This window comes from Trachemys scripta, chromosome 10 (assembly GCF_013100865.1).
Source record: "Trachemys scripta elegans isolate TJP31775 chromosome 10, CAS_Tse_1.0, whole genome shotgun sequence".
In the NCBI taxonomy this organism is placed as follows: domain Eukaryota; kingdom Metazoa; phylum Chordata; order Testudines; family Emydidae; genus Trachemys; species Trachemys scripta.
In genome coordinates, this window is record NC_048307.1 from 59,273,206 (window position 1) to 59,417,384 (window position 144,179).

A 144,179-nucleotide genomic window follows, 5' to 3' on the forward strand; every position below is an offset into this window, starting at 1 on the left:
CCACCAAGTACCGGCCGCTGCGACTGGCTACCTTCCTCCTGGCTCGAGAAGAGCTCCTGGCTGCATGGCTCCAGGGATTTCGGGGTGTCTCCATCCAGCCCACCACCATCACTCCCGTTTTCCTCCTCCTCTTCCTCCTCTCCTCCCCCTCTCCCCCTCCCCCCCACCGGCTCTGAAGTGTCCATGGTGGTGCTCGGAGTGGAGGTGGGGTTAACCCCAAGTATTGCATCCAGCTATTTGTAGAATCGGCAGGTCGCGGGGACAGCACCCGAGCGGCCGTTTGCATCGCGGGCTTTGCGGTAGGCACTCCGCAGCTCCTTCACTTTAATCCTGCACTGCCGGGCATCCCGGTCATGGCCTCTTTCCATCATGTCCTTTGATACCTTCCCGAAGGTATCGTAATTCCTACTGCTGGAGCACAGCTGGGACTGTATAGCTTCCTCCCCCCAAACACTGATGAGGTCCAGCAACTTGCCATTGCTCCATGCTGGGGCTCGCGTGGCGCGTGGAGGCATGGTCACCTGGAAAGATTTGCTGATAGCACTCCATGCCATGCGGGCTGAGCAAACAGGAAGGGGATTTTTAAAATTCCCGGGGAATGTAAAGAGTGGGTCACATGGTTGGTTACCTGAGGCCAGGGCAGTAGAGTTTGAACTGATGACCAGAGTGGCTAGGACAGACATTGTGGGATACTCCTGAATAATTCTGGAGGCCATTCACAGCGCATTGGGCGGCCACACTGGCGCCGCAGCACTGCAGCGGCAGCGCAATACTTGCTATTCCTCTTGGAGAGGTGGAGTACATGCAGTGCTGCAACCATGGAGCTACAGCGCTGCAAATGCCTTGCCAGTGTGGACGGGGAGTGAGTTACAGCACTGGGGGAGCCTTTACAGCGCTGTAACTCGCCAGTGTAGCCAAGGCCTGTAAGAGTCCCAACTTGCTAATGTAAAGGATGTTTGTGAAGTTTGATTTACTAGATGTAACAGTAGCCATTTCATTCTGGGAGTATTGACCTCTGCCATGTGACCAGGGCCAGCTCTACCATTTTTGCCACCCCAAGCAAAAAAAAAAAAGAGAAAAAAAGCCATTCGGACTGCTGCCCGAACTGCCAAAGCAAGAAAAGAAAAAAAAAAAGCCGCCCGGACTGTGCCGCCCCAAGAATGGACGGAATGCCACCCCTTAGCATGTGCCGCCCCAGGTGTGTGCTTCCTCTGCTGGTGCCTGGAGCCAGCCCTGCATGTGACAAGGGACTGTTTGTAACTCTAATCCTTGTCATGTGAGTGGGGTTACAAGCTAAAGACTAGTCTTACCATGACTCCTGCTTGTCACACCTTTATTACGTTTGGGTCAGGAAATATATTGCTTCCCATGCCACAGCCCTGGCTCCTGTGCCCTGTGTTACTATCAAACACCTTTATTTCTGAGCTTTGGCAGATGGCCTTTATATAAGTGATGCCACTTATTTGACTATGAACAGCATAATTTGAAAATGGGGGCATTAAGGTTTGGAAATGGAGTCAAATTTTTTTCTAAATGTTACCTACCTTTTAGGTAGGTACTCTACCTGAGCAGAACTGATAATAAAGAAGAATTGTGACAATTACAGAATAAATTTGTTATTGGCTAGATACTAACCTAAATCCTTCCCTTGAAAATAAGGGAGACAATTACTCAGGTCTTTCTCCATTTTGCCGATGATTATTTCTTTACAAAGTGTGGAAGGACAATAATATCTTTGTCATTACAACCTGACACAGAACAAATTTGTTTCCAGATTAAGTGACCTGAAGTTGCTGTCTAAATAGGTGTTTAATTAAAACGCATTCACATGGAAGAAAGTAAAACAGACTGATTTAATTACCAGTTTACTTAACACTCCCACTCAGAAAAAGAATTGAAGTTGCAAGAGTTCAGTAAAATATTGTCATTTGTGGAACTCCTCAGGTTTAAGCACAGATGGTGTTTTCTTCCTTTTCCATGCAATATAGTTTTTACTAGAATTATTTTGTTCTTCCATGAGAAAGCAAATCAAGTTTAGTTCTATATTCATTTCTATTTATTTATTGTGATAGCACCCAAAATATGGTAGGTTCAGACACATAGGGAGACAGAGTCCCTGCCCCGAAAGATTACACTCAAGAAGAAATATTTGTATTACCTTAGTGGGGACTGAACCAATGGTATTATAATCAAGCACTCATAGTGTTGGGCTATGCTTGCAACATTGTTGTTTTGTCCAGTGTAGTGTTTTGTATTCTGGACCTTGCTATTACTCCCATTTGGCAAAGCTTCCATTGACTTCAATGAGAGCACAAGCACACTCTGTTTCAGATCCAAATCGTTGCCTTTGCAGGTAGGAGGAGATAAGACCCCTGGCTAGTAGGAAGAGTGAATGCCGGTCTTTCCCACCTCTTGTCTTGGGATCCCTATTCAACAATCTGTTCACAGGCAGTGGGCTCAGGCAGGACTAGGGTGGTGCCAGTCATCACCCTCCTCCAACCCTTTGGGGAATCCACATAAAAGGTCCCCTAGCAGCCAGCCCCTCAGCATATTCAAAGGTGGCTGGGGTCTAGGGTCTGTGTGATAGACAGAGGAGCCTCTAGCAACAAGGGGCACAGGATCTGTACTGCCATGGAGCTGGAGGAAGCTGGGAGGCAGTGCAAAGGCACAGGGCCTCTGTGCAGACTGTCCCAGCCCAGACTGAGCAGCATCGAAGCAGGTTTTCCTCCTTCAGTTAGTGTGTGAGTGCCTTCTGACTTAATCTCCAGCAGCCTGTATTGCTTAAGAATGAAAAAGCCACACAGGCTCTCTCCCTCAAATCTTTGCCAATAAAACCCCCCTAGATACAAACCCCACTGAGTTTCACTCATTTGGGGGGAAGAGTCCCTCATTTGCTTCATTTTAAGGCAGTTTATAGAATATATCACTCATATGATAAAGCGCTGGCTCCCTGTTTTCAATGTGGCATTATAAACTGCATTGCTAAATTTCTGAAATCACTCATTCAAATTGTCACAGCTTGACAGTCCTGCCTATCCTATAAAAAACACAAAATTATGAAGCCATCTTCACTGGGAGGAGAATAAAGAAAAGAAAGAAGCTAGACAAATATATTTGGACCCTTCTTTTTTGTTACTCAGCTGGAAGCGCAACTGTGGGTGAATTCACAGATTAGCGCTGTGGCCTATACACCACTAAAGTCCCAGCTTAGCCCTAACATGACATATACCTTTTGCTGGCTCTTTGTGGAGGAGTGAAGTTCACCTTGTGTCCTTACATAACCCTTTTTGACACTCTATATTTGTATTTGCAAATTGTCCATGAACTGTGGTCATGTTTGTACAACGAAGAGCAACAAGGATTTGTGGACTCTGCAAAACCAGAATGTCCCCAGATTCTATTGTTTATTCTTAGCTAGTTCAATAAAAAGAATAACCTGCTCTTTTCCTGGTTGCTTTGATGTGTATTCTTTGGCTTCAGTTCCAATAGATGGCGATAGTTCTGCTGGGGGAGCTGACAATGGATATGAGCTACGTGGCCCAGCAGAGGGCAGCAGGCTAACAGAAGATGTTGCTGCCTGTAACCAGGTATCTGCTGCCGGCCGCTTTCTTCGGAGGATATTTGGTTTGCATTTATCACTGTCACACCCTGAGATCCAGCCTCTTTGATGTAAGTAGCCGCAAAAAGTGAGGCGATTTTGAGAAAATCATTACATGCTGAGAATAAAGCTGGGAGAGAGAGAAGGGAAAAAAACACCAGGACCTGTTTAAAAACTTTGGTTCCCAAATTGCAGCAGCCTGTGAGACTAATGCAAGAAGAGGCAGGGTCCCTTTTCTGCAAAAGTATATGATGGGGGAGTGGAGATCCGTTTGGTTAGATCGCTGGAAGGGGAGGGAGGAAGGAGGATAAATAAAATAACTGGCAGATGAGAACAAGAGGCTGGGTTGTGCAAGGAAACCCCTTTCCTGTAGTGGGGTGTGATGCAGGTAGGGCCAGGGGAGCAGACCCCAATCTAGAAACAAATCAGGAGGGAGGCCAGTTCTAAAGAAACTTTGGGGGTGTGCCCTGTGGTTGCCCCTCTAATATCCTGCCACCAACACGGCTACAAGTTGGGTGAGGTAATATCTTCTTGGTCCAACTCCTGTTGGCCGGAGACAAAAGCTTTCCAGCTTACACAGAAGGAAGAGCTCTGTGTCAGCTCCAAGCGTGTCTCTCCTCAACAGGAGTTGGACTAATAAAAGCTATTACCTCACCCCACCTTTGCTAAGGGCAGGGCAGTGTGGGAAGAGGGGGGCTGTTTCCTAGTAAAGAGGCAGGACTACCCGCATCTTCACTGGTATCAATTCCCCTATATTCTCCTAAGGTGGAAACAAAACGTGTGTCGGCGTGCGTCTGTGCTGTGCCCCTCGGGGGGTACTTTGGTATCTGTGTATATAAAAATAGTGTATATCTCTGTGTGTATCTCCGTGTATGAGTATATCTGTTGGTGTGTATTTCTGGGTATGAGTATCTGTATCTGTCGGTATATATATATCCATGCCTCTCTGTGTGGGTCTGTCTGTCGGGGTGTATCTGTGTCTGTCTGTGTGGGTCTATCTGTCGGGGTCTATCTCTGGGTCTGAGTATCTCTGTGTCTCTGGGTATCTGTCGGTGTGTATCTGTGTGTACATCCGTGTCTCTCTGGGTGGGTCTGTCTGTCGGGGTGTATCTCTGTGTGTGTATCTCCCGCTGTCTGCCTGGCTGTAGCTCTGTCTCTCCGTGTGTGCCCGTGTGTCTGGCTGGCTTTCCCGGCCCTACCCCGGCGGAGGGCAAGCAGGGAACTGAGCCGCTGCTCGGCGCTCTGGGCTGGGAGGGAAGCTGCTGTTGGCACAGGGCTGAGCCTGTCCCGCGGAGCTGGACCAGCAGCTGCTCCGGCCCCGGGCTGTGGGAAATGTTCCCCCGGCTGTGTGGGCTGCTCCGTGCCGGGAGCGCGGTGTCCTGTGCACAGGGATGGCCCGGCCCCTGGAAATCCGGGGGGGTCGCCCCTGGCCCGGGTGTCCGCTGAGCCGTGCCTGCGGGGGAGGGCTGCCCCGCTGGGGCCGGGGCTCGTATCGCTCTGTCCGCCCCCCCTTGGCAGAGCGGGTCTAATGAGGTTCCCAAGTGCCCCCTGCGGCCGGGCGGCGGAGAGCCTGTGCGCCCCTCAGAAACCCGCTTTGATTTCCGCCGGGCGGCACCTAGCACCCGGCCGCTAATGCTCCTGCCATTATTGCAGGGAAATCCTGGGGCATTTCCCCCGCAGCCAGCGGCAGCCCCGGCATCAGAGCGCGCTTCACGTGGGTGCCTGGCTGCTGGCTACCCGGGCGATGGGTGAGAGCCAGAGGGGAGCCCGTTCCGGCTCCAGCCTTGGCCGAGAGAAGAGACCTGGTGAGCGCTGATCTCCTGCAGTGTCTGCCAGACTTGGGCTGAGGCTGAGCAGCTGATGGAAAGAGAGAGCATTTTAATTCTATCAGCCTAGGTAGGATGGACCTGCCCCCCTGCCTCTGCCCTCATGGCCAATAAGAAGAGACCCGGCTTGACACCTGCCTATATACAGAGGACGAGAGCAAAATCTTCAGCACTGATCTGTGCAAGGGGGGGTGGGGGGAGGAAAAAAAGAAAAGGGGGGGAAAGTCCAGGCCAGATAAGTGGAGACGTTTGTACTATAAAACCCCCAAAGACTATGACTTCCAGTAAAATTGAGATGCCAGGAGAGGTGAAGGCAGACCCTGCAGCTCTGATGGCATCTCTGCATCTGCTGCCTTCTCCCACTCTCAACCTTGAAATCAAATACACTAAGGTAAGTTGTGTTCATTTATTCTGGCAGGGAGCTCACAGCTTTCCCCCCAGAAGAGGGATTTTGCTTAACATCGGTTCCAATCTGCCCTAACCGACTTCAGTGCAGAGATAAAAAACTGCCTTGAAACACTAATAAAGGAAACGGATTGTTGTAGCCCTGTAACCATCTGGAAAGCCAAAGGATAATAGAAAAGCAAATGATATTTGCTGAGGTTGGCTGTACCACTTCTATGCTTCTTTAAATGTTTTCCACAAAATTGCTCAGTTTTATTTTCAGTGTAGCAGTCAGTGCTTCCCTTATACATTTCAGTTGCTCCTGATGGAAATCAGAGGAAGTTATATATACTTATACTTCTCAATCAGAAAATAAAAATGTTTTCTTTCTTGAAATGGTCCATGTACCCCTGGGACTTTTTTACAATTCCTGGAGGGCTCTTAATCCTCCCAGGTTGTTACAGCCTTGAAACAGGTCTCTTGACTAACTTCCTCAATATCTGAGTATGCCCTTGAAATGACATTGTTTAGAGGGCAAATTATCTTAATATTTAAGACATATAGTGTCATATTATATTTTCATTAAGGCATGGTTAAGAATTATCCAGTTGGGTCACTGTATATACATGCTCAGGATTTCTGTATTACATTATAGAACTGAACAGTTTCCAGAGGCTAAAACAGGCTTTTAGACCAGTCGTTTGTAAATGCAAGTTCAATTTTTAAATTCGTTTTTGTGTTTTGAATCTTTACACCTTTAGTACCTTGAACTGAAGTATGTTTTCATTTGTGCTGGAGAAATATCAAATGCATTGTATAAATAAATTTCAATGTTTAAGATCTTATTCCTAATTACTGAGTAACTTAATAGGAAAAGAAAACACATGGACATTAGAAAAAGGCGATAACATTTTTATCTACTGGAAATACACCTTCAGGTGTCTTAGCGCTGATAGGAAACCCATGTTGGCCAATCCATTGTAATATTTTCTTTCCAATTATCACTTTAAAAGCTTTTTTGTCTTTCTTTTTTTTTAAACTAGTGCCAAAACGAATTTGTTCTCTAATTTGTTAGTTTTTCCATGTTTTAGAAGAATTTTTGAGGGGAAACTCAACTACTTTAGACTTCATAATTTTTTAATGAGAAATGAGATATACAAATTAAGAGTGCGTATATTTGTTTGTTTATAATTTTCCAGAAGGTAATTTCAATGAAAATAGAAAAGTATGTGGGTATTTGAGGGTGATTGGTGTGTCATTGTAAGGATGATGATATTGAGCAAATATTTTGCATGAATTTTATTTACCGCTTAAAGTTATTAGTTCTTGTATTATAAAATGTGTGTCAGGTATTATGAATACTCCGAATGATGTTGTGCTTATCCGAGACAGTTTGTATAGTAATTGTGTATACATTTCTCAATGTTATGCAACTGGGAAATTGGTTTAAAAATCTTTCTAAAGTGTAATGCAAACTTGTGAGTGGCCACGTGCCTCTTTTTTGTTTGAAAATATTACCAAGGAATATAAACTCTAATAATTTAGAATGAAAATGCCATAATCTCAGAAGTGTGTGAGATCTGACAGATTTTAGCCTAATGGTTGAAGTAAGAGAGTTCATTTTTCAGTATTAAAGCAACAACAAAAATGTTTTACCAGAATTTGAAATATCAGGTAACTCGTGATTGCCCTTGAAGAAAGAAGTTTGGTATAGAAAAGGTATCTTTAGTATTTTATTTGGCATGTCTTCTGTCTTTGTTTTTCTGTCTGTCTCTATCTCTTTCTCCTCCCCCTCCCTTTTCTTTCTCTCTGCAGGAAAGACAAGTGATTTATAGATAATTGGAGTCTTCAATTTGGAGTCTTGTCTTGGGCAGGACTTTTATCCAGGATCCACTTTCCCACCTATTACAAAGAAAAACAATCAGAAATGAAATAATGGATTGAAACTTGATTCTTTCATTTGGGGGAGGGGTCACTTCATGTCTTAAGTGACAAACAACTTCCATAAACAATAAATAATGCTAGACTAAAGCACTTTACAAAAAACTTGTAAAATCAGACATCTGTAAGCATTTCCAGCAGCCTCTCTCCTCCTGCTTGTTAGCTGAGACCTTTAAACACACAAGCAGCGCTCAGAATTCTTGAACTCCTTATTACAGTTCTCTCTGAATGTAAAGTCTTAACCATTTGGGAGTTAATTCTTTACATAAAATAAAGGTATTCATGGTAATACAGAGAAATTAAAGTTATTTGAAAATGTTTTTTCTAGTTAAGGATTGCATTTCTGCTGTGTTTTAAATTCTAAACTTGAAAAATGCTTAGGAAATTTTGTTAAGTCTAAAAGCTATTAGACTTCCAGGGAGCCTTAAGTCATAATCAATATAGATTTTAAAAATGTGCATTGAAAGAAAGTATCACTTTTTTACCCAGAAATCTTTAAAATAGTAAGACGTATATTATTTTCCTAGGAAAATACCACACTCTTAAGGACCATTGAGTGACATACATAAAATAAACACTGCTTGTGTTTGTGTGTTTAAAGTTGGGTGTATTTCCACTAGTTAGCAATCAAATATCATAAAATTGTTTCTTAACATCATTAAATGCTAGATGTAGGGAAATGAATCAGCAGAGAATGTTTGAGTTCTAGCACATATACTTTTGCTCCATGCTTTGGAACATGCACACTGTACATTTCTTCACTGATCAGGAAAAAATTTTTTTGCGATGACTGTCAGTTTCTTGAGGCACAAATGCAGTTTTCTTTTAATGTATGCTGTAGTTTACTCTGAATTCCATCCTCAGAAGGGAATGTAGTCTTATTTTTAAAAACTAGTCATAGAAATATATCCCCCTAGATCAGGCATTACAGAAAATGACTAATTTAATATGTAAATAATAGAAAAATGCTGGAAGAGAAACAGCCAGATTCTGTCCAAATTTAAACAAGATTAATGTCCACATTTAGACAGGCTTACAGGTTTAAGGTTAAATATCTCCCTTTCTGGTGACACCCACTGGAACTGCTATGTGCAAGACACTCAAGATTTTCATTATAATTATTATTTTTTAAACCTGTTCTTCATTTCTGAGCCCCATATAAATACGTCGGGAGGGATCATTCCGCAAGGATCACCAGAGAGGAGGGTCTTCCGCTCTTGCATAGAAGCAAAGTCATTCTACAGTTCTGTTTTTCTGCCTTCCTCATCCCCCTGCTCCAAACCTGTGGAGACCTCTGTCAGTCCAGGGATCCATGTATAGGGAGGGGGCAGGCAGGAGGGAATGCCAGGCTGATACACACCCTCTCCCTGGCAACAAACAATAAATCCAATTGTGCCATCTCCATGCTGGGAACTCCTCTAAAATGGGATGTTCCAGGAGCATCAGATGTTGAGGGAAGCCACAGCAGTGAAGCTGCAGTGAAGCCACGCCGTCTGGGTGTTCTGAGCATGTAGTGGAAACCTGGAGATCTGTGTGCAACTGTGGGGACTCTGTGGGCTCCAGAGTCTGAACCCCTTTATCATTTGATCTGTTCTTCTATCTAGTGTTTAAAAATAGACATAGAATTATTCCAGTGGAACTATTTCCCCTTGCAGAGTTTTCCTCCCCTAAGGCCACCTCTGGTGTTTTTTTCTGCAGGAATTCTTCATCTCTTGCTGTTGTCTAATCAACCCTGTTTTATAGATAGGACTTCTGAAGTTAGTTTTTAACCACTTTGAAAAAAAAAGTGTTGATCCAATAAACACTGGAAAAATACCAGAAATGGTTACTCAATTTGTGTTGACGTCACCCCTTTCCCAGTGTAGTTTGTTATTATATGGGCAATATTGCTGGTCCCTGGCTTGTATCTACATGGAGCAGTAATGGGGGTTATGGGGATGTGATTTCTAATGTGTTGCGCATTAATTGGTCTGTGTAGTCCCTGCTGGTGGGCACTAAAGGTTCCCTACTGCACTTTAACATAAATAGAACCTCAGAATTATGAACACCAGAATTACAAACTGACCAGTCAACCACACACCTCATTTGGAACTGAAAGTACGCAATCAGGTGGCAGCAGAGACCAAAAAAAAAAAAAGGCTAATATTGTACAGTACTGTGTTAAACGTAAACTACTAAAAAAATGGGGGGGGGGGGTTTAAGATTTGACAAGGTAAGAAAACTGTTTCTCTGCTTGTTTAGTTTAAATTAAAATGGTTAAAAGCAGAATTTTTCTTCTGCATAATAAAGTTTCAAAGGTGTATTAAGACTGTTGAATTGTAAACTTTTGAAAGAACCATAACATTTTGTTCAGAGTTCCGAACATTTCAGAGTTACGAACAACCTCCATTCCCAAAGTGTACATCACGCTGCGGTTCTACTGTAGTGCCATTTGAAACAGTAAAAAGAACAGGAGTACTTATGTTAAAGCTCAGAAGGGAACCAATGCACTGAACACTAAACCAACGGTTCAATAACAAGGATAAAGCTTAAACTAACATGTAAGTCATTTTTATACATATAATAAAAATTAAAGTAGATCCTGCTTAGTCAAGAATTTTGGCAAGTATCTCCACAAAAAATCTTCATTACAGTAGAGTCAATAGACTCCCAAAAACCTGATTTTTGGACATCTACACAGAACTCAAAAATTACTAAAAATAAACCTCAAAATATAAAACTAATAGATCCTGTTCAATAGAAGCCCTATGTGCAGAGCATTGTCATAGTGATTTTAATAAGTCACATTGACATGAAAGGACAGGGTAGGGTAGAGTGGTTTGAGCAGGAATAAAGAGCCAGGACTCCTGGGTTCCTTTCCCAGCTCTGCCATTGGCTTGTGTGACTTGGAGTGACCAGCTTCACCCTCTCTGTGTTTCACTTTACCTCCGTATAATGGGGATGATAATAGTCAAGTTGATGTTGAGTTCTAATTCTTGTTTGCATGGCATTTTTAGCTTGAGCTTGAGCTTGAGTAAGAGTTGCTAAATTAGGTCCCTTGAGATCCTCTGGTAAAAGGACTGTAACAGGATGAAGTTGCTTTATTACGAAAGGAGTGAGTATATAGTTCTATTAATGGCTCTTTGTTCAGAAAGAATTATACATTAGGATTAGGTGAATAGACTGATGGCCATATTAAACCTGTAACAGGGATCGTCTTCCACTCCTAAACTATAAACTAAATATAGGCCAGTTACAGTTCAGACAATTTAACCAAACTGTAAGTCTAGCCCTACAGTAAAGCAGTAAAATTACACAGTTTGTACTAGGGATGGGCAAGCGACTTCTGGTGAAATAAGAACTGAAAAGAAACATTTGAGTTTCCAAAAGTGTTCGGGGTTTTTACTGGTTGCTACTAAATTCTCTTGCCCGTCCACTCCATGACATTGCCTAGCACCCTTTTTCTGCAGGTTTTCTTGCCTGCCGGAGATTCTCAGAGTAATTTCTTGACCAAAATTCAGATTAGGGGTGGCGGGGAAGATGATTTATTTGGAATAACTGACCGGAATGTGTTGAACTGAAGCAGAAAGTTTGAAAAAATTCAGGTGAGTAGATTTCTCCCCAGCTATCTTTATCCTTTCTGGTAGCAGATTCTCTTTGGGTTGACGAGTCTTGTTTCATATAAAAAAAAATTAATCTATCTGTGTAACCGGCCATTATTAGCTGGCTAATTTCTTGTAGATTTCGTGGTAGAAGTTGCTCTCAGGGACGTATTTGAATGGGAAGGAGTTAGGGGCCTTGTGGGTCAGCTCAGCTGGAAGATTCCAGGAGTAGGGGGTGCCTGGATGAAAGACAACCAGAGATGGGATCTGAGAAGTGGACAAATGGAACCACTCAGTTCCTCTATCCAGAGGGTTCAGGTTGCAGAGATGCTGCACTCTGTGATGCTTTTCTCTCTGCCAGCTTTGGTCGGGGGTTGGCTACAGCTCTGCCAGTCTGCTCTCTGTGCCAGCATGGACTGGCAAAGTAACTATTGGATTTGATGCTATGTGGATCCACAGACCTAATCTCGCTGCATTAGGAGTATACTGGAACTGACCAGTGGACCAACTGGTATGTAACAATTTCCTACTGTGACCAGGTCTAGATGTTTCAGAGGAAGGTGCACTGAACTGTGCAAAACTACATTATGGTCTAAGGGGGAAATTTCTTCCTGACCCCTGATGCTTTGAAGCTTGAATATAGATAATATAATTGAAAATGCTATTATTTTCATATAAATGTCTTTATCTGTTCTTAGACTCATAGAAATTGGAGACTGAAAAGGCCTGTTAAGTTAGTCAGTTAATCCATCTGCCCGGCAATGCAGAATGCCCTCCCCGCTCCTTAATCAGATCCTATACATGTTATTATTTGCAATAAACTGAATGTAGTATTCCAGGCGAATACATTAATTCCATCTTCTTCTGTTCACTTCTTTGTGCTGCACATTAAGAGATGTCTTCAATGAACTGTCCACAGTAATGCCTAAGGTTACAACTAATTCAGATTCCATTAATTTGTACTAATAATTTAAATTCTTCCTTCCAATGTACACTGCTTTGCACTTACCTATGATGAATTTCATCTGTTGTATTGTTTTCCAATTACCTAGTTAGGTTAGATCCTGATGGAATTTCTCACAATCCCTTCCAGTCTCTTGACTACTCTGAATATTTTTTATCTGCAGCCGATGCACCTCACTGTTAATGATCTAGTGAACAAAGATATTGATTGCCACTAGTCATAGTAATGATCCTGGGGCACCTTTCTATTAACCTCTTTCCACCGTGAGAATTGTCTATTTATTTCCACTCTTTGCTTCTTATCTCTTAACCAGTTTTTAATTCATGACAGGACTTTATCTCTCACCATGTGGTTACTAACTTTCCTTAATAGCTTCTTGCGAAGGACTTTATCATCAAAAGCCTTTTTAAAGTCTAAATAAATTATAATCACTGATTCTTCTCTGCCCATCATTTGGATAATTCTTTTCAAAGAACTCTTAACGGGTTACAGAGCCACAATGGTAGAATCTGTATCAGTTTGCCCATATAGCCAAATGGTTCATAAAATATCACTGTTTTTTATGATTTTTTATGATTTTTCTCAACTATTTTTCCTTGTACTGAAACAAGACATTTTGCAATTTAATTTTTCATCACCTCATCTTTTTAAATGACTGTTTTTCATTTGTTTGTTTTAGCTTTTCCAGTATAAGAGTACCACTTCCTCCCTGAAGCAAACAAAACTAAAAGCACAGATGCAGAGACAAAGATACATAGCTCAAGAAAATGAAAGATTGCATAGACCAATGTGACTAATTCTTTATTATAAATCAACATGGATGCATCAAAATTCAATCTGGCTGAAAGAGATGCATTGTGACAGTCAAACCGTGTATTTATAGAGAAGTATGACTATGATGGGGCTATGTAAAGACAAGGTATTTTTATTTATTATCAAAGAAAGTCAATTTTTTCAGCAAATTAAAGCTCTTGAGCACTTTCATGCTGTTTGCATATAAATCTCCCTCCACCTTCTCCTTTGGAGAGGCATCCTGTCAAGTGATGTGGGGTACCTAGGAACAAACACAAATAAGTGGCTAAATTGACTACTTACAGACTTTTAAACATTATTTGTATTTTATATAATATATTAAAATGATGTAGCTTAAAAAGTGATTGCTTTTTAAGGACCTAATCCTGCATTATTTGCACACTCATGATTAGTGAAGGGCTGGCTGCTCTGATTGTATATGAGCAGCTTGTTTCACCCAGAACACAAGAATTTCCATATGTTGGAATCAGTCAAAAATCATAACAGCCCTGGCCAGTGTTTTCTGTTATTTTTAATAATGATCTACACTATGTGTAGATAAATGTGACATTTATTTAAATTAATACAATGTGGTCAAATTTTTAGTGCACAAACAATTTGTTACTTAAATATGCAGTACAAATCGCTACATCAAAGTGAAACAAAGCCAACACTAAAATATTCTCCAACAACAAAAACAGATTCCTCCGAATTCACTCCGAACCCTGCCCAGAGGGTGCCTGGTGAACTAGATTTTGCAACATGACCTAAAAGTCAATGCATTCAGGTGTTGCTGGACTGAAGTAGGAGTAATTTTCAGAGGGGAGGGTCCTCTAGTGAAAATTCCCTGACACCTGATCTGATGTCAACTTTTACAATAAAATACAAGGAGAGAGGCAATCTCTAGAGTACACAGGAATTAATCCATAAAGTAATTAGTAGGTCACAGTCAACACTCTAAATTGCACTTAGAACCTAAGTGGAAGCCAATGTGATCTATTGAACAGAGGTATAAGGCAGTCCCTGCACACCAATGTATGCAATGGGCCACATTTTAATCCAGCTGCAGTTTTCATGTGGTCTTCAGATGTAGCCCATAGTAGAGTAACTCAATTGCAGGAATCTATGCTGGAGGTGGCAGGGGCATGGAGAATTGCAGTGAAGTCCAACTCTGAATGAAAAGGTTGCCACCTCTTTGCCAAGCTCAGATGAAAAAAAAAAAAGCACTCTTTGCTGTTCTCTGGACCTCCAGCAGCAGGCAATGACTGAACATTCCTAAAATTGCAAACGGGGGTAATAAAAAGTGCCTTTCAACACAAAAAATCTCCAAACACACCTCTCTCTGTAAGTATCAGGGGGTAGCCGTGTTAGTCTGTATCTACAAAAACAACAAGGAGTCTGGTGGCAAAAATACTTTATCCATCGCTGAAGTGAATCCACTTCTGGGGTGCAACACATTAGCTGCGTAACAATGCAGAGCAACACAAGGCAACAGTTTGAGACCAGAAGTGAAAAATACTAGCGTCATTTGAACTTGGAGAGGATTTTAGGAAGATGAAATGTAATTATCCAAACTAAAATGTGACCATAATACAAAGGCTAACAACCCTAGCCTCCCTGGGTGAAAAATGCCACAGGATTTTAAATGACAGTGTTTGGTCAGGACCTCAATTCTTCATTTCATCTGAAATATGACATCCCTAGCAGCACCATGCTGGGGCATTGTTTCAGTGCTGGCTCAGTGGGAAGTATTCCACATACTAAATCACCAACTCCACTTTTAGGAGCACCCTGGGATTTCCTAGGAGGTTTCTCATGCAATTACTGGCCAGGCCTCAGCCTGATTAGGTTGTGAGATTTGAGGTAGGTTAGCATTTGGGGCTGCTTGTAGGATCTCAGAATTAATCTCTTTGTAACATATATGAAATAGTGGCACCCTTGACTGATAGATTGTTGTTTAAATAGAGTAGTAAAGAGCAGTCCCTAGGACAGGTATTTCCCCATTCTCTTCTGTGATGAAGACTTATGACCCCTCTCCTCCAGGCCCCCATCTTTTAATTTAGGCCCAGACTGCCTAGAAAGTCTCCTAGCTTTGTGTGCTTCCAGATATGGGTATTCAACTTGAGACACACAACATCAGGGGCCAGTTCTGAAAATGTCAGTCTTAGCTTAGTCTGTGGCCTCCTTTATTCTCCCGTTCACAGCCAGGTTGTCTTGTGATCCCGCTAACTCTCCTAAAGCTGCTTTTTTTAAAAAAAAAGTCTACACTTTATTTTTAATTTGCCTTTACATCTTTGATATTTTCTCATCAAATACCTCAAAGCAGTTTTCTAATTTTCATTTTATATCTTTCTGCTTCTACATTTTATGTTCTCTTCTATTAGCATCACTTAGGCAGGATTGCTTTTGCTTTTATTAAGGATATTTTTTGGCCTGCTTAAACCCTTGTATCTTTCTGTTTAACCATCCCATTTATTTTCTTGTCTCTTTGCTTCCTTTTTTTGGCCTTGGGAATGCAAATCTTCTGTGACTCGTATACATTCGTAAGCCTCCATGCTGATTCTATGGATTTTAATTTCCTAACTTCAAGCAGGAGGTTTCTAACTTCCTTCCTTTTCTTAAAAAAAAAAAAAAAATCCCCTCTTGAAGTTTTAGTATCCCAGAGAGTAGTGCTTCTTCATGTGATCCTCTCCTGCAATGATGTTGAAATTATTTATGTGGTAACTGTTACTCAATGGTTCAGCTACAATTACTTCTTAAACCAATTCCTGTGTGACAGGACTAAGTCAAGTGTGGGTTAGAATATAGAGAATTATTTTTTCACACTCTCTTTCACAGCATAATATTCACTCGGGTAATATGTGATTATTATTCTAATAGCTTTTATTGCCTCCCTGTTCTTTTTCAAATTTAACTTCATGATTATTGTTCTGATCCAGAGGTCAGGACTATGCCCCTGCTATTGTGTTTGTATTTTATGACCACAGATTTGTATCCACTGCTGAGTCTACCTCAGAGTTTTCTCTACCCAGACATTTTCGTTCAATAGAATTCATGGAATTCTTTATGTATGGGGCTACTCCCCCCATCTTTGCAGCCTAACCTGTCCTCCCTATGAAGTTTATAGCTAGAAATTATGGTATGCCACTGATTATTCTCACCCCACCATGTTTCAGACATGCCAGGGTTTTTTTCTCGCAGTGAGACAGTCCAGATCACCCATTTTTCTCTTAAGCTTTTTGCATTGGTTTATAGGCACTTGTACTTTTATAACTGTAAGATGACTTGGATGAAAGCTGCAGGCTGAACAGCTGAAAAGCCTACAAAGCCTCTTCAACTAGATCACTATGGCATTTCCTGAGACATAGGACCTACTTCTCATTTCCACCCTGGCAGTGAAAAGGGTCTTAAAATGGAAGTAAATTATATTTACAGCCACTTTAAGCCCCCTTTATGCTGCCACAGTGATGTAAAGGGGCTTGGTGTAAATGAGAATCAGGGCTCATGGACCTGAAAAGAGGCATTTTATTTTGCATTCTGAAATTGAACAAGAGTTTGTCGTCACTGCTCTTTCTGACCCATTTTAGAAGTGCCTTCCTCAGATCCCAGCACTTGCCACTGTGCATCTCCACCAAGCACCAATTTACCTTATCGTACGAAATCTTTATTTCCTCCTAATTGCTTTGAATACTAATCAACATTAAGCCATCTGTATAGGTTAACTTAATGGAGTGGGTAGAAACAAACAGTGTAATAGGCTGTTCACCTGTTCAAATCAAGGAAAAAGGAGAGCTTTCTTTAATGGTTCCCTCTTCTTTCAGGCTGGAAAGTGTGGTTCTAGCAATTTCTGTACTGGGGCACCCTGAAAGCTCTGACAAGAACTTACAGCTCCTGAAGCTAACAAAGGGGCTGATCCAAAGCCCCCACAAGTGAGCAAGTCTTCCCATTGAGTCCAGAGGAGTAGGCCCAAATAGGAGCCAATAACTGAACCCAGGCAGGATCATCCTGTTCAGAGACCTACAATGGTCTTCACTTGTTTAACGTTGTTTTTATTTAATTGTAATTTTTGCAAACTTAAAATACCCGATCCAGCTGTTTTTCTTCCTAGGTGCCTGAGGTGCTGAGGCTACCATTACACTGTGTTTGTGGCATAGCTTAATAAGATTTCAACCCTGACTTCTCCGTCACCCATCAGGCTTTCTTAGTCTTTCCTTCCTTATCTCTACCATAATTCCCCAGCCACTTCTACTAAGGGTCTGAGCCAAAGCCCATTGAAGTCAATGGGACTCTCTCCATTGACTTCGCTGAACTGGAGCAGGTTCTAATTCCCCACCTGTTCTTTTTAGGCAGGCAGCTCAGGTCTCAACCGGCTGTCTGAGACTCCAGAGCAACATGCCTGTGCTGTGTTAACCTGGTCCTACTGGTCTGAGCCCTTTGATAGTCATTTTAAAACCATTTGTTATTTTGGTAAAGACATTTTTACCTAAAGTCATTCCTGTGCAATAAATAATACTCAGCACTTTCCCGCCAAGGATCTCGAAGCTTCTAACAAACATCAATTACTTCAGCTTCCCATCATCCCCGGGAGACTGGTGAGTGTTAGGTCTGTTTTACAGCAAGGGAAGCTCAGGCTTGAAAGGTGATCATGGTGATCAAGGTTATACAAGTCAGTGTTAGATTCAGGATTCGAATCCAGATCTCCTGACTTCCCCATCCCTCACTGCATTACCATGTGCTTTCCTTGTCTTTGAATAGAGAAATGGCATATTTTAAATAGTCCAAGTGGCAAGTTCTCTAAATTACTCCCTCTGCAGAGATGCATGAGTATCAGAGACCTCAGAAAAAAGAACAGGAGTACTTGTGGCACCTTAGAGACTAACAAATTTATTTGAGCATAAGCTTTCATGGGCTACAGCCCACTTCATCGGATGCATAGAATGGAACATATAGTGAGGAGATATATATACATACAGAGAACATGAAAAGCTGGGAGTTGGCCAACCAACTTTTCATGTTCTCTGTATGTATATATATCTCCTCACTATATGTTCCATTCTATGCATCCGAAGAAGTGGGTTTTAGCCCACGAAAGCTTATGCTCAAATAAATTTGTTAGTCTCTAAGGTGCCACAAGTACTCCTGTTCTTTTTGCGGATACAGACTAACATTGCTGCTACTCAAAGACCTCAGAGACAGTCATAACACCGGAGACAAATTAACAGGCTGAGAGCCCTGGACAAGACAATGCACATTTGGAATTGGGCTGCTTCCTCAAATGCTCAGAAGGTTGAAGTTAGTGTATTACATACAGAGGTGAAAGTAAGCTGGTACGCCCCAGTACAGCGTACCGGCAAGAGCCAGTGTGCCGTACTGGGCGGCCCGGCTTCCGCAGGCAGCAATTTAAAGGGCCTGGGGCTCCCAGCAGCAGCCCCAGGCCCTTTAAATTGCCACCAGAGCCCTGCTGCCGGAGCCTTCGGGGTAGCGGCAGTGGGGCTCTGGGAGTTATTTAAAGAGCCGGGACTCCCGCTGCCTCTACTGCCCTGAGCTCTTTAAATAGCTGCCAGAGCAGTAGCGGCGGCCAAGCCCTGGGCCCTTTAAACTGCTACCGGAGCCTCCAGCTGCCGTTGCTACCCCGGCGGGGGAGGGGGAGGGCACTTACCAGTACAGGGTGGGCCGAGGCTGGCTCTGACCCCCCCATTGCCCGCCCCTTCCGCCTGAGGCCCGCCCCTTCCGGGGGCCAGAGCCGGACCCAACCCAGCCCCGTACCAGTAGTCCCTAATTTCTACTTTCACCCCTGATTATATATTGTGCGTGCACATTCACACACACACACACACACGCAATCTTACATTTGCTTTCTGCTCTTTACTGCTTCTTTATGTAGCACAAAAATGGACTCAGTGTTTGGGGGTTTTGCTGCTGCTGTTCATTAGAGATATTAGGTTCAGATTTTGATGGGAGATCTGAATAATAAGGTCACATGAGGCTGTACCCTGAAATGCTACCCACCCTTTTATTTTTCTATGAGTATCAGAATTCTTTCTGGTGGCAGGGAGTGGAGAAGAAGACCTGCATCTAAGGTCATTCCCACTTGTGACATCATTATTCAGGTCCTCCAAAGATTTTAATAAGGTCCTCCTTTTTATTTTTTAAAGGGGGGTGAGGAGGCCCTGATATTTAATATGAAAAGTACCCCAACCCCATAGACAGAGACATCCAGCAACTGGAACAGCTCAGCGTCACCCACCCCCATCTACCCAGGTGGGCCAGGCTGCATAGAGCTTTTGGGGCCAGTTCCTCAGCTGGTGTAAATCGACATAGCTCCATCTAGTCCCTGATATTTTTTTTAGACCAGTCTATGATAGTTTCTGTATCTCTCACAGCTTTTTTTAATCGACTCATTTTGAAAGAAAGCTGTGTTTATGGCAGCCTGACTTTCCCTCCGGTTACACATGGAGCAAGAACAAATTGCTTTTCTTTTTTGGGTTCGGCTCTCTAAATACAAGTGTGGGCGCGCACACACGCAGAGTACTTGATAAAGGCTTCTGACCAGGAAATCAGTTACCTGTTTTCACAAAGTGGCTCTCTGTGACTGAGAGCCTTTGTAGTCAGCTCTTCCATCTGTTTGCCTAAATGGTCTGTAGGGAGACTAAAAGCAGTGAACCTGGAATAACAACATTTGACTTCAACTAGGCCCTCTGAGAGTTCAGTTATTACTTAATGGATTGAATTGGCGACATATCCTATACCAGATAACAGCCAAGGGTTGTATTAAATTAACCTTCGCAAATGGGTATTTATTGGTGTGCTCTTTAGAGAAGGTTAGTTATTGGGCTACATGTGCTAGCTGTAATTAATATGGCTCTTCATGCTTCTACATGCTGATAGGTATTTGCACTGTCTGGGTGAAAAATTTCTCAGATTAAAGCCTTGATGGTGGTTCTAGCCATTTAGTGATCAAGTGTCACTGTGTTCACTACATTGAGCATAAATCCTGTCTTGTAAACAGCAGGGAGACTAATGAGCTTTGCCCACATTCTGGTATCATTACAAGGTGTTCCAGCAGAGTAAAAGGGGAGTCGTTTGGAAAGAGGAAGAGAAACAGTGATTTGAAAGCAAATGGAAAAATTCTCAGGCTTAGATAAATGAACATGTGTGTGTAGGGAAGGCGTTGTACTTACAAGACTTATAACCCACTCTGGTCATTTAGGGAAATCTCTGGGTTGTGGGGTTTATTTTTGTCTTAATCCATATTGTAAAAGCTGTTTGTTTGGTAAAAGGTGAGGCTTATGTTTTTAATTTACACACCTAAAATTATTGGTCTGCTTCTATTTAGAGGTAAATAAAAGAGCTCATTTTTCATGCAGGCCATAATGAATAGCTCACAATTATAAAAAGACTAGTGTTAAACACCATTAAATATTGGCATTATTTTGTTATACCCCTAAGTGTTTTATTTGCTCAGCACTGTAATCAACTCCTGCAAGAACTCTTCACATCCAATTTTCGTCTTAGCACCACAGTGTACCTTGGGGTGTAAATCTGTCAGATATCCAAACACAGTGGGATACTTTTGACAGCTTAATCCCAGCCTTCCCCAATCAGCCTTATGGATAATAGAAAGTAAGTCAAATGGACTGTTCCAATTTTCTATTTGTGGACTCAATGGCTAATTGACTGAAACAACTGAAGGAGAAATCAAAATTGAACTCCGAGGCAAGAGACTCTAACTAAAGTTTTATTTCCTTCGAGAGAGACCATGTTTAAAATAAACAAATCAAAATTCCCCGAGCTCCTTTATTGGAAAGAAAAGCCCCTGCTCATCTGTGCCTCTGAGCAAAGAGATTCCATTGTCATTTTGGAGAAGAGGAGAGATGATGTGCTCTATATCTTCTTGAAGAGCAATTGATGAAAGAGTTTCCAAATTAGTCTTTTGGGAATTACTTCACACCTGCAACTACCAAACACAACAACTTGTTTTAAAGGCTTTCACCAAGGATGTCATGGGTGGTATTCCTTACAGTGTAAGTGGTACATAATGTGAGGTAACTTAATGCTGATGATGCCAAGCTATTCTCTTTCTGAAGCCCATTAATAACGTCCCATTTTCAGGAAGACTAATATTCCTGCATAGTATTCTAGAGATAAGTGACAGTTTAACCAGTATAATAATGAATGGTACCAGACCCAGAACTGAGCCTCAGGAATAAGGGCCTCCAGATCTTTGGGAAAGTTCAGATTTAGATCCAGACTTTGTGGCTTGGGGTCTTCAGTTATAACCAGTATGGGAAGTCAAATAATCACCTGCATGTATCTTATTAGATGTACACCTCTACCCCAATATAACGCTGTCCTCGGGAGCCAAAAAATCTTACCGTGTTATAGGTGAAGCCGCGTTACAGCAAACTTGCTTTGATTTTCCGGAGTGCGCAGCCCTGCTCCCCCCCTCCTCCGGGAGCACTGCTTTACCACGTTATAGCCAAATTCGTGTTATATCGGGTCGCGTTATATCAGGGTAGAGGTGTATTAGTGAATATCATGATTACTAGATATATCAGTGAATGCACTTTGGGTAGAACAGGGTTAGTGTAAACTTTAAAATGTATAGATGTTCCACAGAAATCCAATCAGGCTGATAAATATTCAGCTTGATTTTATATATCCCTGAAGTGCTGACAATTAGAACAGTTAATCCAAGGTTATATTCCTAAACGCTTTTCGAACTGTCTGGTTTTTCACTTTTAGGTAATTTTTGCGCTGCAGGACCTGCAATAAAAGGAAGTTTCATTGGTATCATTTAGCAAATACATTCAAAATGCTGTAACAGAAATATTTGCAAACATTAAGTAGGTTAGTGGGATACTAGTGGGGGCAAATTTTCCAGAAGCTATGACTGTTCACTTGGGTCTAATATAGACTTAGCACTTTGCAGGTCAGTGGCTCTGCTATTTGTCTCTGACCTAACAGATCTGGAGTTCTTCACATCAAAACCAAGTCTTGCTGAGCTGAGATCAAACGTGCTAAGGTAAGGATCCTGCCAGTGATTTATCATGCCAGGGAGAGTGATCAGGCCATATGGGGCCACTGCAAATGAAGTTGACATTCCAGCAATTTCTCATATGTGGTTATAAAGTGATTTTCTCATATGGGACTTTCAAGTCAAGCTGAACTCTTCCATGACATTTTTCTGAGGCAGAGTTGTCTGTAATGTTCAAGAGTAGCAGGAGTAAATACTAATGTAGAGTAGCTAAAATGTGGCCTAATTTGTAAGCAACACCCTGCACTTTGGTAATGAACATGTGAAATAGCAAATAGTTAGTTACAAACAATTTTGAAGACTAATGTTACTGTCTTCATTTAAATATTAAAATCATTCTCCCATGCATAAAAGAACACATAATTCTGTTCTGTATTATTATTTAACTATCAAATCAGTGCTGAGATGCACAATAACAAGCACAGCACACAAGCACCTATGCATGATTTAGGAAAAACATGCTGTTCAATTTTAGATTCATTTCTAAAAAAATCCCTTATCTGAATAGTCCTTATGCCCACTGCCTAAAATGACAGTCCTTGTGTAAGGATACCAGTGAGGAAGGGTTTCCAGAATCGGTTTCTTAATTGCCACAACTTCATTAAAGTGCAGTGACAGCTCAATAATTGATTTTCAAAACAAATACCTCCTCCCTCCCACCAATGCCCGACAATGAATTTTTAGAAATCTCTCATTGTTTTATTTTTAGGTCTCAGTAAATGCAATCAACCAGATGGACCTTGTGCCCTAAACATATTTTTTTCCCCTCACATGTAACCAAATTTGCAGTTACTTGTTCACGAATGGCTTTTCTTTTCTCTAAATGGCAGATCCAGTGCATAATAAATGTTTCAGGAATCCTAGTTTCCAACAAAACCCTTTCTGATGCAGGGCAGATTACGACAGTGGAGAGTTTCACGAGAAATTAAAGAGAGAGCCCCACTACTGAAAGCGTGACTGAAAGTTTTGTTAGGATTACATGAAATATTAGCTGGACTAGGGCAAGTGTAATTGTCCCTGTATTGTGCTACTATCAGCAGATAAATTCTTCATTAAATGAAAAGGTGCAAATTACTTTGAGAAAAGCAATTACTTCCAGTGCTGCATGTAAAATTGTGTTTATAGGTTGTAATAATACAGCCAAAATGAATAAGATGTTTCTGATCTGTTACAAGGACAGTGTAACAAACAATGCACGTTGATATATTTTACCCCCGTAGAGTAATTTTCTGGAGGAACCATAAGCAAAATTAATCCCTTTAGTATGACTGAATTAAAATAATGGCTGCTTCATCAGCATGTGCCACAGTGAGAAACTCGAATAGAAAAGGGTATAATCGCTGTTTGGCAGACTAGGTTTTATGCAGGAAATACTTGTGAAGGAAACAAGTTAAGTAAGCATGCTACTACTGCACGTTGTTAAGACATACTTAATCTCCTCAACTAATTACCCAAACCTCTTAATTCAAAATCATATAAACAAAAACATTTAGATAAGCTGGATGTTTTTTCAAATAGGTGTCCCCTATGGCTTAGAAAATAAACACGACACGTCTCCCCTTGTCTGATGTGTTGCCATTTGCAAAAGAGCAGACTCAACTCTCAGAAAGACAGAAGACTAATTAAGCCAGGGAGATAGGCAGATCAAACATTTGGTGCGAGGATTTTGTTTCATAGGGAGAAGAAAAATCATGTTAAATTCCACTTGCACAACCGATTGACAGGAGGTTGTCAAACCCCATCAGTGTCTCCCGCTACTACTCAGGAGTTGAATTTCCCACAGAACTTCTCCTCAAGCCACAGCCGCTTCCGACTGTACCATTTTAACTCAATTGACATTGCAATGGAGTGACTCCTGATTTACACTGGTATAGGTAAGAGCAGGATCTGGCCCTGAAACCCTGTTCTCAAGATATTGATGTACTTTACTATTTTAAAAACTTATATCCTGATCCAGACCTCAATGCAGTGAATGGAAAGACCGTCATTGACTTCAATGGATTTTGGATCAAGCCCTTGTTGTTTGAGGATTATATCCAGAAAAGCTATAGGCCCCAATCTGAGCTATCCAGACACACTGCACTTGGGATAGGCCTCAAACGGGTGGTAAAGGTGACTCTACTCCATTTCAATCCATCCCAATTCATGGAACTGCTGGGGGCAGTTCAGCTCTCAGCATATGTTAGCGACGCCATTGTGGCCATTGCGGCACCAAAGATCATGAGTCTGGCCACACGCATCCTGCCCTTAATGTGCCCCCTACACCAGAGGGATCCCCAGCTGGTCACCTAGACCAACTTAAAGACTTATTTGTGTCACCATTATGGTGCAAAGCACCTTATTGGGGCTGGGGATTTGGCTCAGAGACAGAATGACTTGATCATGAATTTACTAGCCTGCAGACCTTGGTGCAAGACTCATCTTGTCTGACTCTGGAAGGCTTTCCCTGGGCCCAGTCCTTGTCCTTGTTCATGGTCTCATTGGGAGAAATCTTGACCCTACTGAAGTCAAGGAGAGTTTTGCCTTCATTGACTTCAGTGGGGCCAGAACTTCACCCACTGACTTCATCTGAGACTTATTGGCTGAATAAAGGCTGCAATATGAGGCTTTTTTTGATGATTTGGATCACTATATAGAGAGAAGCTGTTTGTCCCATCAGTTGTGTATAGTTTAATGTCCCACTAGCATGTAATTAAAATAAAATCTCTGAGACTTGAACCAGATTAAGATGGAATCACTCTTACATGGTGGGGGGCAGGGGAACTGTCTTTGTCAGTAGGAAACTAAATTCTTCTCTTCAAAATATGACCTAAAGAATAATGTTAAAACCAAAATAATGGGCCAAATTCTTTCCCAGTCTAACAAAGCTAATGGAGGGTACAGTGGGATTAAATTGTCCCAGTATATTTCATAAAGATCTTATCTGTTGTACACAACACTTCAGATTATTCAGAAGAGAAATTTAAAAAATTAGTTCACTTTTTACCGCAAGTGTTTTGCATTTCAGCCAGTAGTGACAATGAAACTGGGCTGGTCAGTGTCACTTTCACTGTGTCAGTTTCTCGTCAATTCCCCTTTCTGAGTCTTATACTTTAGTCCCTAGCTATAAATGTTTTAAATTTCCCAATCAATACATTTTGGATTTTAGATATTTTGTATCTTGTGCTTTTAATAAAACCTAAATTTAAGTTAATGAATGAAAACCCCATTCTATGGCAGTGTTTCCTTAAAGGCTATGGCAACTTGTTTCTGGCTCTACATCCGAATTAGAGCTGGGAAAAATCCCACCTGGTAAAAAAAAGAACACTCTTCTTCCTTTAGAAATCTCTTCTTATTTGGGAGGTCAGGCAGAGCTGAATAAAAGTCAACAGATAGGCAGCCAAAGAAGGAAAATCAACATGTGTGTGGGGCTCACAGTCTCTCTGGCTGGTTTCAGTCTCCAATAAAGCAATGGAACCTCCCAATACAAACATCTCCTACTGGCTGCTTGTGTAGCTACCTTTTCATCACCTACGGGCCTGCTCCTGCTCCCTTTGAAGTCAGTTGGAGTTTTTCTATTTAGTTCAGTGCAAATGGGATTGGTCTCCTCATGATGGAACAGCAGTTCATTGGCAGTCCTGACTTGCTTGCCAGAGTTTAAATCTTGTTCACAGTTCATTGTCACTCTAATTAAAATGATTACAAACAGTGCCCATTTGAAAGACACCTTTTAAGAAAACAAATGCTGGACAACTTCAGTGGGAGCCACACTTTCCCCTCAGCATAGCTTTAATGAACAACAGAATAGCCACTGTCAATTTATACCATTAATCTGTAAATCCTGCCTCTAGCTGTGATTCTCATATCCATCTATTGATACAGTTTGAAAAGTGGTCCCATCACTGACACAGCTCAAACATTGGACCACGTCATGCTACTGGCTTTATAAACAGAACTCCACATTGCTTAAAGGTGCATAGCCCATATAATTTGTTTAGTGGCCACTGCAAAGCACTGTGTACTCTGTTCATTCACTGCACCATCCCTTATTTTATTTATATTTAATTTGGTGACCAATCACCAAGTTCTCCACCAACATGCCAAGATTGCATTTTGCCGTCATGACGCGAGTTTATAAAATATGGATTTTCCCAGATTCTGTAGCCACCTGTCGATTCCCAGGCAATCACAGAAATGCCCTGTGACATACACTGTCTAGAATGCTGGAGGCTTGTTGTGTCAAGGCAGCCATAAAAGTGAAGGAAAACAAAGCCTGAGAAAATAAACAAGCTGCACCTCTGATTGGCAATCCCGTCTAGTTCATTCCCTTCCCAATGACTAACTATTAGGACTCCTGAAATGTGTCCAAAGGAGAGGAAATTAAGTTGCTGAGATGGGAAAGGATATGAAATTTCCTGACCAGACTGAGGTACAGGTGCCCAGTATCTGTGATGTTATGAAACATTTACCAAGGGAATGATTCTGGATTTTTTGCATGCCTCTAAAATTGTCCTTCCTCCACGTCCCCCAAAAAGTCCTATTATGTATTTCTTAATTCCTCCAGCTATGAGAAGATGCTGGGGGCCAAACAGCTGTGATTCCTTCATAAAGTACTTTGGCATCTGATGCCCCCTCCCCCTCTCTTGTAGCCTTGGCGTTGAAGGCTCTCCAAGGAAAAAAGCCACATATGAAAAAGGGATCACTTTGATAGAACGAAACTATAACCAGCTACTAAATCAATTGAGTTAGGAAATTCCCATTCATTCCTGCATTCATCCAGAACCATATCTCCTGTGGGAAGCCATTATTATTTGGATGTTAAAATCCTCTTCCTGTACCAAAAAAACATTTTTGGATCAGCAAAAGTACAAAAACATTGTTTATTAAATCCATGGGAAAATAATTCTATCTCAAAGGAGCTGAAAGCTAGGCCACTGTCTGTCCACTGGCGGAGGTTCTTACTTGTGCACCTGGGGATCTTATAGAAAAAGTCTGATGACATCATCACTAAGCAATATCGAATTAGGAATGTAAATCATCATTTCACTAGCACATCATCTGAGAACGTTTTAAAAAAAGGAAATGAAAAGTTACATTGTTGCCACCTGTGTTGATTGCTCTGCTGAATTAAAACAACTCCAATGCTATTGTTCCTGCATATTTTTAGAGAAGACAGTAAACATGAGAGGCAATGAACATGCAGGAATCCCTGGTGGATTTAAAAATCAGTTCCGCTTCCCAAAGCCAGAGTTCGCCCCAGGGTAAACATCAGAAGGAATTTGTAATTCAACAAAAACAAATTTCTTTCCATTAAGAGCAGCACAGAAGATATTAGCTCTGTGGCATATTTGTGGGTATGTGGGTGTGGAGGGTGTCACTTAATAGGAGTTTGTAAACATAACTTTGCTAACCGATCATGTTCTAGAAATGAATTACAGCTATGTTTTGAGGTGAACATTGTTACTAATAATTACCAAACCTCAACTGGGACAGACTACTAATTAACTGGGCTATTATAATGGTTTCTTCATGAAGCTTAGACTGCTTTGCATTAGGCTAAAACAGCTACTACTACCCTGATCTTTCAGAAATGATGAACATCCACAAATCCTACTGATGCCAGTGCCCAGTAGCTTTAAAACTCAGGCCATATATACTATAATACATGATCCAAAATAAAAAACAGGACTGAGATTATTTGTCTGCAGTATCTCTGGGTGACACTGAGAAGTCCATTGCTTGTTTTCTATAATATTCAGGATGATACCACAGGTTTCATTTTTCTAGGTATCCCATCATGTTTGGAACGTGTCCTAATCAATGGGCCAATGCTTTCTTTGGTTACAATGCCCAGTGAAGTCAATGGGATTTGTACATGATTAACCAAGGGCAGACTTTGGCCCTACTAATGAAGTGATTCCCCAGGCAAAAAATGGAGCAGCCATTAGGCATTCAAAGTTCTGGATTAGAAACTATCAGTGCATGCGGGTGTGTTTGTGCATGAGAGAGAGAGAGTGAAAATATTAACCATGAAACCCTGGCCTGGCAAGAGAAATATGGGAACCCACGTTCTCCCATTTCATTCTACTAAGATGTTACAGATGTTTTCTGGGGCGGACCTGAGCTTGGGGCTCCAGTAAAATCCCCCCATTTTTTCTTCCCCCTGATGACAGCAGGAATGTCCCTACTTTGGGAAAGTGTCATGGGCTCGTCACAAGAGCTGGGCAAGAGAGCCCTCTTGTTGATGCCCCGTGTGAATAGATGGCACTTTGAACAGTGAAGAACAACCTCCCCCACCTGTTACATTATGGCGTCAGCACTGATGCTTTGCTAGTGAGCAAAAGGCTGGCATGATTTCCTCATTTAAACAATTTGTAGCATTGTAGGCCAATCAAAATCAGCTTTGGTCACCTAAGAGGGGTGTCATATTTGTTGTCTAGATGAGTTTATGATTGATCAGTTCATTGTACTGGATAGATTCATGGGCTATTTTACAAGGAACACAAATAAAACGAAGAGTTTCTGTTCTCTCTTACTGGTCTGAAATGGCTGAAGTACTCACTTAAATGAGGGTAGGTGGCAAACTTAATGCTCACTGCATTGCTTCCAAAACCTCTCCACTGTTTTCCCCCTCGTTTGGCACAGTTTCATTGACAGCACCCAGTGGGCTAGATTACTTAACTACTCACAGTGCCACATAGCTAATACATGACATACTGCATGCTTATTCTTTTCCCTATTGCAAACCACAGAAGTGAACACTAGGATTCAAACAAAAACAAATTACTTCAGCAACTCCTGGAAAACTCAAGTGGTTAATCAGTTACCTTTTATTTAAATATATATGCTTAATGCTGAATTAAGTTGTAAAAACCAAGGGCTGATTTATGGCCTCACTCAGCCTTAATTAACATTGATTCCAGGGGAATAGTAAATGTGAATAGCCTTCACAATTGAGGTTGAACAATGAGCTCGCTGGGTGTTGTCCAATTTGTAGCATGATTTACATGGAAGCAAGCCCTTCTTTTCCTAGGGTTATCCCTTTTTTCATCTGGTGTTTAGGATGGGTTATATATAATCCATAGATAGGAACATTTGCTGTCAAATATTTTCCCTGATTTAGAGTGAGGCACTACAATGGTCACTATAAATAAGGAAGAAAAAAAAACCCAATTTGAGGCTTTGCAGGGATTCCTTGTTCTTGCAATGTGTCATCACTTGTCCATTCCATGGCATTTTTACGAAGTGGCCATAATGAAAGTCAGATTAAATGTACAGGATATATACATTTAATCAACAGCCATTGGAGTCAGTAGTGCAGGAAGAGTTATAAAAGCTCCAGTGAATGCAAATTTATTGCAAAAGAATCTGAGTCTTGGTGGTATGAATGTCTGCTGAATGGTACTACCTGACACAGAACACCTAAAACTTTCAAAAGTGAGTTATTTAAGTGTAACGTTTTGCTTGTAAAGCCACCAGCTGCTGGATTTCAAGACTTGAAACTGTTCCAAAACATTGGACGAGGTACTTTATATGTGCACTAGAGTAAATACTCTGATTTTACTGCCAATTTAAATGTGCTCAGTTTACAGTAATGAGCTTGTATAGGCATTACCTTGTTTATAGAAAGTGGAACAGGAAGAAACTAACATTAACCATTAACAGTAGCAATTTCTTTTGCCTTCTACCTCAACGTTATGCCAAATAGATCTTTCCCATGTCCTATCTAAAAATCTTTGCTGGTGCTGCTTTATAAACACTATGGGGATAATTGGGGTATTGAATAAAAATATTACATCATATAGGTCCAGTTAGTTTTGTGACTTCTGTGTTGCTACATCCAGTCCCTGCTTTGAAATGCATTTAAACAATATGTACAATACATGTCCTATATGTTGGTGAACTTGATGATAGCAGTTGGTCCCAGCAGAACATATTGTGGCATTTTTTAAGCTCTTTACAAAACCAGAGCAATTTCATCCGGGAAGAAAAGAAAACTGCTGTTTCCGCCCCCTGTTCTCCTTCTCAACTTCTCCATCTCAACTTCTTTTATTTAGTCCAAATGTTTTATTCTTTCAAGACAGAGAAAAATTAAGAAAGAAGCTTCATGTCTCTGTGACTCTGCAATCTTGGACAAACATCCTTGCCACCTCCCTGGCTATCTGCTTCTGAAGAGCATCTCCCCCCCAGCCTAATGTAAAGTCTATTAAAGTCAGTGGAAAAGCTGCCAACAAAATCCTTGTTCTACACAGGTCATAGCCAGCTCTTTGTTTGTAATATCAACTCTGGTTTAAAATATACACTAAGAAGTGACAATAACATGCCAGATGAATCCAGCACATGGCGTTACTACAGATGATGAGTTTTTATTATTTCTGTTGGGTTAGCATGGATTAGCTCCAGTTGGGAACAAGGCCCCAATTTTTAGGTGTTGTACAAACCAATAGGAGAACACAGTCCTTCGTCTAAAGAGCTTACAGTCAATACCCATGTCAGGCCAAGGGTGGATGCAACATCCAAACAAAATGATATCTGGCAAATGCCATGTTAGGCCCAAGCTTATTTATACTGTGAAGGTGACGCTGGAGGGGATGAATTTTTTTAGAAGTAGGGGAGCAGAAGGAAGAAAGGAAAAGTGAGGAGGCACTGCAGTCAGGGCTGGCTCTGGCTTTTTTGCCGCCCCAGGCAAAAAAGCCTCCCGCCGCCGCCCACCACCCCTCCCCCCAGCACGGCAGTGGAGGGCACCGAGCCCGGCTGCGGGCCGCTCTTCCCGACTGGCCGGAGCGCCGGGGGGAGGGCGGCGAGCCCACCGTGGCTCCGCTGGTGGCTGGAGCCCCGGGAGGAGGGCGGAGAGCCTGGCCAGGGCTCCGCTCTCCCCGGCGGCCAGAGCGCCGGGGGAGGGCGGCAAGCCTGCTGCGGCTCCGCTCTCCCCAGAGCCGGAGCACCGCGCCGCCCCCCTCCAGGTGCCGCCCCAAGCACAAGCTTGGTGGTTTGGTGCCTGGAGCCGGCCCTGACTGCAGTGGGATAGAGAGGAGCAGGGCAAAGAGAGTGAGGCTGAAGGCAAAGGTAATGTGAAGGAAAGCAGTGGGAGGAGGTTGCAGCTAACAGTGAATTAGCAGTGAGGAAAGGATGTCCAGAGACTAGTCCAGGGGTTCTGAAAGTGCCTTGCCCCTCTGCCCTGCTGCTGACACTGCCTACAGAGCTCCTATTGGGGGTGAGGTCTCCTTCGCTCATAGGGCTGGCCTTCCACTAGCCCACATGTCTGGGAAAAGGAAAAGGGGCGGGGTGGGTCTTGGTTAGGGGACGTGTCCCCAGATGGGCTCAATGCTGGGTGCAAGGAAGGGACCAGTTGGGGCTCAATCCCTCTCTGCTATGGGCCACTGTGAATACAGAACACACATACATAATCTCTACAATATTTTCACATCAAGTCATTCAGAATCAGTTACCTTCCAGTGGCCCAGTCCATAAAAACCCAGAAAGCTGAGATCCAGCAAATCCATGTACGTGCAGATCCATCTTGCTCTTGCAATTGCCCATTGGTGTGCACAATTAACGTGTGTGTGTGTGTGTGTGTGTATGTCTCTCTCTCTCTCTCTCTCTCTCTCCAGGTCCAAGTCTCACTCTTGACTTCAAAAAAAATCAGATCCACTACACTGTCTTTCACATTTCTCTCTGGGTTTATAGGCCTTTATTTATTTCTATATGACAATGCCTCCTCTGTAGATTCCTGAGTGAGTTTTCTAAAATAGCAATAATTTATAATTCTCCTGTTTATTTTTCTAAGATTATCCTTTTGTCTTTCCTTTCTCTTTAAGAATTTCCTTGTATCTGGTTTTGCCTCATCTCTTCACTCCCTCACTTCCCAGGAGACAGACTGCAGCCTTATATGATCTTTCTCACTAGTCAATGATTCAATGTTACAAAGACCTCTAAGGCTGGTGCTTTTTTCAAGGTCCAAGTAAGTTATAACATTTTCTAGTTAACCCTTGTTAACCCTGAGAGGCAGGCAAGTGTTACTAGCCTTGCATTACAGACAGGGAAATTGAGACAGAAGGCAAAGTGACATGCTCAAGGCCACAGTGGAAGACATTGTGAAAGCCATTATTGGAATGGAGGAGTTCCTGGCTCCAAGCCATGTGTGCAGACTTTTAGATCCTGGTCTCTCTAGTAGAAGTGAGCTCAGCAATAGTTCTACTTTTATATGTTCTTTGCACAGTGAAAAATAGAATTATGGATCAATTTGTTATCACATGAGTTTCACCAAAATTCAACCCCCCATGGAATTGTGTGATACATAACATCATCAAACAGGCAGTCAACTGAGGAGCATTGTGCCAGCCAGAGTGACCACAATGGATGGTGTACACTAGGAATCATGTATGGAAGTGCCCAGATCTGGCTTAACCCTGCAAATCCACAAATCTCTGGGGTGTCCTTTCAGGCAGTGCCAGGCAGGGTCAGGGTGCACAAAACTTTGCACATTGTTGAAGAGTTTGAGAGCATAGTTTTCCTGGTAACATGGCCAAAAAGCATGCAACACCTCTTTGGAATATAATGAGCCGTTGAAGGAAGTTCAGATCTCTGCAAGATTATGACATTTTGCAAAAATTCAAACCACTTTATCCTCAGAATTTGATGATGACAGTGCATATGGAATGCCTCTAGATGCTCCATGTCTGCCTGTAAGTGGGTCCAGGTTTCTGACCCATATAGCAATACAGGTAGTACACAGGTTTGAGAGATCCTGAACTTTGTCTCAGGGCAAAGATATTTTTGCAGCCACAAGTTAGACATGGACTTCATGCAGGAGACAGCGAGACCTAATTGTTGAAGAAAGTCCAGTTTAGTGTGACTGTTTGACTCTGCTGGCAGTCTAGGTAGATAAATTAGTCAACACTCAACCCCATCTGCACCAAGGGTTCTGTTGGCCCAGATCTGAGGTTCTGGACCTTGGCCTTCTGCCATGAGATGCCTCCACTGTGTAGGCAATGTCTTGGAGACTGGGGGTTGAAATTCTCTGGCTTCTTCACAAGTACGTCACCATTGCTGGCATAGTCTTGGTGAGTGAACACTTCTTGACCAATCTTGATTCCAACATGTGGAGTGGCAAGTGCTAATATCCACTTGATAGTTTGACAGACTAGTGCCAGCGTGAGAATGCATCCCTACCATGCAGCTGAGGTTGGGTAGAAACCTTGAAAGCTGGGAACAAATGCGCACTCTTACACTGGTACTGATGTGAAGATCACGCACCAGATTTAGCAAAACATCTGGAACACCAATTCTTTTCAGTGTGAGCCAAAATGCTGATCTGCCGTCTGAATCAAAAACCACGTTGATATTGATAAATGCCACATGAAACAGAAATGCAGCTCAGCCAGAAGGTAAAGTCATCATCCATTGTGGACCACCCAACGGTGAAATCTGATTGCATGGACAACAATTTCTGTTAAGGCGCAGCTGCATCCTGCCAATCCGAATGCGAGTGAAGACCTTTCCAGAGACTTATGATAATGAGATTGGCCCGCAGTTGCTACATTCCGTGTGAGATCCTTTGCCCTTATACAGGGACACTATGATGCCATCTTTCCATTCTGCTTATGCTCACATTTAAGAACAGCTGATGCAGGGCAATGCTCACTGGTTCCAAGGCATCTTTGAGTAGCCAGGGTGGAATGCCATCAGGTCCAGCAGCATGTCCATTCTGTAACTTTTGGATGACCTTTCATACTTCCTTGGATGATGAAGGATCAGTGTGCATCTCTGGCTCTGCAGCTATGTGGTGTGCCAGGTCACATAGCTCTGGATCGTCATGAGCATGTGTGTGGTTCAGCACATTTTTGTAATGTGTTTTCCATCTGTCCAGGACCTCATCCGTTGATGAGCAGGGAGAGCTGTCTGGTTTTGTGATGGGGATGTTAGAAGGCTGTTTATGGCTGCCAGCCAGGCACATGATGGCTCTGTGCCAAGGCTGCACTGTATCACCAGCGAGTAGCAAAAATCCAGTCAACTCCGCCATATGATATACTGCTAGTTCTTGGAGATTTCAGAGCCGTGACTGGCTGTGATCAAACTCGGTATGAAACTGTGACAGCTTTGGTTAAGGTTCTCCAAATCATGACACCACCACCCAGCTTTTGATGTGTGCTGCAAAGGGCTTGTCTCGTATGGGTTCCTGGTTTAGGCACCTTAACAACCATCGCAGTACCTGGATTTCAAACAATGGATGTGTCATGAAGGAAACTGACCACATCCTCATCAGAAATTGATCCATAGTGAGATCTTATGAGGCCTCTGATGGTGCAGAAGCACCAGCAAACTCAGACCAAGACTAGCTGTCCCTCAGGTCTCACTGCATTTTCCAACTCCTCACAAGCCAGATGTTCACCAACAGTCATTGTCAGTGTCTATCTGAGGATCCTGATGAAACCCTGAAATACACACAGGCAGTTGAGGATCACATATGTAAACTTCATATTCTCTAGGACAGGGGTTCTCAAACTGGGGGTCAGGACCCCTCAGGGGATCACAAGGTTATTACATAGGGGATCGCGAGCTGTCAACTTCCACCCCAAGCGCCGCTTTGCCTCCAGCATTTATAATAGTGTTAAATATATAAAAAAAGTATTTTTAATTTATAAGGGGGTTTGCTATGTGAAAGGAGTCACCAGTACAAAAGTTTGAGAACCACTGCTCTAGGACAAAGGGGTGATTGTCTAAAGTGGTATACACAGGGCTGGCTCTAGGTCTTTTGCTGCCCCAAGCAAAAAAATTTTTGGCTGCCCCCTACCCTAGTCCTGGGCTCTCAACCCCCCCTCCACCAGTGCCCTCCTCCACCCGCAGCCCCTGCTGCCCTAGCCCTGGGCTCTCTTTTCCCCCCACCCACCTGCACCCCCTGTCGCACCAATGCTGGGCTCCCCCCACCACCTGCACCCCAGCCCTGGGCTCCCCCCCACCAGTACTGACTCCGCCCGCTCCCCCCTCACCTCCAGCCGGTCTGGCGCTGGCAGGGTCAGGGTAACCCCCGGGGCACCCCCCGTGCACAACGCACTGCTGCTGCCAGGGCTGGCTCTAGACTTTTGCCACCGGAAGCAAAAAAAAAAAAAGATGGCCGGAATGCCACCCCTGAAAATGTGCCACCCCAAGCACATGCTTGGTTTACTGGTGCCTAGAGCCAGCCCTGGGTATACATAATGCTATGTCACATGCCATGGCTGGAACGATTGGTTTCAGATAGTCATGCAAGAAACCTGGACTTTCTGAAGAGGACTTTGATATATCAGTGAAAAAGGCAGAGTCATATAAGCAGGGAAATGTTTGAGAACATAAATGGCAGAAAGGCATTTTCTAGGCCATGGCAAAATGTGACCATGAGATCTAAATCAACTCCCTGGCTGATGAAGCAGAGGAACTGGAAGTTGCAAAGTATAACAGTTTGCCTCTTGCCTACAGAGTCATCCCATGATAAATAAGGCGATGGGTTTGTCACCAGGGCCAACTCCAGGGTTTTTGCCGCCCCAAGTGGCGCAAAAAAAAAAAGAAAAGAAAAAAAAGCGGTGATCGCGATCTGCGGCGGCAATTCGGTGGGAGACCCTTCGCTCCGAGTGGGAGTGAGGGACCATCCACCAAATTGCCGTCGAATAGCTGGATGTGCCGCCCCTCTCCAGAGTGGCCGCCCCAAGCACCTGCTTGGTAAGCTGGTGCCTGGAGCTGGCCCTGTTTGTCACACCAGATTTTTCTCTAAATTTTCCTTTAGCTCCATCATCCAGGCATATCAGTTGTCAGGGAAGTCAGGGCCCTTGGCCATCTCTCTTAACCATGTTCTGTGGGTGGATGTCCAGAGCACAGCTTCAGAGGCATGTTTGTCAGTATGACAGCGATACCTTCACTTGATTCCCAGGTATAGAAGTCAGAGCGCAGACTCCTGCAATGGCAGTAAAAGCAATCAATGGGGTGACAAAGTCAACATATGACTTTTGTCTAGACAAGTCTATGATGTTTAGGTTACTTAAATAGGAAGTACCAGTTTTGTCCGAGCAGGGTCAGCAGTTAGGGTTAACTGATCTGTGAGGAAGCGAGAAGGGTATGAAATGTGTGTCATGAACCCATCTCCTATCATGTAGCTATGAACTCAAAAGTGGGCCAGTTGTTGCCAAATGCATGTGTTTTTCCAGTGAAAATGGGCTAGGTTTCATGAAGAATTTCATGGAGGGATGTGGATTTTCTTAGTGAAAATGGGCTGTTTTCAAGTGAAGAAGGGTTCACACTGAAAACTCGTGCAAACTTATGGCTTCCACCCAACGTCAGTGCCCAAGTCACCATTGAATTTTTGTATTTTGAGTGGTGAGAACAGCACTAACAGAGACAGCCACATTCCAGTCTACCAGCAGCAAACTATCATGATCCACGTATTTTGAACTCTGCAGGTTTCTACATAAAAACAAATGTTCAGATATTCTCTGAGTAGCATAGATCGTTCCTGGTGTTATGAATGAAAGGTCCAATCCTGAGTGCCTTACTCATGGTTAGCGTGTACAGGGTGCATACAACCCCGAGTAAACTGCGATATGTGTTCACGCCATACCTGGGGTGCAGAAATCCTATCTTCAGCGGTGCAACATACTCCCATCTGCCTGCCTTTCCTGCTCCGTGGGCTAGCACACATGGGTCCATACTCTCCTCATCCCCTTTTGGAGTGGACTGGGCCCCAGAGCCAGAGGAAGGAAGCAATTCTGATTGGCTCTTTATATGGGATGAGAAGCTCCTTGTGCCATTGTGTAATGGCCACCCACATTGTTATCACCCAGCATACCAGAAAAATCAGTTGTCATTAAAAAATCTTAATATAAACCATAAACAGTAGAGTAGTAATGTCTACAATTTAGGGTATGTCTACACTACCTGCCAGATCGGCGGGCAGAGATTGATCCAGCGGGGATCGATTTATTGCATCTAGTCTAGATGCGATAAATCGACCCCTGAGCCCTCTCCCGTCGACTCCTGTACTCCGGTGTCAAGAGAGGTGCAAGCAGAGTCGACGGGGGAGCGGCAACGGTTGACTCACCACAGTGAAGACACCGCGGTAAGTCGATCTAAGTACGTCGACTTCAGCTACATTATTCACGTAGCTGAAGTTGCATAACTTAGATCAATCCCCTCCCCCACCCCCCCAGTGTAGACCAGGGCTTAGAGATGGCTCTGTACAGCATATACCTCATCGGTCATGGTATCAAAGGCCACCTGGCAAAGTGGACGGACGTTCAACACTTTGCAGGATTGGTCCCTGATGTGCAGTGAGAATTGATGCTGAGCCTCCTCAACTCCCATTGACTCAAAGGGTCACTCAGCTTCTTGCAAGATTAAAGGGCCCATAAGGGTCTTTCTGTGCTTTAACCGAAGAAAGGGGCCTACCCTATAAACACAATTTAAACTGCCTTGCAGGAAACGGCCTATGAAGTTTAATCCTGTCACTCCAGTCTAAGGGTGGACTCCTGCGCAAAACTTCCATTGACTTCACTGAGGCCAGAATTTCCCCCTAGAGTGACTTATTGTAAGGGGGCATTTCATATTTTCTAATAAAAATTTGTATTGTTTTCTCCAAAGTCATGCAGTAGAAATTTGGACCCCTACTATGTAGTTACCAACACAAAGTCCCACGGTAACGAACCTTTGCCAAAATAGCAACTGATTGGCAGAATTAGAATCTGCATTTGATTTGTCCATGACAATTAAGATGATATCATCATTAACAGGACTTAACAGTAATTTCATTGTTCTTTGCAGATATTTAATTCTGTGTTGCAACTTTTCAGTTTGGTCATAATCAACTGACTGTCTCTTGGAGAATTGTGATGTTTGCGATTACTTAATATTGACTGGGTTATTCCAGTGACAAAACATTTACTTGCTGAGATGGGGATTTGAGTGACTAATCCACCATCTTGCCTTAGTCCTGGTAGTTTCAAGGTTTTGCTCCCATAAATTGTTTTTGAACTGTGGGTGACTCAAATTTCAATTTCAACCATGCCACTTAGGCCAGATCCTCCCAGGTATTTAAGCTCCTAACTTCCCATTAAATCAGTGGAAGGGAGGAGCCTACATACCTTTTGAGGATCTAGGCTTTAGGGCCCCTTACTTCAAAGTGACAGCAGGATCAGGCCCTTCATATTAACTTTTGAACATTGTAAAGCAGAAATGAGTTCAGCACTTTGGTGCCAGAGTCTGCAGACCTTTATTGATGACTTTACTGTGATTTCACTGAGGTTCTCATATGAGTAAAATGCTACTTGCTAAATGACTGGTACCTACAGAATGATTCAATGCTTTAAAGTGCCTTTTCTTCTTCTTCCCCTTTTTAGATTTTCATAAATAATGAGTGGCAAAATTCTGAGAGTGGGAACATATTCCCAGTGTATAATCCATCAACAGGAGAGCAGATCTGTGAGATCCAGGAAGCTGACAAGGTAAAGTATCCCTGTGATATGGTTACAAATGTACACTGGACCAAAACCTATACCTCTTACTAGTCCACTCCAGAATCCCCACTGATGATAGACCAATCTTTTATTAACCCCTGCCCCTATAGTATGATTATGGTATATTGTCCGTTCAGAAACTTCAGATACCAACTAATACTCTGTCAGTGTTTACCCCAGGGCTTTATTGTTCCTTCCTCCTCAACAGGTTGATACGGACAAAGCAGTGAGGGCAGCTCGCCTTGCTTTCTCTCTAGGCTCGGTGTGGAGGAGAATGGATGCATCGGAAAGAGGCCGTCTCTTGGATAAACTAGCGGATTTGGTTGAAAGAGACAGAGCAATTCTAGCTGTAAGTGGTGTAGGGGAAATCAAAAGTTGTTTCGTGTATGAGCTTTATATTCTGAGAGCAAATAAATTCATAGATGTGTAGATGTGAGTGACATTGGTGTCAGATTGGCGGTATGTCTGAATAGGTTTTCCATTGACTCAAATGGGTTTTGGATCAGGCTCTGAGTGTGTGTGTAACGCCGACAGACCTCAGTCATCAGCGGGCAGGATCGAACCTGGGACCTCTGAAGCTTAGTACATGACCCTCTACTGCATGATCTAAAAGCTAACTTTGGCTGTTAACTAAGGCGGTAGAGCAGACTAATTTAACTCTCTCTCTTTAAGTGGTCTTGGTGCCAGTAGATGGGACAGAACACCACACCCAGGAAGTGTGTGGATTACATGTGTATTCGTAACTTTGTGTTATGTTCTAAAATTTAAAAAATGGAAAAATGCATAAATCCAATTGTGCGGTAATAATTAATAAAAGGATAGATGAAATGCTATGCAGTAGTGAACCAGTAATGCAGTTTAGAAATTATGCTATTTAGCACATACATTAAGCTTATAAACTGCAGCATTGTTAATATCATTTTCTGCATGTCAAGTGCTTTGGAACTAAGCTGGTGAACATCTTAATTCCAGCTTTGTCAACACTTAAATCATGTTACCACCAATGTATGCTGTAAAATCGCCATGGGGAAAAGGAAGTGGACAACAAACCAAGCTCACTATTCCTGTTGTTTGAGTTGTATGTCTAGAGCCAAATTCTTTGCTGAATTGCATCACAGGCAATGCTGCTGACTTCAGTTTGGGATGTAAGTCAGTGCAGAATTAGGCCTCTACTCTTCTGTATACAAATTACATTTATGGTCTGTACCTAGTCATGTCTTATACCTGCTATCTTATCTCCACTGTGCCCATTCATAACAATTTCTATTAGATAATACTAACAGCTGAAAGTTAGTTAAGCTACTCAACATCTAAGGAAATTTTATTGGATTCTTTTCACTAAACAATCTTAAGGACTCTTAAGAGGATGCCTAAAAAGATACTGTTGTCAATGGGAAAACTGAATTAAAAATAAAGCCCTTAGCTTGTTAAATTATGATCTTCCCTAGAGGAGAGCTTGTTTATTTGATGGTAATAAATACGCTGGCTGTACACTATAGATATCCCAGGCCTCAACAGGGGTCTTGGCAGCCATTTATAGAAAATTTTATATTCACATCAATTTTATAAAGAGGAATACGTCAGTTCTGCTCTCTACGAAGTGAGATAGTTAATGTAGGGTTACAAAGAGCCCATTCTCAGCTGTTATCATGAACATAGCAGATCCTAGTTTGACAGGCATTTTTATCTTGGCTCCTGATTAAAGAAATGTTGTGTTTATGTATTTGAACTAAACACAGTGACTATTAAGTGTACACACACACACACATACACACACACACTTACTCTTAAAATCATAGGGGTTTTAGGGACTTTTAAAATTACTAGGATTTTTCAAGAAAAATTCTGTATGTTTCAGATCAGTTGAAATATTCAACAAAAGTTTCACCATGCAACTCTTGAGAAGTCATTGTTCCTAGTATTATTGCCACCCCCCCACACACACAAAAACAAAACAGTAGCAGTAAAAAGGGATCTTAATAGCTATTGTGAAGTTCCTGATGTTGGGGGAAGCCTGGTTTGATCCTCATTACTACTCGTCTGTCACTAGTGTCATTATGTGAGTGGTTGGAGTATTGCACTCTGCATAGCCTGATGTGCTACTTTGCTCTTGTCCTCTAGACCATGGAATCGCTGAATAGTGGCAAACCCTTTCTGCAGGCTTTCTATGTAGATCTTCAGGGAGTCATCAAAACGCTGAGGTATTATGCAGGTTGGGCAGACAAGATTCATGGAATGACCATTCCTGTGGGTAAGTAGAATTCACAGAAGCAGCAGATTCTACCTGCAACATGATTCTTCTTTGGAATTTTATTTAAATATCTACACAAACACTTGGGCAAAATGGAGCACCCATGAGACCTATTAGATTATGGAATAACCTCTTGTAAAAGGTGGAGGAAGCCCTACAATTGGATTACTTAAAATGAGATTGGAAAAAGCACTAGATAATATGCTGTTGAGTACAATATTAAACTGTCACTGGGATGGACTAGATAACTAGATCACTTACTGTGATTAAAGTCAATGGAAAGCTTCACATGCATATCCAAAGGAATGTTTGGACCCCTATGAATGTGTACCATGAAGTAAACTACAGATAGCTTTTGATAGCTATATTTAAATATAAATATAATTGTCAAGATGGATATTATGCACCCTGATGCATTTGAAAATATAGGCATAATTTGGGCAAACTCTGTGCATAATCCTTCATGTAGCTCTCCCACTGAAGCTACTCCTTACTTTTCACCCCTATTGCCTCTGCTTTTCCAAATTTGTAGCCTTAGTTGTGCTCATTTGTGTGGTTTAAAATGGGCATTAGTAATATCCAGCATGTACCAGGACGTGACTATCCAACTCATTTTACTTGTTATTCAAACTGGATTCAAATTCACAGATACTTTGAGAGAGTCTCTAATTTCATTAAAGAGAAACATCCATAAATACAAGATACTTTTTTTTTATGGTATCTGCTTCCTTCTGATGTACAGTGGGATCGGTAGTTAATAATGTGTGTGGGAGAAAAGCTGGGGCATAGGTGGTGGGGAGAAGTTATTCTGCTCTTCTATTTTAGTAAAGAGGTAAGAAAATGTAGCTGAGTTTTCTTAGCTTTCATTTTTAGCTGACAACCCACTCCCTTTCCATTTTCTATTGAAAGCATACTAATCTATGGTCTACAATGAGATTGCCTGCAATGGAATATGGCCTATCCACGACTGCAATTAGCAAATATCTGCAGTGGTTGGAGATGGGACATTAGATGGGGAGGGCTCTGAGTTACTACAGAGAATACTTTCCCAGGTATCTGGCTGGTGGGTCTCACTCACATGCTCAGAATCTAACTGATCACCATATGTGGAGTAGGGAAGGAATTTTCTCCAAAATCAGATTAGTGGGGACCCTGGGAATTTTCACCTTCTTCTGCAGCATGGGGCATGAGTCACTTGCTGGTTTGAACTAGAGTAAATGGTTGAATCTTCGTAACCTGAAGACTTTAAATCACAATTTGAGGACATCAGTAACTCAGCCAGAAGCTATGGGTCTGTGACAGGAGTAGGTGGGTTAGGTTCTGGGGCTTGCAATGTGTAGGTCAGACTAGATGATCCATGACAGTCCCTTGTGGCCTTAAAGTCTATGAGTCAGTGTATTTTCACTAAAGAAATGGCACTGTAACATTGAGTAAAAGCTCTTCTGTAAGGACTAAAGAAAATATTGCCACCAAATTCTTTGTGTCCTGCTTTCACTTAAAATTGACACAAGCAATAGTGCAGAGCACACCATACATTCATATATTCAGCAAATTTCCTGCTCCCTAATCCCTTCTTCCCTTGTCAGTGAATGCCTCCTCCTCACATATGAGCCCAGCAGGAATACAGAAGTTAAGTCGCTGGGTAAAAGGCATTGCCAACTCGGGAGAACAAGTACTCTGTTTATTCCAGTCCTTAAAAATGCAAACAACCAAAGCACTGCAGGAAAGCAGCTGTAAAACTGAGTTTGTTAGTGAAGTGGTCTGAGTTCCTGAGGCCACATTTTCAGCAAGCCTCCCTAAATGCAAACCACAATGGCCTGCACAATTACTGGTATCCATATCCTTGTGCAAACGTGGGATTTTCCAGACACAAATGGGTGAAATTGCAATTTCTGAGGGTGCAATTTGGCCCTTTTTAGCTAGCAAGGATTTTCTCCCTGAATCTGATTCACCCCTGTGTTTCTCTGGTAAACTCATGGCTATCAGTAGAGTTACACCAGTGTAAAGTTAGTTATGCCAGCCTAAAGATGGAGTTACCGAGGGATGACTGTTTACATAGTTACAGTCAACTTGTCAAAGGAAATCAGACATGACAATAAAACCACAAAAAAATCCAATTAAATTTCTTCCCCCACCCCCGTCTGTTAAATGTGATAGTGAATTAGACACCCTACAGTCCTTTGATGTTTATTTTTGACAAGGTTTTTCTTCTTTAAAACAACTGCAGACCAGGGAGAGACAGGAAGGAAGGCACTGGATATAGGGGTGGCTAAGAAGGAAGAGTGTTCGTTAGAGTCAAATTTGTTCTGGTCTCACTGTTAGGGCTCCACCCTGCCCTTTGCTCCCTATTGCAAAACCCTGTTGATTAGGGTTACCATCCGTCCGGGTTTCCCTGGACATGTCCGGCTTTTTTAGCCTTAAATGGCCGTTCGGGGGGGATTTCTAATACGGTAGAAATGTCCGGGATTTCCCCCTTCCCCTCATGCAGAGTGCGGCGCGGCTGATTGGATGGCTGTGCCTGACTGAAAGCCGCTCGCAGCCACTGGGGCCTCTAGCAGCCAGAGTCCCTCCCCATCCCCGCACCCTCCTCCCCCGCAGAGCAGCGCCTTATTTGTTTGGCTGCACGTGGAGCCCGCAGCTCTCCCTTGGCCTGGTGGGGGGGGGGGCAGGCAAGGGACAGGGAACGGGGGGTTAGATTGGTCGGGGGTTCTGGGGGGGCTGTCGGGAGAAGGGGGTGTAGAGAGCGGTTGGGGCAGTCAGGGGACAGGGAGCAGGGAGACTTAGATAGGGGGTGGGGTTCTGGGGGCAGTTGGAGGGGAGGGCAGGTAGGGGGTAGGGGGATTCGGAGGGGGGTGGGAAGTGGGAGGGGGCGGGGCTGGGGCGGGGCTAGGGCAGCAACCCGTGTCCTCTTTTTTGATTGTTGAAATATGGTAACCCTACTGTTGATGTCAAGGACAGCAGAATCAGGCCCTGACTAGAAACTGTTAAATTAATAAAGCTATTACAGACCAAAGTGTAGCTGTAGCTACAGTATATGCCACATCACAAGTTATAGGACCAATTCTGCTCTAGTTACATCCAGGCTATCACACAATATGTTTCCAAGGCTGAATCTGTCATCTCTGTCTCCTATTTTTATATGTGTCACTATATGAGCCATATGGTTACATATTAGACCTGCCACATTACCATATATGTGAAAACTAAATACCCAGGACATGGTTTTACTCCTGTGAGAGATCTGCTTGGATACCCCTATGGAAGGTGTTCCAATACCAAAGCAGAAATCCCTGAATATAAACGTGATTTTCTAATTGGGAAATTTAAAAAAAAATCTTTGGGCCAGATCCTCAGTTGCTGTGAACTGGTGGCTCTATTAACGTCAGTGAGCTAGGCCAATTTACACCAGCTGAGGATATATTTTTTAAAAAATAACATATGCTCTTTTCTATAAACCTGTTTTAATACAACTTGAAAAAGAGGCAAATTCAGTTTGTTTTTCTGCATTTACCTTAACGATTTGGTAGAAAAAAATAGGAGATGTGTCAGATGAGTAGCCTGGCTGAAGTCCCTTACCTACCAAATGGCTACAGTATGGACTGCAACAATGCAAGTTTCACACATTGTCCTGCCATATGCCTCCACCCTGACCTGGAGGTACCAACTCTAAGGGTCCTGCATTTTCTTCTTACTCTATGTGCAATTCTTATTCTTGCTGGTGAACACGCACTCCTGCAAGATGTCCCATTTGAAACCAAGGGGATGACTCATGTAGGTGTTCGCTAGCATGAGTAAATGGGTGCACAGTTGGGCTCTCAGTCACCAGACCCATTTGATCTCCAGTTTCTTTGCTTACTGCCTACAAAGTTGATTGATAATGAATGAGGTGGTGAACTTCGTGATACAGACACTTGTCAGCTGAGACTCAGCCCTGGTCTACACTGGGGTAATAGCGTAGCTGATGTCAACGTATCTTAGATCAAATTAAAATTACTTACTTCGCGTCCTCGTGGCGCTGGATCGACGGCCGTGGCTCCCCTATCGACTTTGCTTCCGCCTCTCGCACTGCTGGAGTTCAGCAGTCGACGGGAGAGTGATCAGGGATCGATCGCTACCCGCCGATCCAGCGGGTAGTGTAGATGTACCTCTAGAGGGTGGCCTACTTCAGCTCTCAAAGGACATCAGGCAGTGACAACTTCCATTGACTACTAATCTGGACTAGATTTGAATCAGTGGCCTAGATGTGGAATGGCATATCCTGTTGTCATTCCCTCAAGACAGTCACAATCACGGTAACTTTATAAAGTATCTTTCAACACATTAATTGTTTTAGAAGTCATGAAATTGGTTAACAGGGATGATCCTTTTGGATTTCACAGCTGTCCACCTGGAGTGTGCTAGGATCTGCTTTCTCACCAAACCTAGCTCGATGTGTTTTCTGCTGAGTAATGGGCTAATAATGCGCACAAAGATGTCTAATAACAGCTGCATTACAACATACCAGAGCCCTGTCTACCAGGGCTAATTCACCAGGGCTAATTTCGCTGATTTAAAGAGATCCCAGTGGGAAGCTTGTCCTTCAGGACAAGAGCTAGAGCCAGAGCTAGTGGTCAGCCGGTTCGCCCTCCCAGGGGGATTCAGAGTAAACTGTCTCAAGTGACAACAGCTCACAATCCTGAAGCAGTTGCAGAAAGGTTCAGGTGCTGCAGAGATTAAAGTCAAGACCTTTGTGCCTGGTATAGATGGATCTTCTTTCAGTCACCTCGGTGTGGGTGTCAGATATACAGACCTCATTCGGGTAGTCTCCTGCCTGCTGACAGCTACTAGGAGAGCACTGGGGAGAGTGAGTGAGAATTAGCACATTTTCACACCATCTTAAAGTAACAGTGTTTTCATTACTGCGAGTTTTATAAGTTTATATTAAAACTTAAAAGTTTCATTGTTACCTGTGTAGTTTCTGAGCACAAAGGATTCAGGCTTTTTAACTATCATTGTTTAGTTAAAATGACTCACTTAATCAAACTTAGTTATTCTGCCATTGCAAAAACTTGTTTTATGGTGTGCACCAGGCAGCCTACAGATGCACCGTTGGCATTTCCAACTTCACCTTCACCCTCTAGGTTATTTGAAATCTGCAGCGATGGCTGAAGGAAATGTTATTAAACATCCCCAATAATTTCACCAGAATTGTGAGGTCTGTGGATGACCAACATTTAAAGTAGGTGTCAAAAAGGGGCAGTTATTCTGGAGTCTGGCAGAAGCCTTGCAAATATCAGAGGTATCACTGTGAAGAAGACTCTGAGTGAGGAAAGAATGGGCCTTTTATGTCCAATCGAATTAACCGTGATTTGGATGACTTTGCAACCATGTTTGGGTTCACTGCAGCTTTACCTCATGGGCCATGAAGTAGTGCAATAATGATGATACAGGGATGGCCAAAACACAAATGGTGCTACTGCACTGTTACTGTTATATTGTCAGAGGCTTTCTGCCTAGGATCCATTTATCTTGGTGTTAGCAAGCATAGGCTGGTATTTTCACCTCACACTTCTATGATTCTTTTAAAAATATTCTCTAAATAGAGCATTTTGATTATTTTGAAATATAACCCAGTCTCTATAGTTCCTCCTGTTCTTTTCCTTCTGTCTAGGCCAAGCAGACCAAACTGATTCATCAACCATCTTTCTTCTTCCTTCCCCTGTGTTACACTCTGTTTCTCTCTCTCTTATTCTATTAATCTTTCTTTCTCTCTCTCGCTCTCTCTCTCTGTGACCCTTTTCCTCTTTTGTCTCCCTCTGTTGCACATAGCCTGCTGATAACTATTTTATAGCTAATATTCAGTTTCTGGTCTCTTGAAAACTTTGAAGCCAAATCCCTGCTGATTAATGTACAGTAGTGCTTTATGGGTATGTTTCCCCTACACAAAATGAAATAGACTTACAGAAACAAGTAAAACTAAAAAATTTTGTTTCTAATCAAAGCTAAGCTGAAGCCTGTGTTTAAAACCAGGAAACTTTCTGGATTAGCCCATTTATTGTTACCAGATGTATGGGACCAAAGTCTGCTGCAGGTTCCCCAAATCATTCCGTGCTCTAATTTTCACCTTTTCCCCTGAGATTGAGCCTAGGTACATTTCTCACCAGTCTTACCCATATTTAGCTGAGGTGATTCTGGTGCATAAACAGATGCCTATATTTGTAAATACGTGTGTGTTCCTATAGACACAGACCTGCTCAGAGACCTACAGCTCTAACCAGGGCAATGTGAAAGGTTGGCAGAGAGGAAAAATCAGACCCCCAAATCAGGGAGCTTTCAGATTTCTGTTTACTTCTTGAAGTGAGTCACTTCACCCCCTTCACTGTAGTGATTTAGCTCAGGAGCCTGCCCCCCACTAAATGAAACCTCCAGGCTAGGCATAGGTCTCATTTTAAAGCCTGGTACCTACCACATTTGTTTTTTGCCATCTTGGTTTTCAAGGCTCTAAAAGTAATTGTCAGTGATTCAGAGAGACAAGGTGGGTGAGGTAATCTCTTTTATTGGACCAACTTCTGTTGGGTGAGAGACACAAGCTCTCAAACCACACAGAGTTCTTCCTCAGTGATTCAGAGGATTATTTTTTTCTTCTCTTCTTCCAGCCTGGAGGCAAGTAAGTGGCTTCCTTTGAGGTCACTGCCAAAACCTCTGTGGGTATGTCTACACTGCAATTAAAAACCCACGGGTGCCAGTGCCAGCTGATTCGAGCTCCGGCTAAGGGGCTGTTTATTTGCAGTGTAGACATTCGGGTTTGGGCTGGAGCCAGGCTGTAGGACCCTGCAAGGTGAGAGGGTCCCAGAACTCACGCTGCAACGAACAGCCCCTTAGCCCAAGCCCACAAGCCTGAGTCCACTGGCATAGGCCAGCCACAGGTGTCTAATTGCAGTGTAGACACACCCTTTGTGCACAGATTGTCCTCTTTCCCAAGGAACCAAGCATGTCACCTTTGCATGTGGTGCAAACAATTGGGTTGCTCCAGATTTCCCACGCTGGTTCACAAAAGATATTTCAGTGACTACTTTATTTCTTTTACTGCCATCAAAGGCTGATCCTTAAAGCTCTCCCCCCGCCCCCTTTTTTTTGTTCTGCCAAGTCAAACTGCTCTTGAGACTAACCATTCTCATCTGTTTCAGATGGAGATTATTTTACGTTTACAAGACATGAACCCATCGGAGTGTGTGGACAGATCATCCCTGTGAGTATCTCTGCTAGTGCTTTGTATTTATTTTCATTTGAACTAGCTCTCTTTAAAAGACACATAAAACATGGACCTCAGCTATGTGTGTTTTCCATTACGAAAAAAAGCTGAGCTCATATTGTTGACATATCTTTAACAGTCTCTCTGCAAATGCTTATTTGAACACGCTAATAGGGTTTTAGCTCTGGTATTAGGAGTTAAGTTCTCAAGTCATAGAATTCTCATGATTAAAACAAGCAAAGCAAAACACAGTGTTAATATGCTGTCATTGGTTATGGATGTTCACACAACTTATGGAAAATTGATGCTTTACCGTGGCAGTCATTTTTTATTTAGTTAGTTTTTACTGCAATTTAACAGACTCCTCCAAGTTCCTGGGACAATGTTATGTATTTTAATTCTGTTCTTTCCTGGTATGTCTTTTTATAAAGCTTTTAGAAAAGAAGAAACTCCAGAAGACACGTCGTTACAGTTAACGTTGTGCAGATTATTAAAAACATGAAGGGTTTATTGTATTTGTTGCAAGAGAGAAGGACACTTATTATTTCATTAAATTTAATACTCTTTCCTCCCCCCGCCCCCGCGTATGCACCCTCGGCAAACTCCTGTGATACATTGCATGGGAACTTCATTGAACAAGCATTCTTTTCTAAAGTACTGGTTAATGGTTTCTGGGAGAAATTTCAATGGGAGGCTCATGTACAGCTATTAAAATATGGTGCGGAAGCTTTTCCTTTACAAAGCATTGGGGAACTAATCAAGAATTTTTTGTTGATGTTGGTTTTTGTTTTATTCATGTCTACCGCAAGCCCCTGAGCAGCCAGGGTGTGTTTGTAATATGCAGCAATTCCAATAAAAAAGAGAAACCCAAAAAAGATGCTTTTTAACAATGTCAAGGCCTTTTTTCTCTTACTATTTATTATTATATTTCTTTGTAAGAGTGGTTCTTGTGGCTGGCACTCTGTATGAACACCTTGGGAAGGAGCTCATAGTCTAAGCCCCCATCCTGCAAACACCTACACATATTCTTAACTTCTAGTCACATGAACAGCTCTGTGGAATGAGTGACTTCAGTGGCAATAGACTTGTGCAAAGTTAAGCATGTGCGTAGGTGTTTGCAGGATCAGAACCTTAACGCCCATTCCTAAGGCATTGGGCACTTCCTGGGAGCTGCTCAGTGCCCTCAACTGACAAGTTCTGTTTAAGTCACTGGAAGCTGCGGGTACTGAACACTTTGCTGGAGGTGCCCAAGATCCTGAAGAATGCAGGATTTATTTACTTTATTTAGAGTTGTACAAAAGGGGAATCTTATCCAAGGCCCCTGCAATGTATTACAAAAATAAAACTAAACAGCCAGCACTACACAAAACTTCCCTCCCTGCTCCAGATCTAACCCCCATCAAAACCTACCCTCCACTGTAGCCTTGAATGCTGCAGTATACCCTGAAGGTTAACAAACCTGGGCCATTTGGGGCCAGGGGTGCAAACTTCTCCCAGACCTGAGATCCCCTCATGGAGAACCCTCTATTGCTGAGCTCCTCTCTTTTAAATGAAGGGGGATCCAGCTCAGGTGCCGCTGCTGATCACAGCTGTGGCATCATGACACAAGGAGAGAGGAGATCCAGTAGGTAGATAGGTCCTAGGCCAGGATCCAGCTGTAAATTAGGCCCTAACAGCACAGTCCAAACACATTTCCACATAATCCATTACATATGATTTATGCAGATATGTAGGTTGAAGCTGTATTTATTTTGATTTTTAGTGTCTTACATAACGAAACCTTCCTGGAGAAGGATGAGGAAAGACCTTGCAAGGTTCCTAAGTAGAGACGCCTATTTTCACCCTGCCACATTTTGCACTATAAAACTCTTCAGAGCTTTACTGCAAGAGGTGACAGAAGTGCAGGCTGTCAGCATACTGTTGGCCCAATGTCTCTACTCCCAGGCTTATATACTGGTGATGGAATTAAAACATCACTCTGTCTCCAAAGTTTATAAACAACTGAGGGGGGAAAAAATTGGGTGTTCGGTGAAGGAAAGACATTTGTGTATTTTTTCAAGCTTGCCAGGGGCTAGCGAGAGGTCTATGAGAGTGGCAGCTGATGTGCATCAGGCAGTCACACCTTCTAGCGAGTGGCTGACTCTTCATGACTGATATTTCTATTTTCTTCCAAATGAGATTATTATAGTTACCGCTATGAGTTCAATGCTGCAAACGCAGCCATGAATAACTTTACTCACATGAAATCAACGGGACTGCTCATGTGAGTAAAGTAACTTACATGCATAAGTGTTTGCAGGATCAGGCCCAAATGCAGAAGGCCAGATACCTTTGATGATTGCTACCAGATGGAATCGTAGCCATTTTGTGCAGCAAATAAATATAATGGGCCAAATTTTCTGCTGCGGTAAATTGGAATCCTTCAGTTGAAGTCAATGGAGTCGCACAAATTTACACCAGCAGATAATTTGGCTGGACCAATTTATTGTCTCTATTTTTCTTGTGTGTTTCATACCAATTGTTCAACAAGAACTTGTAATGAAACTGACACAGATAGCTGACTGTCTTTTTGTCTCTGCTATTTCCATGGCAATGAGCTGTAAACATGTTAAAACTTCCTCAGTAAATAAATAGACAGTATAGAGTGCTGATACTGTAGAGATAGTGGGAGAGGTGTGGGGGGAGTTATTTCTTATAATCCCATCAGTTAATTATGTATGGGTTTGCCTAGAAATGTTATGGATTTCTTAAAAAGCATTCAAGGGTTAGAAATTTATCTATCTATCTATAATATAAAAATCTCTGGCACTGATGCAAAATAGTTCTTTCTGAACACCACAGAGCCAGGAGGTATTTGTCCTGAGGGGGGAAAAAAAAAGAGGTGCCAATCGCAAAATAGTCAATGACATTAAAAGCTCTGATTAAAAAAATTGACGTATAACCCAAAATTCTTTTTGAGAAGATAGGGGGCGGAGGTTATAATTCTTTGAGTAGAGGAGAAAGAAGAATTGAAAGGTCACTGTTGCCTCTTTCTTAATGGTGGTAATTAAAAAAAACCCTTGCTTTGTGCTGGGAAAGATTTATGTTGAGGATAAGCCTGAGAAATCAGTGAGGTAGCAGCTTGACATCTTGAAAACAAAGCACCACTGCAATATTTTTTCATCTATCAACTTTTATTTTTTCCTACAGTGGAACTTCCCCCTGCTGATGTTTGCATGGAAGATTGCCCCAGCTCTGTGCTGTGGCAATACAGTAGTTATTAAACCAGCAGAGCAAACACCACTCAGTGCGCTTTATATGGGAGCCCTCATCAAGGAGGTAAGAATAATTGACAGGAATAATGTCTCTGGCTCTCCTTACAGCTAAGGAACTACCACAGCATGTCTAGTTTAATTTGCCTGGTCAATTTTCACAAACCATGTTTCCTCTAATTCTGTTTTGCTAGGCTGGCTTTCCACCAGGAGTAATCAATATTTTGCCAGGATTTGGTCCAACTGCAGGCGCAGCAATAGCTTCTCATGTTGGCATAGATAAAATTGCTTTTACTGGATCTACTGAGGTAAGTGTATTCTAAAATATGTTACTGTGAGATATCAGTCCAGAAAATATTTGGGAACGGCAGCCAAGCTGTTGACTGGAGTTCCTCCGGGTCATTCAGCAGAAAGGATATACCCTCACCAGAATGGTCTGTCCTTCCCAGCTAAATCTACATATTATCACACTACCAAAGCAGAGGTGTCAGTTTCCCCTTAACACCAGCTGTACCAAATACCATGGCACAAGAAGCACATGTGGAAAAATATTGCTAGGATTTCCTATGGGCTTGTGAGGATATGAATTAGGACACGCGGGTAGATAGATTGTGTAGTATAAGCCACAGGGTGCACAAGTCCCTTTTTGGTGTCCATAATCTGTGTGACCTAGAAGCTATTGAAGAGGTTAATTCTGAAGAGAATGGTTTTAATCTACATAAAGGGGGCTGAACCAATCAGAACAGTGACTTTGCCTAACTCTCAAATATGTGCAAAGACCACTGTTATCATTCAGGAGTTGGGGATAATAGAGGTGCGACAGGCTGATGCCACCAGAGAAGGGTCCTTATCTCTCAGTCTGAAGAGAGGAAAAAAGGAAACCAGAAGGAGAGGAATCTCAATGGGAGTTTCAGGATTGGTAATATTTAAAGAGTGCTAAGAACAGGCCCTGTTCCATTGAGACTTTAACAGACCATTGTATGGACAGATCCTACAATTCCAGGGTCTGTTCCCTCCTTGATATGTGTATGTGACTCCCACTAGGCTCAATGGGTATTTTGTGTGCATCAAGGGTAGACTACGCTCCGTACAGGGGCGGCTCTATGTATTTTGCCGCCCCATGCACGGCAGTCAGGCAGCTTTCAGCGGTGCGCCTGTGGGAGGTCCGTTGGTCACACAGATTCTGCAGCATGCCTGCAGGAGGTCCGCCAGTCCTGTGGCCTCAGTGTACCCACTGCCGAAGCTGCAGGACCGGCAGACCTCTCACAGGCATGCCGCCGAAGGCTCCCTGACTGCCACCCCCGCAGGGACCAGCAGGCCACCCCCTGCGGCTTGCTGCCCCAGGCACGCACTTGGTGCACTGGTGCCTGGAGCCGCCCCTGACTCCGTAGTGAGATAGATTTACTCTTGGTGTGAGCTGGGCCGGCGCAACCCATTAGGCGACCTAGGCAGTCACCTAGGCTGCTGCGATTTGGGGGGTGGCAACCGCTGCGGTATTTCCGCGGCAGGACCTTCCGCCGCCTCTGTGGGGGGGGCGGCATTTTGGGGCGGGACCTTCCGCCGCCCTAGGGTGGCGGAAAAGCTGGCAGCGCTCCTAGGTGTGAGATTATAACCTGATCCAGCAGCCCTTATATGCAGGCATCGTAACTCTCACTGAAGTCACTGGGAAACTTGTGCGTGCAATGACTGCGGGATCAGGCTAAGGTATTACTTCCAATACTTTTTGGTGCAATACAATCTATAATGAACGTTAGGTACCACAGTGTATGGGCCTAAATTGTCAGTATAATGGGTATGCAATTGTGTGCCTAGTTTGCACACACAATTACCTTGCAGAAAATTACCATGTGTAATTGTGTGTGGATTTTTATGAAAATTTAGGTTATAATATACAAAAAGTAACAAAGTCAATTGCAACAAACATCAAATTTCAGATTACTTTGAGAAATTGCAATAATTTAATTACAACTCCTGTTCTGTAAGCAATTTACATTAGCATAATAGAATATTGGAAATCTTAATATGAGCTCTGTCTCTCCCTGCCCCCCCCCCATAAATTAAGTTGAAACAATTGTTTTCACAAAGGTACGTGGTCTGTGTTTAAGATAAATATTCTATTATACAGGATGTTGCGCTGTTTGGAGGAGAAATAATACAGATGGGTTAGGTTTCAAAGTTGTCTTTTGTAGCCAAAATAAATTTTTATTGTAGTTCAAGACAGCTTTAGTTTTAATAGGCGTTTAAAACTCAAAAGCTGTGGGTTTTATACTAACTCAGTGCCTACCTTTAAAAGCCTTACTAATAGGAAGTGAAAAGCATTACTGAGATGAAAAAGCAATTCTCTAAGAACCTAAAGCAAGAACAGATGGAACATTTTAATGCAGAGTTAGTGTAAACTGTTCCATATTGTTTCTGATTTCCTGTAACACTGAATTCTTGTAACAGCAAGTCAACATTGTAACATTTTAGACATGGTCCTGTAATATCAATGGTTATACAGAGCATCAGACTTCTCAGAAACTGTTTTCACATTTTTTAATGAAATAAAAATGGAAATATTTTGTGTGTCTACTCTTATCTACAGCAGGTCAGTTGTATATTCCAGCGATCTGGTTTCCTACAGCTATCAGATACACTCAGAGCCAGAATATTCCATTCCCACAGCTCTTCCAGGTGCTAGCACAGGCAGTTAATATTTTAGCTCTAACGAGTTAATGATAAAACCTATTAGAAGAAAAGCAAAGTTATTCAAGTTTAAGTGCCTGCAGCATGGGTTTTTCTCAATTCTCCACCACTAGAACCTCTTGCTTATACAGTAAACAATTCATATTTTCCCGTAAAAGCTAATTAAGCTCCCCAACTGCCTGCAAAAAAATCTTGTGTTTGCAGAATCAGAATTAATTGGGTTTTATTGTCTCTTTTTCAGCAGCGTTCCTTTAAGGAGGGGGGGGGGGGGAAGAGGTCATTCATAAATAATAAAAACTCAACAAACAAAAGAAATAAGACTAAGAGAGTCCAAGTGCATGACCATGACTCCATGCTGGAGTCCATTGTGAGGGCTCAAGTCTAGGTCCATACAACGATGACAATTTTTTTCTCATATTTTGACTTCAAACTCTAATCATTTAAGCCCCGCTTCAGGGAAGCACTGAAGCATGTACTTTATATCCATGCCTGTTCAAGACAACACGTCAGAACATGCTTTAACTTTAAGCATATGCTTAAGTTATGTCTTGAATAGGGATGCTTTCCTCAATCAGGGCTATAAACTGCATCTCTCATTTCCCTCTCCTAAACTGAGAAAGCCAATATGATCTCAATTGACTGGAGTGATAAAAGGCTTCTATTCTCTCAGTAAACAATGTAACTCATGATAATAGAAATGGAATGCACATTGAATCCAGAGGACTATCTCCCCCCTTCCCCCCCCAAGAACTTGGCAGAATCTGCTGGTTGAGCCAAACTCACTTTACAGTCCACCCCAGTTGACCACTCACTCCCTTCTGCAGCACAGCATGAAGGGGAATAAAATAGGGTTGACAACCCTTCAGGATTGTCCTGGAGTCTCCAGGAATTAAAGATTAGTATTTAAATAAAGATTATGTCACGTGATGAAACCTCCAGGAATACATCCAACCAAAACTGGCAACCCTAGCTCAGTAAAACCAAGTTAATCACATGGAAAAGGAGTCAGGGGCATACATATGGGTCAGGTGGCCACATGCTATGTCTTCTCCCACTGTAAAGCCACCAGCATGCCATATTACACAAGCTCTGCTCTGTGCAAGTTGGGGTGCGTGGTTTGACTTGCCAGCAGCGGACAGAGCTAGAAAGAAGTGATTGTATATGTCATTCTCAAGTTTCAGAGTGGTAGCTGTGTTAGTCTGTATCAGCAAAAAGAACGAGGAGTACTTGTGGCACCTTAGCGACTAACAAATTTATTTGGGCGTAAGCTTTCGTGGGCTGAAACCCACTTCATCAGAGAACATGAAAAAATGGGAATTGCCATATCAACTCTAACGAGACAATCCCTCACTCTCACAGATCTTGGGAAACAGGCCAGTCCTCGCTTACAGACAGCCCCCCAACCTGAAGCAAATACTCACCAGCAACCACACACCACACAACAAAAACACGAACCCAGGAACCTATCCTTGCAACAAAGCCCATTACCAACTCTGTCCACATATCTATTCAAGGGACACCATCATAGGACCTAATTACATCAGCCACGCCATCAGGGGCTCTTTCACCTGCACATCTACCAACGTAATATACGCCATCATTTGCCAGCAATGCCCCTCTGCCATGTACATTGGTCAAACCGGACAGTCTCTACGCAAAACAATAAACGGACACAAATCAGACCTCAAGAATTATAACATTCAAAAACCAGTTGGAGAACACTTCATCCTCCCTGGACACTCAATTACAGACCTAAAAGTCGCAATTCTTCAACAAAAAAACTTCAAAAACAGACTCCAATGAGAAACTGCAGAACTGGAATTAATTTGCAAACTGGACATCATTAAATTAGGCTTGAATAAAGACTGGGAGTGGATAGGTCATTACACAAACTAAAAACTATTTCCCCATGCTAATTTTTCCCCTACTATTACTCACACCTTCTTGTCAACTGTTTGAAATGGGCAATCCTGATTATCACTACAAAAGGTTTTTTTTCTCCTGCTGATACTAGCCCACCTTAACTGATTAGTCTTGTTAGAGTTGGTATGGCAACCCCCATTTTTTCATGTTTTCTGTATATATATATAACTTCCTACTGTATTTTCCACTGCATGCATCCGATGAAGTGTGTTTTAGCCCACGAAAGCTTATGCCCAAATAAATGTGTTTGTCTCTAAGGTGCCACAAGTACTCCTCGTTCTTTATTCTCAAGTTTATATTTCAAATTGCCACATAAATTAATGATGTACTCAGCAGCATTGACTGCATCTCCATAATCTTCAGTGGAGCAAGTAATGCCTAGCCACAGTGGAAAAGACAATAGATAGCTGGCCTCCACAAGCCCCTCATCCAATCCTTCTGAAGGTCTGCATTCCCACTGGCTTCACCTCATAGAATCAACGAACCATGAGGCAGACATTTTTGAAAGTGTGCCTTTCACAGGCCTTTATGTGGAAAGGGGGACATTTGTCCCTAACAGGGAGTTTAATTCAGATTAGAGAGGAGAAGAATCCATTCAGAACTTGCTATAGCACTTGAATCAATCAAAATATGAATTAGTCACTTCATGATGGCTCAGGTGTTAGGTTTGTGATTGTTTTGTTGATCAATTTGTACTCTCCAGCTCTTCTCTATTTCTGTCTCAGACTCTTGGGCACTTTGAGAATTGTTTTTAAATATCACATGTGTGCAAAGTCCATCTTCCCTTCATGGGTGTAGTTTGGGGGAGGCCAGGGGGGTTTGCCCCTTCCCAAATTGCAAGCCTTGGGCAGGCATGGAATTTGCCTCCCCCATGCATGGCCCCATTGGCCTGACTGGAGCTGCCCCCACCCCAAATATAAAGTCAAACTATGCCTATGCTTCCCTTTCGTCTTCCCATCCCATTAATAATGTTTTCCCTGATACTATCACTATTCCCTTCCCCCATTCCCTTTCCTTCATGGCTCATCTCATGCACAAAACAGTGGTCCTTCACCTCTTTCATCCCGCACACCACTTTGCAAGGCAAACATACCTCCATGGATCACCTCCTCTCCTAATCCCCCAATTCGTGGTTCTCAATGGTTCATTAGGAAAAGTTCTCCAGACCATTGGTGGTTTATGAACCACACTTTGAGAACCAATGCACTGAAGGAAAAAAAAATCATACTGAGCACAAGGTCCAGATTTGGAACATTTTGCCATGGTCCCTTTAGGTTTCAACAGCACTTTTGGCTTCTCTACTTGCACTGGTTTATACTCTTCAACAGCTTGCTTGATGGAAAGATTTTTAACAAGGTTGGTTGTTTCTGTTAGGTGCTTTTTAATGAATCAGACCCCGATTGTGTCCCTTCTCAATTACTGCAATCTTCTCCTCTCTGACCCCATTGACACCCTATTTCTCCCACACCCTGTTGGTCAAACGTTAGCTGCCAAATGGGACCTTCCTCACCAATTGAGCTGACCATGTCACCACCTATTTGTATTCCCTCAGGGGCTCCCACTACTTTGAGTTTACAGGTCTCCTCCTCGCTTTCACAGCTCTTTGTGACTCCGCTCTTGCCACCTACCTCATGGGTTTGGTTTCCTGTCATATTTCCCTCACCCTCTCTGCCCGACCATTGGTGCCAGTCCAGGGTGAAATTCTTGCCCTGTTGAAGCCAGTGGGATCTTTGCCATTGACTTCAGTTGGTCCAGGATTTCACCCCAGTTGCCCTGTTTGTTTCCCATAACCATCTCCATTTTTCCTATGCCACCCTCTGTCTGATTTCCTCACCATCTCACTACCTTCTCCACATTTACATCCCTTTTAAAAATACAGTTCTCCCAGGAGGCCCACAAGGAGTGATTATGTTAAAGTTACAAACAATCAAATGATCTTTTAAAAAGCTAAGTTATCCCAAGCTCTGGATTTCCCAGTGTGTCCCTGTACTTGCCTTTAGACTGCTAGTTCTTTAGGGCAGGAGATATCTTCATTTTTGATCACTTTACAGGTTTCTGTAGGTTGTCAACACTAGATAATGCAATATTAATGGTGGACAGAAGTGAGAACTGAAGATTGCTCCAAAAGCACCTTTAACATTTTTTTCACCATATGGAATGAGGTCATGTATTAACTGAGCCATTATCACACAATTCTCTTCTCTTTCCCTATAGTAAAATGAACTGCTGCAGCCATTGTTTACAACACCACAAATTCTTGTGAGGGGGCAGCAATTTGCACATATCTCAAATGCGGAGTGGTAGTTCTTCCTCTTCCTAAGATCTTTTGATTCTTTAAAGACAGGTTCTCTAAATAGTGAGGGGGAAAGGGCTCAGAAAGGCAGAAAAGCCGTTATTGTAGCTGCCAGCCAAATTCTGCAGCCACCAAAAATGCTTGTGTTATTGAATGCACTAAAACATTAACTTCATATTTACAACCACAATACACTGTATGTTCAAAAATGGAGGGAGTTGAGGCCAGGTTGAGAATCAGGCCCTCTATGTTACATTTACTAAACTAGTAATAGTATTATCATCATAAGATACTAACACAACTAATCCAATGTCTATGTGTATATAAAGCATGAGTTCTTGTATGGACATATAGGACTAATAATAATATCTAATGAATCAAGCAAAACATATAGTACTGTAGTTGGTAAGTATATAGTCAATAGAAGGATGAAAACAATACAATATAGATTAGAAATGTATTGACAATGGGGAAGCTTTTAATATAAATTTGCATGTTGCTACATATTACCCAGCAGTTTTCTCAGCAAATGTTTAATGTGTATCAATAACTTCTGTTCAAAAACAAATATGTTGCCTCCAAATCTGAACTGGTTTGCAACTCCATCCAGTTTTTACATGCTCTCAAGATGATAGGAATCACAGATAGCATGCTAAACATTTGAAGCACTGGCCAACGAGAAATGTATTTTAGGTGGCTGGTTTCCATGTTGTTCAAGCTAAACCCCATTAAAAAGCAGACAGGGTAACTCAGATTAAAGATATGATTCAGTTCTATGTTCATGCAGTTATGTGCATAAGCCAAATAAATATTCAATAAATGGGTTTGGATGCCTATGTAAACACAAGGTCCATAAACAACTTCAATAAAACCCAACAAAGCGTTCTGCATTTTGCTTGGCAGAGTGTTTTCTTTATGCAGTTAGATTAACAAACCATGATCTCATCATTAGTCAACAAGATACTAGAGAGACCATCAAAGCAAGCTACAGGAGAGTCAAGATTGATTCATGCCAAACAAATGTTTGTAGCTAACAGCTGTATTACCATTGATTCTAATTTACTCAGCAGGATTCTCCTTTCATTTCCTAAGTGAGATGAATGTCATGTTGCATGATATAGACAGCATGTCTACCTACTGCATGAGTAATGAGTTGTGTCAGCTCTCTTGTATCATAAAATCTTTCCTTGTTTTTGGATCTTCTTGAAGGATTATGTCCTGGTTTTTCTTCCACTAACAATACAATTCTTAAAGGCTATGTGTTCCATTTCCAAAAGTCTGTCAGTTAGTCAGACAACTGAAATGTCCAATAAAGGAGGCTTTGGGAAGGATACATTATATCCATTCATCATTTAGCTTAAGCCCTCTTGATAATTTTTGTCACTCATTCTGCTGGGCAACTTGTGCTTCCTGAATGACTAGGATACCCAAAATAAAACCATTCTTTTTTCTTTCCTTACTGCATTTGGTAGAGAGCTAGGAAGTTGTCCTTCTTCCAGATGTGAAATAAGGATACATACCAAAAGCTGCTCTTGTCCACTTCAGGATTGTGAAGTTCACTAATCTTTGCTGGTCTGGGAACAGTCCTCAAGGTCACTTTAGAAGCAGAGTACCGCATGTGGTCAAACAATGTTAGACTGAGTGATCTGGAGACAATCTGGAATCAAAATTCACACAAAATAAGCAACATCTCAGCTTTCAAGGTTTTGCCAAAAATCCCACTGAATTCTTTGACCTCAGAAGTTTAAAGGGCTAAACTAACCCTGCTGTGTGAATCCAAGGATTATAGGTAGTGCTTACTTGATTCTTAAACCACTAAACAGCCTCAAAACATTGGGAGGTTCAGGTCAGGGAAGCACCTGAACATTCAAATGCACTATTCAGGACTGGAGTGGAAACCTCACAGGACTAGGGCTTTGTTTCGGTTTTTGTGATGGGGGGAAGAGGCTTTGAGAGTTCCAGGGCTTTTAGTAAGATTAGAAATTACAGCTTTTTGTGTATGATTTTGGAACTTCCACTTCTGTCTGGAATCAGAAAGCACAGAGGCACATGAAAATAAAAGATAATGGGTGCAATAGCTTACCCAAAACCCAACCCTCGAAAAGAATTTGGATGAAGTTTTGGGTCTCATCCCAAACTGGTTTGCACTCTCCTATTTAATATGTGACTAGATGAATCTCTTCCGATGAGAAAGATTGATCATTCAGAAACAAAAAACAAAGCCAACTATTGAGTGCTTCTGTCAATTATTTAATTAATACAAAGAAAACAGCAATCAGTTTAATAATTTAACACTTTTAGGGACGGCAATTCAAGTAGCTGTTTTGAACAGAGGTGTCCTGTACAGCTGGGTGTCCCATTTCCCTCCCTCTCCACCACCCCCCTCCCTGTCACCCCACATAACAGATTTTCTTTGAGATGAGCCAAATTACATCTACCCACACCCTCCATGCAGTTTACAGGGTTATGGTACTTCACAACTTATCCAGGGATACTCCTGATATCTATCTTGCAGCCTATTCAAAACAAGGATGGGGAGTCGAGGTTTTCTGTGCCAACATTCCTGCTGATTAATCAGTTCAGCTCCATTATCTGTGGGGGAGTCCTCGTTTCCAAAGTTCCCTCGCTACGCTGCATTGCCTGTTGGAAGTTCACAGATATAGCTAAGAGACACCACAGGGAGCATGAAGTAAAAGACTACAGGGACTGGAAATCTATCACTTATCCCTTGGTAACTCTCACTGTGGATGAAGAGAGAAATGAAAAAGGCTCCTTTTCTCAATAAATAATCACAGCCTCAGTACCCTCCTTAAGGCTCCCCTCATGCCATGAGTGCACAGAGCACCATACGGGCTGAACAAAATGCCAGTGCTTACTAGCAGCAGGCCCCATAGTAAGCGGCTTTTTGCCCTACCACCCATAAGCGTGAATTTATTCCCAGTGTTAAGGCTGAAGTGAGACTCTCTGTTAAGCTTACACTTGGAACATTGGCAACCTCTGTATATTAAAGATAACACATTTCCAAATTAGGATCATGGTCTCCAGCCCCTTTGGATCTATAACATTTGGCAACCAGGGCCGGATTTCCAATTAGGCACAATAGGCACGTGCCTAGAGGCGCTGGCATTCTCAGGGTTCCTTAAAGTTAAAAGAGGGTTAAAAGTTTTATTTTTTTACGGCAAACATTGGGGTGCTGAAGATACTGTGCCTAGGGGTGTGTACGGTGTAAATCTGGCCCTTTGGCAACCTCTTGTTTTGCCAGGTGTTTTAATCTTTTTTGGTAACTAGGTCACAAATATTGTGACATTAAAGTGGAAACGAGGGGTTGCATGTTCTGCTTTTTGTTTGTATTGTGATTTTCGGGTGGATCTAGTTAATTATTGGTCTTCTAAAGAGGGAGGCTGAAGACATAAGGCTGCAGAGTGCCATTGGCTAGCACCGATTATAATGGCCAGGCTCTAGCTGATTTTCAAACGTACATTTCATAACTGTTTGGGAGATGTTGGAATTTCTAAGTGACGTGTTAAACATATTCAGTGTGGCCTGCTGTCAGTCAAACATAGTGGTAAAATCAGCTCCAATTAAGGGGATATGTAAGGAATTTCATGATAATGTCAGCACTCCATTTCATCATTATAGAGGTAAAGAAAAGATACTGAAGTTAATTTATTTTAAAAAAATCCACAGTCAAACTTGATAGTGGTATCGCCAGATACACAGTTAATCATTGAGTTACATGGAATGGCTGACAATTCCCTAATTATCCTGTGGGCTTTTTTCTTTGTTTTTTCTGGTGGGGGCCCTGGGTTCTATTTCATTTGCTTTATGATTACTCCAGTGCTGGCTTAACTTTCTCTAGCAGACTGACTTTAATGCTGTAGGTCAGCTTCTCTCCCATTAACCCCTTAATGCTGGCAGTCACAAGCACCTGGCCCTGTGTACAGAAGTTTAACATTGAGAAATATCAACAGCTAGGTCCTGCAGCACAGTCAAAGCGTAGCTGAAAGTTCAGCTGCTGATGGGATTTTTGCACAAGGAAAGACTGATTTCTAATGGCTAGAGAGAAGGATTGGGAATCAAACTGCATGTGTACATGTGTGTCAGCCAGCTACTGACTTGCGGCGTGACCTTGGGCATGTAATTCTCATAGGCTTTTAGGCATCTGACTCCTTAGTTGCCTAAATACCTTTGAGGATCTGAGTCTTAGGCCCTAATTCAACAAAGCACTTAAGAACATGCTTAAGTCCATCCCTTTTCAGCAGAGCACTGAACCCTGTACTCATGTTTTACTATATCAGGGCCTTAATCTCCTCATGACTGTTTCCCAAACCTACAACATGGGCATAATAATACAGTTTGAACAGTGGAAACCACGTAGAAATCTGGTTAAACTAGTTATTGGGGATTTCCCCAGCACAGGGGAATCTCCAGGGAACATAGCGCAGGTGTTACGAGCTCCAGCTCCATGCTATGCGACCCTTCTGACATTGGCATAGGTGGCATGTCATAGGTATGGCTAGCAGAAGGTGGGGGTGGCCAGACTGGTGCTGCACTTTATTGATCCTCACCTGCAGAATCATCTCTTAGGGCTGCTCCAAACTACACCAGGGGCTGCATTTGCCTCCAATGACCCCTACTATTGAGAAGGACCAAAGGGATCTCAAAACCACCTTTGACTCCCACCCTTACTACCTGTTCTAGCTGTGGTGCAGCTTAGTATCTGGCCTGGTATGTGTGCACTGTATTTTGCCTGTGCAATCCTTCTGTAACTACTGTATGCTGCTAATCCGATTTATAATGCAGCTAATTTTAAAATGAGGTGATATATTCTGGTTTATAATTTCACTCTTCAAATTAGTTTAATTCTTTGGGGACTAAAAAATTGAATGTTTGAGAGGGTGTATATATATATATACACACACACACACATTCCTCAGAACTTATTTGGCTAACAATCTGGAAAATGTCAGTGTTCAGAGTGGATTGCAATAAATTACAAAACAATTAAAGCGATCGTATTACTAATAGCTGTACTGTATAAAAGAAGCATGATGGTGCTTATTACTAAAGAAGAACTCAATGCATTCTGTGCTAGTACAAGTGACTTTGTTTCAGTATCAACAGAAAGCGGTCAGCCTAAACCTCTTGTTAATGGTATGGAAAACCCTTTGCACTTACTCCATATATAATTAAAAAAACTGGTTTGTGTAAGAAGTCATTCCAGTTACACAGATTTCAGCTTAATTCTCCTATTGATCCTGGCAATAAAAAGACAGAAGAAAATGATCACTAAGCCAGGCTTTTCCCCAGCTCCAAAATGTATGCTGCCATGCCCGGTCTCTTGCAAGGAGGTTTATTTTCTTAAGAGAAGCCAGCAGACGAACACAAAAACAGTCTTTTAAGTCACTCCTTAGCCTTAGACTTCAGGGCTGCCCCCCACCCCCCTACCCTGAGAGGGCTCTGGTGCTCCTGGCAGTTTCCCAGTTTCAGTCAGCTCTGCTCCCTTCCTGGAGCAGCAGCCCCTAGCCACCTGGCCCCTTGCTCTAGGGACTCAGCACCCAAGTTAGCTCTACTTCACGTAACTTCTTTGCCCTAGCCCATCGCTGCCACCATCCAAACTGCCCACTAGAAGCCCTTTATGGGCCCACCTGTAGCCCAGCCCTCTTTAATTGGCTTGGACTCACCTGCTCTGGTCCAGAGGCACTAGGCTTAGTCTATCCCTAGGGACTAGCTACCCTGTGACAAGAACCCAAACCCATTTCAGCACAGCTATTGAAGGGGCATGCCTATTGACAGGTTTGTCCCATGTCTTGGCCACCCTCCAGTTCTGGGAAAGGCCTGGAAAGTTGTCTCTTTCTTACGTGATTCTGTGGATTTGAAGAACCTGCTGGATTATTTAATAGCTGTGTCCCACTAATATCCAGAGCTTGCTAGTGCAGTTAACTGTATGACTGCATTGTGTGTAAAATGTTTCTCCATTTCCTTTCAGGTTGGGAAGCTGATTCAAGAAGCAGCTGGAAGGAGTAATTTGAAGAGAGTAACTCTGGAGCTGGGAGGGAAGAGCCCCAACATCATTTTTGCAGATGCTGATTGTAAGTCAGCACTTACGCATTCTCCTTAAATCTGACAATGATAATACAATCCGTGCAGTATTCCTTTTGCTATGCGATTTGATTGTATATTTTACACTCCTCTTGAACTTCTTAATTTGCAATGTGCTGCAGAATTGTGCATTGACAAAACATAACTGCCTTTGTCAGAGCCTCAGAGGGTAGCTGGAGGTTTGGCAGCTAGGTAAGGTGTGTGCAGCTGGGAGTTAGAACATAAGAACAGTCATACTGGGTCAGAGCAAATGTCCATCCAGCCCAGTATCCTGTCTTCCGACAGTGGCCAATGCCAGGTGCCCCAGAGGGAATGAACAGAACGGGCAATCATCATGTGATCCAGCCCCCCTTGCCCATTCTGGGGCACACGTACCAGGCCAGATATTTAGGAGTTTTGACACCTTAGAAGTTGCGGGCAGCATTTTAAGATTGTGGGATAAGCACATTAGCTGGAAATTTCTGCTAAAATGATCAGCAATTAAGTAGTTAAAATGTTGACATTTAAATTGTTCAGCAGGAGGTTTTGAAGTTAACAACTTATTACAATGAATGGGTCAGTTCACACCTTGCTTTGAGCTATTGTTTCAGGCTGCTGTTCAGACACACTGCACTCATTGCACTTTTGAAAAGCTTTCTTTGGCTTTGTCTACACTGGCAAAAATACACACACACACACACGCCCTGAAAGACCAAAGTTCTGTCGATGAAAAGCACCAGTGCGAACAGCGCTTTATCTGCAGGAGCGCTCTGCTGCCGACAAAGCTACCCCACCACTCCTTGGGAGTGGAAGTTTTTTGTGGGCGGGAGAGCTCTCTCCCGCTGACAAACAGCAGCTACACTGCACGTCTTTTAGCAGCACAGTTATAGCGGCACAGCTGTGTCGCTAAAAGGTGCGTAGTGTAGTGCAACCATAGGGGCTAGAAATTTAGGTTTTTTAACTAAACAAGAGAAAGCAGTGCCACATGCCGATCAACAGAAGGATACAACCCTATGTCCACTTTCAAAGCTTTCAGATAGGCTCTGCAAGATTAGGATAAAGTTGAAGAACTCTCAACTACAGAGAGCTGGTTGGTATGGGGAAAAGTTACCAACTCTACTGATATACAGTACTTATACAACTACAGTTATCCTGATATAAATCCTGTGTGGACATACTTATTCAGGTAGAAGAATGGCTTTTATCATGTTAAACACCTTCCCAAGTGACATAAACTACAGTGGCATAAGGGCATCCACACAGAGGGTTTACCATGTAACTATAACTGTTTTAATTCACACCTTAGATTATACCCCCAAAAAAGTTCCAATGCAGACAAGGCCTCAAGTCTTGCTATGCACAGACTTTCACTGATTTAACTCAACCAATGCAAACCCATTTACGGACACCCTTATTTTGGTTTGAGAGGTTTATTTTGAATTATTTAAAGCTATTCCTAATTAATTAGTTTAAAGCTATTTCTTAAAAAAAGGCTAAATTGAAATAAGTGATTCAAACTGAAATTGTCCACATGCTTTTTACAACCAGTTTAACTAATGTGGCTGAAATCACAGCTTAAATTGAAGCAGATGCCACTAGGCATGTAGAGAAAACTAGACAGAATTCTCCTGGATTGGAACAAATTGTTCTGCCTAAAGCTTTGTGATTTTAGGTAACCTGAAACAAGCAGCCAAAATATTAATTAATCCATCTCTACAATTAACACAATTCAACAGTTGTCCAGTTCTTGCTCAAAGCTACTGTTTTCACGGACAATTGACAGGCGACAACTTGTTCTCCTTCCAAGCAATTATTACAGATCCCATATGCCATAAATGTTTCAAGAGCTTCTTTCCCTTCTTTCCCCCATATTCTGCTTGATCTACAGAGAAATTTAAATATAAAGTACAGTTATGTTCACAGTATATCATACAAAACAGAGGATCAATAATAGGTTTTGGTCTCCTTGCAAATATACTACTAGCACCCAACCTGAGATTCTAAGACACTAGTTAAACATTGAAGAGATTTTGCTGGCTGTTACAAAGGAACTGTTTAATCTGTTTACAGAACAACGTGTGTGAAAGTTTGCTGATAGTGTGGCAAAGCCATAGAAACTATACGGTTCTTTGAAAAGCCACAAGTGGATGGTTACTGCCCTTCGGAGTGCAAAACTACGTTAAGAAAAGAAAAAGGAAATCTGTTAACCAGTTCTAAATGCTATTGTTCTCAATCTTTGTGGATTCTTCTTGGGAGATTTTGAATGAGTTTCAGGAAACAGTCTGAATTACTTTTTCAAGATGATGGTGAAAAGGAAACACATTTGACATGTTTCTTAGACAGGGTTTTCTGAAAATAAAGCATTGTTGTTGTTGTTGTTTTAAATCCCCAAATTGATCATATTCTACACCAAACTCCAAAGTGCTGCAACTGACAGTGGGGTAATGGCTACCCTGTTGGACATCACTGCTTAATAAGGTGGTATTTTTAATCTTTATAAAGGCACATGAAATACCATGAGGGCCAAATTCTGTTCTAGGCATCTGTTGCACCCAAATAACCAAGGGTAGAATTTTTGTTCCTATGTACCTGATTTTCCTCCCACTGGTGTACAGGAGTAACTCCACGGGAGTCACCAGCATTTCAGTAATGTCAAACCTCATGTAAATGAGAGAAAAATCATGCCTTAATAGTCTACAGCATTTGATCTCTTAAACTTAAAACACATATTGTGTACCATGTTTTCACAGGGATTGTTACATAAAATAAAATGAATCCTCATGTATAGGACCATACCACAGTAATGTGTTTTTAATTTTTTTTTTAACCAAATCCTGTAATTCTGCTATGAAGTTATAAAAACTCAACACTAAATAATATGTCTGATGCTGGCTACAATAGCAGTGTGTGAATTACTTCTCACAGCAGTGTGTGGCTGTCTTGGTTTTGTAGTGGACTATGCTGTGGAACAAGCTCACCAGGGGGTCTTCTTCAATCAAGGACAATGTTGCACTGCAGGCTCGCGGATTTACGTGGAAGAGTCGATCTACGAGGAGTTTGTTAGAAGAAGTGTCGAACGTGCCAAGAGGAGAGTAGTGGGGAGTCCTTTTGACCCAACTACAGAACAAGGTCCCCAGGTAAAGAATAATGCATCAGCTCTTCATGACACGTGGGCACTGCATAGAGAGTATGGTGGTGCCTGTTTAGCACTGTGGTTCTCATTCAAACCACAGCATGTTTTGTGGCCAATGAATGCATGACTTGTTGTGGTACACAGGGATTGAAATAACAAATATTTTTAAAAGTATAATTCCAAAGGGGCCAACCTTATCTGCTGCAGTGCAGAAGTGGGTCTCTCCCCCTTCATGGAAAGTCACATTTGCATTATATTATCTGAGCATACTGGCAAATTCTACAAAGTTTGCTTCATAGAATTAAAGGTAGATTTTGTCCTTAAATCTACACTGTGCACCTCGAAGCTGTGCAATGAGCACATGCAATGGAGAGGCAGAGTCCCAGAAGTCTCTGCTCTACGCTGTCATCTTTCAAAAAGTTCATAGTGCCATAATTGTGATTATTGATCTCCAAAAAGGAGTGAGTTTTGAACAAAAATTAGGCAGATTTGGAAAAATCGCTAAATTGCACTAAAAATTACCTATAAATATCTAATTGTAATTAAACCCCCTGGTTGGGTCATTTGTAGGACATCTGGACCTAAAGGCATGACCCATCTACCAACTGAACAAAAGGCTCAGCTTCATTAGATGGAAGGCAGTAGCAGACTCATTAGTCTCACTATGTGGGACAGCCACTATAGCAGGACAAAGACCATACAGGGTTAATGTGGGTTACACTATTCTTTGAGATGGGGAAGTCAACAGGAGTTGCAGGTATTTAATACCTCTCAAGTTTGAGCCAAAGTGAGCATTTGTGAGCATGCTCTCAGACTCATTCTGGTTTGTAGTCAAGAGTACTATCAAGCAGTAGAACTAACACAGCTTCTTCAACCTTTAAGATCGATAAGAAACAGTATAACAAGATCCTGGAACTTATCCAAAGTGGCATTACAGAAGGTGCAAAACTCGAATGTGGAGGTAAAGGACTAGGAAGAAAGGGTTTCTTCATTGAACCTACGGTGTTTTCCAATGTAACAGATGACATGCGGATTGCCAAGGAAGAGGTATTCACAAATTTCCTCTCTGGGGCATAATCATTATAAATTTGTGTCTAAACAGGATTTAATTTATTTTAGAAGATAAAAGTTTTAGAGTCGGAATTTACTGTTGTAAATGGAATATGGGTCTTGCTGGGCAGTGGTGAGCGTCTCAATACCCTTTAGGGGGAGAGAAGTTCTCAGCACCTGTTTGGGTGAAGAATCGGTGTTAGTTAGCCAAGTTCCAGTGCTGAGAAAAGAGAAAAGGAAGTGGACGGGATTCATTGAGTGGCTGCTCGTCCTAGGGCTCTGCTTTGGGAAAGCTCACACCGTTTTGCAGGGAGCTGGTGCCGCTTATAAATACTCCTGTTGGAATTGGTAAAGAGTAAAACAGGAAAAGGGAGACAGCTGGGAAAAAATGGGGATTTTTATCCCAAGGCTGTTTTACAAATTAACCATTAATCTCTGTTGCAGATCTTTGGGCCTGTTCAAGAAATACTGAGATTTAAAACCATGGATGAAGTTATAGAGAGAGCCAACAATTCAGATTTTGGACTGGTAGCTGCTGTCTTTACAAATGACATAAACAAGGCCCTGACAGTCTCATCAGCAATGCAAGCTGGAACCGTGTGGTAAGGCACCAGTCACCATGCATTCCTGCTGTTGGAGATAAGGGGTTTGACTCACCATTGTGCCACCCTAGTTTTCCACCCTTTCCCAGGCCCAGTCTAGATATCTACTAACTGTAGAGGTAAAGTGTTTTGTCATCACCCCGCCCAGTTTACTTATATATTGTGCCTTCCCCCATCTTCTTTAGATTGTAAACTCAGACGCTGGCATGCTGGTAGGCACTGCTGAAAACAAATAATAGGAAATAAGCATCATCATCCTAATAAAATAAAAATAATGTCCTGTGTTGTTTTCAGAATGGAGGAACCCTGTTAGATTTTTCTGATGAATGCACCAAGAATAATGCAGTTGCTGATGTTAAAGTACATACATCAGGAAAACAACAGGCACCCACTGTCCCTAATCCTTAGGGACTGACAAGCTCCATTTCTGAGGGTTAACAACAGCATGTAATTTGATATGTTAGGACTGGATAAACTAAAGAGCCCGGAGGAAATCAGGTGGAAAAAGACAATTTCAAATCTAATAGCAAAGCGTACAAGGTGGCATTGAGGTTTGTTAACAAATTAACAGTTGGTTACTGAAGCTGAATTCAAGCTACTTTCCTTTTTCCCTCAGCATCTAAGGAGCTGACCCTGCTCCCTTTTGAAGACAATGGGAGTTGTGTCATTGTCTGCATTGGGAGTAGGATTATGCTCATAAAAGATAAACTGCTTATGTTTCTTTTAATATGTTTGAAATTACTTAGTTACTACAAATAGTTGGCTAGTGTCCTTACTTCTATGGGTACATCTACACTACAGCGGGGAGTCGATTTAAGATACGCAAATTCAGCTACGTGAATAGCGTAGCTGAATTCGACGTATTACAGCCGACTTACCCCGTTGTGAGGACGGCGGCAAAATCGACTTCTGCCGCTTTTTGTCGGCGGCGCTTACTCCCACCTCCGCTGGTGGAGTTAGAGCGCCGATTCGGGGATCGATTGTCGCGTCCCGACGGAACGCGATAAATCGATCCCCGAGAGGTCGATTTCTACCCGCCGATTCAGGCGGGTAGTATAGACCAGGCCTATGAGTTTAGTCCTCCCAACGGGATTCCCAAATACATAACTGACAATGCACCCAGATTTAGCTCCTTTTCTTTTGACAGGATAAATTGTTACAATGCCTTAAATGCCCAGAGTCCTTTTGGAGGGTTCAAAATGTCTGGCAATGGGAGAGAAATGTAAGTATCATATTATTCCTTCTAAACTTTGCTCAGATATACAAGTAAGGAAACATTAGTGAATTTTTAGATTGAAAACGATAGAGATAGGCATGTACCACACTGATGAGCGTGGTATGAGAAGACAGGGATACTCGTGTCTTGGTTGCATATACATTTGGCTTGCATGGCACTATTATTTTTCCCTTGGAGATTTTGGAACAGCAAGGTGACTTAGTGAGACTGTCTTCTCATTCCTAAAGAGAATGGAAGTTTCCAAATATCTCCCTGATCCAGGAGATTTTTCCTTGGACATATTAACTGGTAATTTTCTGGGAAGATTCCCATGTTGTCGTTCTTCTGTCATATTGCTTGCCTCCCTAGCTGTAACTCTTTGTATTTTTTTTTCTGTCACCACTGTTGTTTTCCACAGTTCCCAATACTGGACTACCCGTATGTAACTAAAATGCTATTTATCTCTTCCAGATTTAACAACATTAAATGAAATCAGGCCTACACTAAGGCGACTCTTAACACTTCCTAAAAAAATTCCCCTTCTGTTATGGAATATCTGTCTTCTTTCCTATTCCAGTTGGAAGTAAATGGCAGATCTCTTGGAGTGGAATCCCACCCTTAATCCTCTTCCTACCATACCTAGTTTAACGTCCTACCAGTATTAAACCCTCTTGGAAATAGCAAGATATTTTATCAATTGTATATGCAGCACCTTTGATTATGTATTTGTTAATATATATGTATAACAGGCAAATTCCTGTGCAGAGGGCACATGAACCACTTAAGTCCCATTTAATCCCTGAAAAAGGCTTGTGGCTGACTACACATTCAGCCGTAAAATCAAAATAAGGTCAAACTCTTTCAAACTAAATATGGTGAAGTAGATTCTGATCCATAAAATGGGCTCTATGCAGACAGATATATCTTCCCTTGTTAAGAACCATTTAGCAGAACTCATTCATGAGTGAGTCAGACTGTTCTCAGGATATCTATGCCTACACTGGAAATGCCTCAGCTGGGCCACAGAAGCTCTGAAGTGTAAACAGGGGTTCCTCCGTCACCATAATAAATCCATCTCTCAACCCCTGGGGCTTAGGTTGGCTTAATTACATCACACAGGGTGTGAAAATTTTCAAGGCTCTGAGTAGTTAAGCCAACCTAACTCTATAGTGTAGATCATCCCTCAAACTGGCTAATTCTTATCATTGTGAAAATATTCCAGAAACACTGAGCACAACAGAGCACACTTAGTAGTACCTTTATTGAATGGGACTAGCTGTGAGAGTAAAGATATTCATGTGTACCTAGAGGGAGATTCTGAAGCACACAGAGGGCAGTTGCACAACCCAACCTTTATTGAAAATCAATGGGAGTTGGGCACTTGATTCCCATTCGTGCCTTTGAAAAGCTTTCCCACAGAAAATAGTGTTTAGATCTGCAATAATATTTGTCTCCCCCATGAAACGACACCAGATGACAACTCTGCTGTGAGTTATCGTTCTAGGCATTTAAGAATCCTCTGACCAGGGTCCATCGTGTCTTTTATTCTCTCTGCCCGCCCCCGCCCCATGTGTGCACATGCACACACACGCACATTTTACTGCAATGTCAAGGTTTTAATGTTAAAATCACAAAGTCAGGGAATGAAAACAGTGAAGAGTCTAACGGTTAATTTTGCTATGTTGCACATCCATATCTTTTATGGGATATATTTTACTGCACAAACAGTAGTAAGCTACACATTTAATTAGAAAAATAGGACTAGGAAACATGTTATATAATATGTGCATCACAACTGAGTTAATATTATATTAGAGTCAGGTAATAACCATGTTACCTTAATGTTGCATTAGCAAGGTTTGATTTGGATTTTGCATTTCATTTCCTAGATTTTTCTGCAATTTTTTCATAGGTAAGAAAGAGTGAAAGTCAATACTCCAGGTCTGCTACACCAGTTTTACACTCACTTTGCACAGGTGTACCTGATGACACAAAGTGAAAAGCTGTGGAGAATCAGACCTTACATACATATGAGATTCGGGTCTCTTGTCTACTAAGGCTGCCCTTTTATAATGCTCTGGAAGTGTAAAAAGGCCTTAAAGTGGTCTTAAGTTACAGTTACATTCCTATTAAGGCCCCTTTACACTGCCAGAGTGCTGTGAAGGTGACCTCTTGTAAATGAGAATCAGGCCCATCATATTTAGTATGGCCATATTAAATTAAAAATGACCCAAAGAAAGACTTTTTGATTTCAGTCCAAACTTTCCCAAAGGAAGTTCAGTCCTACTTCAGCCTCATTGTCTATCGTTGAGTTAATTCGTAAGGTCTAGATGGAGGTTTTCAGCTTGGTCCTGCGCATGGGGCAATGCCCAGCTGCACTGCTCGGAAGGAGCCAAGAAGGAATATCCCTGGGTCACAGTTCCTTTCCTGACCATCTCTTGTTCTTGGGGGGATGGGAAAGAGGGAGCATACATTATTTCACCCATTTTTGGAGTGCAGCTTACTTCCCCGCTCAAACCTGATCAGCTGATAGAGGGGAATGGAATGATGGCTCTGACCACTCCCTGCGCATTGACTCCTCCATTTTCCCTCTGCAACCATTGGGTGTGCAACGCCAGCTCTCTCCTTGCTCCTAGAACTATGATCTGGTTAGGCCTGTGCATGGCCATGCACTGGGGCTTTCTTCCTGCTCCGTACTCTCCTCTATGGCTATATTAGAGGTAGGGACAATCAAGATAAGCTTATAAAGGGGCATCAACTTCCCGGTAGCTCTAGGACTCCTCACATTTGTCTATCTTCTCAAGTTCAAAACAGAAAAGGAAAAAAAAGGTTGTGAAGGCCCATATCACCCCCCATTATTTTGTTTGCTAGACCAGAACAAGACAGCGGCTGGCAATTGTGGTATATAAAGGCACTGGATTCTACTCTGGCTGGGTTAACTATTGACTCAAAAATGTGTCCAAGGGGTATTTGGAGCCAAGTTTCAGCCCTACTGAATCAAGCAGAAATGTTCACACAGAGTGACTTATTAGCATTAGTTCTTCAGTTCCATGGAGCTCTCTGTGACAGCCTCTACTGAGCCATTGGGGAACAGCTCTGTGGCTCAGCTAAGTTTGATAAATGTTTTGGTCATTGTGCGGAAGACAAATCTGAGGACTTTCTGTTGCGAGTTGTGGGGGTTTGTCCAATTGAATGTGAAACTTAATTGTGAAAAATCCTCATTAGTTCATTTCCCTTCGTGTACTTAGTTTCTAAAAATTCATACAATGCTGACTGAAACATCAGTTAAATATCAACTGGCTAAGTCAGGTGTAAGCTTTACTGTGCCAACAGGCATGTTGGAAGGGTTTCAAAACTGCAGGTGGGGTGGAATGACCTGATAAATATCAACATCTCTGCACAAATGAATTAACACTCCAAAGGGAGGTCAGAAGGGTCTCCCCCCGGGGAAACATTTGTGTGTAAAAATGTACACTTTGGAAGTAAATTCAGAACAGGCTATGCAACATCAGGAGCATACCCAGGGGTTTTATAGTGGACAACCTCTGAATAATAACCCCCTCCCTATTTTGAAAGCAACATTTATTAAAAGGGGGGTTCAGGAGAGTCCCTCTGGAATTTTGTTAATGGTGTAATTTAGGATTACATTCTGCGCTGTTGCATAAGGAAGAAGGGAAGCTCCAAATGCCAAACAAACTCACATGAAGTGCAGTTACAGGAATTCTCTAGGTTTTATTCTTACAAATAAGGAAACTAAACTAAGTGCAGCCTCTTGCAAGGAGACATGGGGTCTAAACAAGGAGCAAATGCTCCTACGCCTGGAGAGCCTATGTGTGAGACTCCTAGTACCAAGCCAGGTCAAAAAGATGCTCAACTCATGTACTTAGATTGTAAACTCTCAGGGGCAGAGCCTATTTTTGTGTCTCAACACGAGAGGGCCCCAATTCCTGATTAGAGCCTATAGGCATGACTGCAATGCTAATATCAAATAATGACTTGTCCGTCACCCCAGATGTATGGAGAGGAAAGGAAACGAGCTGTTCCTGAGAGAGAAAAGGATTAGAGTCATGCAGTGGCCACTCCAGAGACTTAGCAGAATTGCCCAACAGAGGAGCTGGGCCAGAGCCAGTTACAGAAGAATCTATTCAGTAACCAAGACAACACCAATAGCTTAATCTCCATATTTCCTAAGTAGTAGATATATCCAGCAGTATCCAATCCCAGGTGGATGATAGTAACTAACCTTTAAGAGCTTATAGGCTCAGTTAAGGGTCACTGTGCCAGGGCTAAAAGGGTTTCTGGCTACTGGACGTCTGGGTAGGTTGAACTCTGCAGTGGAGTACATGCTAATGCCCTAAATCCCTGCTGCTAGGTATTTACTCAGTCTCAACCTCTGTAACTGCTGCTACCTCCCCTCCCTACTCATTGGACAGGAACCAGCAGGGATAGAAGACAGGCAGGTCAGGGCTGAGCACAGCTCTAGTTTTATGAGTAGTTCCATTTTCCTGCCATTCACTCCTTGACTTCTCTTTGTAGAATGCTAACACAGGTGCCAATTGTGCTGTTCATTCTTGGCATGTGGCTATTTTTCCTCCAGGACCAGGAAGGGATGGAGACCATCAATTCATTTTGCATGGCTCTATCAATAGACAGTGGGTGCTTCTAGTCACTACTATCCTGGACAGGATTCATAGTGGCTCCGCACCTCATTACCAAACCCTAGAGCTGTCCATACTCCTCCTGACCCAAACTGGGACTTGACAGTCAGTGGTTTTAGAAGATAAAATGAACCTTAATCCAGTGTTAAATACACAATATAATGATGCAACTGTGCTTGGTGTTCAGGTTATATCATGACTTCATCAAGTAACCTTCTGCTACGTATTATGGCTGGATAAGGAACTAATGCATGGACATGAGTTGATAGGCTACCATTTGTTTTCTAGGGGCGAATGTGGATTGAGAGAATATTCTGAAGTTAAAACTGTGACAATAAAGATTCCTCAAAAGAATTCCTAAGAAGATGAAGGAGCATGTTGTGCAGAACAACATGTGATGCCACCCTCAATATTCCTTACGGGACCAGCACTCAGGAATAAAAAGTGTTGTTACGCAGTATATATTTAAGATATTAAGTTACAACATATATACCAGGCACATAATTGCATACAAAATGCAAACCAACTCTGTATTGTTTCATAGCACTCCACTGGGAACTCCTCTCCTCCCCGCTTTTTTTTTTGTAAATCAAATCATGCAGCAAGAGTTAAAATTGCAATTGGATACTATCTACTATCTAACTGTACCACTATAAATCTGTTAGTTACACACAGAACAATCCTTTGCATACATATGCAAAAAAGGCAAGTTGTTTTAAAATCATCTTCTCAAACAAGGGCTGATATTCTTATATGGTGCTTTGCGACAGATCTCATTTGGAGGCCACCATTTTAGCCATACATAACTGACCAAGTATCACTGATGTCCTTTAATAACCAAAAGTGAACTATTTTGAATTGGAGCCAGCCAATATGGTACATTGGCAACTTTGTAATCAGCATGATATTTTGAAGTGGTTAGACTTGGGGGAACTAATTTATTGTATGAATTACTAAATTTGGAAGGATTCTAGTTAGCATTGAGGTTTGGTTTCCATGAAGACGCAGAGACGGTCTGATATTCATAGTGCATCTTAACAGTTATTTTATGTCTTATTATAGGTACCAGCTCACTTATAAGATTTTTAGAAAGTTTTACCATCCTCCCACAAATGTATGGCTGGATTGGAAGGAGATCCCAAAGGCTATACAGAACTAGTTCAGCTTTCTGACCCCTCCCCATCCCTCACCCCCCACCCCCCGTGCGTGCCATGAAATATCTGCATAGACTGACTCTGCAGGCTCCTCAGCCAGCAAACTACTCGTGATTACAGCAGATGTTTCAACTTTGGCACTTTGGGAAATTGTGATGTATTCATTAGAGTTGGAAAAACCCGCCCGACAAGCTTGATTTTACAAAAAGATGACTTGCTGTCTTCACCCTGCTGGTGAGCCCCAGAAGAGCTTAATTGCTGCTATTGGACTTTTCATTGATTACACTTTTGTTTTGACACAGCACCAGAATAAGAGCAGGCCTATTTAAAAGTGAGACGTTTACAGTACACTGCCACACCCGATGGTCCCAGAATCCCTCCTGATTCCCAGTTAACAAACTGAACATCAACTTAGCAGTCTTTGTCTTTTTCTCCTTTCCAGCTGCAGAGTAACACTCAAGCGCCAGTTTGGGGGGGATGTTTTATGTTAACAACATTTATTTAAAAGTACAGTAAATATTCTACCGTCGCTACATTATGTGGAGTGTAAGGACAGAATTATAGCCTCATGTGTTTAACAGTTTGTTTCCTAACCATAGGCTCCATAGGCCAAGGTGCTGAGCACTCTGGGCCCAATCCAGCAAATCATTTAGGCACTTACTTAACTTTTACGTATTGACCTCAGAGGGGTACTCCTGGGCGTGACGTTAAGCCTGTCCTTAAATGCTTTGCTGCATCAGGACCCAGTGCCCAGCACTTTCCGGCATTGAACCCCCAAAGCATTTTGTATTTATAACTCATGCCATTTCCTGTGTGTGTGTTTTAAGTACTATGTAACATGCTGTTATTCACAAGTGACAGTACATTCACAAACAGAGCTGAAACCAAGTATTCCTGAGTTGTTACACGTGAATGTCATGTACGCCTACTGTAGTGTATGCCAGAGTAAAATAAACATACAGCAAATAACAAATTAGTTATCTTTTTAACTGCAGTATAAAATGTGAAAAAGGAGATTTTATTTCTTTTCTGCTATTTACTTAAAAACAAAACAAAAAGAAAAGAAAAGAAACCTGTGCTAGCAATAAGCATTTATATTGTGTATTCTTCTGTATTATTTGTGTGTTTTGTATGTCTCTGTGTTATTTCAATTAAATTCAGGTAAATAATATACAGCTGCCATTTTTTCCCCAGCTTTTGTCACTGTTGTTACATTTGATGTACATGAGTTTGTGAAAACCCTTTTTTGAACAATGTACCATCTGCATGTAGTCAACAAAACATTTTTTCCAATCCCTGCAAGTCTTTGTTACAGTTTATCATGTATATAGTTATGTTATTAAAAAAAAGTAAAAGGATATGAAATATTTTCTATGAAGTTTTCCATTAAAAAGGTTTAGAGAAAGATTTTGTAGCCTGCGAGAGTTCTTTGTTGTTAATGGAGCCAGGGGGGAAAAAAGCATTACACTAGTGAAGGGACTGCTCTCACAGTAGCTTTATTTTCATTTGCAAAAGTGAATGAAGTAAATGGCCAATTATGTTTTTTGGAATATTTTTGCAGCTGTATGAAAAAAAAACCCTGTGAATTGTGGATCCAGGTCACAGCCAAAGTTCATCCTCGCCCTCTGTGCTCATAAAGTTTTGCTATCGGTGACGGTCTGAAATCATTTGAACCAGTGGGGCATCTTTGCAAACTGTTGCATCGCAGCTTGAGTTTTGGATAAAGTTTAAAAAAAAATGATGATGACTTTACTTTCCCAATGAGTCATAGATACAAATAAATTAACACCACAATCACTTATGGACTGATATTCCATTGGCCTTTAGTCTCTGAAGCCAAAAGGGGCAGTTTGAATGTCAAGGCACTTCGCAAGCAGTAGAATTTGCATTCTATGGTATGTACAACTCCCCCACAAACAATCAGACAATCCCTTAAATTCCTCACATATTTTCATTGCCCAAAGCAGTGCTCATGTTTTGAAAAATGGGCTATTTTGCTAAGATAAAATAGATATGGTTACATCACTATTTCCTATCACTTGGCTTGGCAGAATTCAATTTTTTTTTTTAATAATTTTGATGTATCGTATCAATGTTTATTTTTAAGCTTTTTAATCCATTTAAATTTTCACAGCTGTGCAAAATTATGAGTTTTAAGGATTTTTTTAAAGCAATTTAAATGTTCACGGTTGTGCGAAATTCTGGGGAGGAGGTCAGACAATAATTACTTAATCTCACAGTAGATATTGAGAGTCAACAAGTTAAAACTTTAACTGTTAAAACACAAATTGTCAACATCACATATCAACAGCTATAAAGTAACTATCCTTAACTCAAATGCTAATAAGTTTGCAAGCAGCATTTATCTTACTCCATCTAGCTGTAAACTTTTATCATGATCAATGGAAATATTTTTTCAGTTTGCGTGTGTATGGTGAAATCGACGTTTCCTGACATTGAGCAATAAAAATCTAATCCCTCCACACCTAACAATTGAGAATACCTAGACTAAACAGAAAATTCTGGGGCAATGTGATTTATTTAAACACATTTTTAAGGGCGACCATTATACATAGGGAACCTCTAATACAGGGGTCGGCAACCTTTCAGGAGTGGTGTGCCGAGTCTTCATTTATTCATTCTAATTTAAGGTTTCGTGTTCCAGTAATACATTTTAACCTTTTTAGAAGGTCTCTTTCTATAAGTCTATAATATATAATGAGCCTATCATTGTATGTAAAGTAAATAAGGTTTATAAAATGTTTAAGAAGGTTCATTTTAAATTAAATTAAAATGCAGATCCCTCCGGACCGGTGGCCAGGACCTGGGCAGTGTGAGTGCCACTGAAAATCAGCTCACGTGCCGCCTTTGACACTCATGCTACAGGTTGCCTACCCCTGTTCTAATAGGATAGGAAAAGAGGAACCATTTGGTGGGGAAGTTGTTTTATTGGAATAGCAACTAAATTGCAATATGAGAGAAAAGGACACAGTTATTGACAAATCCTGGGAATCAGGAATGTTTTTAAATGTTGCAGGGCTTCATTTCCACTTGCTTCAGTAGATAACAAGCCATGAACAAGTCGTCCCCATGAACATACATCTGGACAATCAACACTTTCCGCTGTATGTCAGTATTGATGTGTGTTCTGTTAAGCTAACTATAGCAGCATTCTGACTGCACTGTGCAGCCACAAATTGCTCACACAAGCAATAGAAAGTTGGTGAAAAGAAAAACAGAGTAGGGCCCAATCCTGTACCGCTGACACCAAAGGAAGTTTTGCCATTCAACATCACTGTGTGAAGAATCCAGTCCATGTATCCCTTAATTAAAACAAGCTAAACTAACAATGAGCACCGGTGCCTGCCAGAACAGTGAGCGTAAACACATTACCACTCATACCATACTGCAGAAATGCTTAGTTTTAAAAGATGCGCAGTCAGAATTTGGAAATGATTTTGCCATTTCCATGCACAGATCTTTGGGAGGAGGCTATAAGATGAGGAATGCATTCTTCCCCCCTGGGGTTTCCACACACACTAACTGGGTGGTGACAATATTTTAATGGAAGTGACAATTTTAATAGTGCACTGTTAGTGCTAGATACAGTCTATATACATACTAAGACAGTCCCTGTCTCAAAGTGCTTAAATAGATAAAGGGGAAATGGTGTCACAGCAAGATGAAGTGACTGCCCTAAGGACACAGCAGCAGATCAGTGGCCGAGCTGAGAACAGGTCTCCTGAGCGATGAAGGGGAACATTAGAGAGGGGGAAAAAACATATGGAGAAATATTTTTTTAGAAAAGCTAAATATGTTTAGCGTGACAGACATAAAACCACGAACGAATACTTGAAGGACTTAACAACTGCAAAGGGAGAGGAATTACATGGTGCACATGGGGGGGGTCTATGTAGGAATGATTTAGTCTGAATACCAGCACGTATTTTCTAAAGAGCGAACTACAGGCTCCTGTGGATTGCCTCCCAAGGAAGAGCGTGGAAGCCCCATCACAGGCCTTTTAAAACTGACCTGGAGTATTGCATTGGACAATGTACTATATGGGAGAAACCTCAGCTGGCAGGGAGGGGAACTGGACGAGCCAGCCAGCATCTCTAACTTAATGTCATTCTTCACATTTGTGCACCCCATCACCCACTCTAGAAGTTAAGCTATCTCTGGGCATGCCACCAAAGTAGCCACTATAGTGTATTTCATATGCCTGATTCACTTTGGACTTACAGCTGTATACATCCACTGAAGCCACTGATGTAAAGTTGGCCTAAGTGAAGAACCAGGACCACTATTTACATCATCTTTGTATCTGGTATTTACATTTATATTTGTAGGGTTCTGTAACATGTTAAGTGATACAAAAATACCCTGTGCATTATACTATGATCAGCTGCTCCTGTGTGAGGCTGTGACTCGGGCGCTGCCAAGCACAAGCAAAAGAAAAATACTTGTCCACATGTCAGCGGCTGTTTCCAAACACATTGTTTCTGTTGTGCTGGGGCCTTAGTAGTGACACTAGCTGTAACGCCCAAGGGTTCTTGCTGGAGACATTCTGGGTGGGTAAAGGACAAATGAAGTTTGTATCACTAATATAGTTCCCAGAATGTTGTTGTAAATTTCTTGTTAGCTGTTAATTAAAAATACTGTGCTATTTTGAGGCTGGGTTTCATGTGCACAGCCTCCCTAATGGGGCCTGCTAAAGAAACCTGGGCTTTGCAACAGACGCCCTCACCAGGCAGGAGTTGCTGAAGACGCTGTGCGCGTTGCCTGCTGCAGCGTTCCAAAAGAGTGTTTGTGCTGCTGGCAGGCAGTGTGTTGCCAGGATAGCTCACACATAATGCATTTGCACATCAAATGAAGCTGGCCTGCTCTAAGAGCATGGGAAAGGCCTGTGTGGAACGGCATGTGTCCTACTTCCTAAACATGTATATTTTACACTTTGCACTTGGTTATTGGCCAGCTTTAAAGTACTGCAAGTTCTGCTAAGCTTGTCGTTTTGCCTTTGAAGTGGAACTGTTTGGATAATGTTTCCTTTGGCCATTTATCTATGTAGCAAAGCTGGAACCAAAAACCCAGCTGTATTGGCCACTTTAAATTTAAATGTGAGAGCCTTTTAAAGTATCAAGAAAACACACACACACACACACAAAATTTGACCATTTTTAAAGACCTTGTTTAGACACCGTCCTTTACCCCTGCCAATAGCCTGGTGTTATTACCAAATGTGCTTATAGCAACTCATTTCTTATGTGGCTTTTCCTGCTGTTTGGAAAAGTGCACAGCTGTGTTCAGATTTCAGACAGAAATTGAAACCAGAAAGACAGTTGTGTGCAGCACAACAAATCCGCTGCCCTACAAAACTGAAACAAAACGGATTCCATTGACTCCCCCAACAAATGGAAAAGGTGGCAGTGGGTGAGCCTCCCCATGTTTTGTTTGGTCCAATTGAGTCTATGAGATGGGGCTGGAATTCCATGAGAGCAGGATGTCTCATGAGGTTTCTGCTACTTCCTGCTTTGAGTTGGGCCAAAATATCACAGAAGTAGCCTCTCTCTCAGTCTTTTGGCACTTTTGTTCCAGTCCCAAATGTAACCCAGCAGTACATAGTGTGGCAAATAATAATTAATAATACATAGAAAGTTAGCCATGGTTATTTGAACCTCACAAAGGTTCAGTGTAAGTTTTAGATGAAGAGAGAATGGCAGGGAATTGTAAAGCAAACATTTTATTTTCAGGAAATTACATATTGGGGACTATGACCAGAGCATTTGCATTGTATCTGTTGGGCCAGACACTGAACTGGGGCACACAGTTAGAATGGGGCTCTTTTTTGCTTACTACATGAATAGGGTTTTTAGGGAATATTTTGATAAGACACTGATGTACAACTAACCTGGGGGAATAATCACGTTGCCAATTCTGTCTACTCTCAGACACTAAAGACACACAAAGGTCTAGCAGAGCCACCACTTAGCCTTCAGCCATATTTCTCATCAATCTTCAGCAATTATGTCCAAATATTGTTTATATCTAGCCTTGCAATCTAATTTGGGAGCAATGTATAGCGCTCTCCACAGAAGGTTACACAGCCTCTCCATTCACAGAGTTATGCCTCTAATATCATCCACATGAACATCATCTACCAGTATTGCATGGAACCTAGTACTCCAGGAGTGGCATCTGCCCCCAATGTTGCAGTTAAAAACTCTCTCTATGACAGGTCGCTGTCTGACTTTGGTTCTCCACAGGTCCTGCCCGCACTACAGTCGCCTTCCAAGGAGAACCCTCTTTTGCCAAGCAAGCCTCCATTTTGAGAAAAGCGGCAGGAGTGCCACTGGTACCAGAGGATTTATGGGAATTTGATCTCTTCCCCCCCAGTTCCCCTGGGCTCTCAGAAGACCTTTCCAAATTTCCCAAGTGCCCCTGCTTCAGAATGTTGTACTAGGAACTGTGCAATTGGAACCCAGCCCTCCCTCCCCTATTCAAAAAGACAGGCATTGAAGCCTATTCTTAAGCATGCCACCTCCTGCCCCCATGCCAATCAGCATGGGCTGTGGCTTGAAATCTAACATTGTGGGCCAAATGTTTTAAGATAATTTCCTATTCAGGTGCACTAGATGTCACACCTTAATCCAGATAGGCTGGTTTAGGGTTGCCAGGCATCTGGTTTTCATCTGGAACGCCCTGTCAAAAAGGACCGGGCCGCTAAAAGTCCAGTTGGCAGCACAGTGGGGGTTAGATAGGGGGCGCCTGCAGGGACGGCCCTATGGGCATGGGCAGCGCACAGAGCCCCCCAGCTCCTGCCCCTAACTCCTCCGGACATGTTTCAGCCGCCTGAGGTAAGTGCTGCCCGGTCAGAGACTGCATCCTGAACTCCCTCACGCACCCTCAACCCCTTGCCCCAGGTTGGAACCCCCTCCTGCACCCTAACTCCCTCTCAGAGCCCACACCCCTCACCCCCGCCCCAGCCCTGAGCCCCCTTCTGCAACCCAAAGCCCTCATCCCTAAGCACACACCCCCAGCCGGAGCCCTCACCTCCTCCCGCAACCCAACCCCTTGCCCCAGCCTAAGCCCCCTCCTACACTCCGAACCCCTTGGCCCCAGCCCGAAGCCCCCTTCTGCACTCGAAACCCCTCATCCCCAGCCTCACCCCGGAGCATGCACTCCCCCAGCTGGAGCCCTCGCCCCACTCCCACACCTCAACCCCCTGCCCCAGCCCAAAGTCCCCTCACGCACCTAAAACCCCTCATTTGTGGCCTCACCATGGAGTATGCACCCTCAGCCGGAGCACTCACCCCGCCCCTGCACCCCACCCCAGTGAAAGTGAGTGAGGGTGGGGGAGAGTGACCGCTGGAGGGACAGGGAATGGAGAGAGTAGGGGCGGGGCCTCGGGGAAGGGCAGGCAGGGGGCGTGGCAAGGGTGTTCGGTTTTGTGTGATTAGAAAGCTGGCAACCCTAGGCTGGGTACTAGCTAGGATAAAAGACTGCACTTGTGGGTAGTTTACGTTTTAAAACAGAACATTCTGAGCTCTTCCTCAGGGTTTTTTCAGTTGTGCTCTTCGGTAGACCAGCAACAAATAGCGGCATGCTCTGTTTTTACAATGTCCACTCTGGGAAGAGTAATTACCAGTTAGCCTTATAATGTGCAGCTTCAAACATTCAGGGCCCCATCCTTATTAAGACAGAACTCCTACTAAGGACTGTAGACTCTGGCCCCAAATGCTTGATGGGGACACTATAGTGCAAGTTACTAGTGGCTTGGGGATTCCATCAAGTTCAAGAGCCTTCACAGTGCCTGTATTGTGCCTGTATTTTTTTTAAAATGAGAATTAAACAAATATATTTCCCCTTGTTTCCTTTTTGTGTGTGTAATGCAGCGTCACAGCAATAAAACAATGTCCTCCCAAATGCTGTAATCTCAGCATTTTGTAAACACAGCACAAGACTATTACTTCATCAATAGCATCAATTAATTGTAAGCAACTTCTTGACACAGTATTAAGTAACACAAATACTAATGCAGCCAGTCTGCATGCTATGATCTGAATGGTGTGCCTAGCCAGTCGGACACTCACAAAGAAAAACAAACTGATGGCTAGTTTCCCCGTACCTTGTTTTCATGGTTTCTGGGAGAAAATGGATTTTTCCCATGTTCATTTTTAAAGATTATTTTTCTCTGTTCTGTTCAACAATTTCTTCCTCTTGTGCTTGTGCTCAACAGATACTTGCTCAGAGCCACGTTCAGTAACAACTTTAGCTAGTTTACACACTGCAACAGCACATACAAAGTTGAGCTAGTCTGGAGGCCCCAATTTTGCAAGGCACTTAGGTGCATGTTTAATCTGAAGCATGATTAAATCCATCTCTATTCAGCAAAGAATTTTAGCAGATGCTTAACTCCAGCGTGCTGACTGTCACCGCTAGCATCTTTTTCTGCCTGTTAGCCTTAGACAAAGTAGTGAGTAGAGCTGGTTGGGAATTTTTTTGGATGAAAAGTTTTTGAAGAAACGTGTTGATTTGTCGAGACGGAAGCTGTTGACAAACCAGGGTTATGGTTTTGACAAATTTGAGAATTTTTTTTCAAAGTTATCCAAACTTCTTTATTCTGACTTTTTTTCAAAAGGAAAAAATTAAATTTTTCTGTTTCTAAATGGCTTTATGTTTTGAAATTTAAGCTAAAAGTTGGGGGAAAAAACCCATCAACATTGAAACAAAATGTTTTTAAATTACTGAAACTAAACACTTCATTTTTTCAGTCCATGATTATTTTCATGCTTGCTTTTCCATCCAAGTTCGAAATGGGAAAAACTTTCAAACTCTCAAAAATATTCCTGGGCCAGGCAAACCATTTCCTGCCCAGCTCTAGCGGTGAGCACCCTCCTTGGCCAGTCACCTTTGGGCAAACTGGTCAACTGCTCCTCTTTTTCCTCTGGGTTTGGGGAACTTGGAACTCAGTGAATAGACAGAACAAGGCCCGGGAACATAACAGAGCTTCTGTGAAGAGAGTTTCAGTTCACCTGAGTTCAGTAAACCAGGGTTTTACTCCTCTAAAAATTCACACATTAATACACTGGAAATGACTGTTCTAGCTTGCCATTTTTTTCCAGTTATAGCTATCAAGCTTCATACGTTGTCATCTATCCTTGCCAGGAAATTAGACAGTGGTGAAGGTGCTACAGTTACAACACATCGTTCAAAAATATTGTTGTAACCTTTAAAAATAACCACCCACAAGATGGGCTAAATCTCCACATACAATCCAACTTTTCCCTGTTTTTGAAGGTGATTAAAGTGCTGGAAGACATGCTTGTTTACATTAGCTTGAGTCACACACCATCTTCCTACTGATGTCATTAGCTGAGCAATGTGCAGATGCTGCTAATTCAGTGAAGAACCTGATGAATTAAATTCAACCTGAAGAGTATTTATGAAAACATTTCCCTTTATATTAGAACCCAAGCTGCACAACCTAGATCTAGGTCCAAAATTTCCACAGTTTGAGAGTGTTCAGACCTGGGGAATTTGATTCAGCCAACCATCTGTGTAAGGCCCATTCATGAAGTCCAGATCTGGATTGGAAGTTTCCCCAGTATTCAAGGGTGTGCAGATCCTGAGGTGGGCCCTTCTCTAGATAGTGTGGCATGTGATTACACAAATATTCTTATCGCTGTCCAGAAAGAGAAGTAACAGAACTAATTAACCAAGTTTACTAGCACAGAAGCAGTCAACACTATGAAGCAAATGCAACACTATGAAGCAATTTATTTGAATTTCTTCTTTGCAGTATCTCTGTCTATGTTTTATGCTCCCATGGCCTTCAGAGCATACAAAATACGTGAATTAGCTATGGTATTATTTGTATTAGGGTTGTGCCTAATGGCCCACCAAAGACTAGGCCCCACTGTGCTAGGTGCTCTAAAACATAGTAGAAATAGTCCATGCATTGAAGAGCGTATAAGCTAAATTGGCAAGCCAGAAAAAGGGTAGGAAAAAGGAAATATTATTACCCCCATTTTACAGATGGGAAACTAAGGCCCAGCTCCTCAAAGGTATTTAGGCACCTAACTCCCTTTGAAATCCATAGCAGTTAGGGCTGGTCTACACTACACAAGTAGGTTGACATAAGGCTGCTTACGTCAACCTAATTATGTCAGTGTCTACACTACTGCCTTCCTCCCACCAATCATGGGCAGTGGGTATAATAGGCATCCTGGTTCTGCCACTGGATGCCCAGTTGTGGGTTTGGTGGGGAAGTTTTGCTTTATTATGCCTTATTCAGGTTGCGGGGTAACTGAGGAGGCAGTATCCGCTACTCAGCTTCCTGGCAGGGCTGGCCTTACCATGAGGCGAACTGAGGCGGCTGCCTCAGGTGCCAGAATGTGGGAGGGCGCCACGAGGACCCAGAGTGTAGAAAATTGTGTCTGCTACTGGTGCATATGTATTCTCTCTGCTCTAGATGCACAGAGAGGGTGGAGTGCTGTGCTGGAGGAAGGAGGGCACAAGAGACATAACAGGCAGGCAGGAGAAAAGGTGAGAGGGAATAACAGAAAGCAGCAGGAGCTGCAGGGTGAGAGAGGAGGCGGAGCCTCTTATGTACCTCTCTAGCATCCTCAGGAGCCTGGACTGATTAACACCAGCTTCTCAGGGAGCTTCCTGTTTCCTGCTGCTTCCCTGAACCCATTTGAGGAGAACAGGCAGTCAACTGAAGTAGTAGGAGCCAGTTAGGCCATTAAGACGCTGATATCTTCCCTCACTCAGGCCCTGCTACCAGCCTGCTTATTTGTCCCCTTCAATTGAGTGTTGAGAGCCACTATAGCTGGCATAGAACAGCAATCATGAGTGAAAGAAGAAAACGTCCCTCTGGGGCAGCATTCAGAAAAAGAAAGAAAACAAAGGAAGCTTTTCTATCTAAGCAGGAAGGAGCTCTCCTGAGATACATAGACACAACTGTTCACGGTGAGCCTTCCGGCCCCAGTGAGGATGTGAGTAGTGAGGAGATGCCTGATCTTCCAGTTAGTCAGAGTGCAGGTGACCCGGCAGCTACTGCAGCATCCATATTTCCATCTCAAATGGATGCAACCATGCACATTTCTGAAGAAAAGTGTAGATCAGAGAAGAGTGAGGTGAAGGCACGAGAAACAGCTGCTGCTGAGTTTAGTTCCTTAGGTCTTGATGATCCAGGACTGTGGACCCACTTGAGCAGTAGCCTGAGGGACTTCCTTGTACTGTATGGGCCACAGCAAGTGAAAAACTTCATGTTCCCCAAAGACAATGAAAATAGAAGTTTCCATCCAACACATTACTAGTGTGAAATCCCCAATGGTGACAAAGTGGATAGGCCATGGCTTATGTACTCAAAAACCCAGAATGCTGCATACTGTTTTTGTTGCAAACTCTTCCAGTCTAATGTTCCAGCCACATTTGGTTCTATGGGAACAAAGGACTGGAAAAATCTGGCTAGAAATCTGGCATGCCATGAGAAGACAGCAAATCACCAGAGAGCATTCCATAGGTGGAAAGAGCTGAGATGAGACTACGGTTAAAGGCCACCATAGATGATCAGCATCAAGAGAAGATTGCATCAGAGTCTCTTTACTGGCAAAATGTTCTGAAAAGGCTCATTGCCATTGTGAGAATGCTTGCTACCCAAAACCTAGCACTGCGTGGCACTTCAGATCAGCTGTATGTGCCAAACAATGGAAACTTCCTTAAAATTGTGGAGTTGATGGCTGAGTTTGATGCTGTACTCCAGAAGCATCTAAGAGGCACCACCCAAGAAATGTACACACACCACTACCTTAGAAAAACAATTCAAAATGAGATCATACAGTTACTGGCAACAAAAGCCAAACAGAAGATTGTGGCAGATCTGAAGTCAGCAAGATATTACTCTGTTATTCTGGACTGCACACCTGACGTCAGCCATATGGAACAAATGACTTTAATGGTGCGTTTTGTAACAACAATAGAACCTAGTGAAAATGTCCCTGCAATGGTGACTGTCAGAGAGCATTTTCTAGAATTTATTGACATTGATGATACTACAGGAGCTGGTATGACAAATGTGCTTCTTAGAAAGCTGGAAGATATGGGAATTGCAATAGCTGACATGAGAGGTCAGGGCTACAATAATGGTGCCAACATGAGAGGAAAGAACAGAGGAGTGCAGACATGGATCCGAGAGTTAAACCCTCGAGCTTTTTTGTCCCATGCAGTTCTCATTCATTGAACTTGGTGGTCAGTGATGCAGCATCAGCTTCTAGCAAGGCTGCTGAATTTTTTAATGTAATTCAAAGTATGTATTCTTCTCTGCATCAACTCATAGATGGCAAATTTTGAAGCAACATCTGGGAACATCCTCTTTGACACTGAAACTACTGAGTGCCACACGATGGGAAAGTTGAGTGGAGGCGATAAAGCCTATCAAACAACAAATTGGGAAGTTAGATGATGCCATAGTTGCCATTATGTGGTGACTGTAAGTCAGCCTAATATAGGGCGACTTACCTTTCTAGTGTAGACATTCCCTTAGTCACCTAAATATATTTGAGGATCTGGGCCAGAGAGATTAAGTAATTTACCCAAGGTTACATAGGGAGTCTATGGCAAAACCAGGAGCTGAACTCTGCTCCCCTGATTCCTCAGTCAGTGCATTCACCACAAGATCATTCCTCCTCTCTGATAACCAGCTGGACAGACTGAGGTTTAAGTCTATTTTAAGACAAAGTATATCCAATACACATGCATGCTCACGTACACTCCTCCTCACCCCTCCCCCCCCGATCCCGCAGTCATTGCACCTGGAAATACTATAGACGTAAGTGGGAATTTCATGTGCCTGAAAAACTGCAAGAGCAGACTGTAAAAAGTTTTCATTTTTGACACACCAAGTGGGGAAAAACTGCTTGTAACACTTTAAGACTAAAGACTATTTAAGATATTGTGTTTGATACTCAAGTAAGTAATGGCCTGAAAACAAATCCCTACTAGTAGCCACAGCAGCTATTCATTTCTACATATTAATACTCAATACAGGATCTCTTAGCTAATAAATAATACCATGAAGCTTCACCAGGGCCTGGTTTTGGCCAAATTATCTTTTCAGCACTTGTATCAATTTACTGCAGTTTAGTTCAGTTGTTTCCTGTTTCTCAGAAGCCAATTGGCTTGTTCCTTAGTTGGACGTGACAGCAATTTAAAAATAACATATTTTGTTTTTGTTTTACACATATACACCCATATTTTGGCCACAATTTTTAAACGTGAGTGCATAAAATTAGGTACCCAACCCCCATTTGCACACCTAAATCAGTGGCTTGATTTTCAGAGGCATAGGGCATCGTTAGCCCCACATTGATTTTAGTGGGAACTGCAGATGTTCAACACCTCTGAAAGTCAAACCCCTTATTTGGATGCCTAAATAGTGGCTAAGAGCCTCAATGCAAGAAAGCACTTAAGCATGTGCTTAACTTTAAGCACATGCTTAATTCCCTTTGATTTTAAATAGGGATGCTTTTCTGAAACGGGTCCTAGGCGCCTGACTTTAGGCACCCTATTGTGTAAATTTTGGCCTTAGGCTAGATTCATTCTGATTACTTACAATGCTTCTCTTCTTTGGTCAAGAGCATTTTATCATAGAAACTTTCAAATAACAGTTTGCTACAGCTTCCTGGGTCATTCTAAACTACAACTGATCTGATCTTATTACTACTCCCAGTGTGAATCTTGAGGCATTTCAGGAAAGCCACAAGATTCCAATCTTATGCTGGCCCCAGGACAGAGGCACAGGAAGAACTAACTGCAGGCCTATGCACTCTCTTTATTACGTTTGTAATGGTTAATCTAACAAACTGCATTCTTTTAAAGGAAAAAGAACCATTGATGGAAGTTCTATACAATATATCTGTTATAGACTGAAAAGGTACATATCTCTCTATATATGGAAACTTCTGTTGTTGAAAGATAACGTAATTTATACAACAATTAGGCTCCAAAAATGTGTAGAATAACTTTATTTAAAAAGCCTTGTTGAAATACTTCTGATTGGCTGCTTTGGTGGATTAGGCCAATATTAACAGTGCACACAGGTCCCCTTGCACATGCCTTGGTGCAAATACTCCATTTGCACACAGTCTTTGGCACTTAGGCTAGGTCTACACTACGGGGGTGGGGAGGAGTCGACCTAAAATAGGCAACTTCAGCTACGTGAATAGCGTAGCTGAAGTTGCGTATTTTAGGTCGACTTACCTGGCTGTGAGGACGGCGGCGAGTCGACTGCTGCTGCGTTGTCGTCGACTCCGCTTCCGCCTCTTGCCGCAGTGGATTTCCAGAGTCGGCGGCAGAGCGATCAGGGATCAATTTTATTGTGTCTTCACTAGACGCAATAAGTCGATCCCCAATAGATCGATTGCTACCCGCCTATCCGGTGGGTAGTGAAGACGTGCCCAGACACTGCAGTGCTGAGCATTGCAATGCTTAACTCCTAGGCACCCTGCTGCCCAATGGAATTCACAGCCCTGAGTTAGGCACCCGGTTAGGCACCCATGCACTGTCTGGAGAGAGTTAGGTGCCTGAGTAAAGGATTCACAGAAGGCAGCAAGCTGAGCAGAGAGCTGCCTAAGCTAGCCTGAGGTGATATGCAGAGGCAAGGGGTGGAGCTTAGGGCAGAGCTCCTCAAAGGTACGCAAGGTGCCTAACTCCCATTGATCTGAGTCTTAGGTATCTGCCTGACAGGCCGGAGGCATGCACCTATCTCTCTGTTTGGGATTCTCAGCTATGAACCCTCCTCTGGAGTTAGGTACCTAAGACAAGTCACCCTTTTCTCATGAAAATCAGAGAGAGTGAGGGAAAGACTCCTACTCTGGGAGAGGCAACAGCCCTTTCACTTACATACCTGTCTTTCCTGCCTCCTTGTTTTGTACAACTGAGCAGCCTCCTGGGGATCCATAACTGCACAGCAAATCCCAAAGGTTCTTGTACTTCTGAGACTGCTCCAGAACCAACAATGGTTTTAAAATCAATAGATGCTAATGATATTTTTTAACCTATGGTACTCGTAATACACACAGATAAAGGCAGCCAGGAAGATGGTGCAAGGCTATTGTGGAAACTCTTTTCCTTTGTCCCAGAAGACCTAAGAGCAGTGTTTCTCAAACTGGGGTCGCTGCTTGTGTAGGGAAAGCCCCTGGCGGGCCGGGCCGGTTTGTTTACCTGCCTCGTCTGCAAGTCTGGCCGATCGCGGCTCCCACTGGCCGCAGTTCACTGCTCCGAGCCAATGGGGGCTGCTGGAAGCATCGCGGGCCGAGGGACATATTGGCCGCCGCTTCCAGCAGCTCCCATTGGCCTGTAGTGGCGAACTGCGGCCAGTGGGAGCTGCAATCGGCCAGACCTGCAGACGGGGCAGGTAAACAAACCAAGGGCTTTCCCTACACAAACAGTGACCCCAGTTTGAGAAACACTGCCTAAGAGGTACTGAATATATCATGGAAGTGCTTAACTTCTGAGGGGACTTTTAGGGAAACTGAGCAAGGCATGATATTTTTCACTCCCCCTTTTATTCTTTATAACCTTTGTACTGACCCATTCTATACCCCCCGCCCCCACTTCTATAGGGTGACCAGATGTCCCAATTTTATATGGACAATCCCGATATTTGGGGCTTTTTTTTATATGGGCTCCTATTACCCCCCACCCCCATCCCAATTTTTCACACTTGCTATCTGGTCACCCTACTTCTATCTCAACCTGAAGGCCACCCAGCAACAGGAGCCTCTATAGTGACCATTGTCAATGCTACCTGGCTATTAATGGAAACGGTTATGTGGCATGCGGCAGCTGTAGCTAATCTGAGCTGACAATGTTTGGTAGTTTTGCTGTATAACTGTTTACACTTAAAAGTAGAAAAGAGTCACACTAGTCAGGGAAATGCCTATTTCCATGTAAAATATTATTCATAGGAAACAGTATATAATAGTTCTCTTTGACTAGCCTGGCAAATGACATCAGAAAGGTTAAATAGTGGCATCCAGACTCAAGCATTTAATATAGAATGAATAATGTGTTCATGGCGTATGAAAATAAAGCTATAGTTTTATAAAGATACATAGAGCAAACACATACACCCGGATTGTCTGGGTGTCTCTTTAAAGCCTGGACATTCACTGTCCCCCGCTTCTGACAGCACTCGGACCAAAGCCCATGTGAATAAACTTTTATGTGAAATTTCTCTGTTATATCCATTCTATTCCTAGTGACTGGTGAGTTTGTGATTTCATCAAAGAATTGTTTATGATTCATTCTTTCTAAGCTCTTGCTGCTTATTCCTTTTGGTTCCCTGATCACCTAGGCACCGGTAGTGAAATTCACCCCACTCACACAAAGGATGCAGGGTTATGTGTTTGAAATGCAGGTGGTGAAATGAAGAACTCCAACCCAGGATCATAACAAGGGGCTGCCAGTTAGCCTCCTTTCTCACACTTATGGACAGGAATAGCAGATGCAAACCCTCCTTGCTGGTTTTGTGAGATATTGGAGCCACAAGATCCACACAGATGGGGGGGTGGTTGTAGCCTCTCCCCTATGACCTTCCATACTGACCCCACATAGGTTGGCATGGAGACAATTTCCATGGCAATGCAGGGATCCCCCAACCCCCATCTAGCCAACCCCTGACCTCATACAGTAACTCATTCTGATATATGGCTGCCTTTTATGCTTATTGTTCTACTCCTTCTCTATTTCTAAAGCCAATCCTTTTTTACTCTGATATATTAAGCAAACTCCACGAAGCCACATTAGATGGTTCTAGTTCCTTGCGTTTTCTTTCTTCAGTGCAATTATTATCTGTTGCAGTTGGTACCTTTTAAGATGATCCAACCTCCTCCACAACTGGAATGACATGCTTCAGCCAGCCATTGAAAGATGCAAACAAGTGATGAAATACAAGCTGTGCTGTTCCCCACAGCAGAGGGCATCCCCTCAGCCATGCTTCCAACCCTACTCTGCCCAAGAAGAACAATTCATAAGGTCAATCCTTATTTCCCTTGTTTCCCATGAGGCAATACACAGTTCATTCCATAGACCAAATCAATTTCCTATTTTCTCTAGTGTCTATATTCATATCAAAACAGAGTATGCTCAAAGAAATAATTCTATATTTTAACACATTAACTAGCTGCAACATCATTTGCAAGAGCTGAAAAGCTATATGCTTACCGTTAAAATAGCTTGGCTTTATTCGAAGGATTTGCAATTGTTACTATATAGATCACCAATGCTAAACTTATGTGTGATTTTCCAAATGCATTAATCTCAATTGCTTTCTAATTATTTCCAGAGAACATTTTGGCAGCTCCCATCCAAATCTATACCTCCAAATTTCTTTTAACTATAAGAGAAATAACTACCCAGGGACAAATTTTATCTCAGAGTTTTGACCCTTGAAAACTTTGCTGAAAGTAGAGTATATTCTTTTTTTGAGCGGTTATAGCATTTTAGTTATAGCATTCCAAAGGGTTTGTGCAATAATGGTGCTTTAAAATAACCTATAACAAATCAGGTTTCCTTACATGATCATTGCCTGACCATTAATATCTGGAGGTGGGCTTTTTAAATTATATACATATTATTATTTTGATTGGGGATCAAAGAGCCAAATACTAATCTGTGAGTTAGCCTCTCGGTGTGATTTGGACTCATAGTAGTGCATTATAAAAGGGCCAGGGATTATTTTTTCATTAACAGTAGCACAGGTATTACGGTGCAATGGATACTTCACAAGCACAAATAGTCATCATTAGTGGATAATGCACTGACAATAGTGGGAAGTCTGAAATGAGGCTGACGGAAGCTGAAAATACCACATGAATGCAGTGATGTGCAGAAAGCCACTAGCACCTGTGAACAGACTATTTTGGCTTACTAATTCTGATCTCCTCCGAATACCAACTAACTGATAAATACCTGTCAGGGATGGTCTAGCTAATACTTAGTCCTGCCATGAGTGCAGGGGGCTGGATTAGAAGACCTCCTAAGGTCCCTTTTATGATTCTATGAACTTCTCAGTAGAAATGATGGGATAGCAACATTAGGAATGGGGTGTCCAAATCTGAGAAATTATGAACCAACCTGAACTTCTGCTCAAAGCTTGAACTACACTCAACCTTATTTAAGGTCTTAATAGTCCAGCCCATTCCTTCAAAGTCACTTCCTAGTTTAAAGCGGAGCAGGGAGTAGAATGATTAAAATGGTGGGATAAAGGACACTTGTGATGTTTAGTCCAAACAACCAGAAACCTTGTGAGGAAAGCCAGTTCTTTGGGAGATTCCAAGCCCGTTCTGCAGACCAAAGAGGATGGATAAGCATCCAAACTTTTCAGGGCTTACCCCAACTTAGCTTACCCCCACCCTAACTTTGCCCAACAGCTGAGCTTTTGGGACTTCACTTATCATTAATCAGAAGGCAAGATTTAAAATCACAACCTGTTGTAATCAGATCAGGATGCTTGCCTAATGAACTCCCACAGGAACTAAGGACCATCATAACCCTCATCACCTTCTATGCTAAGTGCAAGGCATATTTCTTTCACCCTGCCCTCTCTACATCATAAAGCAATGTGTGCATAGAAAATAAAACAAAAATTCCAAAATAAAATTGCTCCACTGCACACACTTCTCCCTCTGGGGAGAGGATCAGAAAACAAACACAACACAGATGTTCAATTACCTTGCTTAACGCACTTGTGGAAGGTGCTCAGATACTGCAGTGATGAGGATAGTATAAGAACCTGTACAGAACAGTTTGCAAGATGGCTTTTTACAACAACAAAACCAAGGTAAACTGTCGTTGCTATTGTAAGAATATGTAGCACTCTCCAAAGCAGAACCACAAACATCTGCAGAGTTACAGAGGGGGTTTTGCAACATCTTGGACTGGGCTGTATCTGAATTGTGCCTCTACTATACACAAAATACAACACATCAGTTTGTCTGGTAAATGATGTAGCTATTTCGCTGTGTGATTTGACATACAGACATTTTATCCGTTTGTTCTTTTTCCACATCATTCCACAGTTTCTGCTGGAATTAAGAACAGTATGACAGAACCGCCAGTAGATAACACTCATATTTCCAGAGATCTATTCCACAATAAATGAGTCTATTGATATTTAGGAAAGCAGGCAATATTGGTAAAATAACTTTCAAAAAATCTTGAGGGGGAAAAAAAAGACACCCAAAAAAAAGGCCCTCCAATTTTTCTGAGCTGGGCGGAACAAATGTTTGACTGAAAAGCTTCAAGTCCAGCTGGGAGAAGGCCAAGACTAATTTAACCTTTGGTCAAATGGTTGGGAGTTAGCTAGTTTCCTTTTTCCTCTTACATCACTCCCAGAGATTTAGACAAAAATAATATGGCCCTGATTACATGACATTACAGGCTCTCAAAATGCACAAGGGAGGATAGTGCTGAAACCCCTTGGAGACAAATTAATCCCAGCAAAGCAACAGCTGTAAGATTGATATAAACAGGAAAACCAACTACAATATCTACAGCAGGTACTTGTAGGATTTTAGTACAAATTATAAAAGGTGCTAAACAAAAAGAGCTTTTTTGTAACAGTTCCAACAGTCTTGAATCATCATTTTAAAAGATTCTGTTATCACAGAGCCAGTGTTGTGTGTAATTGCTGTTAAGCACTATAATAACTCAGTACACGCTTTTAAAAAGTTAAAGTACACTCGAGTGTAAATTGATTTATCTCAATTTAAGAAAACCTTGGTAATCAGCAAATACATAATCTGCAGTTTTTTAAATGCCCTGGAACTGATCACCATTTCTCTCATTGTCTGCCTCGTACACCCAGTATGACAGATCAGGTGTCATGCACCTGTTTACGCTGTGTAATATAACTGACTTTGAATACCCTATTGGAGAGAACCAGTGTTGCCGTGTTTCAAGAAACAGCAGTCAGGAGCTCTCAAGGGGCCTATTGTAGAACTTTTATGCATCATTTACAGTTGAAAACAATCAAAATGTTTCCTATTCAGGGAAAATAGAACCCTCCCTTCCCCTGTTTTTCATTCACTTTATAAATATGAATCTCTGTCCTAACACTCATGCTATTCTCTCTTACTATAATATTACATTTGTTACGCCCAAAAGTCTTATTTCAGGAAGATATGAATTGACATGAGTCACTCCATTTACACACTGCTCTCTATAACTAGTCATTTGCCCCATAATGCTCCATCTTTGTGTTTCTTGGATTCTCATTTCAGTGATACGCCGTAGTGTGGGCTCTCAGGATCACCTTCCTAAAAGGTGGCCAAAAAACGAATGGCAAAACTGAGCCAATTATTCTGACTCTAACAGCGTTCTCTTCACTGGAGATGGCTGAATCATTCCTGAGCGATAACATACTTGTTGCCCATCTCTGTACCTTTTCCGATTCTAATATAGTTAAATGTCCCTCATTTCAAGGCACAGCCACACCACTTTGGTGTCAGCTCACTTTTATGGTGGGAAGTCACTGACACTGGAAATAAAGAATCATGGCACTGAGGTTGCAGTTATTTCCACTGAAGGGGTGAATCCCACAGCATTCCTCCATGACTTTTTTTTGATGCCCCTCATTTTAGGTCTTTGTCATTCACTGTGTCTCACATTTGGGCATTGGTAGGTGAGAGGTATGCTGGTAGATGTGTATGGTTGCTGTAACCAGAGAGTTAAGACAAAGGTGAAAATCCTGGCTCTATTCAAGTCAGTGACAAAACTCCCATTGTCTTCAGTAGGGTTTGGATTTCACCCAAGATCCCTGCCCCAAAGAGCTAACAATCTAAATTGCACACAGCAAGAAGGGACTCTGGGAACCCAAAAACAGACAAGGTTACAGAGGAAAGGAAGGAGGACTACCCAGAATGAGTGGATGGGATTATTTAGGTGGCACAGTAATGCAGCATATTAATTCTTTTTAAAACGCAGGTTTTACTTTATTTTGCTTTTGAAAGGGCAATAGGGAACAGCTGTAGAAGAAGATAGGTTTTTGAGGTAGGATTTGAAGGAAATATACATAAAGTTGTGAAACAGATATCCAACAGCCATACAGATCAATACAAGAGAAAGAGGAAAAGGCCTGGATCAGTCCATGAGCAGCAATGTGATACAGTTCTAGCACATTTTCCCAGTGCAGGCAGGGTTTTTAATCTGAAAACTGTTTTCAGCCATGTTATAAAACTACCCTAACCTCTATAGACACGCTGTACCACAGTTTGGCCAGCATGGTTCTCAGGAAAACAAAAAACAGCTATCCAAATTGATTATGGAAACCAGGCTATTAACACACTAGCTACAATGACAAATAAATATGGCTGTAGCTAGCATGGTTCTGATCCCAGTGCAGAGGCTGTAAGCTTCATTACATTTAATTACGTCTGGCTTTAACTCAAGGGCTACTTTAAAGCAAGGATGGCTCCTACTAAATAAAATTACTTTTCGCCTGAAACTTGTATGGAAAAGTAAGGGGCCAGTGAGGATGGCTACTAAACCAGGATGGATGGCATTAATTAAAAGCTGTAGGCTAAAGGTGTTGCTGCTAACTAGAAGTGATTACTAACTGAGAGCAGGTTGTAAATTAAGCTATATGGTATCTGACCTTCATATGTTCTGATGGAAAGATCCTCATGCACTGCTCAAATCCCTTCTCCTTTCTTTCATCTCAATATTTTCTGGTTGGGTGGAATGTTATGTAAGGACCCTTCCCTTTGCAGAAGTTGCACTCAGGCGGACATTTATTTTTTCCGGTGGGTTTGCCCCCATAGCAGGCTGGGCGTAGGGAAGTGAACATGTGGTATTCAGCAAAAAGAGCCTTCATCAGAACAAAGTGTGCCCTGAGACATGGGCAGGGTTTGGGTGACTATATTTGAACATAGATGATGGAAGAAACCCTCTCCTACAAAGGTCATAGTATATCTAGATCCTGAACATACCCAGACTACGGACATGATTGCTCTGATTAAGCAGAAAAACCAGCATAGAAATTACCCTCCATAAAACACAGCATTGTATCAAGACTAGTAAATAATTTGATTTTGGGCAAACCAGCTTCCCAGTAGAAGAGCTGAGGTATCAGAATCAGACATGGGTGACTTAGAGCAGATAACATCAGAACTGACCAGAAATTTGCCCAAACCTTCCTACGGGTTTTTCTAATCTTTGTTGTGTTTCTGGATCTCAGTCATATTCAGCATCTGCTCTCTCTGTTTGACCACTATCCAAATATTTGTTCTGTGCACTTAATTTCATTTACTTTCATTTCACAATCTATACTGATTCATTTTTTCATTCTTTGATTCCCCCTCACTAGGTTTTCATCTCTCTATTTTTTTGTCTCCTGCTTATTTCTCTCTCTCCTTATTGTCTCGCCCTAAATTTCCCTTCCCCATTTCCCTCTTGCCTTCCTGTCATCATTTGTTCGCTATCACCCTGCTTTTCTGCTGGCTGACATTGGAAATATTTCAGGAATTTTTAATTGAGAATACCATGAGAACTGTTATCTTAGCATTTTCACTAGTGAGAGTGTGCTCCTTGGTTTGATGACGATGACAGACCAAGCTTGGAACTTGCAGGGTTAGAACTCTTCCCTGAGCCCACTGGCCAACTGTGAATCCAGAGTGGTAAGCTACAGTGTGGAATGTGAGAAAGGAAGTGGGGCCCATGGGGAACATGGGGGGAGGGGGAGATGTGTACTGAGAAACCTAAAATTCCGCTAAATAAAAATGAGTAAAGGAGAAACTGAAATTTGAGAGAAAGGCAGGATGAAGACCCAGCTGGAGGATGAGGGAGGGGGTAAGGAGAAGGGAAAAAAACCCATATACCTAGCAAACCATCCCACTGACTCCATGCATGCTAATTTTTCTCTGTAAAAGACCCTGCGCAGGTGCAGAATAGCAAAAATATCAGCCCCTCTTATTATTCATTTGCTCTGAGTTGTAGTAAGAAAAAAATCCTCAGTCACCTTACATAGAAATTAGAAGCTCATTTGTCCGCTGGGTTGTGCCCCCAAACTAACCATTATTTTATTCCTTGGGGTAATGGGTCATCTTTAAATCAACATCTGCTAACCTATGGTTACCAAGTGATGGGGCAAAGACAGAGAAGGGCAGTTATGGAAGCCAACTCTGGTGGCACTTCAAAGTGATGTCACTATATACCAAAGCAAATTCATCACAGGCATAAGAAAGACAGATAAAAACAAATAAATGACCACATGGCTTTTTTCAGGGGCCTCGAGATGGCTCTGTCAAAAAGCATATAAGCCAATCAGGGCCATTACAGGCACTGTACAAACACACAGTAAGAGACACTCCCTGTCTTGAAGAGCTTGCAGTCTAAATAGATAAGCTGGACAAAGGGTTGGAGAAGAAACAGGTAAAGAGAAGTGGAGTGACTTGCCCAGAGTCACGCAGAAGGTCAGCGGCGGAGCTGGGACTATAATCCAGGACTCTGATTCTCTGCTTTACAGCTGCAATGATTTGAATGAAAGGGAAGGATCCGGCACAATGGCAGCCCTTACCCCAGTGGCGGGAGCTTTCACTAGGACAGCGAGGTGTCCCACGGTGATTGGTCTCTTCTGTGATCCTGCAGATGGCCCTTCACCCACACACCATGTTGTGTCATTACAGTTCATACATGACATGCCCCATTCTCTACGTACCTCATGATACATAGACAATGAGCAGGATCAGGCTCTTTTCCTGAACTTTGCTCAGCTGATCCAGAATACAGAATAGTTCTGATTGCCCTCATTCTTTTTTCCCCTTTTACTTTCAATTTCTTCACTGGCTTTAATTAAGTTTGCGGGATCTGAAGAGCCAGAATTGTCAGGCTGTTATAGAAGAAGGTGACCTTGATTACGAAGTAAGTTCCCCAGAGCTCTCTCAGCCCTTAGCATATCACAACAATTTCTGCGTCACATTCCCCACAAATTACTGCAACCTGTTTGCCAAAATACCCCATTCAAGTACCTACAACCTTGTTATCTCATTATCAAGCTACTAACCATAATTGTTTGGGAAAAAAATGATTTCTGCCTGGAGATGCAACTTTATTAACCACTTCCCAGTGCAGAAGTATAAACAGTGACTGTGCACCTGTAATTCATATGGCAAAGCAGGATAACTGTGCTTGCATAACACAACAGCACGCACTGTGCTGAACAGCAACAGAATAAAAGCATTCTAAATATTAATAATGGTTAAAATCATATTTAAACCCTATTACCTGCTGACTTAAGATATGACGGTGGTATCTCTAAGTGCTGGATAGCATCAGAGTGCAAATACACATCAGGATGAGGCTCAAGGAGGAAGCCTTGGATATAGTCACCACCTACATTGCTAAAGGACATTAAAAATCAGTATTATGAACTTAAAGTCATTCTGGCAGTGTACAGGCAACCATTCCAAAGAATGCAGAGTGGGTATAATATGATCACAGCTCACAACCGCAAAGGCTGGTGATGATGTTGCAAGGATTTCACAAGATAAGTAAGGGTGCAGTCTGTACAATTGGGAAACACACACTGATACAATGTCTGACAGATGGTTTTGCATGGTCAGAGCATGGTCAAAAGCAGTGACAAACTTCTAAGAATGACTCACTACAACCAAACCCCCACATTAAAGAAGACACATAGCATTAGCATCTTCATAATGAAAATTTTCCTTGCTAGAAAGGCTTCTGTTTCCCAGGATTGACGTGGAGTAGCGTTGAGATGTTCAGCTGGCAACAACAAGCTTTCCTCTGGGTAGCATGCAGGTTCTACTGGGCAAGAGTTACACACCTGTGTATTATCAGAGTACTTATAAGACTTCAAAGTAAAGAAGTGATCTTCACCACTGATTGACTCCTGTCTTCAAGGTATGAAGGTCAATAGCATCAAAATCTACAAAGAGGTCCACCATGACGAAGATGGCCAACAGGCTCTTATCTAACACTAAAATGATATCTTTTTAAACACTGTCAAGAATGGTCACAATTTCTGGGAACCATGTCAAACAAAACCAAGGGGAGGCACTCCATAAAGAGCCTACATGTCTTTCAGTCACACATTTCAGAGAGTCTATGCCAAAGCTGTTCATCCTTATGCACAAAAAATGCAACAAAACTCATGGCAGCAATCAACTGAAGATACAGCTTGAGTCCAACAGCCTAGGTTAACTGGACTGTATCAAAAGTTCAGATGGCTGATTCTTTACAGTGTCTGCAGCCCCTGGGTCTCAATCATACCCCTTCAAACATGCCAAAATAAAGTCCTCATATGGAAGTGGCACCTTACACATCCGTCTCCTTTCCATTCCTCCTCTCAATTGCTTTAACTTCCACTGATGACCATTAAACCTTGGTGACCACAGGGCACAAGAAAGAGATGGGAATGGTGAAAGACACTAAAGAATCTCTTTGGACAGCTGATAATACCCACGCTGGGAAAGGAGTTAGATGTGACTCAAAATCAATAGTGAGACCACAAAACCATTTCATTATTAGCATCTGAGTCTTTGAAGTAATGGATGAACTCTGATGTAGATATAAAAGTTGAACAGCTCCTGCAGATACCTTAGAAAGTACTTGGCAAACACAGTTTAGCAAATAAGGCAAATGTAGACAGGTTCGGAAACAGATTTGCTAATAATAGTTTCCATTGTAACTGTTCAACCACAGTCAGTACTGGCAATAAACCTTTCAGGACACATCTCACACAGAGAAACAAACTTTCTCTATTTCAATGCATTATTTGAAAATGATTTTCAAATTAAATTGGCTAAAGGACAAAGTATGTCCCTGTCCATACTTAGGGCAGAACTGTGCTAAAGTTATGTCTCCTCTCCCCTACCCCTGCCTCCTCTCCATAGAGAATATGGGTCTGTCACAGGTCTCAGCTTGAGTCTGACTCTATAGCTCAAGCTGTAGAGACTCATCTCTCTAACTCAGTAGGGTCCCTAGCTCAGTCAGTGTCAGTCGGCATGGTGGCCGTCATGTAAGTGGGGGCTCATCCTGAATTCATACTGTTGTTGGCCTCAGATGCTTAGAAAGAGCTTCCTCTCTTTAGAGGAAGTAGGTAACCAATTGCATAAAGGAGGCAAGTCTGTTACAGCTTCAAGCTACAGAGCCTGGCCTTTCAGCTCAAGCTGAAGAAACATGCTTTCCACTCTGGAGGTTCCTGGTGCGCTGATCAAGATGGCTGCTCGCACACTAGCTACAAGTAACCTAGTGGTTCCTGGCAGCACTCTCTAGCACAGTTTCTCAGAAATAGGTTCACCAAACCATCCTAAAAGACCACAGACTTCATGCTAGGCACCCTACAACATGGTTCCATACTGTGGATCTCAGACAGACAATATATGCCTACACTGAACAGGGAAGCTTTGCTAGAACCCTGCTAAGCAACAATCATATTTAAACATACATGTTGCCAGCAGTTTTGCTTCCCTCATGGGCACAATCTCTCTTCCACTAATCTGGAGTCAAAAGAGTACAGAGTGACTTTATTACCAGGGCTTGAGGAATAATTCTGAGTTTGAAAAACAGAAAACCAATTCCATAGCCAAGATCAGACTATACTTAGAGATGTCATCTACTCATTAATCTTATTCAGAGAGCTCAAGCAGAAGTCCCTGGACAATTGATACAGATTTGAAGCGAAGAGGCCACCTCAGTGCTGTCTCAGGTAAGTTATCTTTTCATTTTGCCTGGTGCCTTTATCTCTTGACGCTATCTGTGTGTGGAGCTGGGGAGTGGGGAGGGGGTCAGGCTCTTCCCACAAGGATTTTGTGCAGAGACAAATAAAGGGGGTTGACAGGATTTTTCAGCTAAACATTCTTGATTATCTCCTAGTGTTAGGTCCCAAACATTATCTTCCTTGTGCAATATGTCGATATGTTTGACATCTGTAACAAAAATATGGTCAGACCTATGTAGATTACATTTCAGAAAGTCATTTTTTAAAACATCTGTTTAGAAGTGTTACGGCCCTGCTGAAAAACCTCACACAGAAGTGGGCAGCATGCCATATTCCAAACAATGGAATCTACAAACATCCTCTCAGGACATCCTTAAGTAAAATTCCCAAAGAAGAATGAATCAACTGCACTTACCTAAACGCATGTTGGTAGCGGCAGGTATGATAAGAAAGTCTGTGTTTGGCCAGATGTTTGTGGTGAGCAGTGGCAAGTTCATTTTGTGGCAAGAGTCATCTTCCAATAAATTGCAGTTACTGGCAATTCCACCGTTGCCCTGTTATACATAATTCTATTCACACTATGTTGTAAGATGTTCTATAAAATGCCTCACTACCAGTCCCATCATGTCAAGTGAAGGGGGGAAAAGAAGAAATCATGGATGACAGAGCAGAATATTTTTTTCTTCTATTCCCTTTCCATGATGAATTCTTTCCAGAGTCACTCACTCTATCCATGTTTTTCTCTAGTTCTCCTTTTTTTCACTTCTTCTTTTCAGCATCTCCGCTCATTATTTATTCCTATTAACTACCTGGAATTGTAAATAGCAATGACATGTTCCTCACATTTCTAGCAAACATGTGGTCCTCAGTGGCCAACTTTAATAACTTATGGATGTGAAATATCATTTCTCTCTCATGGCTTCCACATGTCCTGAAGGGTTTTTCCCAATTTAATGGCATAATAATTTGCAACTAGTTGGTATTACATAATTCACAGTAACTAAATTCTAGTTTAAAAAAAAAGAGAGAGAGAGAGACCACATTTAAAAAATCACACACAGCCCCCCAACCAAGTGTAATGTGGCTCTGTTCCTATATGCTATCAAATTATAAGTCCCCTATTCAGGATTTCTGGGTTTGTGCTATGGAATGGGTCTATCGTGACCCTCAGCACACCCACTGACATCCCCCTGCTAATTCATAGGGACGAATTTAAAAAGACATGACTTAGGAAATGACTGTCAGACACGTCTTGGATGGGATTTTCAAAAGCACTTATCATTGTCATAATTCTGCTCCTATTGAAATCAATTGGCGTTATACCCCTGATTTCAATGGGAACACAGTTAAGCCATCACAGAGCACTTTTAAAAACGCTCCTCAGGTTAACCTGAGCTGTGAAGTTGGCTTTTCTGTCTAGTAAGGAGGACAGCAGGATTTCCTTGGGATATTTTAAGAATTCCCAATAAAATTGTTGGGTAAAGGCCGTTCCAGCTTTCAGACCTGTATTCGAAGTAAATATGATTCCCATGGGATGGAAGACAGCTGTTTCTCTCCCACACATCCGCAAACATGCACGTTTATTTTGTTTTGCCTCTTTCCACAGCTTTGTCTCCCTGATAGTGTTTTAAAGAATTAAACATTACCGTCAAAAAGCTGAAATAAGAACTGAAAGTCAAGCAAGAGTGAGAAATTATGAGACCAAGGAGAGACAATGGGGCAAATTCTTAGCTGTTGTAAATGAGTATAGCTGTATTGACATCAATGTTCAGACTCTAGCCCATCATTTGAAAATAGATGGAAAAATCCATGAGGCAGAGAAATACAGAAGGATCTTTGAGATGGCAGAAGTTGGGGAGACCAAGTGTCTAAGATTGAGAGAGTAGAGAGGAGGCATGTGCTAGTGGATCCGAGGGAGGCAAGGAGACAGGGAGCAGGCTATGCAGCAGGCTGGAACAAGGAATACCATTTTGAACTGGTTCGTGAGTTGAATGGAGAGTCATTTAAGCACGTGGGAGATGTGCTGGTCCTTGTATGTTTAGGTGAGACTCTGGCCGACACCATTCTGCACATCCTGGAGTCTGGAAAACTGCAAATTGGGGAAACCAAGTAGAAAGGACTTGCATTAGCAAAGGTGAAAGACATGAAAGCAACCACAGAGGAGGATTTTGGCAGAAGTGAGTCAAGACACTGGCATACATAAACAATGTGGTGGAGGGAGTGACAGACATAAGAGATGCGGGAGGTGAACTACATTTCAAGTTCAAAGAGAAGGCCAAATTTATAGGGAGTGGCAGCAATTGGGAGATTTGAGCAGAGAAAGGAGATACAGGAAAAGACGTTATAGTAGGCTGTTCCTCTGGCCTGAGAAATATTTAGATAGTATTTACTGAAAGATATTTATTACAAATTTGGAATGAGATTTACAGTTGAACTCATCAGTGTACAAGTGGCCCTTAAGCATACGGATGGGGATAAGATGACAAAGTGGAAGAAGGTAGTTAAACCAGGCAGGGAGATGAATCTGGTGGGACTGCGTAGAGAAACGCATCTTAGCACAGACAACTGCCATCAGAGACAGAGCTGTTTGACAGAGAGGTATGAAACTTTAACAAGGGGTAACCAAAGATGAAAGCAGTCCAGGAAGAGGGACTGGCCCACGTCAAAGAATTCCATTTGAAAAGCATGCTAAGTGCTCCCATTATGGTTCACAGGTCAAGACTCTTCACTAAAAATTGGCCAAACTGGTATAAAAATGTTTAAGTACCTGAGACGCAAAGGTTTTGGAGACCCATGATTTGATGTTAGGGGTTATAACCAACTCTTCCTGGAAGATCAAGATCTTTGAACCTATGGACAATTTCATTCTGAAAGGAGTCATTTCTGAAAGTAATGTCCCTGCCGCACAGCAATCACAGGTGGGTTACTGCTAATTGGAGATGTTGCGATGTCACTCCTGAAAATGCTACTTTCTAGGCATAGCACTTCAAGGAGCATTATAAAATCAAGCTTTTCCCAGCATATAATTTGCTCTTCCTATTAATCCTTCAATCAACCAGGACACCCATGCATAATCTGGGTACTGTATTGTATCAGGGTACTGTATTGAACAAGCTGCCTATGTATTATGGATACTGTTATTACACAATAAATAAATGCAGGGAAAACAGTTGAGCTACAAGTGGGAAACAAGGAAAGCATAATGTCAGGAGGAAACTAGCACACCTGCTTAGCCATGCCTGACTGATAAAATGGTGTGAACACATTTGTAAATGAGCTAAAACGCCTCCAGGATTTCACATTGTGGTTACATATCTGCCTCCTTGTTCACTTTGGCAAAGTAACAGTCTCTCACATTTCAAATATACCATCATAAAGAGACAGGAAGCATATGCAGTGAGTGAGGCTTCATTCCCCTTTCCATTCAGAATTTGGTAAATCGTTTTTGCCGTTCCCTTCCCTATTTCCAGTCTCCTTCCATATGTTTATATTGTAAATGCTGGAAGGACTCTATGGGCTTGTCTCAAGCCGGCTTCTGTTTCTGCATGCCCATGTGTTTGTGCACAACAAAGTGCAAGCAGAAAAGTGGGCGTGCACCTGCTTGTTTGGGCAAACACTCATTACCATGTGCAAACTGGAAGGTGTGGACATCTTACTTCCAATTTTCGTGCGAAAAGAAAGAACGGAAAGACAAAATTCTTTCAAAGGATTGCAACCAGAGCTCAATTCTCCTTTGTCTGGCTGAAGTCAATAGATGTTTTACAACAGATGTCAGTGGGAACAGCATTGGGCTATATTACTGCTCTATTCCACATGCAAAAGAACTAGTTACTTTGCTTAATGTGCCAGACAAGTCTCTTGTGTCTCCCTTCTCAGTCAGCAAAAAAATTCCATAGGCTATTTGCTACTTGAAAAAAGACCAAGAAGTCAACATCTTTATTTTTCTGTCCCAGATGACGAGTTGCATTGACAAGCTTTACTCTTCAGCAAGAAGGTTTATTAATGCTGCCTCAATTATGGTTGATGATGATGATGATGATGTAATTAACAAAGATCTATTATGTTTTATTGATGTTAAGCATATGTCGATTATAAATGGGACAGGATGTATTTACTTGAGCTTCACTCTTCTAGGAGGATTGTGAAATCGGAGTCCAATCCTGGATTGAGGATAAAAACTGCACCTTTTATAATTGTAATAGTATCCAGATGTTTCTCTGTAACATGAATGCAGGTGATGAAAGCAGTTAACTGGTACTGAGCGCACATGCTCTTAGCACAGGTGGGACTCGCTCCCAGTTCCCAGTGCTACAGCCAATTGTGCATTACTTGATTTAACAAAAGAAGGGTCCAGATGATGTAAAAGTTAAAAATGTGTAGATTTGGGTGAAAATTCCTGATTGTCACGTTTTCAAGTAAGTCAAGCAAACAGAACAAATTCAGAATATTATTTAAAAAATTAAACCAAGTATAAATCCACAGGGCCAGATCCTACTAAAAACCACCTATGCACATCTGAGCATGTTCAACTCCAGCAGCAGCAGAGGGTGCTTAATACCTTATCAGGAATGCATATCAATTGTAAAGAATGATAATTTTCTCCTGTACTACCACATAAATAATCCCTAACATCTTCTTGTTTTGACCACGTATCTAACTACTGAAACAAATGCCTGAGATTTATGGTCTCCTTACAATCCCTGTTGTGGTAGATTAGGAAAGAATGATTGGATAGGGTCAGTAAGTTGTGCCAACCAACCCGATTTCTATTAACTTTTCAAAAGTATCGAAATAAATCCAGTTGATCTGAGTTGCCGTATAATACAGCCTGTCTCTGAAATAATGCATGAAGTGTGGATGGTAGATTATGACATTCTGCACTTGCTCCCAATGGCCCCATAACAGGTAAAATTCAATTTGTATTCCTCTCGTAAATCCAGACTTTTCAAGTTTAGTTAATTATTGTTATTTGTACTACAGTTGGTGCTTACGAACACCAGTCAAGGGTTAGGTGATGGATAGTCATATAATAAAGAAGATGGTCCCTGCCCAGAGAATTCGCAGGCTATATGATAAATATCTTTGCTATTTCAAATCATATCAAGCTGAACTTTGCTATTCACATTTGGAGTCCCGCTGAAAAAAGAGGTTGTTTTTGAGGACTACCCCAAGGCTACATCCCCTCAGCTAGTTATGCAATCAAATTATAAACTACATTAGAGTGTGCTCGGCAACTAAGCATTCTCTAGCTCATCTAAATAGATCATGATAGTAACATTTACTGTTTGTTTTGTCCACTCTACCCCGTTTATAGCAGTAGACAAATATTTGTCCTCTTTTTAATCACATGTGGATATGAGGTTATTCTAATAATCAAACTGTGAAGGACATGGAGCTTCTATGTAATAATCTAAGAATATTGATATGTAATAATTTTATGAATACTGCATGTGACCTGGTCAGTGAGGTAAAGTTACTGTATAGTTACATTGGTGCTCACCCAGACTTTACCAGAACTCTAGATCTACAAAAAAAAAAAAAATGGTTGTAAATCCCACTACCATAGGTTTCTGATACATCCCGCTCCTGATGGTGCTGCAAAAGTCATAGGAGAAAGCCTTTCTGGTGCTATTTTGACACTTCCAAATCCAGTGCCAGCCAGAACCAGAAAGTGCAGGTGCATATGTAATTAAGTAATAACACCGAGTAAAAGCTATTCACAGTTTACTGAAGACAGAAAAGTGTTTCTGCTCAGATTTGGTTTGCCTTTGAGCAACAGTCTGATTTACCATCCAAAGCATAAAATGCTTTTTCAAGAACTTTATGGGTCAGATCCTCAGCTGGTGTAAACTGGCGTGGATCCACTGAAGTCAAAGAGTTGGGCCAAAGTTTGTAATTACAAGAACCTTAGCTGAACAGCAGTTTTATGATGGAGGCCCATTGGGTTGTTCTGATAAAAGTTGTTTATTAGGGGTTTGGGGGGGGGGGCGGGTGAGGGGAAGTTAAAATTAATATGAATGTAAATGTTGCTCTTCTGAGATTAAACCCACAATCCATTTAAGGTCACTAGACTTGTTACTGATCATAGCAAATATTATTGCTGGCATCAGGATTATATATTGAGGCTGCCCCTGTTGCAAGACAGATTTTTAAATGTTTTTAGACACATGACAAACATTTACCAAATCACATTTTTAAAGTGAACCTTTGCATTTATTAAAAGGAGCCCCGAACCAATACATTTCTATTTCTCCCCCACACTTGTTTAAAGGCACCAGGATAATAGAAATAAAAACAATTCTCCTCTTATGCTAATAATTTTCAAAGGCCAAGTGTAAATTTGTACATTTGAGATATTACTGATATTGGTAGAAACAAACACAAATGCAATTTCAACTGTCTTGATGCAAAAGGAAAGTTATAGGCATTTCTTGTCTCTGGTTATGACACCACATTTAACTATTTGTCCTCTGAAATAAGTCCAGCAAGATGAACAGTGTATATATTGGGTTTGATCGTGCCATGTGCATCAGGGAAAATTCATCTGAAACAAATGAATGTTGCAATACTTTTAGAAGTTCTGCTGTTGCCTCATTTCAGATCTGCATTCCAGAATGATTTGGGTTATGTTTATACTTCATAGCCAAAGTTTGAGGCAGTGTCTGTCGCTGTCTCTGGAAGATGAAGTTTTTATGCGGTTGCACCTGTTGAAAGGGACTGAGAGCATTTTACGCTTAGTTGGCTTCAAGTCAACAATACCCAATGAAGTCTTAGAGAACTGGAAGAAGGATGCTAAGACAAAGACTATAGTGAAAGCTGAGAATACATAGTGGGATGCTGCTAGGATAGAGCATTTCCTCCAATTGTTCTATCTCCGGCTCTTTAGTGTTGCCACCTATCCCTCTTCTCGTCATTTCTCTCTCATAAGGGCTTTTTCCAGTTACAGCTGGTGTTCCTTCCTATCAAAGGTGCATCAATAAAGCTGAAATGCCAAACTCCTGCTCTCTCCTGACTGACATTCATTTAGCAGAATGTAAACAGCTGAAATATCAAACTTTAGGGCCTGGATTATATGGGGACGGGTGGGGACGGAACCAACTATATCACCTCGGTTCACTCCTTAGCTGCTTGCATAATGGAATCTAGGGAGATGACTAAAATCGCCTTAATCTTGGTCTGTAACACGATGCACATTGTGCTATATGCAACTATTATTGAGAAAACGTCATACTCACAGGTTCAAGTAATCATACATCATCAAATCATCAATATTATCAGAATGGCCTATACAAGGGGCAAACTTCATTCCTGGTGTAAATCAGTGCAACTTTATTTAAACAATTCACACCAGGGATACAGTCAGTCAAAAGTGTATTACCAACTATGGTCATCACTTACGAGGAAACCAAGCGATCTTTAGAACATCTTTTGAAATGAGGATCCTCAGTACTTTATCCCATCCTGAAATGGGATCAAGATATGAGTTTCTCTCACTAGAGCACAAATTCCAAAATATTCAAGCTGTTAGGTCTTAGATTTTTCTTTACTATGATATATATTGGCCTTCTACTTTCTTTTTGATGCTAGTTAAAGGAAGAAGGGAGACTTTCAGACATGGTTTCTGTACTGACAATCTGCTGTCTCAGGGAAATTCTTTATGGATGGGTATCTCTGGCACTGGAACAGAATGGCAGAAATTACAGACTGAAACACATGTGTTTCTGTGTTTATTTGTGTTTCCATTGGCTGCACTTTCAAACAATATAAATGAGCTTGTACGGAGGGGTTGGAGAGGAAAAATGATAATTCTGCACAGAGAGAAACCCTCTCCCCAGTCTCCCATGTCATAAAACTGATTATTTTATTTCCGGTTTTCACAGTGTTTTTGTTGTTGTTTTAATATTTTACTTTCACAAATATTACCGATTTATACCATAATATATTAACAAGCTGATTACCATGAACACCTGCAGTGATCACTAATATTAACTTCTCAACTACCTTAGAGAGCTAAATAATCTTAACTCACTATTTCCAATATTCTTGTTATTTTCTGTAGTAATAATAGTGACATACAGCGAACAGGGCACATAGTGAAATTACCTGGTCTCTTTACTTAAAGCAAAATTGACAGGTTTTAATTGTGTCCCCTGTACCCAGACATAGCACTAACTCAAATATTCAATATCATTTAAAAAACAAACTAATTATCCCTCTCCAGAAATACAGGCCAATTCTTTACATTCTTCCTGCCCACCACTCAGAAGGAATGGGGTATTGTCTAGAACCACTAGATCACAATCCCTTGGGGCTCACTCCTGCCCCTCACCCCCACCCCCAGGAAGTACATGGAGGCCTGATTCTTCATTTCCCTGTACTTTGGTTGTCTAGCATTTGACGCTCATTGTGCAATGATGGCCATGAAGAACCATACCCTCCTGGTGCTGTGTCAGTGACTTCACTTGGGTCAGGCCAAGGATCTTGGTAGCCCTTTGAGTTGCGATTAATTTAAACTACCAGAAGATATAAACTGTTTCAACTCTGCCAATCACAAAGTAAATGACGAGTGGGGGGGAGACAACATGTCAGGCTTCTTGTATTCTATTCCCGTCTCTGCCACAGACATGTTGTGTGGCCTTAGGCAAGGCTCTGAAACTCTCTGTGGCATAGTATCTCCTCCTGTAATCAATACATTTACCTACTTCACAGGAGCATTTTGAAGCTTAATACACCAGTCTCTAAATAAAAAAAAGCTGTGACAGCCTTAGCTAGAGGGCGCTATAGAAAGTAAATGTACAGTATTCAAAGGGGCTAGTTTTTTGGTGCTCAAAAAGTTGTGTGTTTCTGTTTAAAACCCTGATGAGTTTAAGACTGTTTTATGGCCGGGTGAGCTTAGGTTGTATAGTTATAAGAATTGCATTTTACTAAATGTTAACCTGCTGAGAGGCCAGATCACTCACTCCTCTGACCAAACCCCTGGGTAGATGTAATGGGAAGGAAAGATTTGGGAGGTTTCCCTCGTGGAGTTTCTTGCAGGCAGATCACTGTTCAGGGGCTGGCCTTGTCTTCTTCCCTGTAGGATGAGCAAAGAGGTTCAGCCCACAGAACCCCCAAAATAATTCCTAAAGCATATAAAAAAATATTTCTTGCTTCTTCACTTTGTCCCTCTTCTTCTTCTCCCCAGGTGCTTTGTGACCATCACCTTCCTTTATCTTCTCCAAACCCAGAGCCTCAAACTAGAACTCTCACCCTCAGCACTTGTTTCACAGTCCATTCACCCAGGTTGGAGACCTCCAGCTCCACCTCTCTCTGACTCTCAAGGCCAAAAGCAGCTTTGCCCAGCAGGTATGAAAGGGACAGGTCCCAGGTTGTTATCTTGCCTTCAGCAAAGCAGGATGGTGCTGGGGCAGCAATCGCCTCTACTTTCTTGAAGCCTCTTTGGTCTTTGTTGGGGCGTTGGCTGGTCACTAATCCTACCATCCATCTCAGGGGGTTTATCAAGGAGAGTTGTCTTCTAGAAACACCAAACAGCAGCACACACAGGTGAGGAGGAGGGGAAGGGTAGTAGGAGAGAAAAAACTTACCTTGCTATTTGTGTATGACTGGCACTCCCTACATTTCTTTAATTTTTTTTTAAAAGCATGACCTTGAAACATCATTAAATATGAAAAATATCTGGGGAGTCGGAGCGGGAAGAATTTGCCTTTTTTTTTATTAAATGACCATACATTACATTGTTCTTCTTTTAAAATTGAAGACTGTCAATATCTATGGAAAGTCAATCAGCTGTTAGGTTCTTACTGTTGCTTATTATTTCCTTGCTCCAAAAGCATACTTAATGCTTTTTTATAATAATCTGTCACTTGCAAATCAGTCAGAAAAAATATTTTTATTAAATATACCTGGGCAGAAATATTTGTATAAGTTCAGCAATTACTGAATGTCATAAGGCTATAAGAAAATGTATTTCCTGTTAGGATCAAAGATTTTAATTAGATTAAAAAAACTGTCCTCTTTCTTTGGAAATTTTCAAGACATTGTGTCATGAAAAATATTAGGATTGTATATCATATGTGAACTAGGTATTATAGGAAGAAAACAGTAGCAATGCCCATCTTAACAACACCATAATTCTCGAAGTTAGCTGCTGACCAAGCCTATCTCAAACCTAGCAGATTACAAAAATATATATGCCAGAGCACTCCTTATGGGCAAGTCTCAAGGGTTTTCCCCCCTTCCTAGAATATTTGTGGGAACAGAGGGATGAATTTTTTGTTTTTCAGTGGGATGGGATGGTATTGTGGATCTATTTTTTTCTTTCCCGGCAACCCCTCTATAAATTGGCTTTTTACTAACATTTGTATATTTAAACATATCGTCCATGCACAACATGCATTTCTTATAAGAACAAATGGATAACGGTATATTTTTTTAAAACGAGTATACACACAACTTTTTAAAGCAGATGAACATAGTTTATTCACCCTTGGCCTGAGACAGAACATTGAAAATTTCAACTCAGGCATCTGAAGAAGTGAGGTTTTTACCCACGAAAGCTTATGCCCAAATAAATCTGTTAGTCTTTAAGGTGCCACCAGACTCCTTGTTGTTTTTGTAGATACAGACTAACACGGCTACCCACTGATACTTAACTCAGGCATAGGCCCCCAATTCAGGAAAGCACTTAAGCAGATGCTTAAGTCCTATTGACTTTTAGTGAGGCTTAAGCACATGCTTAAGTGCTCATTCTGGTAAGGGGGGGTCATAATTTGTTATGTTCTACCGATAAAGGGAAATTGAAACTGAACTTCAACTAGAGAGCGTGCTACTCACCTTCTCTATAATATAGTGTTAATTGTTCAGAGGTCTAATAAATGATTTATTAGTATTTTATATGCAAAATTAATTCATTAAACTTTTTATTAAAAGACTCAAAGCATTTTCATAATTTTTGTAGACTCAGAAATGTGACTTTTTGGGAAAATGCATCGTAGACGTTTCTGTGAAGGTTTGCAGCAGCACAAGTGATAAAGACATTACCAGCAGCCAAGTTTCCTTCCAACCTTTCATTTCTGAGTAATTTCTGCAATGAAGAGTGAAGTGTAATAGACATGAAGGAATGTGGCAATCCATTTGTTTTATTTCTATTAAATTATTGCTGATTGCAGGTTTGGGGGATGTGTAGGTGAAGTTGGCTGATTTATTTCAGTTTGGTCAGGAATGCTTTTTCAAAACACCTTTAACCTTTTTCTTCCAAACAGTTAATTTGGGTCACTACTTTTGCACTGAAGTTTTGATTGTTAGAGGAAATACTTCTGCATACTTTTGCTCTGTTGTAACAAAGGCAATATGTTGTGGGCCACATGCCAACAGATTTTAACCACAGACTAAAGGAAGAGAGACAGATTAGTCTGTGGTGGTCCTATAATCATAGTTTCTCAATATTATTTTTCTAATTGCTTAGCGCAAGTATTCACCATTAAAGTGGTTTACAGCAGATACAGGGTGTACCCATACTAGTAATGGAACACACCATACCCTTTCAGCTGCATTCCTCTGTTCTCTGGCAAGTGTTCTGTAACAAATTTTATCATAAACTAAAAACCACTGTAAAATGTCCAGCCAAATAATATAGTTTTAGTTCTTCAGCAAGTTCCGTACTTTACTATTCAGCTGCTTTCAAATAAATCTGGTCAAGCTAGAGATGAATTGAACAGAGAGAGATGGACGTAGTTGGGGATGGGAAACTTACTCCAAAGTACATTCAGGACATCGCTTCTATTCCTTGTCCACCCGCTTTTGGATGGGAGCAAGAAGATCTTCCTGCCAGAGTAGCATTGTTCCCATCCGTTTTCTAGTGGTTTGTGCAGTCTGGTTTTAAAAGGCTCAGACAAAGGAGCCTCCTCCAATTCCCTAGGGAAACTATTTCATATCCTAATAAATCTCACTGCTAGGAAGGTTTTCCTGATATTCTGGGTAATTCTTTCCTTTCTTAATGGCATTCCATGCAACAGAGAAAGGGACACAGACACTGAGTGTATTTGTGCTGTAGGGGTATTTGCCTAGTAGGTGTCCCTTACTCCTCAATAGCTGCCACTACAGGAAAAGGATCAGCCAACATGGGAGCGTGACTCACCCCTCCTGCTCTGCCCGCCTTAGCAGCCCGAGTGGCACGAGAAATTAAAGCCCCTCCCCACTGGGTGCTCTCGTCATTCATTGTAATTGCCAGTCTCTTGCTCCTGTCAAAGCTCCACCACAAATGACACACTCTGAACATTTCCGAGTGAGTGTTCCTTGACTGCAGTGAGCTGTGCTGGGCATGGAACTCACTCCTCCTCGCAATCCATTTCTCTTTGTCCTGCACTTTTCAAAAGCACCTGAAAGATCTGTTTCCCCCCATACACACTTTCAGCATGACTATATTGGCCCTCTATTTACTACGTTCCTTTCCAGTCCCTTTCTCTCCCCTTTATAAACTGTTATGTTTGTACTTCAGTGGTATTTCATTGTACTGCATTTTATTTGGTTTTGCAGCATAGCATTCTCTAACCTCCAGACACCAGTCACCTGCTCAAAGTCCCTACAGGTGGAGGAAGCTGGAATTTGACAGTGAGGAGTTGGATGCTAAGAGATTCACACCTTCCTCCTTTTGGGGTACCAAAGAACAATAACTCTAGGTGTAAAAAGAGTTAGCATTTACGGGAGCCAAATTACTTCTGCCTCTGCTTCACATGCCCAGGCCAAATTCAAAGGGGACTGGCTGAGACTGGTGAAATGTGCTCAACCAGGGTGCATTTTGTCCCTTTGGGAAATGGAGGGGTTTTGTATCCCTCATAACTTAATCATCCCTCATAACTTAATCACCTGAAAGACAACCTCTGCTCATGATTCAAGTTCCCGTGTGAAAACTGGCCCAGTAAGACTGGGACGTGAAAGAAGAGGACTGGAGAGCTTTGGGCTGTAGATTAAGCCACTTGCTACCCACTTCATAAATTCAAAGGCTATGAGAGAAGCAGAGACTACAGGTGATGGGGAAAGAAATTTCCCTCACCAAAGCGTCCTGCGTCAGCATTTCAGGGTATGACATTTTGGGCAATAGCTTCATTTCCCTACCTTTTAAAGATTCTCCCATCCCGGATTCCTCCTGTGATCTTGATCCACAACACATACCTATACTGCTGATTTGATTTTCATGCAGAATTTACTTGGAAAGGTGCACACACACCCCCCTCAGAGAAGTGAAAGTGTTTTGTATAAACTAACAAACATGAAAACCTAATCAGGCTCCCGCTCTCCTGACTCAGACAGTGGTAACACCAAGGCTATTGTCGTCATCTGTGGGGTGGAGTTAGCTGATACAGACACTGTTTGTTTAGAGTTTATAAATTACAGATGGGTTCCAGGGCGACCTATTTGAGAAGACTCCAACCAGAATAGACAGACAGAGACATCATTGCTTGATTCCACCTGCTGCTCCAACTATCACCCTCTCGCCAAATTTGATAAGGTCCTGATTCAGGACAGAATTTAAGCATATGTATAATCCCATGTTTATGTGCTGCCCTGCATCAGGATGCTGATTTGATTTGGGCCTGAATATGCTGTGTACAACCACTGCCTGGATTTCCTCCATGACGTTCGCATGAAACTGGCCAACCAGCCACAATTAAGTTGAGGAGCAGTGGCTATGTCTTTTTTAATTAAAAGACGCACCAATATGTATAAACAGATGAATACAAATGGCTTTGATTGCAAGCCTCTCTTTCTTCTACTTCCTAATGTTGTTTGTCTAAGCACTTTAGTCCATGGACAGTGACTTTCTATGTGTATAGGCAGTGCCTTGCACAATGTAGAGGCTAAGAAAATACAAACAAATAATAAAATAAAATAATAAACATTCTTGATACAGAAAGCATCAGCTATATATTATGGGTGGAACCAGGGCCGGCTCCAGGCACCAACATTCCAAGCAGGTGCTTGGGGCGGCAAAAACAGTAGAGCCAGCCCTGGGTGGAACAAGTAGCAATGTCTCCAGTTAAAGTGGCCCGACACTTCCCATTATAAGTGCTGATTTCAGTTCCTTTATAACTGGGTTTGGCAGAAATCTGTTTTTATTTTTTATATTTTGACAGATAATATCTATGTTTAATCTTAATTTTTTTAATTATTATTTTAATTTTAATTTTTATCTATTTAAATGTTCATATTTGCAGAAAATTCTGGGGGGAGGTCGTACAATTATCAAATGAGAGTAGAGGTTGAGATTCAAAAAGTTAAAGCTTTATAAACCGTTAAAACACAAATTTTCAACATCATGTCAAAATAAACAAAGTAAATATTCTTAAATCAAATCTCACTGGTTTTTGCTATTCATTCACTAGTTCATTTGTAACAAGCCTAATTCATAACTGGTTGGAAAACCATTCCCAGAAAGTAGTTATCAGTGGTTCACAGTCATGCTGGAAGGGCAGAACGAGTGGGGTCCTGCAGGGATCAATTCTGGGACTGGTTCTGTTCAATATCTTCATCAATGATTTAGATAATGGCATAGAGAGTACACTTATAAAGTTTGCGGACAATACCATGCTGGGAGGGGTTGCAAGTGCTTTGGAGGATAGGATTATAGTTCAAAATAGATTCATAGATTAATAGATTCATAGATTATAGGACTGGAAGGGACCTCGAGAGGTCATCGAGTCCAGTCCCCTGCCCGCATGGCAGGACCAAATACTCCTAGACCATCCCTAATAGACATTTATCTAACCTACTCTTAAATATCTGCCTGATTCGTGTTCAGAGGGGAGAAGAGCTGGGACTTGATCCTGTTCTCCTACATCCAAAAACTCAGTTTGAGTCCAGACTCATCACTGAGGTGTCTTTCTTAAAGCTACATCTGAGGTGATCAGGATCAAGTGTAGGGGAGTGGGTTAGGATGCACCATAACTACAAAGTACACAATTATAAATCAGATCATATACATATTCTAAGACAGACTAACGCATGCACATTACCTTCTACATTGTATCACATGCTTTATGGTTCGTTTACTAATAGCCAATCCCTGTAGAGATCATGAGCTATCCATGCACTACAAAGCATGCAAGTAAGCAAAGATGCAACTACACGTTTACCACAAATTAAACATTTCTTATTATTATTTCTTTATCTACGAGCTATACGTTGTTTACAAGGCCACTTGTGAATTCATGCTTTGTCCACAGTTAATCTCTGTTCCCTTACTTCTGTGTTCTTTCATTGTTCATGCAAGGCCTACAGTGGGAAAAGGGAATAAACTGGGACAAGGAGCATGGGGGCCTGAAGACTGTTTCATAACATACACACAAGGGGGCCAACATTCTTTTAACATAGTTTTTGGATGCATGTGTGTATGTTATATGTATAACTTCTGTACCATATATATCCATGCAGATGCTGCACCATAATAGCCAATCGTACAGAAGTTACGCAGAATATGGTGAGCCTTTGGTAGGTTGTTTGATTCCATTCAACAGCCAAGAATACGGTATGCTTATTCTAACTATATTCCAGAGCTACTTTCTTTAAAACAGTACTGATCCTCATTCCTCATGCCCTAAAGCAATGCCTATACAGAGCCAGGCCAAAAACCCTGTCTGAAGCATTTGCAAATGAAAGGCATCTCAAAGAATATGCAAGTACAATAGGTCCCCCAACGTAAATTTTTTTGTAGCCCTGTAATCACTTTTTGCTCCCTACTTCAGTTTTCCTAGAACTGCATCCAACCTCAGCCCGTCTCCCTGGAGAACAATTGTATGTTCCTCTACCCATTCTAGTTTTACAATCCTGTGTGGATCATTTGATGAGCACGTGCCATCTTATCGGTATATTGGATACATCAGCTCTGTGCCTATGGATTTATTTCCATTTGGACAAGGGATAATTGTGGGAGGTACCAGAATGTAATTTTACTGTCTAAAAGTGCTGCAAGACTCAGACTGAAATCCCACGCCCTTGTGCTGGCAAAAGGTTACACCTTTCACTGCTCCACCACTTTGTGTTTTTAGGCACAATGCCATAAATAGTGGGAAACTTGAAGAAGCCTGCACAGTTTTCCATAATATCACTTTCCCCTCCATATGAGAGCTATTGCATAACTACGCAGGTTTGGTAAACCACACAGAACAAGGGCTGATTATGAAAAATAATTCAGTAGCATAAAAGAAGAGGGGATTCATTTTATCCTGTTCCAAGGCAAAGCAAGTTTAGCCTCTTTTTCAGTGCAAATGTTGAGCGCATTGTTAATGAACCTTCACATATGATCTTCCCTGCTGTATTGTGGTAGTGTCACTTGGGATTGTCAATGTGAATAGGTTTTTCTTCAGTCTCTTCCTCTTAGATTCTCCTCCTGTAAAGAGCTATGTACATTTCATTAGTTACTTATCTCCACTACCTCCTAGGTTAATTTTTCCCCTGGACAAAGCTTGGAATATTTTTGTGGACAAATGGTGTCTTTCCAGTCCACTGCTGGAGCACAACCTCCTCGCAGGCTAACCTAGTGAACGCATTTTGCTAACAGCGTTAAGAGTATAATCATTAACTTGTTTTCAGATAAAAGCTGTGAAGCAGAAGATGCTTATCTCTGTTTTGCCTCTTATCAGCAGGCGGCTCAGCAGTTACTCCTCACCTCCAGACTACCTGCTGAATGGAGGTGTGGGGCCAAGTTATCCACAAATGCTAACAGCTGTGCCTGGAAGTACCAGGCATACCAAAGACCTTGTCTTCTCTGAGCTCTGCCCTCTGGGTGTGCTATTTACTCTCCCCAACTGTGTCTTCAAGGGAAACTTTCATCGGGGGAGAAACTAAACCATGACACACCAGAGAGAAGAAGCTTATGGGAAAAGCTGTATACAATATAATAGATAACTTCTCTCTAGGCTATTATTTCCCCCAACCATACTGTAGAATTTAATATAGAATTATAGCCCTTCTACAGAACTCTAGAAGAGAGTTTAAATAAAGCAAGCAGGACTTATAATTCTCTATTAAAAGTACAGGTTTTAGAGTAATTTTTATAGAAGTCTGTAAGCCTCAGCCCATTACAGTCTATGGGACTTTTCTGTAAGGTGTGGGAAGTCTAGTGGCTGGAGTGTGATACAGGGTAACTAAGGACTCCTCGTTTCACTTCATTTCTGCTTCCGACTCGCCTTGCAGCACTGGGCAATTCACATAATCAGCAATTCAGCTTTACCTGTCTGTAAAAGGGAGACAACAACACTTACCTATATCTCAGGGGCACTGGGATGTTTAGCGTTTGTAAAGCACATGAGGATCCTGATTATGAATAGTCACACTCAACACTTGTGCACTGCTTTACATTTGCTAACATCAGAGGCTTGACACACACACATCAGAGAGATCCAGTGCTTTCATCAGCACAAGAACTATCAGAAGCCTGCGATATGTGTGCATGCACAGTCAAAGCCGCAGTGGTGTGATAGGATGGATTATATACAATTTTTCCTAAAACATGTTTGAATGTAAATCCTGTGGAAAATCTCTCTCTGGATGTTTGGTTTTTTTGTAGTTACATGTATTAGCAACGCAGGGCTAGAGGAAGAAATGGTTGTAGCCATTCACACAATCACAGTTTGGTTTCTATGGAATGCTTCCTGGGATGTTGTGTTTGTGGGTGGGTGCCGTCTGAGACAGATGGCTGTAAATATTTGGCAAGATATGTTTGAGGGTTTCTCTAAACCTTGAGGTTGCATGAGGTTTCCTGCCACTCTTTAAAAATAAGCCAGACAAACAGTGTTTGTTGGCTGCAGTGGCCTAGGTATGAAATTAAAGAAATAAATTATCATTTCTTCACCACTCACTGGGTGAGAGATTTCTGCTATCAAAGTCACTCTACTGGAATAAGACTCTTGAGCTGGGGATCTGGGCAAAACACTTAAACAGGTGCTTAACTTTAAGCACATGAGCAGTCCTACTAAATTCAAAGCAGCTGTCCTCTGTGCATTAGTTTTCCTCCCCAAAGTCACACTCCTAAGCTGTTTTCCTTCCTATTGGAATGGCTAGAAACCAGTGGAGACTCCACCACTGGGACACTTAGGGCTCTGCCCCGCTTAGAAAAATGTGACAATAAACCCACAGTAAGGTAAATTCGCCTCCCTCTGTCCAGTTGTGTGTGTCATTCCCACACAGTGCTTCAAAACGTGGGCCTAGATTTTGTGCACATTCCAATAGGGGGTGCCAAAGCAGAAACAGGGCTTCATGAAACAGCCTGTCAGCTACAACCCCCCCCCCCCCACACACACACACACATACACACACACCTCCTGCCTTGCCTTTTGCACAGGCCCTTCATTAACTAGCACACATGAGTGTGCCCAGTCTCAGGCAAGTTACAGCAGCCACTTAAAATCCTGAACACATGATCACACGGAAAAGAAATAGGATGGGGAGAGAGTCCTGGAACTGGCATAAAATGAGGGAATCCGAGCCTTCGTGCACAGTTCTGACCTCAGCTGAAAACATTTCTCCTCTGTGGGTTCATGGATAGCAAAATGAGGAGCTACCCTAGTAGCATTGAGTTCAGTCCACGTGCATGTTAATTTGGAAAGGAGATCTCTGTTCTCTGCCATTTGCTTGCTTTATGTTCAGAATAATAATCTCAAAAGGCCTTCAGCAGTCTAGAGAGGTAAAGATATACACAAACAAGTTACTGTCAGGACTTGAAGCAATATTTTTAATAGAAATATTTACTAAGTCCCAATAAAGAACCACTACTCAGTGACTTCTCCTCTGTTTTTTTGTTTTTTTTTGTTGTTGTTGTTTGTTTGTTTGTTTGTTTTTTTGCTAGGAAAATGCTTTTTCTATGGTCACTAAAAATACTCAAGTTTAAAATATTCTTACAATAAGTTTGTGATCTGCAGTGCAGCCCTGAGCAGCCAGCGCTGTCTGTAGTTAGTTGAGAGAATCACATCAATCATAGGCATATTAATTGCTGACTAGAAAACTCACTCTCCTTCTGTGATAAATAAGAGTTTAATCAAAGTAGGTGTAATTAGCCACATTTGACTGATGCAGAAATAGGGATACAGAGCAGGTAAATGACTTCCTCATGGTCACACAGCAAGTCAGTGGGAGATTCCTAAGCCAGGTTTCCCAAACCCCACTCCTCTGTGCAAATACTAGGCAAGCTCTTTCTCTAACCCTTCTCTGTCATGCTATGTAAAACCTTTAAAGCATTATTCCAATGGCACAACACTCCATGCATGGATTTATATAGGAAACCATCTGCTCCCCTTTGTTTCATTAGCACAGAAAGCATGCCTGCTTTGGGAAGGAGAATTGCTGTTCAAGGGAAAGAGTATTTTATGAAATAAATGTGTGATTTTTAGATGGTTGTTTTATTGAAGTATTAAATATCCGTGCCCTAATTTGGGGTTTTAAGCTTTGTTAATGGCAAGATCCTCAAGAACTGCCATACATACGCTTCTTGCCTTTGAGATGTGGAAATATTTATTGGTAGACATTTTCGCCCCTGATCCTGGCATACTGAAATTAGAACTTGTGCAAAAACTAGGGAAATTATTGACTGTTCCTACAATATCTTTCAATTTAAAGTGAGAAAAAGAGCTGACAATAAGTAAGCCAATGTGCCCAGTACATCCCCTCTCTTGACAATGGAGAAATTACTGTTGTGAAAGTATCCATGTTCTCGCTCACTTCTTACTCATTTCCAACAGCAATGCACACCACATTTTAATAGGTGCAATTAACCAAACCACGTGGCCCTCTCCCCCAGCTAAAGGAAAAAAGGCACAATGTTGTCCAAGGTTAGAGTCACATTGAAGTCAGAGAGTTTGCAGGCATGTACCTGAAAGTGGATTTTGGCCCGAAGTATCTAAACTTTCTTAAAAATCAAAGAAATCACTAAAGATTCCCTAGGCTCTCCTCCAATATAAACAAATAATGAACGAATTAAGTTGCAGGAGCCTGAATTGATTGTCATTGACACATAAATGTTTTATTAATCAATGTACTTTATTGTTCATATAAATAATCTTCTGATGTAATTCTTATTAAACATTAAGTTAGTGAAACATCTGCATTTCATGAATTACTTGTAATTAATGCAAGTCTTATGGAGAGTAGTTGAATTAAATAATGAGGAGGGGAATGACTGATGTCAGGATCATTTAGAGTAACAGTTTGGCATGGGGAATTAATAGAGTGGCTGTTGTAGCTTTTCCAACAGGAGGAGCTGGGCTAAGAGAGGGTCTGATGTATGATCGTTCCTCCAAAAATACACACAAGCCCTTTCAAGCTAGTATTTCATAGCTCCTTGAAAGATTAAGTTTTGAATGATCCATAGTAGAGTCACAAATTTCAATATCTGGATCCATTCAGACCTGACAGAAATGGCACTGGAACTCTAGCTTCAGCATTTGGTTCTAGCAAACGATATCTCGATTGGTGGAGATTATGGCAATGGTGCTGGGGTGGCGACACACAAGAGAATGTATTACAGCAGATCCTGCACATTCTTACTCTGCAAGTCATCCCCTAGACTTCACCTGCCCTAGATGCCCTAGAATTGATTCTCGTGCCCAAGGCGAGGAGCACAGTTCAGCCTGCTCCAGGCATGAAAACATACGGGATGGAAGCTTTGAGTTATTGTCATGAGTGTTCCTTTCAGTTTTAAAAGGAAGTAATGAAATTAAGCAGACAGCATCTATTTCGGAATGCTGGTCTTCAGTTCTTTCTTGATATGTTTGCATATACCCAAATTAAGAATATGTGCTGTTGATAAATCAGGGAACAAAAAGAAAACATGAGTTGATTTCTATCGACATAGTTCAAAAAGTATCAATTCAGGAACAAAACTCTATATTTGTTTCATACGAGGATGTGATGCTGGATGGACAACTTGCTCTATTTAAAAGCCAGGACCAATTTAAGCAGCATGTAACATCAAAATCAGGTACCACGGGAACAAGACCCAAGCTGTGAATTATGCATATGCAGATGGTCAAGCACTTTAATTTCTCCCAGTGGAAGAAGTGTGATTTTTTACTTCATTAGAATAGTAAAGAACAGTTGTAATGTCAGATGTGACAATTTCTTTAGCTCAATAGCACTTGTAAGTTAGCTCTTGGAAGAAATTTAGGCATAGTCAGTATCCTTAGAAAGAACATGAGAGAAATATCACCAGAGAGCCAGAAGTGTTCTAACTAAACATGTGCTTCAGAAGTTGACCATTTGTTTGAAGGCATATGTAACATTTGTTTAAATTCCCATGCTATTGAGATGATTAACAAATAGTTGATTTGTCTGGTTTTCTCATTTTCTTCTAGTAGACGAAAAAGGATACAATAAATCCTCCAAGTGTATATTGAACTAAAGTTCACTGAGGTCTGTTGGATCCCAAAATTCATCATGAAGGTGATTTTGAGAAGATCAGATAAGCAGGAATTGTATCACACAATGGGGAGGTCTGGGTTTAAGACGATTGCTTATCGTTCACCCATTTTGAAAACTACTCCACATAGTATTCTTAAACTTTAAAAATCCAAATGTCAAGGTTCTAAAAGTCAGCAATCTAATCCCTCTTCCAAAATTTCAAAATATATTCCTATGACAGATGAAGAAACATGTAACTTGTCATGCAAACCCTGAGACACCACACAAGCATATAAAGAAAAAATATATAAACACACTTTTTTTTCCTTTGGCTTAAAGTTCATCTCATGAGAGGTATATTATTTGGAAACACAGCAAACCCTCTATCCACACATAAAATCTTCTTCCTTGTGCTGTTTCATTTTCTTACAAAATTAAGTAATTTGATTGAAAAAATTAAAAATACTGAAATCCATGATGTTTTTCCATTCCACTGTTAGGTTACTGTCTTAGTAATGTAATAAAAGTTGCCTATTATTATTTAATTTAAAAACAAAGAATCCATCTAAATTCCAGCTGGTCTGTGTGATCCATTCTGCTACAGGCAAAACAGCAGTGTTTACTCATTCCTGTATTTGAATTTGCTTGTAAACCTGCACCTGCCTGAATTCTATCCATGAAAATACCAAGTGCTTTTGATGAAACATTCATTTTCCTTTTGAATTCTCTGCATGAGCTGTCCATAAAACAAAAATTAGTGCTATTAATCTGGATTAGGATTTCTGTACTATGAGCTGATTTTCTGGGCATCAATATTTGCAGAAAACATGCCAGCTTTGGATGGGGTGGTGTTCTTCAAGACACAGAAACCATTCATCAAAACAAATCACAAGAAAAGAGACTTGCAAATGACAGAGACAGTTTACTTTTCATTTAATAAGGCTCATAGCTGGAATGTATGAATTATCTTCAGGCATTTCGAATGTACTGAAAATATTCCAAACAGTTGTGTCAGGCTCAAACTCCTCCAGTTTTTTGAGATGTTTTGGTCAGATTTTTACAGTTATAGGCCAAAATTTTCAAGAGTGATTAGTGAAAAGGAGTCCAGTCCTTAGAAAGTGTTGAGCACACATCCTCTGAAAATCAGGTCCCTTTAAGTTTTCTCAAGTTGGACACTCAAAAATTGAGGTATCCAAAACCATTAATCACTTATGAAAAGCTGAGCCACATATTTTATCTTAATTGTTATGGTATGACTAGGGGAAATAAAGAGTACCAAGCCACCCACTCTACTTACCCCAAATCTGGGCAGGGGTTCAAAAGGCATAAATGAACCTAAGAACAGTGTTTCTCAAACTTGGGACATCGCTTGTGTAAGGAAAGCCCCTGGCGGGCCGGGCCGGTTTGTGTACCTGCCCTGTTCGTAGGTCCGGCCGATCGCGGCTCCCACTGGCCGCGGTTTGCTGCTGCAAGCCAATGGGAGCTGCTGGAAGTGGCAGCCAGTACGTCCCTTGGCCTGCGCCACTTCCAGCAGCCCCCATTGGCCCGGAGCAGTGAACTGCGCTCAGTGGGAGCCGCGATCGGCTGGACCTGCGGACGGGGCAGGTCAACAAACCGGCCCGGCCCACCAGGGGCTTTCCCTACACAAGCAGCGACCCCAGTTTGAGAAACACTCCCTTAGAACAAAATCTACTCAAAATTATAAAGAGTTTTCACAACAGATTTTGAAAATTCCAACATAATTTGTCCCACAGATGTTGAAAGGGAACAAGTTTTTGTTTATTTGAAGTTTTTATCAAATTTTTGGTTTCAGAAATATTTGGGATTTTAGTTTTAGCCCCCCTCTCTCCTTTTTTCCATTTTTCCACAGAAAAGGGGAGAGGAAGGAGAGAAAAAAAGATTTGGTTTGGGGTTTTGCAACAAAATATTTAAAAAAAAGTACAAAAAAATAATTATACTGTACTATGAGGTTTACTATATTAATGGGTATTTTAGGATGAAAAAAATCATTCAAAAAATTTTAGCCACTAACATTACCTAAATCTTATAGATTTAGATAAGTATACAGAAGAGCAAGTTTCATAGTCACTTGGGAAAGGATAAAATAGCCCCAACTTCCCAGAATCTTCTGCTCCTTCACTAGTAAAAACCTTGCACATCACCGATGCCTCATGTCATTCTCCTTTCTCCTTAAAGTGTAGGTGTAATATCCTCATTATGAAATTGCATTTATTATGCTCTTTTGCCTTTCTCATCTGCATTCTGCCCACTAATCCCTCACCATTAGAATTTTATTCCAAATTTTTAATTTATTACAGATTTTAAGCATTATCAATTAACTTCTCTTTGTTTTTAAAACTTTAGAAAAATGTTTTGTTCTCCCCCCAAATCAGTGCCGTAACAAGGGCGAGGTGAGTGAGGCACTTGCCTCGGGTGCACAAAGCCGAGGGGCGCAGAAAGTGGTGGAAAAAATAAAAAAGCCGCTGGCACGGAGATATTTAAACCCAGGTGATCTCCCCTCCGGCCCCACCTGCCACCCCCCAACGCCTCCCCTGAATGTCCCCCAGCCCCGACTTGCTTCCCCCACCCCCGCCTTCCCGGCCTGGCGCAAAGAGTCCCTGTCTCTCCCCTGCAGCTCCATGCTGCCTCTGTGCAGCAACTGCTGTCACAGGGTCCTAGTGCCCCCCATCTCCACTGCTAGGGCAGACCCTGCCCTTCCCCCTCAGACCCTTTCATTTTCCAATGGGACCCTCCACCAGCACAGCCCCCCCCCCCACCCGCAGTCACTGCTCCTGCCCCATGCTGGGCAAGGAGGCAGCCCCATCCCTCACCCCAAGTGAGGCTACAGTCAGGGGCAACAGCAGGGGAGGAGGCGCATGCAGCACCCCCCTGGCACCCACCACGGGGGAGGCAAGGGAGATTCCTGGACCTGAGAGGGGCCCTAGGAGCACATGCAGTGACAGTGGTGGGGGTGAGTGTGCTGCTGGGGGGGGCGGGAAAGGGGGGCTCGTCCCCCAGAGCTTGCTGCTGCCAGCAGGAAAAGGGCTGGGGGGAGTCCTCCTCTCTGGCCCCTGTCCCGGAGCAGCCTGCCTGCACCCCAAACTCATCCCCAGCCCTGCCCCACCCCCAGTCAGAGCTTTCACCCCCACACCACACCCTCAACCCGAGCCCTGAGCCCCTTCAGCACCCCAAACACCTTATCCCCAGTCCCAGCCAGAGCCCTCACACTCCTACTCTCACCCTGAGCCCTTCCCACATGCCAAACCTCCCATTCCCAGCCCCAGACAGAGCCCTCACCCCAATCTCGCCCTCAGCCCCTCCCACACTCCAAACCCCTCATCTGCAGCCATAACCCACAGCCCTCACCCCTGCACCCCATCCCTCTGCACCCCTCCCATCCCCAAACTCCCTCCCAGAGTCTGCATCCCAATCCCCTGCCCCAGCCTAGGGCCTGCACCGCAGACCTACAAACTTGCCACCCCTGATCCTGCCCTGCAAACCTGAACTCCCAGCATTCTCAGGACACATGCTGATCCCTAGGGGCCACTGCTGATACCCAGCACCTCCCTCTTCTCTTAACCTGTGAGTCCCTCTGTGGATTGGAACAGGACTGGAACCAAAGACCATCTTAGAAGCAACATTACCAGCCCAAGCAGTCAAAAATCATGAGTTAGACCCCCCCAAAATCACAGGCTCTACTGCCGCCGCTTCATTCATTCTTCAGCAGCAATTCGGCGGCAGGCCTTCCCTCCGAGAGGGACTGAGGGACCCGCCGCCGAATTGCCGCTGAAGAGCCAGCTCTGGGGGAGGGGACAATTTTATATTCTTGCCTTGGGCACAAAAATACCTAGTTATGGCTCTGCCCCAAATTATACTGGCTCAAGCCTTGGGAACATAAGAATTGTCAGATTAAATCAGACCTGAGGTCCATCTAACTCAGTATCCTGTTTCTGACAACGACCAGTATCAGATGCTTCAGAGGAAGGTGCATTAGGGAGATGTGGGATAATCTGCCATCCACATTCAGTCTCATCCTGATCTCTAATACTTAGAGATTAGGTTAAACCTTGACGCATGAGATTTACTATCCCTTCCCACATTTTTATCAATAATTATGCTAACTCTGGTTATCCATATAAATGTCCAACCCTTGTGGAGCAATATTAAGTGCCTGAAAGGTGACAGGTATGATGTCTATTAACTGTCTGGATTAGAAATAGGATAAGCATTGTTACCAGCCCTGGAACTTCATGAGATACGGGACTTTTACATCATGATGTTACTGACAATAGCAATGATATTTTGGGTAATATTTAGATGTTTCAGCTTTCACAGAGCATCCACGTGCGCATTGCCCCCAAAGGACAGATGTGTATATCTGCCACAATTTTACCTTTTAGGGTAACTGTATCAACCAGCAGGGCTACGAGAGGAGAAGATTTTCTTTTCTTAACAACTCATTTGCTCATTCCTAATCTAGAACCTGATCCAGAAAGCCCTTCCTCATGCATGCAGACAACAGGCCAGATTCTGCCCATAGTTACACTGGTGACTTCAACAGGCCTGCTCCAGGAAGCTGAGGAAGATTTTTCAGATACATAATTTTAATAATAAACATATTCACAATGAGAAATTAATTTCAGAGCAGGATTGATGGCATTCACTTCCAATCCGAGTCGAGAGTTCAGCAATATTTTGTAACGAATATTTGAAGTTAGCTCTGCGTTCAGACCAAAAGTTAATTTTTAAGAGAAATGATGGACAGTGGCCTCTCTTTCCCACTGCTGAATTTCAGCACACCTTGTAGATTATCAGATGGTAGGTCTGGTTGCTGGGAAGAAGTTGAAGAACTCAGCTCCTGCATTACAGTCAAAGCCATTTGTTTTGTTAACTATCTGTGAATGTTACAACGTGATAATCTAGCTGAGGATACATAGATTCACAGCCTTCTTGAATAAACACTGTACTTCCCTATCTTGAACTTCTAAAGGCACAGTTCAAAAGAAATAGCCAAGTTCATTTTCATATGCTGAAGCAGTCAGTAATTAACAACACTCACTAAAAAAGACAGGGCTTTGTTACTAACCTAGCTGCTTACTTGGTAGAATATATTCAGGCACCTAGCTGGTCATACTGATGTGCTTGAGCACAATACTAAAACCGAAGCCCTACAACACACTACATCCTCAAAATCGGGCCATGTGTAACTTGAAAGCAAAACATTCACTTTGTGCTGGCCATCTGTTCAGATGCAAATTTTACCCCAGAAGAATATTTTCCAAGGGATCATACAGAAAAAAAAAAAGGCTCTCTTGGCCATCCACGCACCTAGATATTGCTGAATTGCCCCAACACAGTATGCTACTGTTACACTCACACGGACACACCCCCAGAGCCTTGACCAGGGGTATTCTATCTGCTACCCAAGATCCATAAACCTGGAAATCCTGGATGCCCCATCATCTCAGGCATTGGCACTCTTACAGTAGGATTATCTGGATTATTTGAACTCTCTCCTCAGACGCTATGCTACCAGCACTCCCAGCTATCTTCGAGACACCACTGACTTTTTGAGGAAACTACAATGCATTGGTGATCTTCCTGAAAACACCATCCTGGCCACCATGGATGTAGAAGCGCTTTACACCAATATTCCACATGAGGATGGACTACAAGCTGTCAGGATCAGTATCCTTGGTGGCTGAGCTTTGTGACTTTGTCCTCACCCACAACCATTTCAGATTTGGGGACAACTTATACCTTCAAGTCAGTGGCACTGCTATGGGTACCCACATGGCCCCACAGTATGCCAACATTTTTATGGCTGACTTAGAACAACGCTTCCTCAGCTCTCGTCCCCTAGCGCCCCACCTCTACTTGTGCTACATTGATGACATCTTCATCATATGGACCCACAGAAAGGAGGTCCTTGAAGAATTCCACCTGGATTTCAACAGTTTCCACCCCACCATCAACTTCAGTCTGGACCAGTCCACACAAGAGATCCACTTTCTGGACACTACAGTGCAAATAAGTGATGATCACATAAACACCACCCTATACCGGAAACCTACTGACCACTATACTTACCTACATGCCTCCAGCTTCCATCCAGGACACATCACACAATCCATTGTCTACAGCCAAGCCCTAAGATACAACCGAATTTGCTCCTATCCCTCAGACAGAGACAAATACCTACAAGATCTTTAGCAAGCATTCTTAAAACTACAATACCCACCTGGGGAAGTGAGGAAACAGATTGACAGAGCGAGACGGGTACCCAGAAATCACCTACTACATAGGGTGACCAGATGTCCCGATTTTATAGGGACAGTCCCGATTTTTGGGTCTTTTTCTTATATAGGCTCCCCACCCCTTTCCCGATTTTTCACATTTGCTGTCTGGTCACCCTACTACTACAGGACAGGCCTAACAAGGAAAATAACAGAACGCCACTGGGCATCACGTACAGCCTGCAGCTAAAACCTCTCCAGTGCATTATCAACGATCTACAACCTATCCTGGAAAATGATCCCTCACTCTCACAGACCTTGGGAGGCAGGCCAATCCTCACTTACAGACAACCCCCCAACCTGAAGCAAATACTCACCAGCAACTACACACCACACCACAGAAACACCAACCCAGGAACCAATCCTTGTAGCAAACCTCGTTGCCTACTCTGTCCCCATATCTACTCTAGCGACACCATCAGAGGACCCAACCACATCAGCCACACCATCAAGGGCTCATTCACCTGCACGTCTACTAATGTTATATATGTCATCATGTGCCAGCAATGCCCCTCTGCCATGTACATTTTCCAAACAGGACTGTCCCTACCTAAAAGAATAAATGGACACAAATTGGACATCAGGAATGGTAACATACAAAAGCCAGTAGGTGAACACTTCAATCTCCCTGGACATTCTATAACAGATTTAAAAGTAACTATTCTTGAACAAAAAAACTTCAGAAACAGACTTCAAAGAGAAACAGCAGAACTAAAATTCATTTGCAAATTTAACACCATTAATTTGGGCTTAAATAGGGACTGGGAGCAGCTGGCTCATTACAAAAGCAGTTTTGCCTCTCCTGGAATTGACACTTCCTCACCTATTATTGGGAGTGGACTACATCCACCCTGATCAAATTGGCCCTGTCAACACTGGTTCTCCACTTGTGAGGTTCTCCCTTCTCTTCATGTGTCATTATATAATGCCTGCATCTGTAACTTCCACTCCATGCATCTGAAGAAGTGAGGTTTTTTTACCCACGAAAGCTTATGCCCAAATAAATCTGTTAGTCTTTAAGGTGCCACCAGACTCCTTGTTATTTTTGTGGATACAGACTAACACGGCTATCCCCTGATTCTAAATGTTTGGTTATTTTATACAATACCATCGTTCATTACTAAGTCCATGTCTACACAGCGAGCTTCCAGTAGCACAGCTGTACCGATGCAGCTGTGCCACTGTAAGATCACTCATGTAGCCACTCTAAGCTGACGGGAGAGAGGTCTCCCGTCAACATCATAAAACCACCTCAGTAAGCAGTGTAGTTATGTAGGCGGGCAAAGCTCTCCCGCCGACATAGCACTAGGCACACTACCACTTATGCCAGCAAAACTTATGTCAGTCGGTGGTTGTTTTTCACACCTCTGAGTGACGTAAGTTTTGCCGACCTAAGTGGTAATGTAGAGATGGCCTAAGTCAGAGCCTTAATGGATTTTTCCCCTATTATTAATGTTTAAAAAAAAATATTATTATGTTACCAAACTCTCAGCCAACAATGCTGGCATAGGGCCTTCCACAGGCAGAGTTCAACCTCTTGATTGTCCTTCCTTTATGTTGTAACTGGTGGTCTCCTGGTATTGGACTGTTTGCCAAATTAAAACCTTTTTTCTATAAGCAAGTTTTCTCTGCTGTGTTTGGTGTGGTGTGCATGCACCATTCACTCCCAAAACACTTCTTTAAGAGTCTGTCGCAATGCCCATTGAAGTCCATGGGAAAACTGATCAGGGATAAGTCCCTGTCTCCTAGGGTGACCAGATTACCAGCATAAAATATCGGGACGGGGGCGGAGCCAAAAAAGGGGGGGGCAAAAAGGAGGGGGGGAATGGAGCAAAAAAAAAAAGTTTTAAGGGGCCTGGGGCATTAGCAGGCCCCGCGCACTGCCCTCCCCGCGGAGCCTCCCGCCCCCTGGCCCGCCACGGGCATATGCGGGGCGCAGTGGGTCTGGGCGGGGGCAGTGCGGAGCAGGCAGGGGCCGGGGGGGGGGGGTCGGCAGGGGCCGAATCCCCGCTGCTGCCAGGGAGCCCCGCGCCTCTCCCTCCCGTTCGCGGCTGTGGCTCCTTCCCGGCGGGACGCGCCTCCCGCTGCCCTGGGCACATGCGGCGCGCATCCCCCGCGCCTAGTCTCCCTCCCGCCGGGAAGGAGCAGCTGGACGCGCGCCGCATGTGCCCGGGGCAGGCCGGGGGGCGCGTCCCGCCGGGAAGGAGCCGCAGCCGCGAGCGGGAGGGAGAGGCGCGGGGCTCCCCGGCAGCAGCAGGTATTCGGCCCAGGCCCCCGCGCCGCCCACCTGGCCCCTGCCCGCTCCGCGCTGCCCCCCGACCGGACCCACCGCGCTGCCCCGCGGGCTGCAGGGCTGGAGCAGCCTTCAGGCTGCACTCCCAGTCCTGGGTGCAGCAGCCCGGGCAGAAGCCCTCTGGCGCAGCGGGGGGCTCACAGCTGAGCCCCCCTGTCTCCCTCCCTTGCCAGCCCCCCTTTGCCCGCCCGGTGCCCGGGTGCTGGAGCTGACTCACCAGCTCCAGCATCCAGGCACCGCCACCACCCCCTGCCCCCAGGCTTGAGCTGCCATGCTGCAAGCCTGGGAGGGAGGAGGAATGCTGGGGAAGAGGCGGGGCCAGGGCGGGGATTTGGGGAAGGAGCCAATGGGGGAAGGAGAGGGCGGAGCCGGGGCGAGGGGGGCCCGAGCGCCAGAGCGGAAGGGAAAATTTCTTCTTTGTCCAGTGTCCCAATCAAACACTGGTCGGGACGCGGGACAAAGAAGCAAATATCGGGACAGTCCCGATAAAATCGGGACGTCTGGTCACCCTACTGTCTCCAAAGATGCATACATAGGCACATTTCTGCCAGTCAATGCAGATATCGTGTAATGCAGTCCCAGTACAAATGGGCACACTTCCCAGTCACAGAGAGGGTGACCTCAGCAAGTTTCATTTGGTGTTTCTCCAAACTAATATCTGAATAATCATTATTACGGCAGAACTCTGAAGTAAGGAAATTCCCATTTCACAGCAGAGATTGTACATTATTTATTATTCTTATCTACCAGAAGCACTGAACTTCTGACAGGTGACTGTATCTGTTTTACACTTGAAGAATCCCTGTTTGTTTCATTTCTGGCATTTTTATGGGTGCTTTTGACCAAGTGTAGTCTATGAATAAAATTAGAGAGGACCATTTTTTTCCCTCCTTTGTGGTTGAGATGGTTCAACTTTGTTCACATTTATCCAGGCATTAAAGTCCACCTCCCTCCTAACTTTTACCTCCAGTCTGGTTTCATGCATTTCCTTAGTGTACACTGGTATCAAATTGATATTTTGGTTTTCTGCATAGTGGAACTTGTTAAATACCCTTCCAAGGAGTTGCGCTCTAGGCGCTAAGCTTCATTTCTGCTCTCCAAAAAGAATGCAGTTGCAGAAATGTTTTAAACTAAGAATCAGAAACGTACTTTACTGGAGGGACCAGACATCCTGATATTATTGGGATCGTCCCAATATTAGGGGCTTTGGTTTATGTATGCAACTATAGCCCTCCCAACACCCCCCAAAAAAGTGTCCTGATTTTTCACACTTGCTATTTGGTCACCCTATACTTTACTCCAATTGCCTCCAAAGGCATTAGACTCCTCAACACGTTCACTGCTGTGCTGATGACAAGTTAGTCCTGCCTAGCTATAGGAATATGGCCTAAGGGCAGGTCTTCACTCCGGGGGTGGGGGGGGGTCGATTTAAGATACGCAAATTCAGCTACGCGAATAGCGTAGCTGAATTCGACCTATCAGAGCCAACTTACCCCGCAGTGAGGACGGCGGCAAAATCGACTTTCACGGCTCCCCGTCGATGGCGCTTACTCCCACCTCCGCTGGTGGAGTAAGAGCGTCAATTTGGGGATCGATTGTTGCGTTCTGACGAGACGCGATAATTCAATCCCCGAGAGATCGATTTCTACCCGCCGATTCAGGCGGGTAGTGTAGACCTAGCCTTAGACGCCAAAGCATAGCTAAGCATGCACAGCATTAGCGAGAGTATCACACTCAAACAAGTCTCTTTGGACACACCTACTCTCTGCCTCCCTTTTTCCCTGAACACTTGCAAATAACTAAGTGAGCCTTTAAGGGGCTGGAGACTTATTACAACTCAGTGCAGATGACCATCCTTAATGTTTAATCTTGTGTGTGTCCACATGTAGCCTCCATTTGCATTTATGTTGCCGTGCAGCAGTCTTCCACTCCCTACTGCACACCTCATAAGGATTAACAGCATCAGGGCCTGTTATCATGTTTTTCCTTAGATGTAATGGAAAGTCTAATTTGTAACTTTATCAACTGTGGTGTCATCTCCTGGAACAAGATGTGTCACTAAAGGCTTACCAGGAACAGCACCAGTTTAAATCAATGTACTTTGAATTCTACTAAGATCACAGTTTTAAGTAAAGAATCAATCATAACTTCATCCATCATCAAAAATGTTCTTCACAGCATCACATCCTGAGGAGCATTTTCTTTCCTGAACAATTATCATAACTAAGAACCCAATCTTGCATTTTTGTGCACTTCAGTTTTAACCTTGGATGCACTAAAAATAGCAAGATTAAGCCTTGATCTAGACCTCATAGAATTCAGTTTTATACAAAGATGCATTGAAAGATACTTGTATATAAGTGCCCATTCTTCAATTCTTTTCATGCATATAGACTTTCTCCCACTCCCAAGTTTGACTATTTAGTCAATGGGAATACTCATGTAAAGGTAGCAGAACTGAAGTACCCATTTTGTGGCAATAATCTTCAGCCTTTATTACACCTCCATATCATGGGTACAGATGCAGAGCCAATCATCATTTCCTGTGGCCATGGTGACACTGATATTTGCAACTCCACATGAAAAAGTTACTTTCAAGCTGACAGTATTTTATAAATCTGGTGGAAGTGGAATAGGGTAGAAATAAAAATAGTGGACTCATCAAGGAAAGCAAAGACAAATCAAGTGAGTGTATGCAATGAATTCATCAGAGGAAGTAGATATAATGACCCAAACAAGGGGAGGTCAGGTCACATAATAGGCTATTGAAGGATATCAGAGGAATTATAATAGGAATCATCCAGAAGGAATCCTTAAATTGGTTGGAACTTAAAAGAGATCAACATTCCTTGACAGAAGAGGTGGGTTCTGATCTGATCTGAAGTATTGGCATTTCCTTGAAAAACAGAGGAAAAGTTATCCCAAGGAGAGCATTCGCCGGAAAAGAGCTTACAGGTGATTACTGATGGATCAGGTGCTACTGTCTGAACCAGAGAGAAGGAGCTGGAGGGCGGGAAAGCACTTGTGATAGACTAAGTGAGATGTCTTATGGCCCCTGCTCAAAGAAGTGTAGGAGCATGGAAATGGAAAAGTCTGACTCAGGACTGCTGATAGCAGGCAAAGGAAGCTGAGGAAGAGTCTGGGGAGCAAAGGAATAGCACTAATAATTCCTCATCAAAGGAATAGTTCATTCTGACATTCTGCAAGGAACGGAAGAGCTGTGACATGGACACTGTGCAGGAGACACCAGCCGGCAGGCAAGGAAGATGTCTCCGATACAGCACCTGGAGGCAGGAAAAAGCAGGGCTAACAGGGCTTTTTAAAACATTCTTTAAAAAAATAAATCAAAACAAACCTATCTTGTAATAAATGTGAATACACTTTTCAAATTCTCTTCTCAAATCCCTCCAGAAAGAAGTAGAGTGGGGGAATGGCTCATTTTTACATGTCGGCTAGAAGGTGCAGTGCTCTCAAATATTTCTCATGCTTCTCAAATATTTGGTGAAGGTGATATGAGTTGAAGCTCAGATTGTGCCTTGATTAGGTCCTTTTGCACAGCCAACATGGTGCACAGAAACATTAAGCCAGCCCCAGTGGAGCTGAAGTGCATCCCACCATCATGCGGTGAATTCTTGGCTTCCCCATCACCAACACAAGGGGCATGCAAGAGCCAGCTGGTAGGGGAAGGGGCATGGAAGGGATGATGCAGTTTGGCCTGCAGAACAGTCCCTAGGGGATCATTCTAGCTAGCACAAATTTGAGCAGCCCTGTGACTGCTCTAACTGGTTCCAGAGGATGGTTTTCCCCCACTCCCAGCCTCCAGCTGATCAGGGGAGGCATAAAAGGTAGCTTAGAGCCATCTCAGCTACCCCCCCGACACTCGTCTGCCTTGAAAAACAGCAATTACTTTTTTTTATTAAGAACTAAATTCAACAACATAATCAAGTTAGAGACAGCATCTGGCTTATTCCACAACTCCACCCACACAAAGTTCAGCAGGCTATGGAGTTACACAGCACACTCAGCCAATGAAAAATAACTTAGAAGCATTACGTCATTGGACCACACCCTAAGGGCACATCACTGTTACCTAACAACTTCAGAGAGTTGATTAACCCTTTTGTGGGTGTCAGTAACATCACACTCTGCTTATCTGTAGTTATGTAGCTCGACAGGCACAGCAGAGGGAAAAGATGGCATGCAAACTCTCCCGCCCTGCGTGCGCGAACACACCCACCCACACACAGGCTGAAGTGTGGTATTTAATTTGTCATGCACCCAGCCAGGGGCACTTAAAAATCCCTCAGTAAATAAACAAGATAAACAAAAAGTCTCGCAAAATAATTGAGTGTCTTGGGTTTGTTATGAAATCGCACAGTGCAGTAATTTAAAATTGACTCATGTTACATCCTTTGTTTAGGAGAAAAGATGGAATTTAAAAGGAATAAGAGGGCAATGAGTATAAATATGACATTTCTATCTAAGGCAGGCTGTATGTTGGGGGCATTCAACCTTGACAATGTCACTTTAAGATTCAAGCAATACACTGTGAAAGAGACTAGACTTATTTTTTCTAAATTCACCTACTTATTCTGTTCTTGTGTCTTTGCATTATAACCACATTCTTTCTGTGTATCTTTAAGCGCATCTCATCATTATGCATGTGTTACCAGCTCTGAGGCATTTAAAGTGATCTTTTCAGTCTGAAACAGGATAGAGACTGCATACTTTCCCATACAACCTGTCCCTTCCATACGCCTGCTGGCAATTGATTTTCATTGTTCATAAATCCAAGTCTTGTTTACACTGGAATACAGGAAAAGCTAAAGGAGACTGCAAGTGTGTAAGCCATGGTGGCTTTTTTTTTTTTTTTTTTGGCTTTTGCTGTGAAGTGATAAATGATTCTAGGTCCCCTGTGGGTTAGAGGGCACCAAACTTCAAATAACTACAACATCCGATAACAAAGTTTTTCTCCATCATTTGCAATCAAAACACCAAGAACACAGCCCTCTGGACCCCTCATCCTTCATGTTCAATTGTAAATCCTGATTAAATAGCTTGCAGGTGTCAGGATTAGAGTATATTCATTGGGAGCCTAAACACAGCACCAGCTGGGTTCCTCATTTGCCAGTTGTAGTTGCTTCTTTGTTTTGAAACTGTTGACAGTACAACTAAAAATATTCCTTTGGGTAGAGACGGAGTTAAATAACAAGCAGGATGAGTAAGAGAACAGCTGTAGATATTTTTCTGTGTTTAACATACCTGCCTTGTTGATTTATAGTAAGTCCCCTATATAATGTACATTCTGTGTAATCCAAAACATTTAACCTTTGGAGCTGGGGCTGTGATAAAGCTATCAGACACAGGAAAGGGTCTTGACAGGCCTTGTATTACCAACATTTTTCTCAAAGGAAAATTGAAATATAATTTTACCCCACTTTCAGTATACACACTCAACACGCAATATTATGTTATATCTGATGCTATCGGCCTTAACAATATGCCGGGCAGCTACATAGCAGCATGGAGAAGTAATTTTGTCAACCCTCAAAATTTTACTCCTGTGAGAAGTCCTATTGACTTTAGGGTGACTGGTGGCATGAATAAGGATTTTGGCAAAGAATACATTGACTACCTTTGCTTTGTGCTCTTTACGCACACAAGCACATTATCAACCTGTCAAAACTAACCCTATTAATCATCAGTTTAACTTTAAAATTCCATCTTACCGATGTGTCATCACTGAAACGATGTCCCACTGTGGTACTGGGGCACTGTTTGGTTGGTACTGCTATCCTGAGATACAATACCAAGGTCCTGACCACTTGCAGTCAAAGATCATGTCACTTTCTTCTATTTTGTTAAAGCCAGGGTATTATGCAGATTGCAGTTTGGAATTACATTTTTGCTACCTCAAATTTCCTGTTGTTTTCAAACAGCTTTTTATCTTCCCTTCCCGTCCTAAGCCCTTATGTAGAATAGTTACTATGTTGTAACCCAGACATTCCTTAATTTCAATGGTTGCCAAAGCAACTTATACCGAATACACGTAAGAAGGAAGGCATTATGTATAGAAAATACATTACTATTCTTGCTGTAAAAATGGGGACGGGAAGAAGTGGAAAAAAGAAAACAGAAAAATTTTATGGTTTTTTTAATTACATTGCACTCAAGCAGAACAGTATTTTGTGGGTTTCAGATAATCAGTTCACGATAAACTTAAACAAGATATTGGACATTTTACACATTTGTATTTATGCATGGAAAGGATCCTGTAAAATAGACATGGGCCAAATAGTACTAAAGCAATTTGCACAGTAATGAGGCACTCACTTGCTCATGACTAATTGGACTTGCTTTTCCCAACATCAATTCTCCTGCAGAATTCAAAGCATACTTCAGGGATTATTTTTAATAGGAAGTTTTTTAACAGTGTTAAACTTGCATTGTGTTCTGATATATTCTTCCAGGTAAATAATGTAATAAAATAATGTCAGAACATAAGAGGGTAGGGTGGTAGAGAGAGTTAATGCCAGGGTTTAAAATAACACGGGTTTTACCCTGTTCACATGTCTGACTGGCAGAGCAAGGAATCAATTTACAGCGAGGGCCAAAGATCACAGATTTGAGGGGAGCCTGGGGAATGATTCCCCCAATTGGTGCAGTAGGGTGTGCAGATGAAAGAGCAAACGGTTGTTGTTTTTCTCTAATGGTAACACTGTATTCTGAAATTACACACAGCAGGCAGGAAGAACCAGCATAGATTGCAGAGATATTGCAGGTTTGTGCACTGAAATACATTTTGTAAGGCCCTGGGTAATATGCTAGCCTTTCACCTCCAGAGGCCTGGGTTCAAATTTAAATAAGGTAACAAGTGAAAGTGCATTTGGTAGTTCCCTCCTCACCCTTACTGGTCATTAGTCCTCATCACAGAATTACATTTCAGTTTGTCAAACTCCAGGCCAAATTCTGCTCTCATTTACACCACTTTAAACCTTGAGTAACTTAGGCCTTGGCTACACTGGTGCTGTACAGCGCTGCAACTTGCTGCGCTCAGGGGTGTGAAAACGCCCCCCCTCCCCCGAGCGCAGCGAGTGCAGCGCTGTAAAGCGCCAGTGTAATCAGCGCCTGCAGCGCTGCACACTCGCTCGCAGCACTGCAAGCTATTCCCCTCGGAGAAGTGGAGTACATACAGTGCTGCGATAGAGCTCTCGCAGCGCTGGCAGCGCGACTACACTCGTGCTTCACAGCGCTGCCGCGGCAGCACTGTGAATTCTCAAGTGTAGCCAAGGCCTTTGCCAAAGTCAGGGGAGATGCTCTGGATCTATACAGATTTTAACAAGAGCAGATTTTGGCCTTTCATCTTCACTTATAACAACCAGTTTTGCTCTTTAAGTTGCATTCCACCAGCGATGCAACATATAAGCATAACAGAAAGAACTTGCAGCTTTTATTTTTCAAATCTCTTTCATATGTGCATTTACACCAGACTATCAACATTACTGGTACAGAACTAGAGTACAGTATGTGAGTGCAGAATCAGGTTTTCCCATCTATACTCAATGTCCAGGACTGGAATCGCAGGGGCGAGGCAGGCAGGATTGTGAAATACTTGCTCAGACCCTGCTTCCAAGATGCCTATTCTGTGCTTTCTCATTCACAGACAAACAATTCGAACACAACCAGACTATAATTCTGCCATTTCAGATGAGGTTGCACCTTCCCCGGGTTGTATGTGAGATTGACTTTCACTAATAGAAATTATTTGTAACATAATTTTTGACTGAATTAGGTTTCAAAGTGTGCTAGGCACTTTCCAAACATATTGAAAGCCAGTCCCTATCCTGAAAATCTAAGTGTGATTGAATATATAATAATAAAATAATAATATACATAATATATCCAAAGGCACAGTGGGATCCTGGTCCATGACTAGTGCTCATCGCACTAGAGTAATACCAATAATACATAATAATACAATGGGAAAAAGATAATGGTTTTAAAAATATTTCACTATTTGCCTCTCTGCTGCCCTGATGGATTGGTACCCCAACATGCCCCCATTGAGGAATAGGAATTCTTAGAACCACAGAGGAAAGAACTGAAAGAGACCTATTAGAGCATCAAAATCCATCTCTTTGGGGTCAGTCTAGCATTGTTCCTTACAGGGCATTTTCTAGTGTTTTGTCTAATCTCATTTTAAAAATCTCAAGCAAATGGGCTTCCACTACTTTCCGAGAGAGTCTATTCCACAGCCCAATACATCTCATTTGCAAGAAAATGTTCATAAATCTTCATTCAAAATTTGCCTTTTCTTTAATTTCCATTCCATTGCTCTTTGTTATACTCTTGTGTAGCACATACAATATTCTAGTATAGCCTTGGTATTGATGGTATTAATGTCCTTTAACAAATCTGAGACTGTTACTTCCCCCAACCCTTTGGTTATCTTTTTGCCAAACATGGCTGTACATATCAGACCCAGCTTTTGGAAGTGACCTCGGAGTTTGCACTTGCAAGTAGTCACAGGCACAATCTTGCAGGTGCAAATTGCTGTCAGTGCATTTTATGATATTCAAATATTCCTGAGATGTATCTTGCAACATGCCATACGAAATATAAAGCTCAGGCTAAGCCTTATCTGCAGTAAAAGTTGTTCCACAGTTACACAACTCTGTCTCTGTCCTCCTCTAATAATACCCTCAGCTCTGTTCACTGAAGTGTCTCAAACGAACACTAGCACTGAGTTTAAACTCCTCAAGGGAAAGGTGAGGATTTGATAAACAGATAGGTCTTCTTGCATCCAAATATACTTCCTTACGTAGGCACCCTGCAGTCTTTCCCATAATCTCCCTGGCAAACAGTGTCCCCTATTTTCCTCCAGAAGAGATATCATAATGATGTCTGACAGGCTGATGTGGTCAAACCCTATTTCAATGTATTTCCACAGGCTAGACATAGTTTCCTGTGGGATGGGGCTTTCTGGACAGGAGGAGTAGGGCTGTAGGTTTTTGTCTTAAATTATGAGGCCATTTTAGGCAGAAATGTTTTTCCTTCTCCGCCCCCAAATCTTATTTCCCCTGATTTACAGGGTCAGCAAGACTTTACAGCAGCAAATGCACTTTATTCTCAGTGCCTTAAAGGTCTGGCTAAAATTTACTTCTAAAACAAATTTCTAACAAATTCTATGTCCGTTCAAAAATATTTTTACATTAAATTGAGAAATCTTAATTATCGTGAGTTAGAGACAAGAAGTTTTGCCAGCTAAGAATGATTCTTTCAAGGCTATATTTTTAGAAATATCTAGCTAGTGTCACTTTAAACCATTTGAGAAGTTGTTCCAATTTTAAGAGGTCTAACTGCTTTTTATTGTGACTCTACTTCATGTTTATAAATATTTCCTGAATACTAAGTTGGAAAAAGCTATGTGTCATAAATCTCCAACAATATAGCCAATATATTTCTTCCAGCTGGGCACCAGAAGTATTTGTGGGAGGTCACAAAATGGACTTCATCACTGTGACACAGAGACCCCCGGAAAAAGGGAGCCCCACTCTTTGCAAACATCTCTCACCTCAGACCTGATAAAAGGTATGCACTGCACACTCCTTTCAGCAGCAAGTGGAGTACATAAACTACACACTACCCCCAGCACGAATATAAATAACAGTGTGAGACGTTCCTTAGGCAAGTTGAGCAAAGACACTCCTGAATCCTGTGGGTATGTACATGTACATGCAAGGCTCAGTTGTTTAGCTTTTTGCTATACTAAGACTTTTAATGGGAAAACATCAGCAACAACGACAAATAATCAAAACTACTTAAAGGTAAAAAGAAAACTTTTCAGCATGACAGGGGTTTGTTCTGTCTGTGAATAGAAACAAAAGGCAGTTTTCAGGGTAACACAGAGGAAGGAGAAGCACTCTGCAGACATTCACTGAGGAAACCCTTGGTGTAGCAGGGGGTACTTTCATCAATATTTGGATTCTGCTTCTTGAGATAGCAAGCAAGCTCTGCAGTGAAGTGAACTTTGTGAGGGAAATCTATTTTATTATATAAGAAAGGTAACTAATGATAAGCGTGGACTCAGGTTTGTGGATTATATGTTTTGTATTGTAACCATTTGTTTCCACTACTCTCTCTTGTTTCTAGTTACACCTTCAGTGTTTTTTAAATAAACCTACTTTTGTTTTTTTACAAGTGCTCACAAGTGCTATATGGTTTACAGGAGTGGTGGTTTAAGGTAAAACTGGAAAATTGGGGAACACTGCACCTTCGGGTGCAGAGAATCTGGGATTTCTGTGAGTAGCCAGCATCAGGGGCTGAATATCACAGGGGGACAATTCAAAGGGAATCGGCAACTGAGGTGCACCTATTGTTAACTTGCAAGGCAAAGTTAAGGCTGGCATAGCCCAGAGGAGAGTGTTTGAGTGGCTGAAAGGCTGGTGGTGACAGAGAGCTACCCTAAGAAAGACTCCCCTCTCTCCAGAGGCAGGACTAACAAGGTGACTCAGTCTTGGATGCTCCAAGAACCATCACAATAACCCTTGTGAAATATTCCTGATCCATGAAATAGTTTTGAGCAAGTTCCATGGGGAAGAACCTCAGAAACCCTTAACAGGTTGACTGTCACTTACAAGAACTCTGTCTGCATGCCTCAAGCCCGCTGGTGAAATACTAATACTAGATCACTAGAGCCAAACACGTACCTTACATATTGGTCACAGATTTTCTTCCCCCCTTCCAACATTCTGAGCCAAAGTAGCAATGGTAATCCTAGAACCATGAGTGCCAAGAAGCCTAGCACAAACTATGACATTCTTGGTTGAGAATTGTAGCCTGAATACACATCTGAAGCTCAGTGGTTGCTTGCTAGTCTTGCAAGTCCTAAAGGGCATTTTGTCTACACTTAAGATGGTAAACTGGTTTCAGAGATGGATTTAGAATGGGAACCTGATCGCTGCTGGAGAGGGCCACCACTTCTGTAATGAAAGGTCACATTCGTCTCATATGCCTCTTTGCCAGGTTTCACTCCGGGAGAAAATAATGTGTCAAAATTTAGCAATTACACAGTAAAAGGGAGCCATAGGGGCCTTCATTACTTGTGACGACTAAAAGGACAGAAAAGGACCACAGCATGCAAATGTTCCATACTACAAGTAGGCACTCAGTTTGCGGACAAGCCCCTACTAAATAATGGCAGAAAGGGGTGAATGCAATGGAGTGACAGAACATAAAATGCCAGTAATGCATTTGCATTGAGTGGGCCAGTAACCAAGGTGTTGGTTACTAACTATTGTTTTCTTCTTCTGATAGGATTTTTTATTTTTGGGCATACTCCCTCATAAA

At 42.2% G+C, this 144,179-nt stretch overlaps 1 protein-coding gene across 1 annotated transcript; it reads left to right on the top strand.

Moving 5' to 3' along the window:
• Positions 1 to 5,076: 5,076 nt before the first annotated feature.
• ALDH1A2 (aldehyde dehydrogenase 1 family member A2) lies at positions 5,077 to 77,502 on the top strand. Its single transcript, XM_034783539.1, has 13 exons — positions 5,077 to 5,815; positions 38,464 to 38,568; positions 38,789 to 38,929; positions 40,702 to 40,831; positions 47,998 to 48,059; positions 51,252 to 51,380; positions 51,508 to 51,621; positions 64,204 to 64,306; positions 67,248 to 67,432; positions 68,311 to 68,475; positions 68,923 to 69,080; positions 70,228 to 70,302; positions 75,243 to 77,502. Exons 1-13 carry the CDS (start codon positions 5,528 to 5,530, stop codon positions 75,313 to 75,315), a joined length of 1,728 nt encoding a protein of 575 aa, XP_034639430.1. The 5' UTR covers positions 5,077 to 5,527; the 3' UTR covers positions 75,316 to 77,502.
• Positions 77,503 to 144,179: the final 66,677 nt, after the last annotated feature.

Excerpts from the sequence above, each read along its gene's own strand:
- ALDH1A2 (XM_034783539.1), top strand. The coding sequence starts at position 5,528 with ATGGCCAATAAGAAGAGACCCGGCTTGACACCTGCCTATATACAGAGG. Across the intron at positions 5,816-38,463 it reads TTGAAATCAAATACACTAAG|ATTTTCATAAATAATGAGTG; the intron begins GTAAGTTGTGTT and ends TCCCCTTTTTAG. Across the intron at positions 67,433-68,310 it reads CTACAGAACAAGGTCCCCAG|ATCGATAAGAAACAGTATAA; the intron begins GTAAAGAATAAT and ends TCAACCTTTAAG.